Consider the following 144,179-nt stretch of genomic DNA (forward strand, 5'->3'; position numbering starts at 1 on the left):
CCATGTCTCCGGGCCTTTTCAGGAAACACCTCCTTCTGTTGTGGTTTACGAACAATGTGTTTTGTACTATCGTAAATTTATAACAGAACTGAAGATATCTTTCTCATCTCTCTCACTGCTACTACCGAACCTGTATGCTCCCTTAAATCCACTTTCCATTTCTTCTCATTCAACAGATTTTCATCTCGCTTTACGTTGAGGAAGTTGCCACAGTAGGAGACATTTAAGCCGTTTTGCACTATTAAGATAGTTGTGTATACTAATTGCAATAAAACTGTTTCATAGAATTATATGCGACATTAATACTGAAAAGATCAGAAAATAAACAAGAACAAACCCATTTTAAATTATTGTTTAACTATTACGAAATATTTTATGATTCAACTTACTGTTCCTAACAACAGCACACTGTATGAGAAACAAAACACTGGAAATATGAATACAAAGAGAAAAACAACGGTACTATTAATGTTCCTAAAGGGCCTGCAAAATAAGAATTCATTGCTCTCTGTTGACACTTTTTTCTCTGTGAAGACATCCTGATTATGCACACCTTAAGGAAAGATGGGAATGCCTGTTCATTAAATCCCAGAAAAATCTTAGGGGAAAAATTGTTGTTTAACTGTTTAAGACGTCTGGTTATCTCACTTTCCAGGTGGCCAATAGAAGCGTTTTAAAATCTGTTTTAAAAAGGTACCACTATGTTCTAAAACGCCGGACGGAGTGGCTGAGAGGCTCTAGGTGCTACAGTCTGCAACCGCTCGACCGCTACGGTCGCAGGTTCGAATCCAGTCTCGGGCATGGATGTGTGTGGTGTCCTTAGGTTCGTTAGGTTTAAGTAGTTCTAGGTTCTAGGGGACTGATGACCTCAGAAGTTAAGTCCAATAGTGCTCACAGCCATTTGAACCATTTGTTCTGAAACCGCTATTCTGACAGCAATCTCTGAAAAATGAAAGACAGCCTTAGTATTGTGGTTTGTAAATACGGATGTAGGCAAAAACCTAGTTTCCAAGACTGCCATGAACATAGCTTTAAAAGGACTTATTGCTGTTCACGTAGAGGTAGGTTTCAGTAACAGAGAAACTCTAGTTTGTTCTGAACTCATACAAATTTTAATCAGCATTATAACAGTTTCATTAAACGTAGGAGAAAAGCGTCCAAAATTTTTGTTAAGATTATCTGGTAACAACCGACTCCTCAGCGCTATGGTGGATAAAAGAAAGTGGTGTGACAAAAAACAAGCAGGGATGTTCCATTACAACTGCAGAAGAGTCAATTTCTGCGTTCTAGTGTTCAAATGGTCCCCTACTGAGTTACCCGTTGAATGAACTTATATAGTCTCCTCGTCTCTCATCTTGTGTTTGTGACTTTGGCACGAGTACCAGAACCATTCTTGTGGAACTGGTTTACTTTCGATTCGAATGAGAATAATCCTATCATGAAACATTCACAGTAAAACATTGACTCCTCTCCTGCCCCTCTCCTCATAACGAATCCTATCTTTTATTTCACTACTTTCTGTTACTGACGATATTTCCAGAAATCGCCTTACAAAAAAATCATTAGCTTTTTTCCATTTTACTTCACTGACTCTTACTCTATCTAGAATGAACCGCAGCATTTCCATTTCCAGATTTCTTAGCTCCCGTACGACATTTATACTTCTGATATACTACGCTTGAGTCATAGGATGGTAGCCTCTAGAGTGTAACTTAATAGACTGTAATAGATACCATACTATATAAAGCTGTTTAGTGAGTGAGGACAGTATATTTATCAGCGAAACAACACAACTGGTGTGTCCTGACAATGAACACGTGACTGATTGCTGTCTGATTTAAATGTTTGTGACTCTGATGTTTATTAATATTTATTTGGCAATTTATGTTTTAAAACTGTTGAAAATAGAAGCGGACAATACTTCAAGACACTGTGTGGTGCATAATAACGACGAGCGCTCTTTGACGCTTCGTAGAATGACTGATGTACTCAGGCAGTGTGTGGGACAGTTGGCAAGAATCCGTTCAGTGGTTTGCGCTGTAATCAGACACTGTGGTGAGTAACCGTCAGCTCAGTTGTTGAAACAAAGCTGAGAACGCTCATTATGCCATTGACCCTGAGAAGTCACACGGTTTATCTGTCTATACAACTGCATATTTGCAAAAACCTTTATATCAACCTAAATATGTGCATTATATACGTCCTCCTATATAACTTGATCAATTTAAACGAACATGCTACTTGCTTATTACCTGATAAATAGCTCTGTGGCAGTTCAAAACACTTACCTTCCATAGATGTGACGCAGAAGGTGAGGGTGAGAGTAAATATTCGACTACAATCGATGTTAGTATTATTGGTAATTTGACACTTCAGTGACATCAAATTACCTTCCATTAGAAAGGTGGAATGCGCTTCACGACTGTGAGGTAACTCCCAAAATGAAAAGGCAGCAGTCACTCGCCGTTTCCGTTCTAGCTTTATTACGCTCAAGCTTTATTAGATCAGATCCAGATTTCGGCTAGTAACTAGCCATTGTCAGTGCTAAAAATACAGGAAGTACATAGTCTTCACATAGAATACAAAACTTACAGCTCATGACATTATCTACCTCGCTTGTATATTAAATTACGTACCAGTATTTCTGAGTTGTAATACATGCCTTAGTACTTCTACTCCTATTGGTCAGGCTCCTATCTGAGTTCATTAAAGATTACTGTGTAATTATTGTAGGCTTTGCAGAGAATACATCGGTCGGTTTTGTCGCACCTTTTATGCGAACTATGTAATACGGAAACGACGACTGTTTGCTGCTCTTTATACTTTCGAAAGTTCCAACAACGTTTCAGTCGCAATAGTGGGAGGAAGTTGTGGGGCAGGGTTGGGGAGTGTATTACAGTGACATACCAGCATATCTTATCTGTAACTCCTGATGGAAGTTTCACAAACCTTGACACACATATGCCATGCTCTCTGGAAGAAATTACTACAACAGTAAGACATACCTGACACCCCGATAGCATAAATCAGGAACACACGGAGCAATTTCAGCCCAGTTTGCTATATGCATGACTCATTGGTGATCTTATCTAGGCATAATTATAAGTTTCCTCAGGATTCCGGTGGAACTACATGGAAAAATTAGCTGCATATACATATGAAATATGTGTACAAATACGTGTGAAATGTGTTAAACATATGCGAAATATATACGTGTGTAATATGTATGTGATATAAGCATACGCAGGCAAAGCCTATGCCAAATAGGTAGTGTTTGCATAAAATATCCATTAGTTAGGAATCTGACACAATGACGCTTATCTCTATCAGGTATGTACAGAAAACGCATAGAGTAACCGTAATCTAGGGTAGCCTCTATGACCAGTGAGCAAAACGTCCTCGGTCTCGAGTTCAAACTTAGCCACTGCTTAGATTTTGAACAAAACTATCAGCAATGGCGGTTGAAAACTTCCGGCATAAGATATCAATCTCGTTCTGTCAACGACCTTGTCAAAGAGTGCGCAAGAGGAGACAGAGGTTACTGTCACTCTCTTGACTTTGAGGTAGGAAACTGCTTCTACAAGACGGAAGCATCAGCAATCATCGACGTCATAAAGATGTAGAAGGCAATGGATACCACTTCCTTAATGATACATACGGAGTATCCACTGGATAGGTGGATTGGAATCGAAAAAGTAGCATAATAATCGCTCCATTGGATAAAAATCCTGTATTAGTCCCCACTTGATCGGAAATCTAAAGAGCCTACAGAAAGTTATACTAAAGCTTAATAAAGGTATAGTGGGGGTGAAGTGAAATGGAAACAAGACAAGAATTTCTGGTCAGGTGAATGTAGGGTAATATCAATAGAAGAAAATTGTATGACTGCAGTAGTATTCCTCTCGAATAGGAAGCAGAATAAGAGAAAGAGAAAGTATATAAAGACACTGAATGGATAATTCAGTAGGTAGAGGTAGATGTAAATGTAATAATCATGGGAGACTGCAATGGGGTTGTAGAGGAAGGTCTAGAAGAAAGGGCCATGGCAGAATCTTGGTTTGAGGCAAGAGAAACACTAATCGACTTATGCAACAATTTTAAGCTAGTAATGGCATATACTCTGTTCAAAAATCACAGTTAGTAAAGTAGTTGGAAGAGGTCTGTAGACACGGGAAGATCCCTGTTGGATTACATCATAGGCAGACAGAGATTCCGAAGTCACATGTTAATTTGTAAGGTGTACCCAGGAGCAGATAGACTCAGACCACAATTTAGTAATGATAAAACTAGACTGAAGTTGAAGAGAATCGTACGGAAGACTCAGTGTGGTATTAAATGGGATGCTGAAATACGAAGGAACATTCACAAGTGATTCAAGTTCGCTGAAGAATTAGATTCTGTGATCAGATATACCACATAGGCAGTTCCACTGAAAGGTAGTAGACACCGCTAAAAAGTTCAAACACAGATGTTGGAAGAACAAACATAAGCACTAGAAAATAACTGCGAAGAGACGTTAGGTTGCAGAAGAAACACTTCACTGACTGACGAAAGAAAAAAGTACACAAAGGTTCAGGGAAAGACAGGAATTCAGCAAAGTAAATCACTTAGGCATAAAACAAAAAGGAAGTGCAAGAAAGCTTAGGCAAAATAGCTGCTGGAAAAAAAATTAAGTAATTTAAAAAGAAATAAACGTCGGAAGGAATGAGTCAGAGATGTAAATCTCGAAACAGCCTTTGGTGAAGTTAAGAGAAAGGCCGACAACATTAAGAGTGCAGTGGGAATGGCACTGTTAAACGCAGAGGTGAGAGTGGATGGATGTGAGGAGGAAACTGGGGGGGGGGGGGGGGAGGCAGGGGGGGGATGGATTGTATGATAACGTCATAGAAGCAGAAGTTGACGTCGACATTGAACGCACAGTATATCCAGTATTAGAAGAGCTTTGGGATCAAAGAAGGCGGACGTTGGTAATAAAACGATTATTCCGGCTGGTGTATACAACCCATGGGATGGCCGATATCCCATAATACTTTCGGAAACATATCATCCACACAATTCCGAAGACAGCAAGAGCAGATAAATTCGAGAACTATCGCACAATCAACTTAACAACTTATGCATAAAAGTCGCTGAGTAGAATAATAAAGACTAGGAAATGAATACAAAATTGAGGCTCTGTTAGGTGATGTTCTGTATGGTTTTAGTAAAGGTAAAGACACCTGAGGCAGTCCTGAAGCAGAAAAATCTAGACACATTCATAGAACTTAACAGAAACAGAAAAAGTGTTCAAGAATGTGAAATGCTACAAGATATTCGAAATTCTGATAAGAATGGGAGTATGTTAAAAGGAAAGGTGGGTAAAATACCATTTTTAGTAGAAGCATGAGGGAAAAGTAAGATTGAAAATTCAAGAACGAAGAGGGCCTCGGACTAGAAAGATAGTAAGATGTGGGTGCAATCTTTCGCCCCTACAGTTCAGCCTATGCATCGAAGAAACATGCATCGAAGAAACATGCATCGAAGAAACATGCATCGAAGAAATAATGATGTAAATAAAAGAATGGTTAAAGAGAGGAATTAAAGTTCAGAGTGAAACAATATCAGTGACAAGATTCGCCGATGACATTGTCATTCTCCATGAACGGGAATAGGAATTGCAGGATCTGTAAAATGGAAAAATCGGTCTAAATAGAAAATTGTGCGAGTTGAGAGTAAACCGAAAAAAGGCTAAAGAAAGAGAAACAGCAGAAATGGTAACAGTGTCAGTTGGTGATCACGAAGTTAATGAACTCTGCGACGAAGAAATTTCTGAGAATGTACATTCAGAGCACAGCAATGAGTGATAGTGAATCATGGACTATGGAAAAACCGGAAAAGAAGAGGATCGAAGTGCTTGAAATGTGATGCTAGAGAAGAGTGGTGAAAAATACATGGAGTGATAAAGTAAGAGATGAGGGGGGGCTCTCCTAAGAATCGGCGAGGGAAAGAACACATTGAAAACGATTACAAGAAGAAGGGACAGGATGATACGGCGTGTGACAGGACTTCAGAGAATAACTTCCGTCGTACTAGAGGGAGATGTAGAGAGTGGAAACCGTAGCAGAAGACTGAGATTGGAATACATCTAACAAATAACTGATAACGTAGCCAGCTTGAAACCGGTCATAAGATTTATGACCAACTAAATATATAAATGAAACTGAATTAATTTTTAAACGTTACTTGATTAATGGAAACTGACATTTGATGATGCACTACCAAATTAGAGCGAGGCCGAGATTGAAGAACGGCCGCTGCACCAGAAGAAACTAGGCCACGTGAGGCTCAGCGGGCATTATCTCGCAGGCTGATTCCATTTCATACCAACAGCTTAGGCAATCCAAGTATTTGTAAGTGGAGTGTTGTGGTGAAATACATTTGTATTGGAAAAAACAGCAAATGCCACATGCGACACACTGCTGTGAGCAGCGTATATATGGGTATATACGGATTCCAAAATACATATTTTTCTAAAGCATCATCATCAAAGTCGCAAATACGTAAGTGTACAAAAAGAAAAAAAAAATTACTTTATGCATGGGTAATACTACTTTGATGATTCTCTCCAAGTTGGCAACCTGAAACCGCAATAACTTCTCTAACATCTACAACATAAACAACTGCGCGTATTTATCAGTTTTTTTCTGATTTGTAATTTCTTTCTTTGTATCTGTAATTACATTAACATTGGTATTTTTCCCAGAAATCTCGCTAATCGATTCTTCTTCTTTGCCTTCTATGCCTCTCATAGGCTATATTTCAAACTTTATTGTCTCTTTAAATCCAAATCGTCATCTGTTCTTGTCTCTGTCGTCATCGTAAGCTCCGTGCGGTTACTCTTCTGAGGTTCATGGGTGAAGTTTTTTATGTGTAAGGGCCACCAGCCCTTTGCACAACCCTCAAAATGGTCGACCACGGACTTTCCTCTCAGGGTTACCTTCACTTAGGGAGAGATGTTTTCACTGTGACTAGATGTCTCTAGTGCATTACCTTTACACGACCCTTGGAGGCAGGAGTACTTCACCCAACAATTCATACAATTCATCCAATTCATCCATCATGGTGGTGTGCATTTCCGCCCTCAATGTCACCGAAGTCTTCACCGTAGCCCTGGAAAGGCCGCCCCCCCCCCCCCCCTAGGTACCACCACACGGGTCAGGTGACTCAAGGTATTTTAACGAGATGTTACTTGTCCTCATCCGTCTTCCCCAGCCGGGCTTGGGACGGACTAGACGGGTTTTTGAGAATAAAACAAGTGGGTGCTGTATTTACTACATTTTTTTGTTACATTTTCCCTGTTACGCCGCCGGGTCTTAGGCGTCTTGTCACGGTTCGTGCGGCTGCCCCCGTCAGAGATTCGAGTCCTCCCTCCGGCGTGTGTGTGTGTGTGTGTGTGTGTGTGTGTGTGTGTGTGTGTGTGTGTGTCTTCCTTAGCGTAAATTAGTTTACATTGGATTGAGTAGGGTGTAAACTTAGGGACCAATGACCTCAGCAGTTAACCCATAGGACCTTACCACATTTAAATATTTCCCAGTTACGATTGTTTCAGCGTATTAGGAAACCTTTATACTAACCAGCCTGTCAAAGTGAGCCAGGAAAGGATCGTTAAGTTTCTTTGAGTGTGACGCTGGATACATTAAGCGTTGTGAGTGGAATGGTTCCGAAAATATAAAACACAGTCAGTGATTAGATAAGTGGAAGTATTAGAAGGTAAGCTTTTTATTGAATTTATACATGTTTTAAGTCACACGTAGGTGTTTCGCTATACTGGTATCCATTACCTGTTTGCTGCATCGTAACCCTCTTTAGAAAATTATGTGTCTGTAGTATTGTACAAAGCAATCTAGTGATGAAAAACATCGATATCGATATTATTATTTCCATCAATTCCAGTGATTTCTCGTAATTTCTCTTTCCTGATTACTGAGAACTTCGGACAATGGCGTATATACGAGCCAAACCAGCAATATCTCTCATCGTCATAAATATTGATCTTTTTTCGAATTCTGGGCCTGCAGCGTTGTAGGTATCTTGTAAGGAGAATCTATGTCTGGTAAGGAAATGTATAGGAAATATACCAAAAAGGCTTAACACACTACTAAAAAATCCATACTAAGATTTGCATACTGTACTGCATATAACCTAAGAACAAATATCCAATCCAGGAAAACTAAACTACCGGTGCACACGTGTCCATACGTACATAAAATTAATAGTAATGACGGTGAAAAATTCTATATAGGTCAAAATAGGTAGAAATTTTAAAATTAGATATCGAGATCATACTATAAACAACGTCACAAACGTATCCACAGTCTTCAACCACATGCAGACAGAAAGCATAAAGTAAACCAGATCGCAAATTCTGCACATAACACCATAGGCCCTCTAGCGACGTGGAGCAGATGGTGGATGGATATGAAACTTAAAAGGATCTTTGCCGCTGTCGGCATAGTAACTCATGTTCAGTCTCATATAGTTGTTCCTTAAAGTGAATGTTTTGCGAGGTAAAAATAAAATAGTGTTTTGAAGCAACCCTTCCGTATTCTAGAACGATAAATACATACATGGCGACTTCCGAAAATGGTGACGTACACAAAGCTTGAGCTAATGCCAGCTTCTGGCAAGGTGGAGCACTAATGGCAGGTGCCGGGAGGGTAGGCGATAATAACCGAAACTTTATCATATTAAACTTGCTTCTAAGATTAAAATTAGAATTATGACATTAAAATCGGATCACATTTAGCTGTGTACGTCTTCAAAATTAATAACATCGCAACAAATACACTACTGGCCATTAAAAGTTGCTACACCACTATGATTATTTGCTACTGACGCGAAATTTAACCGACAGGAAGAACATTCTGTGATAGCTAATGATTAGCTTTTCAGAGCATACACACAAGGTTGACGCCGATGGCGACACCTACAACGTGCTGACATGAAGAAAGTTTCCAACCAATTTCTCATACACAAACAGCAGTTGTCCAGCGTTGCTTGGTGAAACGTTGTTGTGATGCCTCGTGTAAAGAGGAGAAATGCGTACCATCACGTTTCCGACTTTGATGAAAGTCGCACTGTAGCCTATCGCGATTGCAGTTTATCGTATCGAAACACTGCTGCTCGCGTCGGTCGAGATTCAATAACTGTTAGCAGAATATGATATCGGTAGGTTCAAGAGAGTAATACGGAACGCCGTGCTGGATCCCAACGGCCTCGTATCACTAGCAGTCGAGATGACAGGCATCTTACCCGCATGGCTGTAACGGATCGTGCAGCGACGTCTCGATCCCTGAGTCAACAGATAGGGACGTTTGCAAGACAACAACCATCTGCACGAACACCATGGCTGCGGTTACCCTTGACGCTGTATCACAGGCAGGAGCCCCATGTCAAGGACGATCCTGGGTGCACGAATGGCAAAACGTCATTTTTCCGGATGAATCCAGGTTCTACTTCCAGCATCATGATGGTTGCATCCGTGTTTGGCGGCATGGCGGTGAACGCTCATTAGAAGCGTGTATTCGTCATCGCCATACTGGTGTATCACCCGGCGTGATGGTATGGGGGCCATTGGTGACAATTCGGTCATCTCTTTTTCGCATTCACGGCACTTTCAACAGTGGAAGTTACATTTCAGATGTGTTAGACCCGTGTCTCTACCCTTCATTCGACCACTGTGAAACACTACATTTGAGCAGGATAATGCACGACCTCATGTTGCAAGTCCTGTACGGCCCTTTATGGATACAGAAAATGTTCCACTGCTGCCCTGGACAGCACATTCTCCAGATCTCTCACCAACTGAAAACGTCTGGTCAATGGTGGCCAAGCAACTGGCTCGTCACAATACGCCAGTCACTACTCTTGATGAACTGTGGTATCGTGTTGAAGCTGCATGGGCAGCTGTACGTGTACAGTCCATCCAAGTTCTGTTGGACTCAACGCTCAGGTGTATCAACGCCGTTATTACGGCCAGAGGTGTTTGTTCTGGGTCCCGATTTCTCATTATCTATGAACCCAAATTGCGTGAAAATGTAATCGCATGCCATTTCTAGTATAATATATTTGTCCAATGAATACCCGTTTATCATCTGCATTTCTTTTTTGGTGTAGCAATTTTAATGACCAGTAGTGTATTTAGGTATGCTAAATTATCACAGGTGCCGCGTACCTGGACTAGTAGTAGCCAAGGAAAGACTTGAATACATGAAAAAGTCTTCTTTCTACGGGATATCCACTTATGCCAGCACTCATAAGGCAACTAAAGTATTTCCGTTTGTTGTTCAGTTTTTCGATATTAATCAGGGAATTCAGACCAAACTTTTGAAGGTGAGTGCCCTATCTAATGAAACATCTGACGAAATTTCAAGATTTTTTTTATGAATACTATCGAAATGTTTGATTTTGAGAAAAATAAATGTGTGGCATTTTTTTGGAGACAACACCAACACAAACTTTGGTGGTTTAAGAAGACAAGGCAAGTGCAACGTATTCACCTAATTAAAGGCAGCATTGCATGGAAACATTGAAGGCATCGGGTGCCCTGCACATGTTTTACACAATAGCGTGCAGACGTCTGCTGACAGTTTAAGCTGTGATGTTGAAACTATCGTCATGAAGGTATACTCACACATTTACGTATATACTATTAGAACAGAGAGGCTTCAGGAGTTCTGTGATTATGTGGGAACTGAATATATGAATGTAATGTGTCACTCGAAAACTCGCTGGTTATCACTATTTCCAGCAGTTGAAAGAGTAATCCGCCTGTTTGAACCGTTAAAAGATTTTCTGCTAAATGAAGACAAAGCCCCCAAAATATTGGTTCAGTTTCTCAGTAACCCTTTACGTGAAGCCTACATATGTTTCATTCACAGTCAGCTTATCACTTTGCAGCATGGGACAAAGGAAATTGAGGGAAGCACGAAAAGTGTAATAGAGGTAAATGATCCAGAATGAGATTTTCACTCTGCAGCGGAGCGTGCGCTGATATGAAACTTCCTGGCAGATTAAAACTGTGTGCCCGACCGAGACTCGAACTCGGGACCTTTGCCTTTCGCGGGCAAGTGCTCTACCAACATTTTTTTTTGTCTCATTTTGTTTGTTATAGTTCGTTGCAATTGTTCGTGGCGGACGTCCCCTGACGCCCGTTGAAGTTCGTCATTGTTCCATTCACTCAGTTTTTTTATTACAGAGGGCAGCTAACCCTCTGACCGAACACGCTGAGCTACCATGCCGGCGTCCAACTGAGCTACCGAAGCACGACTCACGTCTAGGACTCACAGCTTTACTTCTGCCAGTATCCGTCGCCTACCTTCCAAACTTTACAGAAGCTCTTCTGCCAACCTTGCAGAACTAGCACTCCTGAAAGAAAGGATACTGCGGACACATGGCTTAGCCACAGCCTGGGGGATGTTTCCAGAATGAGATTTTCACTCTGCAGCGGAGTGTGCGCTGATGTGAAACTTCCTGGCAGATTAAAACTGTGTGCCCGACCGAGACTCGAACTCGGGACCTTTGCCTTTCGCGGGCCTACCTTCCAAACTGGCAGAAGTAAAGCTTTGAGTAGCGGCCGTGGGTCGTGCTCCGGTGGCTCAGATGGTAGAGCACTTGCCCTCGAAAGGCAGAGGTCCCGAGTTCGAGTCTCGGTCGGGCACACAGTTTTAATCTGCCAGGAAGTTTCATATCAGCGCACACTCCGCTGCAGAGTGAAAATCTCATTATAGAATTCCCCCAGGCTGTGGCTAAGCCATGTCTCCGCAGTATCCTTCCTTTCTGTTCTGCAAGGTTCGCAGACGAGCTTCTGTAAAGTTCGGAAGGTAGGAGACGGATACTGGCAGAAGTAAAGCTGTGAGTAGCGGACGTAAGTCGTGCTTCGGTAGCCCCGTTGGTAGAGCACTTGCCCGCGAAAGGCAAAGGTTCCGAGTTCGAGTCTCGGTCACACACACAGTTTTAATCTGCCAGGAAGTTTCGAGGTAAATCATGTTTTGAAAAATACTCTGGAAACTTTTATTAAGAGGAGAGAACAGCAGTTAATTTCTTTTAATGCTAAATCTGTCCTTAAAAGAGCAGAAGTATCAGAAGCAGCGGAAAGAAGTTTTAGAGAAGAAGTTAACAAGTTTTATGACACTTGTGTATAACATCTCAGCAAGTGGAGCGCCTCATATTTACCCTCATTGCCGGTGTTTGATTGGATGTTACTGAAGAGAGTGCCAAAATGGAAAAGTGTTGAAGAGAGTTTCATATTTGAAGAGCAAAGAGATTAAAATCGATGTTTCAGTTCTCTTTGATCAGTTAGGCATACTGACAAATTTTTTTGAAGAAAGTCTTCACAAGTGGAATGATGAAAAAAAAAAAACCATTGGAATGTCATGAGAAGTGGGTGAGTTTTTTTAAAAGCTGTGACTGTCTTCAGCATTACTCTGAGTTGGTAATAATTGCAAGGTATTTATTTGCAATCCCAGCCCATAATTCCAATGTGGAAAGAATAATTTCGTTCATAAATACCCAGTGGACTGATGAAATAAACAGAATGGAGGTGAACTCTCTTGAAGATCCTGTACAACTACAAAATGGATTGTGCGAGTTTTATCACTGTGTCTCAAAGAACAAAGACATGATCAAGAAGGCTGGAGGCAGTGAAAAATACCCTTTTCTCCAAGGATAGTCAATTCCATCTACAAATGCTCAGTAATATTAAAGCCCATGTTAATATTAATTGATTAAAAGTTGAATGGCTGCAAAATTTTGTAAAATCGTAATACATTTCTTTATTACTGTATACATTTATTAAATGTCATTAATTATATAGATAATCTAGATTACATCATTCTTTTGTATCATCTTATTAGTTATAATAATCGGGTTAACAAAATGTATCAACAATACATTAATATTTAAAATTAAGAAATCTGGGTACATGTGGAATGAGGTGTCCATTGGCACCCGGGTGAATTTGTCCCGGTTTTCACCGAAAATAATTTGGTCACCCTAGTTTACAAGGTTGAAAGAAGTAGCAATACTTATCGATATATCGACAGAGTCGGTGGCGAAAGAACAGGGTACACTCACGGTTTTCCAGCTTCGACCTACCACATGTTATTACCGCTGATCACAAAAAAAAATTCGAGAGCCAATTATACAACGAGCTCTTCTTGTTACCATCTGCACACGACAAACTATCACGCCTCTAATAACGACATGGTGCATCGTTTCCATCGCAAACTCGACGTCGCTGATTTGTAGTCCGTCAGAGTGGGTAAAAGCACTCCCTTTCGTTTTTTTGGAATTACACACGGCAATAAACGAGGACACTCAGTGCTCTCCTGCACAATTAGTTAATGGCAAACAATAACGGGTTCCAGGGGAATTAATATTGCCAGACTCCATTGTTGTTGTTTCTGTTGTGGTCTTCAGTCCAGAGACTGGTCTGATGCAGTTCGCCATGCCCATACAGCAAACAGCTCTCCATACAGCAAACTAAATCACTGTTTTGTACGCAGCTTACACGACGGCTCAGTAATCTAATGAGGAGCGTACAACTATTCAAACGCACCAGACATGGTAGGAAAGCAACTTGGAAACTTGTGATAAGGTCTTATAGGACTAAACTGCTGAGGTCATCGGTCCCTAAGCTTACAAAGTACTTAATCTAACTTAAAATAACTTACGCTGAGGACGACACACACACACCCATGCCAGAGGGAGGACTCGAACCTCCGACGAGCGGAGCCACATGGACCGTGACAGACCGCGCGGCTACCCCGAGCGGCAGTAGAAGAGCAGACGTGCATAAGGAGTTAGAAATAACGTCCCATTTGTGGCTTCGGGAAGCTGCAGTTCGTCCATCACTTATTTCGTCGAATGGTGTTTCTACAAAGTGATATCAAGGGAAAGGCACTCCTTGAAAATCGATAAAGACAGAGAACAAGAAACGATTATCATCGAATGGCTTGAACCAACATACACTCATGTAGGGAAAAGGGAACCCTTCTTAATCAGCTCGGGGGACATAGCTTCCTCAGCAGGAAAAGGGCAAACCGACAAATAATTTCGAACTCTACACTTCAGCCACCAGACAGGAGCAACCTACGCCTGCAACCACTGTTTACGCGAGAAGCAGTCGGCAAGTAGAGTACAAATTCCCTCAAATACCGGGAACACCTGGCTTTAAAAATTAAGGTGCATGGGGCTACGGCGATGTCAAACAGACGATGCATCACAAGTGAATAGTGCCATCTGTGAAGTTTAAAAGGATTATCTTTGCCTCTGTCTGCACAGTAACTCATGTTGAATCTTATACAATTATTCTTAGAAGTGTGTGATTCGCCAGACAAAAATAAAATAATTATTCGAAGCAACCGTTCGTATTCTCTCAAAGATGTTTAGAAGAAATTGAATTCTACAAGCACACACCCAATATACAGACAAATTTCGTAACGAACATACCGACTTCAAACATAAAAATTATGCTGTCAGTTTCATTGAAATTTTAGTACATGATACCAAATGAAACAAATTTACGTGCAAAGACAACACCATCGAACTCGAGCTAAGAATTTTCTACTACCACACATAATTTCATTGAAGAACAAGCCAACTATGTAATCGTATCACAACGTTGACTTTGTTGTCAGAATTATGAAAAATGTTAAATAAGTCTTAACGAATATTGCTCAACAACAAATTCCGCTCTTGAAACATTACATATCTACAATTTCATCTGCGCTGCACCTACGATACGCAGCAGTACAGGATATTAGATAGCGACAGCGTTAACGATGTTTTATGGAGGTAACTACCACAACAGATATAAACAAAATTGTTATTAGTTACAAATAGATATAGGTATATGCAGTAACAATTCCTAATGTTTTACGTAGCTTATTGCACATCCTAATAAAAAGCCTTCGAATGTAGCAGCACTTTGTCTTACTAGACATGTCTTTACAGAAAATATTCTTCTCGTTTTGGCCAACGAACAGAGGAATCGACTGGTGTATCTCCCTGTAGGAGCCCACTCTGTGTAAGTCTCTTCATCTCTACCTTATTACTTTTTTTTTCCTGTATTGAGTTTCGATTCCCCCCGAAGGTGGCGGTATGGCAGCAGCTTAGAACGCCGCTCTTCGGCCTACAGAATTTTTAAAACACGAGAAGAAGATAATACACAATAAAAGCAGGCGATAGAAACGGTGACTTAAATTGTAAAATGGCGGAAAATTGTGGAAGTTAAAACATAAAACAAAGGTTTGGCTATGCTAATAAGATACCCAGGAAGCAGACAGGGATAACAGCAGACAGACCAAAAAAACACGATGACAGTCTGGTTTCTGATCGCAACACTTCGCGAAAGACGCACGACACGTAACACTCACTTAAAAAACGGTACAAAAGAGTAGGCGCGAAGATGACACACAACAGCCGATGGCAGATGGGGAGGGACCTGGACAGATGAGGGGAAAAAAGGGGGATGAGGAGTGGAAAAACGAAGTGGGAGATGTGTCTTATTACTGCAACCTCAATTCTATTCAGATGATGTTCAGATGTGTGTGACATCTTATGGGACTTAACTGCTAAGGTCATCAGTCCCTAAGCTTACACACTACGTAACCTAATTATCCTAAGGACAAACACACACACCCATGCCCGAGGGAGGACTCGAACCTCCGCCGGGACTAACCACACAGTCTATGACTCTATTCTTTTAAACCTATTAACTGCACTTCATCTTAAGAGTATAATGACTTTTCAAGACACTGGCTGCACCCTTCAACTAGTCTTCCAACTCCTTTTCCGTCCCTGTTAGAATTACCGTGTCACTTGTTGCTCGGCAACAAATTCCATTGCTGAGACATTTTATATCGGCAGTTTCGTCTGCCCTTGTTATAGTTTGTTCTCCCCAAACTTAAAACGCTTTCAGAGACTCTCCTCAGTTTCCTTTACTGGATGGCCAATTTCAAAATTGAACAAGGACTACACGCTACAACCCTGTCACACTCCCTTCTCAACTACCACTTTCGTTTCATGTCGTTCACTCTTAGAACTACAGTTTACTTTATGTACAAGTTGTACATAACTTCAGAATTTCACTTAGTATCCTCCATTCGATATTGCCGCGTCATTAGCAGAAGTATCGCAGGGTGTCTTATTTCTTACACGGAGGAGCGTTGGAATGTGTCCGATCGGTCCGCGGCGTTAATTGAATGTGCGGCCGGCGTGTGGTATTGGCCGCTGCGTTCGGCGTCCATCCGGCAGCTGGCGCAGCGATCGCGGTCAGTGAGTGTGGGGCCCCAGCGACGGGCGGGCCAGTCACGACTCCCTCCTGCGTGCAGCGCGAAGAGGCTGCGCGCCGGTTTGACACCCGCTCTCCAAAGGTAAGACCGAGCAGCGCTGCCGCGGAGCTGACTCCACTCACTGTAAAGGACCTCCAACCGTACGGCACATGTAGCGCGGGCCCACAACTGTAAGCCGCTGCCTCGAAAACCACTGCCAAAGTTTTTAGTCCTACGACTGCAGTAGCTTATAAAACAGGGCATTTCGTACTTCATTTGGTATATAACTTGCCACTGTAGGTCTAATTATTGTAATTAACTAATAGGTAACCTATAAATCACGATTTATTTAGGATAAAATGTGTAGTACTAAACTTTACATTTTTCTCCTCCAGGTGTTCTAGGGTTAAGGGGAAAAGTGAAAATAGTAACACTGTTCCAGACTGTGTCCATGATACCACTAATACTGGAAAATAATAGGGCATTGACATAAAACTGTGTGTAGTTTGTGGAAATTTTTGAGAACGCATTTGCCGTATTCCTACTTTATTCAACCACGTCTTACATATTACAAATCTGAAAACTAATTTACGTCTTACGAACTTTCAGTACACTACTGCACAAAGATTGTTTTACATCGTTACCAAAGCACGCCTAAAAATGATTTCTTTTTATACCCTCGCACCAAACTCGAGGACTTCTACGCCAATAAATCTGACAATCGTATTGATGGAGGTTTCTCGGGTATGCAGTCGGGTGGCGCGACGTTTCGGGAAGTGTCATACTACCCATCTTCTGACAATCATAATTCGCTTTAGTTAAGGTTGATAATACAGCTCACCTGTTGCTGTTTTTCTGATCCTGCCTTACGTTTCTACCATTAATTTTAAGAAGCGAGTCTCTAACTTTTTATACAACGTTTCAACGCATTTCTGTGAAAGTGAATACTTCTATGATTAATCCGTTCAGACTCGCCAGTGTGCTTATTCACAGTGTTAAGGCTTCCAGTTCCCAACACAACGTACATCAACCTCTTCCACCTGGTGACTAGCAATGTTTTGTAGTACAGTCTTGTGGAGTGTGTCTAGAAATTTTGTACTTCCCACAGGTCTGAAGTTAATACGTTTTTCACAAAAGGCATTATACTTTGTAACTTGAGCTCTATGGATACAGGTTAATGGCCTGCAGCGGTGGTCAATTGTCAGTTATGCTTGCCGTCAGTTCGATCGATGTTAAGGACCTGAAACTCCATGATCTTCCTACTTACTGAATACATCAAAAATTTCTGTCAAGAAGCTCTTGTCACTTGGCCGGTCTGAGTATGTAAGCAGCCAGAGTTAAGTTCCGGCCCAAATGACATATTGCACTTTCTTATGAGGAGCTTTATTATTATTATTCGTAAAACCCAAGCAAGTCGTTAAATTAGTGACATTATCTTCATATTTTGTGTGGAAGTAAAAGAATGAATTTAAAATATACGAGTAAACATTTTTCACTACGGGTCCTATTATCTATCATTGTTGCAGGCCCACAGAGACTTTAAACTGCCCCTAATTCCAACAAAATAAGTCCCTCCGCCGACCGATTTACGTCTGCAGCTAACACATCTAACGAATCTAGTACTTAACGAACGTTGGACAAAAATATCCACATCTGTTAAAGTTGTACAACCAATCCTTTAATATGTATGCAGCGTAGAGGTTTTAATGAATAACAATTATTCTCAAACTATACCCAACACTCAGTGTAATGTTTTGCACATTACTGTTTTCGCCTGCCTCGCATTTTTTCCTCTTTGTTGACCATTCTATCGCCTAAATAACTATGCGTGTATGCCGTACCAGATGTCATACTAATTAATTCTTGTAAGTATTTTCCATAGCCTTCTTTCCTCCATTACTATTTTAATTTACTTTTCATTTCGTGTGTTATCTGTACTCTTAATTTTTGAAACCATCTAGTACCACAACCTTCCAGGTTCTCATAACCTTCGTTCCATTTGCTTAGGGCTATGGTGTCTTGAACTTCAAGAACTTATTAATTAATTACGAATCATTACTTAATTAAATAAGGGCTATTTTATGGGAACCCTTCTCCACAACAGGCATAAAGACTATATTGCAATCCTTGATTCGACAATTCTGTATTACCTTACTTTCTCATCTTCCACAGCTCTCATTCTCACTTATGTTTTTGGCCCAGTAAGTGCTTCAGTTACTACTGTCTGATTTGACTGAGTTCGGTACTTTGTATTTTCTATTTGTAATTTCTCTTTTTGTGATATGAGCAGATATCTGTCATGATTTTTTATTTTTCCGTTCTGTTTCTACATTTTAAATTAATGTGTGTCTTGTGATCAATTTTCTGAACTTATAACAGCTTTGGGATGAAGCTAGAAGTTATAAATATTCTTCTTTGCAAACAAGATGCTGTCGTTCCAGAAAGGAAAAGCACTGCTGAAGGAGAAGATGATGAAGAAGAAGAAGAAGAAAAGGAACATAATTATCCATTAACCTTCCACGCTCTTCTATGTTTCGAAAGTTGGTGACTATTGTCCACATAGGTTTCTAGTCAACATCCTTTAAAACCTGTCGTTGATAATAAAGCAGTTTTTTCTACAAGCAACGAGACGTACCAAGAAAACAATCATATAAATTCTTCAGCTTGAGCTGGTCTTTGATTGGATGGATCGGATGAAATTGTAAAATATAAATATCATTATGCTCGTCATGCAACATCTCTGGAAACAACGTAGCTGTGGGTTTTTGATTTCCAGCTTTCATAATTTGTTAATACAACTGAACTACTAACAAAAAATTTAGACTTGTGCACTATACTTTCATTAGACACAGTACCGGCTGCTAAACACTCGTTAGGTATGGTTTCTTCCTGTCTTACAGAAGGAATGAATTAGAAAGTTATATTCTGACGTGAATGAAAACCACAGCTTGGACGGAAACTGCGGAATGGAGAAAGGGTAAAATAAAACTGCGGAAGATAAGAGTTCGTTAAGTTTACCTAGAAACTCACTATAATGAGTTACTTGTAACCAATGTATTCATTCTCATCTTATCACTCTTCAATATTCTTCCTAGAAATTTAAGAACATTATTTTTGAAAATTTGTTAGTGCAAGTTCTAGTATACGAAATAAATATCATCGTGCACCATTCTCAGAACGTAGAGTGCGCATTGTTGAGTCCGTTACAATATTACGTCAGGTGCTTTAGCAATCAGTCATACTTCTACGATGTGGCTGCTACGTCCCTAATTGGTGCTCCGTGTACTGTTGATCTATTGCAAAACTACATGTTCGGTTTTATAGTTTAAGTAGCTTGTCTCGCCGATTTAAAGAAACGATTTAGTTTACCCCACTTAACGGCTAACGTAGCGTTGTTCCACAGTCGTAATGCAGACGGAGATAATGATATTTACTAATAAGGCGAGACACGTCGCTCTGCCTGGTGTTCTGTAAGCTAAGCCCACGCAAGCAGCCTACAGAGGCGTGACCGATGCCCGTCCTACATTTGAATGCAGCACTGAGAGGTACATAAGTACTGAATACAACTTCTCTAACTGACTGCAGAACACATAGGCAACTCCTGACTGAGAACCGATCTTTATTATTGGGAAATATACAGGGTGTTCCAGAAGTCTTTCCCTGACTAAAAATATGCACAAGGCACAAAATGACGCACAGACAAGTATCTTTCATTTTGTAGCCCAGGTAACATATTTAAGTTTTGCACACACGCTCACACGCGCAAAATTAATAAATTTTGACTACTTCTCCTTTCGTTTCCCTAAGTACAACTAGACGATATTCCATATACCGGTCACCAGTCAGATATTGATGTTATAACATCCGTAATTCTGCACCGTAATCCTGCGATGTCGGTAACAAGTGTTTAGTATACCTGGTTCTTGACATAACCCCAAAGGAAGAAATTCAGCGGTATTATATCCGGCGACTGCTACGGTCGCAGGTTCGAATCCTGCCTCGGGCACGGGTGTCTGTGATGTCCTTAGGTTATTTAGGTTTAAGTAGTTCTAAGTTCTAGGGGACTGATGACCTCAGGAGCTAAGACCCATAGTGCTCAGAGCCATTTGAGCCATGAGCAAGAAAGTAAGAGCACAAAAACGTGAATATGCCATATGCAAGTCAAGATAAAATGTATTTGTCTATGTGTCATATTTTATGCCTTATGAATGTTTAATGTTTAAATCAGGGAAAAATGGTTCAAAGGGCTCTGAGCACTATGGGACAACCTCTGAGGTCATCAGTCCCCTACAACTTAGAACTACTTAAACCTAACCAACCTAAAGACATCACACACATCCATGGCCGAGTCGGAAATCAGGGAACACCCGATATTGTCGAAGTAGATACCACTTAATGGCGAACAACAGTATTTGCCAATCTGGAAGGAAATGGGGAGCCTATTTACCTCAATGTTACAACTGTAAGGTACTATCTCTGGGACCAATAGGTTCAAATGCGTTCCTAAATCCCACCACTTTTAAATGAAACACGAAATTAAATTTTTAGGCTAAATATAGAGCAAGGATTTCAGAATTCAAATAAAGTGGCTTAAGTACTAAATAACAATGTTACTGAAATCGGGCAGGACGTACGAAAAATAGCAAGTCAGCTGCCCTATTTCTGTCTGCGCCATATATTTTCTGCTGTTATTCAGCCATCTCTAACGAGTCATGCAGTCAAAGAACTTAGCAACGAGAAAGCTCTTGCCTTCCGGGACCCGCCATCTAGCGTATACAGACAGTTTTACTTGGGGGAGACGAGAGAAAGTTTGATAACGGAGTAACGGCTGTTTACTAAGGAATAAACCAATGAAAATTCATGTGAATAACTTCTTTTACGTGCGTTATTATGTGTTACAAATCTTTAATTTGAATGCCAATCCATGGATATCTGTGTACGACGTATCAAATAAGTGACAATATTCTGAGAGTGGGTATAGAGTGTAATGGTCTTTTTATGGTGTTAATGGTGATGGCAGACGAAATAAAGTTTCAGCATGTGCCTGATCCTTTTCGAACAGCGTTAAGAGATCAGCTCATCTTAAGTCACCGTTCACTTGTTTTCATTCCAGGAGACACTGGAGGTTCGTATGTGAGCAGCACATTTCATTAAAGTCTGATGATCAGCAGTGATGCTACCGTCTTCTCTTGTGCACAACATATTAGAATGACTTTTTTTCAATCTACATGTTCCGAATTTGCTGGTTCTGTATCAAGCACCACGTGACAACCCACGCCAACAGCTACCGAAACATCACGTAGGCTCGTATCTGCACTAAGCAGGCAGAGCTGTAACTTCTATGTCGAGCTTAATAGCTTCCACTGTTAGTCTCCTGGAGTACTCGTGCTTACCAAATGGGATTAACGGGGGACATCCAACGAGTAAAAATAAAATGAAATGACAATTAAATCAAGATCCTAAGCTGCCACAGGCATTGATATACATAAACGGGAAAAGTTGAAAATGTGTGCCCCAACTGGGACTCGAGCACATGATCTCCTGCTTACATGGCAGACGCACTATCCATCCTATTTTCGTTGCATTTGGTCTGGGTTTACTTCAAAGGACATCCATTCAAGTTGATCGTTCATTCCATTACTCAGCTTTTTTATTACAGAGGTCCAGCGCCTCTCTGATCGAACACGCTGAGCTAGCGTGCCGGCATCCATCCGAGCCACCGAGGGCACAAAGGATAGTGCGATTGCAGGGATTTATCACTTACGCGCTCCCCGTGAGACCCACATTCCCAACTTAATGTCCACACACTACATTCGTAGTACCCCTGCCCATGACGGAAATGTTCAGAAGAACGGATACCATCTTCATAGAGTAGAAATATGTACTGTTGCCGTTTTAAAAACTCATAACTAGGAACCTATTAGAATGAAGCGTTGTGGGTTGTTGTAAGAGGTTAGCAGCTCTCAGGTTTTCTTTTTGTGCCTCAATTTTTGTGCGCTACGCGTCTTTCGTAGATCTACAAGGTGATGATATACTCAGGTGACGAAAGTCGTAGGTTACCGATATTCACGTATACAGATCACCGTGGTATCGCGTACACAAGGTATAAAAGGTCAGTGCTTTAGCAAGGCTGTAATCTGTACTCAGGCGTGTCTTGTGAAAAGGTGTCCAACACGATTATGGCGCACGACGTGCATTAAGACTTTATAACTAGATGTATGGGTCATTCCATTTCGGTGAATGTAGGGGAATGTAGTATTATGGGATCCACAATGTCAAGTGTGTGTCGAGTATACCAAATTTATCTCTCACCTTGGACAACTCAGCTGCTGACGGCCTTCTCTTAACGGCTGAGAGCAACGGCGTTTGCGTTCAGTTGTCGGTGCTAACAGACAAGCAACATGCACGAAATCACTCCAGGAATCAATACTAGCTGCACAACGAACGTATGTCAGGACACTGCTGCGAGATTTGGCGTTAATGGACTACGGCAACAACGACGCACGCAAGAGCCTATGCTAACCGCACATCACCTGTATCGCCCCTCCTAGGCTCGTGACTGTATCGGTTGGAGCCCACAGGACTGGAAAACAGCGGTCTGGTCAGATGAGTGCCGATATCAGTCGGTAAAAGCTGACCGTAGGATTCCAGTGTGGCGCAGTAACCACGAAGTCATCGATCCAAGTTGTCTAAACACTATGCAAGCTGGTGGTGTGGGCAGTGTTTGCACGGAATGAACTGGGTCCTCAGCTCTAGCTGAGCCGATCGTTGAAATAGTTATGTTCGACTACTTGAAAACCATTTGCAGCCCTTCAAGGACTTCATGTTCCCAAACAACAATGGAATTTTTACGGACGACAATGCGCCATGACACGGGGTCACAATTGTTCGCGACTGGTTTGAAGAACATTCTGGACAATTCGAGCGAAGGATTTGGCCACCCAGGTCTCCCGATATGAGTCCCACTGAACATTTATGGGACATAATCAGAAGGTCACTGCGTGTACATAATCCTGAACCAGTGACACTTTCGTAATTATGTACGGCTATGGAGGTACAGAGGATTATTATGCTCCATCGAATTGATGCACTATGCTGCACAAAAGGAGTTAAGAGACGGTCTTAGTAGGTATGCCATGACTTTTGTCACTGCAGTGTAGTGTTCCACCCATGTGCAGGTCTGCATTAGAGCGTCTACAGTTCTGCTTCTTATTTAATTCGTGTTGATGAGTGCCAATCTCATTGACTGGTGTTGTGTGAAAGCGATCTTTCACGCAGTCAGGCAAACATAGGTCTAATGGCGTGGTACTGAGAGAGGGCTTGGACGATGTGATGCACGAGAAACTTGACTTCTGGCGACTGCGCTGGAATACGGCTTGTACGCTGACAATATGTGCTTGAACAGAAGGGAACGTCCACCCCTGGAAGGTCTTTTCTGATTTTTACTCTCGTTTTAGTTTTCGAACCACTTCGTTACGCTCCATTCTGTCCGTAGTGCCGTGCTACAATGGCGTTGGTAACTGTGCAGTATTGTTGTCACAGATTTGGATTCTGCATAGTAAATGACCCATTGTCTCTTGTCCTAGTCTGATGCCATTTTGAATCACTCTAAGTCAAATCTGCAACAAAGAACAAAGGAAAAAAAGAACTTTAATGCCCACTAAACGTTTTATAACAGACTCCCTACTCTAATAGTTTTACAGGTGAGTTGGGGATAGCAATCAGTAAAACAAAGACGGTTTTCGTTGCGGTGAAGCTTTTTCTCGAAATTACTATTACCAATGTTCTCCTCCTATGGCGAAAATTGTTTGCCTACAATGTACCTAGAGAGAAATTATGATCATGTTGAGAAAAAGAGAAATTAGAACACCGGAAGAATTTAGTTAGTTTTTCCGACGTTCTGTTGTAGAGTGGACGAGCAGAAAAAGTCTCAAAGCGATTCTTTGCATCCTCTGCCGAACCCTCAAGTCTGAATAACAGAGCAGTCTGGTAGATGTGTGTAGATCCAGCTGCCTTCTAGGCCAGAAATAGTTCGTAACGTTGTGATTATACCGACAGGTGATGGGCAGTTGCTTTGGGGTTCAGCTGATCTTGTGTGTATTGTAAGTGAGAGGAGTCATTGTGCCCTTATGACCTAAAAAGCAGGACCGGTTCAACCTCTGTCCAGCCGTTGCGGGTCCGGCTGTTGGTGCGGCACACATGAGCAGAGAATAAAAAGTCCGCTCACGACTCGCCAGTACTCGTTCATTCATCAACCTCGCTGCTTGCGTAATAAACTGCTTCGGCCAGCAGCTCAAATATACGTGCGCCTAAGGCGGCCGTCATTAATGAGCACTGTCCATTTTTTGGCCACACTGAAAGACTGCGCTTACATTCCATAATCTCACTGTGTGGAAATTTCCATACACTGCACCTCAGAGTAGAATCTTTTTTCTTCTCTTAATCTCTTCGAAATTACTGTAGATTTCGAAATGTGGAAAAGGGATGGAAGGGCGGGGAAAGACATCAAAACACCAAAGTAAGACAGATTCGGAATAGTTGCCTGTCACCTATCTGAGTGTTCTGCAAGAATATTCATCAGCCAGTTTGCGTAAGTTTTATATTATTATTTTAATTGCATGTTGCATATTGGTTAGATCATTTTTAATCTGAATTTACATACACGTTGATAAATATGAGAGAACTGCACGCATACTATCTTTTCAGAAATTCATCTATGGAGTACACATGTTGTCAAGCATAAATGTCTCAAGTTCGTTTTTAAAACATTCTCTACTAGCACCTTTAATTCGCAAGGGAGTTGGTCAAATATTTTTATGACTAACCACTTTTTTTTAGAATAATTCAGGCTATTTTCATTCCCAGTATTAGATTTATGAATGTTATTTTCCAATTTCGTTTGATTCTTCACAGCAAATTGAAAAGAGTCATAGTGCTGCCATGTATTGGGGCCATGTTGCTCTGGGAACAATCAAGATGGTTTAAGTACAACGGTCGACCATTGATATCAAAGGTCAGTTTTCTCCGCTCTCAGGCAATTGTGCTTATCTTAAAGGCCACTAGTCAATATTCTTCGTGAGACAAGGGGTCCATTGTTCTGTAGAAGTTGGCCAATTACCCGTATCACTTTCATTAATGACCTGCCATAATTTATTATTCAGGTATTGAAATAGACATTATATATCATAATTAATGACTGGTTCCTGCTACCACCTTTATTTAATACTCAATTATAATGACTTATGGCCAAAAAGTAATGAATCTCCCACACCAGCCCCATTGGACTACTAACCATCAGACTGATTCATCAGATGTGTTCCGTCTGCCCTAGTGGATGGCTCATGATGAACCATCAGACTGACTCCTCATTCGTGCTGTCATGTACCTGAACATTTTACCCAGTTTCGTTTCTTTTAGCAATTTTCAGTAGAATATTGTGCCCAATGGGAGTTCTGTGATGTATGACTGTCTTCTTCCATTGCTGTTGACAGTTTTGTTACAGTACTGCTTATTTTACAAAATGCCCATTTTTCTAGATCATAAATGTATGTTTAACAGTTACTACACAGTATTATTTAAACAAGTACATTTTTAAACTACCGACAGCTGACTATAGTCTTTGAAATTAATGACTAACATCGATTAGATGTGTACTAACCTCATGCATAGGTGTGTGTTAAGAAATGGCCCATACACTATTAGGTCGCCTAAGAAGTGTCTGATATTAAGATGTTACTGTCTACTTGTAAATAACGATGGAAAATAAGAACTTTTCTAGCCATGCCACAAATTTGATAAATCAGTTTTACCACTAGGATAGGAATGGAAGAGGATTGGCTATTTAATGAGTCTTTATTACATAGTGCAAATTTACATAATGGTTCACTATGGGGTGGGAAGGGTGCACAGCTTTTATTACGCTGACCAGTGTCCCCAGTGGCCAGTGTCTGGAGTGGAGAGAATGGGCACGACACGCGCCACCGAAGGATTCCACCAGACATGCCTGATGGAGCAGAGAACACTTTACTCGACACCCACCAGGAAGATAAGACTTCCCTCCATGCAGCATGTTCCACCGGTACTACAGCTCCCGTGATGTGAGGCCTCTTACACCTGCTGCCTTTACTGTCGTTCTTCAGCAACTTCCTCATCCCTTACTCCTTCTCGAGGATTTTAATGCTCGTCATCCCTTGTGGAGCAGTGCGTTTCCGTCTAGACGAGGTCTCCTCATAGACCAGTTACTTGCAGACCACGACTTGTGCCTTCTTAATGATGGCTCCTACTCATTTCATGGTACCTTTTCTGCCATTGATCTTTCTCTTTCTTCTCCCTCCCTCCTCCCTTCATTACACTGGTCGCCACACGACGACCTTTGTGATAGTGACCATTTCTCGTTGATTCGCTCTCTCCCTTCTCACTCCCCGCTGGACAGGTTACCTCGCTGGTCTTTCCAACGCTTCGATTGGCCTCTATATACTGCACAGGTCTTTTTGCTCCCTCTTTGTCGGGTTGTATTGATGACGTCCTACGTGACGTACCTGCCGCGATTGTTCGCGCTGCTAGCCTTGCTGTACCGCTGTCATCTGGACCATTTCGCCGCCGGCAAGTCCCGTGGCGGAGTACGGCCATTGCCATTGCCGTCCGTGATCGCCGTCGAGCTTTACAAAATCTTAAGAGGCACCTATCCGTTGCCAGCCTTATTACCTTTAAACGCCTTCGCGCTAAAGCCCATTACTTAATCAAACAGTAAACGGATGTGTTGGGAAAGCTTTGTTTCTTCCCTCGGTTCTGCCGCCCCGATGTCGCGGGTATGGCTACACTTCGCTCTCTCCAAGACTGCCATCGGCAGTTTACCATCCAGGACCCTCACCTCCCGGATGGCCTTTGCACGGATCCGTTGATTCTCGCGGAACATTTTGCAACAGCATCAGCCTCCTATCCGGCTTCTTTCCTTCACCAGAAACAGCGGGCCGAAGCTTCTTATGTTTTAGCCCTTTTCAGTCAGAATCTTACAACGAACCTTTTACTGAATGGGACCTTCTTTCCGCATTTCTTTTGATGATACGGCCCCTGGCCCAGACTCCAATAACAACCAGCTGCTTCAACATCTCAGTGCTCCACAACGGCAACATCTTCTCCGGTTGTTTAACCCTATTTGGTTCCAGGGTGACTTCCCTTCTCAGTGGAGGGATAGCATCGTGGTTTTCGTCCTTAAGCCTGGTAAGAACCCTCTGTTCATCAAAAGCTATAGGCCAATTAGTCTGACAAATGTTGTTTGCAAGTTACTTGAACGTATGGTAGCCGTCGGCATAATTGGGTCCTCCAATCTCGGGATCTCTTGTCCCCTTACCAGTGTGGCTTTCGTGAGGGACGGTTTCTGATCGATCATTTCTTTCACTTGGAATATGCATTTCGGCAAGCTTTTTCCCAGCGCCGCCATTTGGCTGGAGTGTTTTTCGATCTTCGCAAGGCCTATGACACGGTTTGGTTGCATCACATCTTACTTACACTTAATGAGTGGGGTCTTAAGGGCCCACTTCCGATTTTTATCCGCCATTTCCTGTTCCATCGGACGTTCGGGGTTCGGGTTGGTACTGTTTTTAGGTCTCCACTGACCCAGGAGAAGGGCATCCCACAGGGTCCTGTATTAAATGTACTTTTTTCCTAATTGCTATCGATGGACTTGTGACCTCTGTCGGTCCTTTGGTCACCCCTGCTCTGTATGTGGATCATTTCTGCGTTTGGGTTAGTTCCTCTTCGATGGCCTCTGCAGAGCAGCAGCTCCAGGGAGCTATATGGCGTGCCTCTGCAAGGACCCTCTCACACAGGTTTCAATTCTCTCATTTAAAATCGCAGGTGGTCCACTTCTGTCGCCGTACTACGATCCAACCCAACCCGGTCCAGAGCTCTATCTCGATGCACAACGATTACCTGTGGTCCCACAGTTTCATTTCCTGGGTCTTCTTTTCGACAACAAGTTCACTTGGCTGCCTCATATCAGACTTCTGAAGGTAGGATGTTTCTGTAAACTCAGTGTCCTTTGCTTTCTTTGTCACTCCTCTTGGGGTGCGGACCACTTCATCCTTCTCCACCTTTACTGGGCTGCAGTGCTGTCTTGCTTGGACTACAGTTGTCAACTTTATGGATCCGCTGCTCCTTCCACACTGCACCTGCTGGATCTGGTCCGCCGTCATGGCATCAGTTTGGCCACCGGTGCCTTCCCTCCTAGCCCTGTTGGTAGTCTCCTGGTTGAGGCTGGGATGCTCTCCCCCCCCCCCCCCCCAATCTTTCTAATCAGCGGTCGCAGCTTCTGGTTTCTTATGCAGTCGCTGTTCGTTCCTCACCAACCAATCCTTACCATTCTATCCTGTTCCCAGACCATGGACGTCACCCACCTGATTCCCGCCCTCAGTTGGCTTTACCGGTTGGGCTCCACCTTCCGTCTCTTCAGTGTGATTTTCAGCTTCCTTCTTTGTCCTGTTTCCCACTCTCCCTCCTCAACCTCCCCCCAACCGCACCCATTGGTTAGTTCTCGGCCCCGAATTCAGAGGGAGGTATGGAGGTCCGAAAGATTCTATTCCCTCGATAGTGTTCCGTTGTTTTCTCCGCTGAATTTTATGGGAATTTCGGGATGCACTGGTGGCTCTAAATCTGCTGATAGTGTGGGATATGCCTTCACGTCCTCTGTTGGCAGGAAAATCATCTCATGCCACCTGCATGTGGGGTGTTTACTGCGGAATGGATGGCAATTTCCCTGGCCCTTACTTTTATTAAACAGTCCCAGCGCAACCGCCTTTTGTTATGTATGGACTCAATGAGTGGCTTTCTGGCTATTGACCGGTGTTTCTTCTGCCATCCCTTGGTCTCGGCCATCCATGACCATCTCGCTGATCTTCACCGTGCTACTTGTTCCGTTGACTTCCTTTTGGTCCTTGGCCATGTGGGTATCACAGGTAATGAGCTTGCTGATCGTTTGGCTGAGGGAGCAGTCACTTACCCCCCCCCCCCCCCCCCCCTGTTCTCTGTAACCCCTCCTGCAGCTGATTTACGGATTCACATCAAATCCCACTTCGCACAATCATGGGAAAACTCTTAGGAGGCTACCTCCCTGTCTAATAAACATCGAGCGATTAAGGTGACATCAGTCCTGTGGCGTTTTTCCTTCCGCCTCTTCTGAAAGGTCTCGACCACCCTTTGTCGTCTCAGCATTGGCCATACCAGGCTTACCTATGGTTTTCTTTTGTGTCATGAGCCACCTCACTTTCTGGTTGTGGAGCCTTCCAGTCAGTAGCACACATTTTGGTGGATTGACCCTTTCTTTTTGCTCTGCGTAGTAAGTACAGACTTCCCGCACTTTAATGTTGGATGGCGATTCCCGGATGGTCGAACTGGTTCTCAGTTTCCTCCGTGAAAGTGGTTTTTATTCTCAGTTTTAAGGTTTTTAATCTCACTCTGGTGTTGGGGCAGGGCAGTGAGGGTTGGTGTCTCCCTCTGTAAGCCGTGTTTGGAGATTCCCGACTCACCTCCCTGGTCGAGATCTTGTTTTCTTTCAATTTTACTGTGTTTTTATCACTTTTTAGATTTGGTTAGTCTCCTTTTCCCATACACACTTCTACATTCTAGCAGTTGAACACTTTTAAATAGCAGGTGTTCTTCCCTCTACTACTTCAGATGTGGGATGTTTCCTGCCTCTAGCATAGCCTTGGGTTTGCTCTCTTACTGACTTCCCTAATTTTGTTTTTACCATTGATGACACGACTGCACTTTTACGTTTTTTAGCCTTTTCCCTTTTATAGTTCTGACTTTTCTCAGGTGTTCAACTGTCTGAATGGACCACATGTGAGGCAAGAGACTACCCATACCAGCTTGCGTCATCAGGCGTGTCGCTGCTTTCTGTGGAGCACTCTGCAAAGATTAAGACGTGTTTAATGAACATTATATCGTATGGAGGTTCTCTTTAAATCCAACAGCCGCATAAATGTTTTCGTGAAATTATTTACATTTAACTGACAATTTTTGTAACAAAACCAATCAGCAGCCATTTTTTACGCCCTTGTAGTATATCTGAACGATTAGTTACGGCTATCCTGTAGACATCGTCAATCCTCTGCAGGTCTTCCTGTGAACCGCTACAGCTCGCTGGCCTTGCAACGTTCCTGTAGAGAACGGCATCATCTGTCAACATCTAAATTCAGGAATCGTTTGGTTTTGATGCTCATCCAGCTACCCACTTTGTTAGTGAAGATGCAGGAATTCTTTCATAAACCTAAGCAACTTCTGCTCGGACGAGAAAGCATTACGAGCACTGTTGATACGAATATTTAATCTTTAAGCAACTGCTGTAGTCTGTATCTCCCAGGGTATCTAATCAAAATTGAGTGACGGATAATAATAGTATAAATAATGTAGCCATCAGACGTGCTGTTCTCCTTAAGAGTCGTCAGGTGATTTTCACGTCTGTTTCGGTGGATATTTGCAACTGGTAGCTGGAGTCATCTCGAACAAATACTGACCAACGCATCTTTAATGCATCCATTGTTCACCACTACAAACAGAAACTTGTCTTATCTGGTATTCGTTTATCTGTACGTATTTACAGGGATCGGTTTACGTATACTACAAAGCCCCATTGTAGATTAGAGTCTTTGGTATTCAGGTGGGGTCTGATTAAACCATCATGTAGTATGCATAACACAGATATCCTCGATTCCATGTTCCAGAAAGCTTTTCCCAAACGGTGAGTGGTGTAATTTCTCCTCGTGATAATTTCGTGAGCCGTACGTTAGGAAGTAATATATATCGCCCAGAACATAATCTCTGGGATTTTTTTACAGTGAAACCTTTCCGTGATACATAACGCCAATCTCGCATTACATTCCACAGAAGTCGTACCAACTAAACGAGATAGTGTCACCCCTCATCTGATCTATTAATCTATCCTGGTAGGTTTTCTTTACTGACGAATAATATTTGAAAAATCAGTAGAACAGACGTTTCTGTGAGCTACGTCTTTCGTTGATGGATTAATACTTCTTGAAGATTGCTCTAAACCTGACATTTGTACTCACTACACTTTGTCGCTCCTAGGTATTTTTGTAGGAGTTATTGTTCTCAGCAGTCGTGTAATAAAACAGTATAGTGTATCTACATTCGTATATACTCCGAAAGGCATCCTATGGTGAGTCGCGGAGAGTATCCTGTAACAGTACTAGTCATTTCTTTTCCTGTTCAACTTACAAATAGAGAGAGAGGAAAACGATTGTCTTCATGCCTCCAAACGAACGCTGATATTTCGTATTTTCGTGGTCTTTACGCGAAACGAACATAGGTGGCAGTAGAATCGTTCTTCAGTCAGATTCAAATTCCGGTTCTGTAAGTTTTCACAAGAGTTGCTTCGAAAAGAACGCCACTTTACCTCCACGGATTACCATTTGCGTTGCCGTAGTATCTCCGTAAGACTTGCTTGTTGTTCGAGCCTACCGATAACAAATCTAGTAGCCCGCCTCTGAACTGCTTCCATATCTTCCTTTAATGCCACCTAGTGCAGGTCGTAATCACTGGAGCAGTACTCAACAATAGCTGCCTTTGAGGTCTCCTTTACAGATTGACTACACTTTCCTAAAATTCTTCCAGTAAACCGAAGTCGATCATTCACCTTCCCTGCCACATTTCTCACAACCCCGTTCCATTTCATATCGCTTTTCAACGTTATGACCAGATTTAAACGACATGATTATGTCAAGCAGGATACTATTAATTCTGTATCGGAACGTTTCAGGTTTTTTCCTACTCATCGACAATGGATTAATCTACACGTACAGCTATCTGCCATTCGCCACACCATCTAGAAGGTTTGTCTAAGTTATCTTGTATCCTCATACAATGACTCACCTTCCCGTACACCACAGCGTTATCAACAAACGATCCGAAAATTGCTGCCCATCCTGTCGACCAGATCATTAATGTCTACAGAAAATAATAGCAGTCTTATCACACTTTCTCGGGGCATCCCTGAATATACCCCTATCTTTGGTGAACACTCGCCGTCAAGGACAGTATGCTGGGTTCCAATACTTAAGTCTTCAAGCCACTCACATATCATCTGGGAACCTATTCCATATCTCGTACCTTCGTTAACAGTTTGCAGACGGGCAGCATGTGAAATAGAAACAAACATCGTCTGAACAGGCCTTGAAGGCCCAACGATACCGACCAGCCACCGTGTCATCCCCACCCCTCGGGCGTCACCAGATGTGGAAATGGAGGAGCATGTGATCAGCACTCTGCTCTCCCAGCAGTTGTCATTCTTCGTGACCAGTGTCTCTACATCTCAGTCAAGTAGCTCCCCAATTGGCCTCATAAGAGTGCAGTTGCCAAAAGCACTTGGCAGACCCAGACAGTGACCCATCCAACCATTAGACAAGCTCGACCATGCTCGACTTCGGTGATTTGACGGAAACTGAGTTTACCACTACGACAAGGCCTTTGGATCACCATGTAAAATGCTTTTCGGAAATCTGGAAATATAGAAGTTATGATTATTGAAATTTTCCCGGCGTACTGAATGTCCGATTTGGTTTCGGGATTGCAGCCGGATCGTGTTGACTTCTTACCACAATATTTCGGCTGGCAATCGTCCACCCATCTTCAGGTGGTGTCCGTCAATCACTCCGTCACTCAACTGAAGAAGATTGGTCGTATGTCAGCCGAAATATTATTGCAAGACGTGAACATGATCCGGCTGCAATCCCGAAGCCTTGTCAAGTTGCCTGTTGCCCTTCACCCACGGTTCGCAGTATACCACGTGAGAAAAGGGCAATCTGAGTTTCACACGAGCGATGCTTTCTAAAACTGTGCTGATTCTTGGCCACCTGCCTTTCGGGCTCAAGGAAATATGTTAAAGAGTCCTGCAGTAAACCGATGTTAAGAATATTGGTGTATAAATTTGCAGGTCCCTTCGTTTACCTTTCTTATATACAGTAGTCATCTAGGCTTCTCTCCAGTGGCTTGGAATGTTGCGTTAGGTAAGAGATTCATGATAAATGCAGGATAAGGGGCCAATGCTGTACTCTTTGTAAATTGAAGACTTCTGCCCCTTTGTATGTCTAGTCCATTACATTTATTTACAGCTAGTGGTTGTACCAACCGTCGATATATACAGGCGCTGCTGTTATCTACTCATAGATAACCGCACGTCCTGTGATTTGGTTTTATATCAACACGAATCCGTATTCTATGTATTCCCTTACCCCATAGTTCTACACCGTCGAAACACCTAGTCAGGGAGGACATTTAGTGGCGTATATCGATTGAAGTGACGTATATCGATTGAAGTGACGCAATGCACCCTTATGCGGTCGATTGGTACATATAGCAAATGGTATATGCAGTAAATCACATAATCTATTTGCGACTTCTTCATATATGCATCGAATTACCATCCCACACCGCAACCAGTGACTGATAAACTGCGATCTGATGGCTTCTTAGAGAAGCATCCCCTTACCTATTACGCAATTGTACTCCCTGTACTGTTTGCAATACACTCTTTAGCCACAACATTCTGATCACCTATTTGAAAGCGTGTTGGTTGTCCACTTTTGGAACACAATCCAGCTGTGATGCTGCGTGCCACGGACTCGACAAGTGCGTGATAAGACTCCAGAGGTTTGTGAAACCAGATTCCTACGCACACGTCACACACTTTCCGTAACTTACGGGCAGCTAGTTTGTGGGTGCGAAGCAGGCATCAGATAACGTCACACTTGGGTTTCATCGGATTCAGCTAAGCCGAATTTGATGGCCAAGACATGAACGTGAGTTCATTATCTTTCTCCTCAAACCATTGCAACACTATTCTGGCTTCGTAACACTGACAGTTATCCTGCTGGAGAATTCCATCGCTGTTGAAGAACATCAATCATATGGGGTTACAGGGTGTCTCTTATAATGTTCACGTAGTCCACAGCCGTCATGGTGCTTTCGATTTATACGGCAGGTCCCATGGAATCCCTCTGAAGGTCCTCAGTAATAAAGTTCTGCTCCCACCGTCATGCGTCCAAGGCACACTGTATGTTAGAGGAGCCATCCATCTGGATGTCGGCGTATCTCGTCACGACCATCGACCTGGAGTAACAATCGACGGGATTCATCCAACCAAGCGACACGATTCTATTGATTCAGTGTCCACCACGTTCAACGCTGTGCTCTGAACGCTGTGCTTCAAATCACGTTTGTCTGCGCCAGCACTGCACTGTCTTCATATCTGCCGCAGATCGCTGCCTGTCTGTTGTGGAAAGCTGGAAGGCCTCACAATCCCTATGTTCTGTGCCCAGGTGTGGACGTCCAACTTCTTGTCGCCTATTCGTGGTTTCGTCATTCTTCAACCACTCTCCATAGATACTCACGACAGTTGCGCGCCAACAGCCGATCAGCTTCACCGTTTCCGAAATGCTCGCTCCCACGCACGGTACCATCACAATACTAATTTTGACAAAGTCACTTTAGTCGGCGGATTTCTGCATTGGCGCCTATTATCGTCGCTATAATGATTCACCATTAGTCTTTGCTCCACTTATGTACTTCTCTTACCATGTCACATGCCCTCAACTCCACCAGGCAGCATACAACCTCGCGCTGAGCAGTGGTCACAATGTTTTGACTCATTACTGTACGAGAGTTGTCCAGAAAGTGTGTTCCGATCTGTAGCGAAATAGACACTACAGTGAAAACCCGATGAAGCTCTGCACAGCTGTGTTGGGTAGTGTCCCTAGTATGACTGTCGATCGCATCAAGACGCTCTTTTCAGTTGTGAGCGCACTGTGAGCGAGTAAATGTGCCTAGAACAACGATGCCTACAGCCAAGTAGGAGAGCCCGCTGAGAGGCTTCGGCTTAATTAATGCAGCCCACCTAACACAACTGCTACGCATTTCCTTCTGGTAATTCTCAGCCGCGCTCTGCAGGGGCAGTGAGGACGCTTCTGCAGCCTTTTCGATAGGAAGTGTTCGATCACCCACAACACTGTCCTAATTGTCTCGTCCTGAGTACCATCTCTGTTCACATGAAACGCTGGATACGAAGACAACTCTTGGGCGGAGGCTACGCGCTGTAGACCAGCTTAGAGCATTTTCGGAGAGCACATGCGGCTGCCTTGTAGTACAATGGTGTTGGATATTTGGTATAATGTCTAAATCGGAGGGGCGAGTATGTAGAGAAGTATCAAGAAATGTTTCTGATTTTCGCTGTGGTTTCCATTTAGTGACCGATCGGAACTTGCTTTCTCGACAATCCTCGTATATGACATTGTATGCTTATCCTATAAACTCCTCTCCATACAGTGCTAAAGCCGATTTTTAACGAAAGTCACATGCAACATGCAGCCGTACTATGGGTTACTTCTAGGTATTTTACACAAGTTTCTGTTTCCACCCATAGTGCACTCGTAAAGTACAGGTTTCTTCTCCTATACAGGATGCTCCACAATTAATGTAGTAAATGCATAGAAATGAAAATATGCGAAACTACAAGCAAATAAGTGTAGCAATTATGGGCTCTAAAATGCGTACCTGAATAGTTGTTAGCATTTGTTCATCTTCTTTCATCTATTCTACTGAACAGGTGCACTTGGTTCTGAAGGTATGGAGTTTGAGTCCCTGTTCAATAGACTTCTTAAGATGTATGCGCTCACGTCATTAGTTATGATACACCCTTTATATGTGCCATATGTTACAGTAGTTGTGGGAACGGTAGTTGCTTAGAGAACTTTCCTTATTACAAGCTGTGGAGTAATATGCACAATGCACAGTTCACCCTACATTCTCCAACACAATTAAGATAATACAACTGCCACGCATTTCCTTCTTTTCTCAGCCGCGTTCTGGAGGGGCAGTGAAGACGCTCCTGCAGCCTTTTCGATGGCCCCCGACAATTCTGTTATTTAAACTAGTGTGATAAATTAAATTCACGAGGACTGCAGTTTTAGTTGAACATATGTTAATGTTGAAAATACAGTGAAAGATGAATTAATATTTCTCTGGAGAAATGATCAAAATAGAACTTGGTGCTACGCCTGTAATGACACACTGTTTATTATAGCTGATACTCTTTTTCCATTATTACTCTATATTCGTCTGTCATGTTATTTTTCGTAATATACTCCAGTTTTAGTCCTCCCAAACATTTCAGATATCTTTTGCACACACAACACTTTAACTACATTTTAAAAAAATCTTTAAATAGGAAATTTTTAAGTCCATTTGGAAAATCGATTTTTCTTCCTGATACCTGTTTGATGTTCAGTTTTTGGGGCTCTCAAGTGCGCGATCATCAGCGCCCATACAAAGTCCCAATTTATACTCAATCCAATTCTTACTCAATCCAGTCTAGCCAGTGTCATAAATGATGATGATAACACAAACACCCATTCCCCGGGCAGAGCATTGCTGCTTCTGGACCACGGCCTGAGTTCGATTCCCGGCGGGGTCAGGTATTTACACCTGTCTCGAGATGACTGTGTGTTTCTGTTGTCCCCATCATTTCACCATAATTTATGAAGGTGGTGATATTGAACTGAACAAAGGTTGGGAATTTGTATGGGCGCTGATAACCGCGCACTTGAGCGCCCCACAAACCAATCATCTGGACCACGGGGTCCCGGGTTCGATTCCAGGCCGGGTAGGAGATTTTTCTCTGCCCGCAGCTCGTGGTCTAGTGGGTATCGCTGCTGCCACTAAACCACGAGCTGCGTAACCTGAGACTTGTGGATTGAAGCATTGTGGGAACCAATCATATTTCGATAACATGTATATTTGATGTTATTGTGAAGAATAACGTCCTAAAGCGATACAGGTTGAAAACCCTCAGTCTATTTGTGACGTTCTTTTGGTGATTGTGATTCATGATTAGAGATCTGTAATCGTGTTTGTGTATTACTATAGTCAACCTGCATCTTCGTCATGAGCACGTCGCTGCTCTACACCTCCAAATCACCTTCTTAGCGGCGTATATTTCTTAAATTATCAGCCTTGCCGTCTTTTTTAATGTGATGTATCACTCTCATCGAATTAGTGTATTACGAACTGTTTCTGCTGTGGAAAGGATTCCCGTCTGCCTGGCACCTGCGTTTCCTGCTTCAGTCTTACGCAGTCATTGCACTCTGTCTGTTTAGATGCCCACTACTACGTATTTCACCGCTGTCAGTGGTTTAGTACTTTAATAGAGCAGTAGAGGGGCTCTTCGTCTATTTATATGCACTAGCTACGTTTACTTGTGTCCAGCTCCAATTGTCAAACTGCTTCCCAGGCTCTAGATAGATACTGTGTTACTTCGGACGCAACTTAGTACATAGGTGAGACTACTGCTTGTTAGTATGAAAAAATGCATAGCACCATCACCATAGTTATAAATCACAGCTTAATACCTTGCACTTTAGTCTTGAAGACGAGTGTCATGGTATGTATAACATCTTTGCCTAATCATTACACTCCATGCACGTCTCTCATGTCCAAAGTGTCACGTAAACTTATATGTATTTCTATACGTCACTGTAATACCAGGGCACTTATATCACGTGGTAAATGTACTAACGACTGCGTACACTACATTTACGAGAGTAAGCGTATTATCACTTATTATCCCAGTAGTAGAGATGTGCGACCTATGTGTGTTTTCTCTACACTCTTAGAAGATTTGAGTTACAGACGCAGTGCTACTACGACGAGGCAGGTTATAACTAATTTTACCTACGTGACATTGGCCCGTCTACCTCCGTAAGTTCCCAGTTATTCGTCCCCTTCACTCAGCCAACAAAAGCGGCGTTCAAGAAAAATCGACTAAACATCTGCTACACAAAGGCACATAACTTAAGCTTGGACGCAGCACCTGTATGTTCGTAAAATTTCGGGCTTTCGTAATTCTAAGTAACGTCGATGAAAATGTTTTAAAGTTAAAGTGTTTAAGCTTTATTGCCTCTAGAACACGTTACAAACAACTATCAAGTTCGTATGTTATGTCAAACAATTAAAAATGTAAGGTAATGACTGTTTTTACTGCAAGTTTTCGACACGAAAGCAGCCACAAGTTCAACAGTCTGACCTGATTGATGTTTTTAAAGTTCTGTACATTCACTGAACCAGAGCTATTGGCGGGCTACCACATAAAGTAGTTCAGTGACCTTCCGGTAGTTTTAAAAACATACCACATGGAGGTTAAGTAGCAAAAGAAAGCTCACACGCAAATCAGTTCCAAACAAAACCAGGTAGAAACAAACACTTTCATTAAAATGTTAAGTAGTGAAGTTGCACTATACTTATGATAGGAGAACCGACAAAATGCAAGGTTTCTTTCATGCTGGCACAAATTTGTCTACTGCGGTTTTACATTGGCGTTCACTGTAACAAAGTACCTGGGGCTTTTAGAACAGCACTGTATCACGAAGTACCACACAAAGCAAGGGAGATGCATAATTTATGTTAGCTGATGATTTAAGCAGCTAGTTAGAAAAGCACTAGCACTCCAGTGCTCGCGGTTTGCTACAACATCTGGAGACAAGAAGAATCGAACACCAGTCAAGTCTGTCGCTGCTCAAGCCTTGCTGGACGGACCTTCTGTTTTCTGTGGTTGTCGACTTAATTTTAGTTTAGATATTAATGATTCGTTTGGTCATGGTAACGGATGGTTTACTGTAGCCATTATCCGTGGAGGTTCTGGAGTACCAAATGTTGGTGGACTCGAAAGTTTCGTTGACAGAGACATTATTGCATTTCGCACCTACCATGTGGCCGAACTTGCTAATAAAGACTTTGGTAAATCTGCTTATATGTCACCTTCTGCTTTTTCGTTGTATACTCGTAATAGGAGGTAATTATCTGTTAATGAGTCTGTATTCATTTGGGTTAAAGGTAAAGGAGTTTGTGAATATGTAAAGTTTGTTGGTGACTGTACTGTATATTTTCATAAATAAATTTTTTATTTGCAAACTGATCTGTAGCGTAGCTGAGAGCAATTTATAAAAGAGGTTCCTAGTCTATGAAACGAAATTTTATTTTAACAAAACGAAGTGCGAAGTTTCCACAGAAATTAAATACTAAGCTACCTGACGTAACACATACATTTCTTTTGGTAGCTTTTATGCTAAAGCATGCTCACTAATACATACACTGACCAGCCAGAACGTTATGACCACCGACTTCCTGTCGATATAAGTTCGTCAGGAAATAGCAGCGTCAGCTAGTGAGGGATGACTGCTAGTCAGAAACATGGACGGTTGACGTTGCATCACTGAGCGTGTTGTCCGTGTGTAGAATGGGGAAGGATCGCAATCTGCGTGCGTTTGACCAAGGGCAGACTGTGATGGTCGGGAGTCTGGGCAAGAGCATTTCGGAAACTGCACAACATGTCGGGTGTGCGAGGAGTTCTGTGGTGGATGTCATCAACATGTGGCGAAATTAAGGTGAAACAACGTCCAGACGTCGTGGGGTTGGGGGAAGGGGGGGGGGAGGTTTCGAAGTGAGCACCCATCATTAGAGATGTGGCGTCATAGGCTAAGCAGAAACACGACAGACGGCGAACCGTGGTGGAACTGACATCAGACTTTAATGATGGGCAGAGTAAAAGTCCGTCTGAACACCCAGTACACGGAACACTCCTAACGATGTGCCTCCGCACCGACTAGCCATGGATGTGCAAATGTTAACGCCACGTCATCGGCAACTTCTATTGGAATGGGCACGTGATCATCGGCCCTGGACGTTGGCACAGTGGCAATGTTGCATGGTCCGATGAATCCCGATAACTTCATCACACTGAGGGGAGGGCGCAGATCCGTTGATTTTTAGGGGAACGGCTCCTTGACACCTGTACTGGGAGACGGATACAAGCTGGCGGCGGTTCCTTTGTGCTCTGGGGATCGTTGACTTGGAAATCCATGGGTCCACGGAGGCTAGTGCAAGGCACCATGAAGGCCAAGGAGTACAGTACGCTGGTTGCAGACTACGTATACCCCTTCGTGACGATCATATTTCTCGATGGTAGAGCATTTTTTACAAGGTAATGCGCGGTGTCAGAAGGAGAGTAGTGGAATGGAGTGGTTCGAAGAACACAGTGAAGTGTTCCGAATGATTTAGTGCCCCTAACCCCCTCCCCCTCCAACTCGCAAGATCTGTAACTGCTCGAACATATCTGTGAAGTGATTGAACGTGGTATCAGAGTTCAGGGCCCCCCTCCCCGAAATGTAAGGGAATTGTGTGTCCTGTGTGTACAGATGCGGTGTCAATTCCCTCCAGCGGCCTACCAAGGCCGCAGTACATCCGTGCCACCCGTAGCCGCTGTTATGTATGCCAGAGGTGATATTCCGGCTATTAGTAAGGGTATTAATGTTCCGTATGATTAATCTACATAGTGATTCCTGACTGCACAAGAAAATTTCCCACACACAAATTTAACATAGATTCAATGAAATGAAACATCCACACTTGAAGTAGTCCTCCGTACATTGTCTGTCTCTCCACAGCACTCACACAACAAACATGATTGGATGAGAATTTAGAAAGTGGTTACCATCATGTCGGCACCTTTTGTAATTTATTCACTTACTTATTTATCGTATCCAAGACATCACTTTCACAAAATCTTTAAGAATACGATAAAGTGAAAACGTAAAACATAAAGCAATGCAATACATAACAATGAGAGTACCTAAGTTTAAATACAGTAAAATGCAAAAACACAGAAAACAATGTTCATTTAAAAGACCTGGTACGATTCTGATTGCAATTACAATCTTTATCTCCAGTGTGAATCCCAGTAAGTTCCAGCTTGTGCGGCTTTGTCATTTGCTGTTAGTAGGTCATGTATCGTGCAAGGTTCGTCCAATTCCCTGCAGACCAGTAGGGTCTTGCAGTTCTGCACATTCGCAGAGCTCGTCTGTACTGATATAGCCCCTTTCATTCGGTTTATTTTGCATCGTGATATACGAGATCTTTATCTATTCAAGGCTTTCCACATCGTGTATCCAAGTTCGAAACCGGCTGTAGGTGCTTCCCTGGAGCTGTCCCCTGATCTTACCGGTTCCGAGTTTCACCACAGTTATCGTCGTGCTTTAGGCAGTAAAGGGCTTGGATCAGTTATTTGTGGAAAACACTTCGTGATTTAAGTCTTTGAGGTTAGAGGTAGTATCCAAACATTTAATGGCTGGGATCTGTTTCTTGTTTTTCTTTCTTGATTTCTGCAGCGGTTCTCCTTCTCATGTCTGGAGGTGCTATGGCCGTAAGATGTAACAGCTGGTTTGTGGGAGTTGGGCGGAGTCACTGTTATGCGTCCTGTCGCATCCAGAACTATATTTACTTTTTCTGCGCGGGTGGATTTTTGCCGAGTAGTGCGCAGCGGAGAAACAACGCTAGAGCTGACGTGTGGACAACTATGGGTTTTGTTTCTCACCTACTATTTGTAAACTTGCGAATGATGATGCTCCTGGCACTAACTTCAATATTTGTGTCCAAACAGTGATCCTTGAAGGTGAGAGCGCAGCCGGGTTTGACTCCAAGATATTCTGGTGTGTCGCAATGAAGTCGCGCTGTCCCCTCCGTATTGAGCTTTCTCCTGGCCTCTTTACTGCGAAGGTGAAAAGCGCAGACGTGTGTTTTTGCTGGATTTGGCTTGAGGTGGTTGTCGTCATAGTATTCAGCTAGATTCTCAGGCACTGTTGTCAGTTTTCTTTCCACCTCTTCAAGTATTTTGCACTGACCAGCTATGACTGTATCGCCTGGGTAGATGGAGGAGCGAGCATCTGCACTAATAGCCTGGTAATTGTTGCAGATGTTGTACATCAGTGCCACGAGGACACTACCTTGGGCCAGTCGATTTTTCTGCGTCCACCATCGGCTCCTCTTTGTTTGCAGCGTAACAAAGTAGCAACTGTTCTGCAGCAGGCACTGGATGAATTGCGCCAGTTACTAATCCTTCCTGGTGATATGTGTTTTTTGATATTAACTTAATATGCTTAATGGAATCATACACGGCTGTCAGGCCGATAGAAACTGCACCTGTGATTGTTCTTAGCCATCTTTTACGTGCTGTGTGAGGTTCAAAATTTGTCCATAGCATGATCTTCCAGGGTGGAACCGTACTTTCTTTTTAATAATATTCTGTTCTACATGTGCGGAGATGCGGTTGAGAATCATTCTTTTTAGGACTTTATAGAGCTGGCAGAGGAGGGAGATAGGCCGAATATTTTTGCGATCTGTGAGGCTCTTTCCAGGGTTTGGTATAACTGCTATCTTTGCCTTCCGCCAGATCTTGGGGATCTCCATTTCAATGACGCTTTTGTTCATCATAGCTAATAACGACCGTCTGGTAGCGGGTCCGAACATTTTTATTTGCTCTGGGCGTACATCATCTATTACAGTAGCTTTACTATTTTTCATTGTAAAGATGGAGTCTTCTAATTCTTCCAGGGTAAAGGGAGTGCCATAATGGTCTTCTTCTTGAGTGAATCTCTCAAGTTCCTTTCTTGCCTGTTTGCTGTTGTTTTTGCCATTGAGTAGGAGCTCATGTGCTGTTTGATTTGGTGTGACCTTATATGAATTTTGAGTGTTAGTTGGGGACTGACTATTGATGTTTTTTAAGAACTAAATAACAATATTAGTGTGATTAGTTGGTTCAGGACAGAACTGATGAAGCCTTGGACAAGCGCTGTCATGGTCAAGGACGACGCTTGAACCCTATGCCCGTCCACAATGGTAACGACACTGCTAGCCACATGGAAAATGATTTAAATCCAAATAGAGGTGTTTTGCAGGATATGCTTCCCGCAACCACTCTAGAAGGAAAACAAAGACAGAGTATAAGATGGTCAGATGAAGTTAACCGACACCTCACGTTACTATCAAGCAACAAACTTAGGAACCAACACAACTGGATACAGACCACAAGTATACACAACATTTATTACCAGATTCCCAGAAATAAAATTTTTAACAGAACGACGATTAGCTGATAATCAAAAATAACAGGATACCCCAGTCAGAATTAGAAGACATCAAACAAGAAGTATAGCAAAACCTGGAACAAAATAATGTGCAATCAGAAGAAGAAGAAAATATAGTAATGGACTCAAACATCCAAGAGCAAACAAACAAAGAACTACATGCATCAATTAAACAATCAGAGGGAAACGAAATCTTACGACAGCCACCAGAACAAGCACAAATAGAACACGAAGTGACACACTTGTTAGATATAGAAGAAAATTTTCAGCTGACATATATCGAGTACAAAGACACAAATACAGATATTAGACCATTCTTGCATAGATCACCAAATAACCCACCAGTCGAAACAACAATAACATCTATCAACACAATCATACACAACAAAATAAATGAAAATACAACTATGGAAGAGTTACAACTACTGGTTTTTTATAGGAGCACTCACTACATTAAATATACATACTAGGCAGAGATCAGAACGAACCAGCACACAAAAGAAACCCACAAAACCAGCATGGCAACACAGGCTACAGATCAGAATAGAAAAACTGAGGAAAGACATTGGACAGCTAACACAATTCATTTCAAATGAAATATCAGACAAAAAACGAAAAAGATTAGGTAAAATCTCACACCAAGAAGCGATAGAGCAATTAGATGAAAAGAAGCAGAAATTACAAGCATTGGCCAAACGACTTAGAAGATACAAAAAAAGTGACAATAGAATAAAACAAAACCAAACATTCAACACAAACCAAAAGAACTTATACCAGACAATAGATAACACACACATTAAAATAGATAATCCACCAAATATAACATACGGGGAACACTTCCGGAGCAACATATGGTCAAACCCGGTACAACATAAGACATGCACAGTGGATACAAGCAGAAACAGACACATACAAGATCATACCACAAGTGCCTGAAGTGACAATTTTACAACATGACATCATCCGAGCAATTAATTCTACGCACAATTGGAAAGCCCCTGGTAAAGATAAAATAGCAAATTTCTGGCTACACTTACACAAGGAATAACTTATGTGAAACCTAAAGATCAAGCAGACACAGCAAACCCAGGAAAATATCGCCCGATAACATGCCTACCAACAATATACAAAATATTAACTTCACTCATTACACAGAAATTAATGACACATACAACACAGAACAAAATTATAAATGAAGAACAATAAGGCTGCTGCAAAGGAGCACGAGGATCTAAAGAGCAACTGATAATAGATGCAGAGGTAACATATCAGGCTAAAACTAAACAAAGGTCGCTACACTATGCGTGCATTGATTATCAAAAAGCTTTTCATAGTGTGCCCCACTGATGGTTACTAAAAATATTGGAAATATACAAAGTAGATCCTAAACTGATATAGTTCCTAAACATAGTAATGAAAAATTGGAAAACCACACTTAATATCCAACCAATTCAAATAATATCACATCACAGCCAATACAGATGAAGGGTGGAATATACTGAGGAGACTCATTAAGTCCTTTCTGGTTCTGCCTTCCTCTGAACCCACTGTCCAACATGCTAAATAATACAAATTATGGATACAACATTACTGGAACAGGGCCGGCCGCGGTGGCCGTGCTGTTCTGGCGCTGCAGTCCGGAATCGCGGGGCTGCTACGGTCGCAGGTTCGTATCCTGCCTCGGGCATGGGTGTGTGTTATGTCCTTAGGTTAGTTAGGTTTAAGTAGTTCTACGTTCTAGGGGACGTATGAACTAAGATGTTGAGTCCCATAGTGCTCAGAGCCCTTTGAACCATTTGAACCATTACTGGAACACACCCTCACAAAATCACACATTTGCTATACATGGATGATCTAAAACTACTGGCAGCAACAAATCAACAATTCAACCAATTACTAAAGAAAACAAAAGTATTCAGCAATGATATAAATATGGCTTTGGAACAGACAAATGTAAGAAAAATAGCATAGTCAAGGGAAAATACACTAAACAAGATCAGATATTGGATACCCAGAGCGACTGCATAGAAGCGATGGGAAAAACAGATGCCTATAAGTATCTGGTATACAGACAAAAAATAGGACTAGATAATACAAATATTAAAGAAGAACTAAAAGAAAAATATAGACAAAGACTAACAAAATACTGAAAATAGAATTGACAGCAAGAAACAAGACAAAAGCTATAAATACTTATGCAATACCAATATTGACCTACTCATTTGGAGTAGTGAAATGGAGCAATAACACAGACCTGGAAGCACTCAATACACTTACACGATCACAATGCCACAAATATAGAATACATAACATACATTCAGCAACAGAAAGATTCACATTAAACAGAAATGAAGGAGGAAGGGGATTTATCGACATTAAAAACCTATATTATGGACAGGTAGACAATTTAAGAAAATTCTTTATAGAACGAGCAGAAACAAGCCAAATACACAAAGCAAAACTCATATGAATACATCGTCTACACCACTGCAATTTCATAACCACTTCTACAACCCTTTGCAGTTCTACTACACTACTCGCCATTCAAATTGCTACACAAAGAAGAAATAAACGGGTATTCATTGAACAAATATATTATACTAGAACTGACATGTGATTATATTTTCAAGCAATTTGAGTGCTTAGATCCTGAGAAATCAGCACCCAGAACAACCACCTCTTGCCGTAATAACGGCCTTGATTTTCCTGCGCATTGAGTCAAACAGAGCTTGGATGGCGTTTACAGATACAGCTTCCCATGTAGCTTCAGCACGATGCCATAGTTCACCAAGAGTAGTGACTGGCGTATTGCGACGAGCCAGTTGTTCGGCCCCCATTGACCAGACGTGTGCGATTGGCGAGAGATCTGCAGAATGTGTTGGCCAGGGCAGCAGTCGAACATTTTCTGTATCCTGAAAGGCCAGTACAGAACCTGCAACAAGCGGTCATGCATTATCCTGCTGAAATGTAGGGTTTCACAGGGATCGAATGAAGGGTAGAGCCACGGGTCGTAACACATCTGAAATGTAACGTCCACCGTTCAAAGTGCCGTTAATGCGAACAAGAGGTGACCGAGACGCGTAACCAATGGCACCTCATACCATCACGCCGGGTGATACCGCAGTATGGCGATGACGAATACACGCTTCCAATGTGCGTTCACCGCGATGTCGTCAAACACGGATGCGACCGTCATGATGCTGTAAGCAGAACCTGGATTCATCCGAAAAAAAATGACGTTTTGGCATTCGTGCACCCAGGTTCGTCGTTGAGTACACCATCTCAAGCGTTCCTGTCTGTGGTTCAGCGTCAAGGGTAACTGCAGCCATGGTCTCAGAGCTGATAGTCCATCCTGCCACAAACGTCGTCGAACTGTTCGTGCAGATGGTTGTTGTCTTTCAAACGTCCTCATCTGTTGTCTCAGGGATCGAGACGTAGCTGCACGATCCGTTACAGCCATGCGGATTAGATTCACAGGGAATGTGCATGGTGAAATCGTATGCAAGTGGTAGGCAGCTACGCTGTTGCAGCGAAGAGCGACACCCGTTGTGATGTGAGCACGACTACATGACATGACAAACATTAAGATCACTCACTTCATGCAAGGTGGAAAAACTCTGTTCTGTACATAAAAGCTTTAATACAACCAGGTCTTAAGTGTGTTCGATACATCGTTTTTTCTTAGAAGCTATGGGAGAATACTGTTTGCAGGAGCCAATCTCAATTCGATAATATCTCTATATTTGACCCCCTGTGTCGAATAATGATTCTCTTGCTTTAATATAACTCTACATTGTTGCTAGCATTTAATAAAATCAGACAGTCCTTCAAAGGGTCAAACACGTGCAATCCATTCCATATTTAAAAATCACCGCTTCAGGTACATTCTTTAGCCAGGAGAGATGTAAAAGTTCCTAGAAATCAGGCGTGGACGGCACCCAACACAGCTTTTAGTTGTTTGAGTTCCCACAACTCCGCCCCTATCGAACAGACACCGCGGGAACTCCCAAGTCCTGAACTCGGTGGACAGACCAGCAGGTGGCAACAGCATTCTGGCCACGTCACCACGTGCCGTGCATGGGAATGACAGAGGCCAATGACGTACCGTACCCTTTTCCTGCATCTGCAGATTCATATTTGGGGACCATCCCAACATGGATCGTTCTGCGAGGCAGCAATTTAAGCCAGCAGACGAGTTTAGCAAAGCACCTCCATCGCGGCGAGCAACCGACCAGAAGACCTCCGTTATTTCTCTTTCTGGACTCGACACCAACTTCTGGACACAACACACCACCTCCTGCTTCTGGACTCTGAGCTTGATCGGCGATGTGGCAGCTGGTAATTGGTATAATTTCTACCGTTTGTTGTCTTAACCGACAAGATAGGGCCAAGACTTCATTATGTTCGCCTATCCCTACTGGACTCAGAAATTTTTCCCAATTGTTTGACCGTTGATTCTTCTCTTGTGAAGTACTACTGTAAGATACTTTGAAAGCGTTTAGTTTCCGCGTCTTAAGCCAGAGTGCGAACATTGTTTCAAACGCAAACATTGAGGAATTTGATTCATGCTAATCATAATTTTATTCGTGTTTCAAGATGTAGCTCATCATTAGTGAGCATGTTGAGCCGCAGCATTGTTTTTTTTTTCCTTTTTTGGATCTCAGGCACCTTAAGTTTATTTGTCATTGAGGAATTATTTGTTTTTTCGCTTTTGGAAGAATTTTTTTTTAAGTTACCGACTAAAACGAATTTTACAGCCATAATACATTGAGGATTTTGTTCACATTGTGTTATAGAAATAAACTTGTTGCTGTGACTACCTGCCCCACTAGTGGATATCTCCCTAGAGACGGATATATCAAGAAGTTTCTACTACAGGGGTGTTGGGGCACATTAAAAAGTGGATAATGTGCTTACCGATAACTTTGTTGACTTATAACCTTGTGATGTGGCATACAAATATGTTACGTATCTATATTCTACAACTCCAGCCTGTCTTAATAATTATTCACCCAAAGACATAGAGATATATGGTGAAATACTGCAATTGACCTGTTTGCATAGGAAAGTGGGAAACCGGTGCAGTGCGAAAACAGAACCATTATAAAACCTTTATTGGATGCTCGATACAGCATTGATGATGTATTGACGTCCAGCATAAGAGAGTTAGCGACAGAGCTGTACACTACTGTGATCCGAATTAGTTAATAGATCGACTACAGCTGCTCACAGCATCAGCTGCTGTAGGTAATACTGCTCATTTGAATAAGGTGGTTTCGGTTATCTCCGAGCTTAGAGAGAGAGAGAAAGAGAGAGAGGTATAATTGAATAAATATGGAGCCAGTGGTTCGAGAACTGCACAAACCTGCACACAAAACATACCCTCATAGGCGTGTTATGGGTAAAGGTTTGGATACCTTATAGCAAGACGATCTTGTACACATATGGGTATATTCATTTTTGAATAATGGATTCAAATACATTTTAATGGTCATTGATACATACTCTAAATTTACTTGAGCATTGCCATTTAAAACAGAAACGGAAGAAATGTCACTGAGGTATTTGAGGGACGATCTGATACCCAGACAACCTCCAAACAGATCACAGTGATATGAAATAGTCACTACTCAGCATTCACCCACCTGAAGTCGAATATCATGGAGCATCTAAACAGAACAATAACAGTTCAAGTGTGGCGTTTTTTAATCTTTGTGGTCCACACAAATGGATTGATATCCTCACAGAAATAACTGCACAGTGGAACTGAACCAAACATAGCACAATAAAAATGAAACCAAACAATGTTCGTAATAATGGACTCATGGATATGGTATACTTTAATAACAAAATGTAGAACCCGCTTAAACAAAAATGTAATGTGGGTGATCTGGTGCGTATCTCAACACAAGACAGCATTTGAAAAGTTATACCATCCAAACAGCTCGAATGAGACAGTCACAGTTTCCAGAGAGCTGAGAACAAATACCAGGACTTACGTCGTAATGGATGGTAGTGGCACTGGAAACTCAGGATGCTTTTAACTAGGGAATTACAGAAGTGCTCAGAACCACATGTGTTTCTCACAGAGTACATCATAAGGCATCGAGGGAATAGAGCACTAGTTAAATTACTTGGATTCCCTGCAAACAAGGCAGCTAGACTGACAACGAGGAATTCCTGTGTAATTGACTTCACATAGTGCAGTAAGTACAGTAGAGTAACAGGCGTAACTGGAGATGGTGGTATTCTCGACAGACTTCCAGTCCAATTGCACGTTCTCGAGTATAATTAGCGTGAAACTGGTACAAAGCTTCAAACACGTTTGGGTAGTAATGACAAGGGGATTAACCTGCTTTATGAGGTGTGTTTGGAACATGACACTGCATATGTAAAACCTCTCAGAACGTCGTGCTGTAGATCAAATTTTAGCTGATAGGGCCAAGGCAATTTGTGTGAGAAAGAATATTGGTATTTGGCAGGTCATTGCCGCATTTGCAGTTGATAAAACGATGCCCCATAAAATTAAGTTAGGCTTGGGTGTGATTTGAAGCAAGTTATTGAACGGCAGTGTTAGTGCACTGAAGAAGAAGAAAAAGAAGAAGAACAATAAGAAGAAAGAGGAGAAGGAGGAATAGCAGAAGAAAACACTGAAGAGTAAGAAGCCGGAGCAGTGGTGACTAAAAACTTATATCCTGACAGCAATATGTGCAGCTAAAAGCGTCCTGAAGCAGTATTCCAAGAAAAATGCAAATGACGTCTACTATTTCGACTCGTTTGGAGACCTGCAGCCACCGGAAGAGTTAAGACATTTCACCGACAGAAGACGCACATTCTACAATTTTCATCGCTACCAAGACCTTGATATTTACGTGTATGAGCATCTGTGCATCATTTCCCTCCTAATGTCTGACGTTCCACTCCTTTCCATGTTTGTCAGACATCAGGGAAAAAAACCTGCGAGTGCACCAGCGTCAATAGAATCAGTGACTGGGGTTAGGAGCAGACCCTTATTCTAGGACAGAGCACATTGGTGTTTAGCTGTAAAATTTCTTATTTTATTGTTAAAGAAGGATACAAGTTTGCATAGATTGTGACACCACAATTTGAGGACAGTTGTCAATATAACGTATTACGTCCTGTTTAGCAGAAAAAACTCTGAACACAACAATATCAAGCTTAAATAGGTTCTCTTCAAGATTTTTCTTACTTATACACAATGAAGTTGGCCAATATTTCGAAAATCCTCAGATTCCGGTTCTAAGTTCGGTACTATTTAGGATGACAATCAAGTCTACGGAGGATGGTTCGTTTTTGTGAAAAGATGAGCAAAATATTACTCAAGGTTGCTCGAGTTCCCAGTAGACGCAGGGTGGCGAACCAGCAATTTTACTCCTCTGCCAGTGGCATTTACCTTTAACTGCGTCGTGCTGTTGGCTGCATGGCTGTTCTCGCCCTCTGAAAATCCTATAAAATGCTAATCAAAATCTTTACTGATTTTATCAGTTGGAACTGTCCTATTTTCTCGTTAGGCGAGAAAACATGCACTCATCCCTAGTCTGGAAAATATGGTGATATACACGTGCATAGACGGAGCAGCATGTATACTTAACGCCCTCTCATTTCTCGCAAGGACAATTAACTACGTGGCTGTTTTGTTTCTACGCTATCAGATCTCAACGGCTCTTTAGCTAATTTGTAGCTGAGTGTCAGCCAAAGTGAACGCAGTGTTCAACACAAAATTCCTATTTTGGAGTAGTACAGAGCGTAACGCGCCCTGTTCTACACTTGATGCTGATTCAGAGCAGGGTTCCCTCCGTTTATAGTCTGGCGTCTTTCGTAGAAAATTGTCCCCCGTCTGTGTCTTTCGTGCTCCACGTCACGGCTTTTTCAGACCAATGTGAGCGTTCCTTTCATCTTGTGGAAACTACTTCTGCCAATCACAAGGTGCCTATCTTTAAACTGCGTCGAAATGTTGCCCCTTTTTGCTCCTTACGAGTTCATTTTAGCCAATCGGACATCTTGTGCTCACTTCTGAAGCCTAAAAGTTACACGCATACCATGGGCATTTCACGTGATCAGCTGCGTCGTTGATCTGTTTGTATCCATCTGGAAATTCCACAACACAATTTTGTAAAGAATTTCTTCACCGCAAGCAACGCTGCACAGCTACCTGCTACCCTCAATGTCCCTCTCACGGCAGGTCATCAATCCATTTTAGAAGCCTTCTGTTGTATACGGGCCGTGATGGCACAACTCACGTCTGCCCCCCCCCCCCTCCCCCCCCCGAATCTATAACGTTTCTTCCTGCATTAACATGCAGGGTTAGGGTTCGGTGTGTTAATACTGTTGAATCAAGTGTCATCCTTTAGCATTACATACTGTACATTTGGTAGGCAAATCTGCTCATTATCGCTGAAGTATGTCAGGTGACATATCCTTCTACTTGTTACACTTTATAAAAGCTCTTGTAAGGTGCGAAATTGACATTCATTCAAGCTGCCACCTTACAAATCTTTATGGAGAAGCACATATAAGGAGGTTCATTTGGCATCCACTCGTCAGCAGGTTCAAATGTTATGTTGTATATTATGACTTTAGAACGATCGTCAGTGTTACCCACAAATTACTTCCTACCGATTGATTTAAGCAATGGAGGGTGAAGTACTGCACTCACTGGCCTGGAGACATACAGCAGCGTTCAGAATATCACCGAAGCTAACAATAAACTTCATCTGGAAACTTATGGTAGGAAAGAAATTGTGGAAATGGAACCTGATGTATACGATATTAACAAATTAAATGAAGTTTTAAAATGGTCTGGAAAAGGCACTACGCTACAACTAAACATCAGTACACTTAAATCCTAAATAGAGACAAAGAATGCAACAACTGACTTGAACCAAAAAGTTTCAATAGGACGACTACTGGGTTTAAGAAAATCACAAGTTTTGAAGAAGTACCCTAATAAATTTTACAGATCTAACAAGTCAATGCATATACTTCCTGTCAGTACAATCCGTGTTGAGTGTGGCATTGCCACGAACTCCTATCTCAACAATAGATTGATTCATACATCTTATGGATTCTTCCCTATCAGCTGTAACTGGGTATAAGACCATTGAGACCGCTACCAACGATACATACCAACCAGTAACAGTTCAGACTTGGACTAATTGAATCTGCGTTTTATGATCCAGAGTAATCAACTTTCCTACTTTCGTGGTGGGGAATCAGCACAACTATATCTAAAGCAGAATCGGCAGTGAGCTCGAATGTACAAAGGCATGTCAGTGGGGGAGCGACCTTCAACCATTCAGGACTGGAAGCGACGACGACCACCTTCAACCATCCAGGACCTGCCGAAGGCGGAATCGATGACGACGACTTCCAACATGCTGGAACCGAAAACGGTGGTGCTCACCAATCAGCTGGGCCTCGCAACAGCCTCCAGCTCCCCAGCGTCCATCTGTTGTCAGTGAACACAGGACTGGTGTATGGTACAAAACCACAGCACATAACATACAGTGTGGACACATCGCAAGAACACTGCAAGGTGATGACATGTGTGAGCTATGAGTTCCTTAAGTCAGTAAGTCTGAAATCTCGTTCATTGTAACTAACATGGGTGAACATGATGAGCATATTATTCATCAGGTATACCTCTCATATACATCTTGTGATTCTGCCACAGCCGGCCGGAGTGGCCGAGCGGTTCTAGGCGCTACGGTCTGGAGCCGAGCTGCCGCCACGGTCGCAGATTCGAATCCTGCCTCGGGCATGGATGTGTGTGATGTCCTTAGGTTAGTTAGATTTAATTAGTTCTAAGTTCTAGGCGACTGATGACCTCAGAAGTTGAGTCGCATAGTGCTCAGAGCCATTTGAACCATTCTGCCACATGTAACAAGGACGATGAAATTAGGATTGCTGTCCACCACCAAGGCACATTAAACCTCCCAAGCAAAAGTTTCATAGATCTTAATGGATCATTTACAGAAAGAGACGGTACTGCTATAGTGACATCCAACCTTAAACATACTGCTTTAGCGTTTCTATTTTATGAGCTACTGTATGAACTGAGCATGGCCGAGATTGACCATACACGCAAAGTAGGCATAGCATCAACTGTAAAAACGGTGTTTCTGCTTCTCCCTCAGATTTGAACGACTTAAAAAATGCTGGATGGTTCATAGAGGAGACAATGGGTAGAGCACTGAAAGAGTACAGGAGATTTACTATGTGTGCACTTCAAAAACTGCTTCTGGGATACTTTGAAGATATGAGCAAATTGTTATGAACGCTAAACAGGAACTTATTTTGGTATGGAGTGCAACGGATAACAACTCATACATTCAAGTAGCTTAAGAGGAGAACGAGATCGCTACCAATAAAATAATGTGGAAAATTTCTCACTTCACTGTATTGGATGAACAGCGTTTGAAGCTTTTAAAAGTTCGGAATGCCAGTGTATTTCTACCACTAACTTTCCAGTTCAAAAATGGTTCAAATGGCTCTGAGCACTATGGGACTTAACATCTGACGTCATCAGTCCCAACTACTTCAACCTAACTAACCTAAGGACATCACACACATCCATGCCCGAGGCAGGATTCGAACCTGCGACGGTAGCAGTCGCGCGGTTCCGGACTGAAGCGCCTAGAACCGCTCGGCCACCAAGCCAGCAATTTTCCAGTCATGAATGTTTTTTGAGTACATGTTACCGACTTCACTCAGAATTCTGACCAAGAGAAGAGGTAATATAGCGAATGATTTCAGCAAATTTGAAGTTGCAGTTTAATTATTTCCAGAGTCCACTTGGACTCTGAATTCTACCCGTATGATCATTTACACTGACAGTGCAATGAGAATGTACACAGTCTATCATTCGACATGGGAGGTTCCGTGTCTCTTACTATAAAGAGGAAGTATGTCAACTAAGCCTATCGAAATTCAAGGAGCTGTTGCCAATCAGTGAAAAATACTGCTTGAACAAAACGAGGTAGTTAAGTCTCGACCCAATGATGTACGAATTGAATCTAAATCATCAGAAAACTGCCTACAACACGATGCAGCGTATCTTCTAGTTCTATTTGACTGTTAATTATTTATTTCCCGCTCACTGGTGTTGTGCAACGAGATCTATAAATCAACAGGTGCTGAAGGATACCCAGAGCATTTCACAATGGCATCTTAAGGTGTGAACATTATTTCTAACGCTCAGTTTTTCAATGATGGTGAGTGTAGACAATTCATATGTATATACGTTACATTCATAGCTTACACAGATGATGCCAGTGTAGTAGAGACATTCTCAGCGAATAGAGCAGCGCTGAGGTCTTTCAGGGATGTGATATGTGCATAACATGGAGGAGTGCAAAGTGGTTAACACATCTGTACCATGGAAGTCAGTGGGATGATCATTGTACAAACTATACCGATGTCTCTTGGATTGTTCGACCACACCGATGCTATCGCCTATGTCAATGGTGTGAAGGTAACATGGATGCAGTGAATCTTTAAGTTTTCTGCTGGTCAAGACCTGCAAATTTACAGTTCTCCTGCTTGCAATAGATTCAAGAAGAAGAAGAAGAAGAAGAAGTGTGAAAATAGTGTTGTCTGCTTATGGAAATGTAAAATTACTTTTAAACTGAATGAAAAATAAAAGGATTTTTACCTCACAATCCGTATATTTTTCTTTCACACTTAGTTAGCATGTACCTTTACCTATATACCGCGTCTATGGTTCTCCTCAAGCGCAGAAGAAACAATTTTAGTCATGTTTGCTTTATGTCTCTGGAAGCGGATTTTGTTATTCTCCATCACAATCTGAATCTCCTTAGTGGCTCTTATGTTAAAAAGCTAATGTCATTACTGTCTTGTACATTCTTTATGTATGTAAAAGTAGTATAGGTTTTCTGTAAAAAAAAGTATGGTAATGAATTTTTTCGTTAATTCATTTCTAACAGTTTGGTTCCTGAGGTACAGATCTATGCAAAAACTAATGCAGATGTAATTTTATTCTTACACTACAACGAAATTTCACAGACCCAATAGTGACAGTTACATGGTTGCTACACAACAAAACACCACCAACAATTCTGATGGACTGCGAACTATGTATAAACATCTACATTTTAAACCTAATCAGACTTGGATGGCAAGAGCAAGTGAAACTGGAAACTATTCTATTTACATGACATGCAAGATGAATATATAAATTTATGATGTACAATTTTTGTCAGTGCACATGTTTCACAGACTTTTAAAAGTACAGTTATTGTTGATGAATGTGATGTGCATAAATAAATATTTACAACACACACACACACACACACACACACACACACACACACACACACACGCACACGCACACACACACACACACGCACACACACACACACACGCACACACACACACAGAGAGAGAGAGAGAGAGAGAGAGAGAGAGAGAGAGAGAGAGAGAGAGACATACACAGACACACACAGACAGAGACATACACAGACAAAGAGACACAGACAGAGAGAGACACACACAGTCACACAGACAGAGAGAGACACACACAGTCACACAGACAGAGAGAGACACACACAGACAGAGAGAGACACACAGAAGAGGCCGAGCTGGGTACAATGGCGGCTGTCTCGTCTTCGAGCAGATACTACTTTGTGGGTCACTGTAGGCCAATACAACAGCAGCAGTATTAAGCGGTTGTGTTTATTTGAATTTCAAATAACAGTGCTGTAGAGTAACTATATGAATGATTGGTGACAATCTTTCGAACATGTCTGAAAGAACAGGCACCACATATTGATTTCATTGATGGGCCTAGATGACAATGAATCCACTTCTTCAGTTAAGATGTGCCTATCCATCAGACCTCATGCAGGAACCTGGATTGCGAGCATGGAGAAAAATGGATACAGCCAGCCGGAGTGGCCGAGCGGTTCTAGGCGCTAAAGATTGGAACCGCGAGACCGTTACTGTCGCAGGTTCGAATCCTGCTTCGGGCATGGATGTGTGTGATGTCTTTAGGTTAGTTAGGTTTAAGTAGTTCTAATTTCTAGGGGACTGATGACCTCAGATGTTGAGTCCCATAGTGCTCAGAGCCATTTGAACCAAAATGGACACAAGGACTGCAGATGGGAGACGCTCATAGGGACTGTTAATTCGCTGCGTAGCTTGTCGAAATAGTCTGCCAAGAAATAGTCTGGATGGTACAATGGTTACCTCACCTACCTGGTAAGCAGGAGATCTTGGTTTCGAATCTCAGTCTGGTACACATTTTCACTCATCGCTGGTGATTGCGCATAATGTCATTATGCAGCTGACATTCCTTTCCTTTCCTTTCCTTTCCTTTCCTTTCCTTTCCTTTCCTTTCCTTTCCTTTCCTTTCCTTTCCTTTCCTTTCCTTTCCTTTCCTTTCCTTTCCTTTCCTTTCCTTTCCTGTCCTGTCCTTTACTTTCCCTTACTTTCCCCTGCTTTACTTTGCTTTACCTTGCTTTACTTTGCTGTACCTTGCTTTACTTTGCTTTAATTTGCTTTACCTTGCTTTACCTTGCTTTACCTTGCTTTACCTTGCTTTCCCTTGCTTTCCCTTGCTTTCCCTTGCTTTACCTTGCTTTACCATGCTTTACCTTGCTTTACCTTGCTTTACCATGCTTTACCATGCTTTACCATGCTTTACCTTGCTTTACCTTGCTTTACCTTGCTTTACCTTGCTTTCCCTTGCTTTCCCTTGCTTTCCCTTGCTTTCCCTTGCTTTCCCTTGCTTTCCCTTGCTTTCCCTTGCTTTCCCTTGCTTTCCCTTGCTTTCCCTTGCTTTCCCTTGCTTTCCCTTGCTTTCCCTTGCTTTCCCTTGCTTTCCCTTGCTTTCCCTTGCTTTCCCTTGCTTTCCCTTGCTTTCCCTTGCTTTCCCTTGCTTTCCCTTGCTTTACCTTGCTTTCCCTTGCTTTACCTTGCTTTACCTTGCTTTACCTTGCTTTACCTTGCTTTACCTTGCTTTACCTTGCTTTACCTTGCTTTACCTTGCTTTACCTTGCTTTACCTTGCTTTACATTTAACTTCCGCTAACATATAATGTAAGCTAAGTGTCAGTTCAGTTTCCCCACCAAACTGTAGCCGGCAGGTATGGCCGAGTGGTTCTAGGCGCTTCAGTACTTAACTGCGCTGCTACTACGGTCGCAGGTTCGAATACTGCCTCGGGCATGAATGTATGTGATGTCCTTAAATTAGTTAGGTTTAAGTAGTTCTATGTCTAGGGGACTGATGACCTCAGATGTTAAGTCCTATAGTGCTTAGAGCCGTTTTTGAACCAAACAGTAGGAAATTCTTCCGGCAGCATAATACACGTACAATTAAATGAACAAAGTTCCCATCACGTACTTCCTCTCTGGCAGCTCGGAGCAGATGTAGTCATTTTCTCGCCAGTTCACAAATGGAGAAAGGAATGAGAGGAGCCTTGCCTCTCAAAAATTGATTAAATAATGAATGCAAAGTAGCCGACAGTGACTTGAATTTCATATCATGAAATCCTTCTACATTGCAACTCAACAAAGACTAAATGTTCCCACCAATTTCCAGATGAGAAAGGAGTGGGGGGAAGTGGGGAGCTTAGGAGAGGGGAAGTGGGGAAAGGGGTGAGGAGTGGAGGTGTATTTGCCAGGGGGAAACCTGGCTGAGGACTGAACTGGAGGAGTGTGACAAGAAAAGTGTACTAGTATCTGCATCTCTTTTCCCAGAGGGGTGAGATAGGAGGAGGTGGGGGAGGGAGAGAGGGGTGGGGTTTTCTCAGAAGTGTGAACTATCCCACATGTTTCCATGTTTTATATTTCTTTCCAAATATACCATTTCTGAAATTTTGTACTGTATTTCATATTTTCGATATTTTTCCCGTTTTTTGTATGTAAATGTACAAGAATTACCATCCAACACTGATTTCGATTCCACAACCAAGAATTGACAAAGTGTCTGCAAGATTACTTGTTACTCTTCTTCTTCCAAATACCAGCCCAGAAAAATGCTTGTATCAACATAGACTGCTAACTTCCAGAGTCAGCTATTACAAACACTAAAACACCAAAGGATTCCAGTGGAGATGGAGTGCTGATTAGGTATCTTAAACACAGCTTTATTCGTATGTTCACTGATTATTAATAAGAATCTACTTCGGTTACTCTCCCCCTATTGCAAACACATGTATAACAAGTTTTCTCAACTTTGTGTGTGTTGTTTTAGGAGGGGGGAGGGGGAGGTGTGCTCACACACTTTGCTTTCCTACAGAAATCCCGAGCGTCCAGGATAGTTTTGTGATATGGCTCAGGAGTGGATCCACCCATGTAAGGTCAGGGAAGAGTGAGGAGATGGGTCACATGTGTCAGGCCATGATATTGTTCAGGGTGAATTCACTAGCATTCCACCATTATTAGGTCAGTCCGCTAGTGTTGCGTCTGGGACACTATGTGGGATGGATAATAATGCAAATTGGAGATGTAAGTGTTTACAACAGAGTGAAGGCAGTTCGTTGATCATTGCTGTTACTTTCGTTACACATAGTTCGGATGTTTTGTTTATAGATATACATGGAAGATCTGATAGTTGCAGATGATCAGTACTCTGAGTATCGCTTCCGTCTATTATATGCATCTCTTATCTCCAGACTGTAAAATAAACTTTGAGGATCAGTTTGACAGTATTCCGTGTCAATACATACTAAAAATTAAGAATGGATGTCATTGTCGATGCATAGTTATGAAGGTAGATTCTTCGTAACAATCAATAAACATAAAGCTGTGTAGGAAAAAATGAGCACTCCACATGCACCGGAATCTGTGTGTTTTGGTGTATATAATAGCTGGCTTTGGGAGTGTGGTGTGTTACTGGAGTTTACTTTTCTGGGTTGACGTTTGGAAGAAGGTAGAGGAGCAAGTAATTCTGGAGACATTTTGTAGATTCTCTCTAGTCTTATCGACGAAAATAGGATGTTTAAAAATATTCCGGGCAGACAGTTATACAGCAATAGAAATCGCTTAGTTCACATAGAAAGCTCAGGGCAGTCAAGACGAAATGGCTGCAGGGGAGAAGGGAAGAACTCGACGAAAAAATAATCGTCAGGAGAACTCATCCAGCATTCAGAAAAGTCAAAACGACCTGTGATGAAATTAAAAGCAAAGGTGCTAACATGAAGACTGCAATGGGAATTTTGCTGTTAAACGCCGAAGAGAGAGTAGGTATGAGGAAAGAGTGCGCTGAACACATCTGTGAGGAGGAGGACTTGGCTAATCACATGTTACAAGAAATTAGTCAATAGGGATGACACAGGAGATCTAGTGTCAGAAGCATAATTTAATAGAGCTCTCGAAGACTTGATATAAATATGGCAGCAGGGATGGATAACATTCCATTGGAATTTCTAAAACATTTGGGGAAAGTAACCAGCAAACGACTGTTCAAGTTAGTGTGTAAAACGTGTGAGACTGGTGACTTACCATCAGATTTTTGGAAAAATGTCATCTACAGGATTCAGAAGATAGCAAATGCAGATGAGGGTGAAAACTATCGAGTAATCAGCTTAATAGCGCATGCCTCTAAGTTACTGACAAGAATAAAATGCAGAATAATGGAAAAGAAAACTGAGAAACAGGGGTAATATACAGGGGTGATATACTTGTGTAATATATACAGAAGCAAGAGGGAACAAAAAAGGGAAAGACCAAGAACGAAGTGGTCATATTAAAAAGGTTGTAAAACAGGGATGCAATCTTCCGCCCCTGCTGTTCAGTCTATATATCGAAGAAAGATGGAAATAAAAGGTTCAAAGTTGACATTAAAATTCAGGGTGAAAGGATATCAGTGATAAGTTTCGCTGGTGACGTTCCTATGATCTGTGAATGCGAATAGGGCTGTGTATGATTTCGTTCACACTGGCAAGGAGAGATGTCTTTTAGAGCCGTGTGGCAAAGGTCGTCTTAGGAAAGCTGGGCAGCAGCAGGAATGATTAGTGAACAAGTAACACAGCAAACAGAAGATTTGATTGTATTTTTCCAAACATACGAAGACTCACGGCAAAGAATTCGACAAGAAATAGTCCAGCTACCACAATGTCAACAACAGTGGTGACTGAGCCACGATTTCAGCTGTTTAGCTTCATGTAGCAATGTGGCTTCGAACATGACTGGGCTGAATCGCTGCCACTGGCCATGCTATAATGAGGCAGCACAGGTAGCTCACAGTACAGGGCTATTAGGGGTGTGGCTCAGCGGACGTGCCCCCTTGGGTCTGCCAGATGTCACGCGACCGCTATCGGCATAAGTTAGAAACTTAAAATTCCTTTGCTGTGATCACTCATAGGGTGGTATCGATATGTGGTAGTACAAAGAGGAAGTACAGGATTGTTGGCTGGAATGAATAGTCTAACGAATAAAGGTTATGGACCAAGTGAATTAAAAAAGACGAAGGTGATGACATGTAGCAGAAAAGAGATATATGAGAAACTTCACGTCTAAATTGGGAATAAAGAAATGGACGAAGTAAAGGAACTCTGCTACGTTGGTATCAAACTAACCCCTGAGAGTAAAGCAAGGCGGTAATAAAAGGCAAAGTAGTACAGTAAATGAGGGCATTCTTAGCCAAAACAGGTTTACTGGTACCAAACATTGGAATTTCACTGAAACTGATATAGGCATGCTTATTCAAATACCGAGATATGTAAAGAGGTATAATGTGGCGCTGCGGTCGGCTACGCCAACATAAGACAACAAAAAATGGTTCAAATGGCTCTGAGCACTATGCGACTTAACTTCTGAGTTTATCAGTCGCCTAGAACTTAGAACTAATTAAACCTAACTAACCTAAGGAGATCACACACATCCATGCCCGAGGCAGGATTCGAACCTGCGACCGTAGCGGTCGCTCGGTTCCATACTGTAGCGCCTAGAACCGCACGGCCACTCCGGCCGGCATAAGACAAGTGTCGGGCAAAATTGTTAGGTCGGTTACAGCTGCTAAAATGGCAGGTTATAAAGATTGAAGTAAGTCTGAACGTGGTGTTAGCTCAGCGCACGAGCGATGGGATACAGCATCTCCGAGGTAGCGGGAAGTGGAGATTTCCCCTTACGACCATTCTATTTCACGAGTGTACCGTGAATATCAGGAATCCTGTAAAATATCAAATCTCCGACATTGCTGCGGCAGGAAAACTATCCATCAGGAACGGAACCTACGGCGACTGAAGTGAATCGTGCAACGTGACGGGAGTGCAACCCTTGCGCAAACTGCTGTTGATTTCATTGCTGGGCCATTAATGAGTGTCAGTGTGCGAACCATTCAACGACACATAATCGATACGGGCTTTTGAAGCCGAAGGCCCACTCCTGTACTCTTGATGGCTGTATAACAGAAACCTTTACGCCTCGCCTGGGCCCGTCATCATCGTCATTGGACTGTTGATGGCTGGAAACATGTTGCCTGGTCGGACGAGTGTCGTTTCAAATTGTGTAGAGTGGACGGACGTGTACGGGTATGGAGACTACCTCATGAACCCCTGGGCCCTGCATGTCAGCAGTTCAAGCTGGTGAACGCTTTGTAATGGTGTGAGGCGTCTGCAGTCGGACTGATATGGGACCCGTGATACTTCTAGATACAACTCTGATAGGTAACACGTACATAAACATCCTATCCTGTCTGATCACCTGCATCCATTCATTACCACTGTGCATTCCGACGGATTTGGGCAATTCCAGCCGGAAAATGCGACACCAGACACATGCAGAATTGCTTCAGAGTGGCCCCAGAAACACTCTTCTGAGTTTAAACACTTCCGCTGGCCAATAAACTTATGAGACATGAACATTATTCAGCATATTTGGGATGCCTTGCAAACGTGTTGCTTAGAAGAGATCTCCACGCCCTCATATTCTTAGGGATAAATGGACAGCCCTGCAGGATTCATGGTGTCATTTCCCTCCAGCACTAATTCTGCGTGCTCGCGGGGGCCCTACACACATTAGGCATGTGTACCAGAGTCTTTGGTTCTTCAATGTACACTGAGGAAGAAATATCTGAGATTGTCGGTTTGGAGCACAGAATTTTATGGTAGTGAGTCATTGACACGGGAAAATCGAAACAGAAGATAATCTAAGCGTTTGAGGTGTGGTGATGTAGAAGAATGTGGAAAATCTGGTGGGCTGACAAGAAATGAGGTCCTGTGCAGAATCAATGAAGAAATATATGGAAAACACTGACAAGAAGGGACAAGACGATACGCAAAGTGTTTAATCATTAGGGAGTAATCCCCATGACACTTGAGGAAGCTGTAGAGGGTAGAAGAGAACAGAGTTTTAGAAACATGCAACAAGTAATTAAGGACATAAGGTAAAAGTGCTACTCTGAAATGAAGAGGTTAGTGGAGAAGAGGATTTTATGGTGGATTGCATGAAACCAATCAGAATACTGAAAAAATGCACTGTGGTGATTGTTGCTAAACATTTATTTGCGATACAGGTAATTGTTTATTTTGGGAAATAAGGAGTGTTGGGATAAAACTGTAGGAAGCAATGGGAGAAGACATACATTGCTGAAATGCTGATGTGCACAATGGTCAGCTGCAAACCGCAAAAAAAGATGAAAATTGCGCAATAGATTCGGGCACATGACAGTATACCAATGAGCAGTCTGTTTAGTGGTTAGCCACAAACCTTTCGTTACGACAAACTGACCACTAGTGATGAACCATTCATGGTTCATGCTCATACAGGGGAACTAGTGGCGAAAAATTATTATTTTTGGTCATAACTCATTACAATTCGATATAAAAACGGTGAAAAATGTGAGATGTCATTAAAAATCCTACGTTATAATTATTTGCACTAATTGGATAATGAATTATGACAGTCATTTATCAACATGCTAGGGACAAGTGACTGACTTGTATCAAACAGTAGACGCCTGTCTCACGGAGTATATCAAGCGGTGGACAAGAAGATAACTGCTTCGTTGCGGAGGAAAGTGAACTTCTGTTTCAGAAATAAGAATTGACCCTAGACCTCACTACTTTGCAAGGTTGTTGTTAGTACAACAAATTAAAAATTTTGATGGAATAATAAAGATTACAGTGGCTTATTGTCAATAGTTCAAGCTTTCTTAAGTAGTGTTAAACTAACAGTTTTGTGTTCATTTAACTTCCCACAACTTAGAAATTATAATTTGAATCCATCTTCACTGTTTTTGTCATTAATTTTTAGGAACACCTAAACAATGGAAAAATGGTGGTTGTCACTGGTTCGATTCTATCCCGAAGAGACTTGTGTTATAATGAATGATTTGGGAGGATTTCCTGACTTTATAAATACATCACTCCCAACGCATCCATTTTTTTTAAATTTTGAGCGGCAGTTGAAATGACTTTCAAGGTACTGTCCTTCCCCGTTAAGTTTACAAATTCCGTATCAATATCATTGTTTTTCTTAACTAAAATTCTTCAGCGCTGTGTCAGACACTGAATTATGCTTATTTCGTGCAAATCAGCTCTTTGGAGTGCTTCCTTTTCTATAGAGCTTAGCATAGACTTCCTGTGTTTTTTGTCTTCAATTAACGAATGTGCTTTTCACTCCATCGGAATGATGGTTGATAATCTTGTAGATCCTATTATGTTTCACATAACCAAGACCTATTGAATTTATTTACATTTCTCTTATGTGCAAAACAGATTTTGGTTGTATTCCACATCCATTTTATTTTATTTATAAGCGGTCTATAGTTCTGATCTCCAGAGCGATTTTTTGATTGTCATGTTTCCTTATCAATACTGTGTAAACTAGCACGGAGTATGGAACAAACAGAATAAAATAGCACGCGGAACTGAGAGTACAGTGTGACGCAAAAGCCAGGTCTGTATTAGTCGATCCCGCTTAAGAACTGGCCCAGTCTGTGGCTGAAAACAAGTAAACACATGGCTCCAAGGTTATTCTCATATGATGCTCCGCACACGCCATCCGTAATAGCTTTCCGCTCTACTATGCTACAAGACCCAAGCCAGCTCACGTGTGCCCATGTTTACACTGTCCACTCACATTGTGGCCCCCTGTCAAAAGCATGAATTACTCACTTTTGCAGCGTTGGCCGCTGCGAGATGCGGAAGAAGAGAGTCAATGAGTTTCCGGAAGGTACCAAATTTATTACAGATCCGTGATGACGCCACTGCAGTGGCCAGCTGCGAGGAAGCACTTATAAAAACCCTCTCCAACTTTTAAATGCCTTGAGCAAACTTGACGAACTAGGTGTCAGCAGATAGCTCTTCAACAGCAAAAACAGTTCCGGCATTTCCATTAAAGCAATAAAATTTGAGCTTTGAGCAGGAAGTTTCATGCTTAGGGTTAGAAAACGCATTTTAGTGCATAATAGACTGCAAAACAGTAAATCTAGTGGCAGTGTAGTAAATGAATAGTCCGTAGACCTAATCCTATTAGGTTCAATACATATAATAAGTAATGCTAGTGTTTGAATAAAATCATGTATTATTTGCGTCGTTATAAAACACTAAAATGCTTAAAAGTTTTATAGTGTCTTGGGCTAATACTCAAAATGAATTTGTTCACGTTTCAAATGGTCGTTGAAGCCTAAAACTGACATCAATGTTAATGTTGATTGTTTCACTGCATAAGACTCAAATTACCCAATAACAAAAATGACACAACGGAAAATCAGGTGAAATTCTAGCCCTAATATATGTGTAACACCTATGGTGGCAGTACGTTTACAGTAATTTAGTTATAAGGTTAATGGGAAACCAACGAAAGATATTACGCTATATTTTCTGATAAAAAGACGGTAAACGTCACTTTAACAGCTTGAAGGAAACAGCTTTCAAGCACGAAGGATGTAGAGTGTTTATACGTGTTACGGTGTCATGTGCTCCCACACGTCGCCAGCAATCGCAGTCTAAACACTCATCTCGCATAATTGCTGAAGCTGTGGTGATCTATTCGGCGAGAATTTCTTGTAGTACATGTCTGGGGGCTGGATGATTTGACCCCGCTTTTGCAGAAAACATAGCGCCAGTCTTCAGGAGAAGTGACGGGATAATGACGCTACGAGTCTGGTTTCCTGCAGTAAAAACTAGCGGCGGTGCCTCGCTCCTCAGAGAAACATCACCTGCAGTAATGTCTGCACTCGTGTCGGGTGAAAGGGATGCCGCCAGTTGTCACGCAGGATGCACACAGCGACACACGGACTTGGCGTGCTGAAGGAAACTTCTTGCTGCTTTTGCTCCGCACATGTAAGAACACCGGTTGGTTCTAGTTAAACTTTCCCTATTTAACATATTATATCACGGAAACTAATTACCGTACGAAAACCAAACAAGGTAGCATTAATATCCACACTATGAGGTGCATGATTTCCATGCGTCACAGCACTACCGTCCAATTCCGACTATGGTCACCAGGCACTGTGTTCAGTCATCTGACTCACAGTCGTACACAACTTATCAGTCCCAGTGCACTTGTTGGACTAATGACCAGAACGTCATTGCTGCTATCAAAACAACAATGCTGCAGCTGCACTTGAATATCGCCGGCTGAAAGAATTGCGGAAGAGTCCTCTTCCTCCATCTACCATTCGGAGCTTGATGAAGTTGTTCAAATCAACCGGGGGTGGCTCCGGGAGGATGCGACGACCGGTTGCACCACAGGTGGTTGATGAAATCGCTGTTATTATGATAGACAGCGCTGCCCGCAATTCCCGATCGTTAGGCAGAGCACGTACTGTCACATGACAGTTGAACATCCCGTTGTCCACTGTACGGAAGGTGCTTCGAACCACTCTCAAATGGTAACCGTACAAAATCCATATCGTACAGCAGCCTGCATCACAGAACGCACAACGACGTGTTGAATTCGCTCTCCACTTTCTCGCAAGGACTGAAGTTGCCCAGGGCGGCTCTTGACCATCCTACGAGCAGACTAAGCTTATTTTTCTCTGACGGATGAGGTGAACACCTAAGACTGCTAAGTGTGGGAATCTTCAACTCCAGTCACTATGTAGGGAATTTCTCTGTATGGTGGATGTGTCACCGTAAGGTGTGGCTCCAAGGTTACGTTCATCATTGGCCCATTCTTTCTTGGAACAGGTTTGCGCTCAAGGAACAAGAAGTGCAGTGTGGCAGGGCAGCGTTACTGTGATATGGTTCGGCAACGTGTCCTACCCATCCTACAGGAGAGAACCGCAGTGAACTCAACAGTCCTCATGCAAGATGGCGCTCCATCGCACATCGCTAGTGAAGTTCACATACTTCTCCGAAACACATGCTTGGCTGGCAAGATAACCTGATCTCACTCTGTGATTTCTTGTTGTGGGCCTACCTGAAGGACAGAGTTTACCAGGGGAACATTCACACATAAGCTGAAATGAAGCAGAGCATATCAAGAGAGGTAGCCTGCATACCTACGGACATGCTTAGCTCTGCTGTGCAGTATGCAGTCCTCCACTTTCAGACTCTTCTGGACACTGATGGGCGCCATATTGACCCCCTTACGTAGCAGTAATGTTACCGGTATGTACTGGGTGATCAAAAAGTCAGTATAAATTTGAAAACTGGATAAATCACGGAATAGAGAGGTACAAATTGACACACCTGCTTGAAATGACATGTGATTGTATTAGAACAAACAAAAAACAAAAATATACAGAAGTTCAAAAAATGTCTGACAGATAACGCTTCATCTGATCAGAATAGCAATAATTATCATCACAAAGTAAGACAAAGCAAAGCTCATGTTCTTTACAGGAAATGCTCAATATGTCCACCAACATTCCTCAACAATAGCTGTAGTCAGGGAATAATATTGTGAACAGCACTGTAAAGCATGTCCGGTGTTATGAGGTGGCATTGGCGTCGAATGTTGTCTTTCAGCATCCCTAGAGGTGTCGGTCAATTACGATACACTTGCGACTTCAGGTAACCCCAAAGCCAATAATCGCACGGACTGAGGTCTGGCGACCTAGGAGGCCAAGCATGACGAAAGTGGCGGCTGAGCACACGATCATCACCAAACGATGCGCGCAAGAGATCTTTCACGCGTCTAGCAATATGGGGTGGAGCGCCATCCTGCATAAACATCGTACGTTCCAACAGGTGTTTATCAGGCAGGCTGGGGATGATGCGATTCTGTAATATATCGGCGTACCTTTCACCCATCACGGTAGCAGTTACAAAACCAGAATCACGCATTTCCTCAAAGAAGAAAGGCCCGACAACGGTAGATGTGGTAAATCCAACCCATACCGTGACTTTCTCGTCGTGCAATGGAGTTTTCACAACAGTTCTACGATTTTCGTAGTCCAAATTCTGCAGTTGTAGGCGTTGACAGACCCTCGGAGCGTGAAATGAGCTTCGTCGGTCCACAACACGTTACTCAACCAATCGTCATCTTCCGCCATCTTTTGAAACGCCCACACCGCAAATGCCCTACGCTTCACTAAATCGCCGGGTAACAGTTCATGATGCCGATCGATTTTGTACGGATAGCATCGGAGGGTACGCCTCAGTGTCAATCAAACAGTAGTGTATGGAATGCCGGTGCGACGTGCGACTGCACGATTGCTTACTTCCCCGTGCATAGACGAATCCGCTACAGTCTCCATTTCTTCCTGAACTGTCTCAGCAGCATTACGCCTTGTGCTCGGTCGGCCACTACCGCGTCTATCGTATAAACAACCCGTGGCTTCAAATGGTTCAAATAGCTCTGAGCACTATGGGACTTAACATCTATGGTCATCTGTCCCCTAAAATTTACAACTACTTAAACCTAACTAACCTAAGGACTACACACAACACCCAGTCATCACAAGGCAGATACAATCCCTGACCCCCTCGGGAATCGAACCCGGGAACCCGGGCGTGGGAAGCGAGAACGCTACCGCACGACCACGAGATGCGGACCCGTGGCTTCGAACTTCGAAATCATTCTCGCCACAGCTGCATTAGTCAACGGACCTTTACCCGTTCGTATCCCTTTCCTATGGCGATAGGATCGTAACGCTGAACTAGCACATTCCCAATTCTGATAATACTGCTTCACTAAAAGCGCCTTTTCAGGTAAGGTCAACATAATGCGACTGCTGGCGCATCTGATTCTCTCTCTCCTTACAGCTCCTTTTATACACGATTGCCATGCGCAGTCACTGACGTTTTTGCTGTCCAGCGTCATCTGTCGGATATTTTGTGAACTACGTTTTTTTGGTTCTAAAAAAACCCCATGTCATTCCAAGCATGTGTGTCAATTTTTGCCTCGCTATTTACATTATTCCGTGGTTTATTAAGTTTTCAAATTTATACTGACTGTTTGATCACCAGGTATAATGATATGATGTACCGTAGCAGCACATTACAAGTGTTTCAATTGAACTACTTTTGCATTACTTCTCTTTCCCATGTCCTTGGCATTATTGCTACCATGTTTGATATCCATGCAGTAATTATTTTCGATACTATCACGTGTTAAATAGGAAAAGTTTAACTAAAACCATCCGGTATTCTACCAGAAATCAGGGACCTTCATAAATCGGTTTACCGTTACTATACAAATAGCAAACAACGACTGCAAAATAATTACGGTTAATATACAGTCGGTAATGACAAGTTTTTTGCTAAATTTTAACAGTCTATGTGGCATTTCCACGCTATTGATCAAATGTGATCACCACCTCAAAGAAAAACGAACTACAGACAGAGAGCTGCATCTGATGAAACTTAATATTTAATAAGGGATCTTCTGCTCTGTACCACAGTTCATAATACTTTTGGCACATTAAAACTGTACGCCCGATCAGGATTTGAACCACAAACCTTTCCTTAATTTCTAGGCAAAGGCAGAATATCAATTTGCAGGGAAGGCCGCTTGCCAAATCTGCAGTGAGGGTGAAACATCAATTCCGGAAATAACGTAAGACATTTCGAGCGTGCAAAATGTTTTCTACAGAGACTGCCTGCATAAGGCTTGTCTGTCCTTTTTTGGAGTATTGCTGCGCGGTATGGAATCCCTGCCGGGCAAGACTGACGGAGTTAAAAAAAAAAAAAAAAAAAGGCAGCTCATTTTGTATTATGGAGAAACAGAGGAGAGAGTGTCACGAACATGATAACAGTTCGAGTGACAGTCACTAAAAAGTCGTATTTTGTTATGGCTTTCAGAAACGAAAAAGCGCCACAGGTTGTTCTGATGTTACTGTTGATAATGGAAGTAAGACATAAGAAAAATAAGGCCAGTTTACTGGATTTGTCGCCGTTCGACAACTTAAAATGATGGAAGCTGTTTGAGATACTCGGAATTGATTCGCATAAACTGTAGGGAGGAACACGTAATTTATAATACCTACAAGCAAGGAGCAATACCATAAAAAAATACTTGAACCGAAGACGTCATAAGGTAGAGATGCTGTCTTTCCTGTATCGCAGGAGCGAATCAGAAATAAAAGAAAGGTCCAAGAGTGGGTTTAAAATTAAAGGTGGAAATATATCCAACGAAAGACAAGATGACATGGTGACATTACCATCCCAAGAGAAAATTAACTGTTGAAAGCGATAAACACCGAATATGGAGTGTGAATAGCCTCAGAATGACGAAAGACATTAACGATATTCTACACATCAAAATTTTGGACCACGCAGTAGTTGATACGAAGAATTTTTCCTAAGTTGGAAGTAAAGTAATGCGTGAGGGACGAAACAAGGCGAATATACTATGCAGACTAGAACAGGAAGAGAGTGCATTACAGCATATTATATTGTACGATAATCATTCATTGTGTGTGGGAAAACTGATGAGATAACAAAAGAGCTCATGCTCAGGGTCGTCAAGGAAGGAAAATGTCGAAATTCTAACAAGAAGTAAAGCCATTATTAAGACACAGGAATAATTACGATGTATTATAGGGATTCATAGAGGACAAAAACTATAGCGAATGACAGAAATTTGTAGACATAAAACAGATAACTGAATTCGTTGGGTGTAAAGACTACTCTGCGATGGCACATGTAAAATGAAGTCATCATGGGCCGCAAATGAATTAAGGATTCCTCGATCACCCATACCAATACTGTCACCGAATACCTTCATGAAGTATTGCTTACCAACTGTACTAGTAGCAAAATGCATCCACTGAATGACTGAGCACCAGATATGAATGTTCTAGTAGGTACGTATAACTTCACTTACCTAAGTGTCAATGAAATGATCTCGGCCATGGTTGACACTGGCATACGGAGAACATTAAAAACAACAGTTTTAACACTAGCAACAAGCCATGGAAACTATCGCCTTCCTTGATGAGCATACCTGTTCATTGACTCACTGACGATTAGAGGAAGGTAGCATCTTTTGGTGAAAAATGACTGCAGTATGTAAGTGCAATCCCACGCTTTGTTTGCAACTGGATCCATACCGCAATGGCACACCACACCAATGGGTCCGCGTTTCCTGCTGATTCCTTTTTCGAACGGACGGAAATTACAGCGGCGTCACATCAGTCTTCTATTGAAAACAACCTACTCATTTGGACAAAACTACGTACAACTTCTGTTAATGGTTTTACAATGATAGTTAATTAGATTTCTGAAACGGAATGAAATCCTGTAAACCAGCAATAACTACCTGTTTATAGGAAACTGACTCGTATTCTTACGGGAGCCTTAGAGAAATATGCTTCTGTATTCTAGTCATTACTCCGCATTTCATAATAATAATCGAACCACCTTGAAGCTATTTCTCTACAGTTCCACTCTCGAAGAACGGCGTGCGGGAAAACATACAGTTAAACTTTCTGTGCGACCTCTGATTTCTCTTATTTTATCATGATCATTTCAGCTGATGTAGATGGGCGCCAGGGGAATAGTTTGGCAATCGTAGGAAAAAACTGGTGACTGAAATTTCACGAGAAGATTCTGCCGCAAAGTAAAATGCCTTTGATTTCAACTATCGCAATCCCAATTCACGTATCGTGTCGTGCCCCTATTTCGCGATAATACAAAACTAGCTACTCTTATTCGAATTTTTTCAATGTTATTTGTCTGTTTCCCCCGATGCGGATCCGATACTGTACAGCAATACTCCAGAAGAGGGTGGACAAGCATGGTATAACCCCCCAGAGTCCTCACCACTCTTGGTGCGTTCATGATTGCGTATCATTGAACCCCAGCCTTTGTAGCACCTCTTCCCTTTTCATGCTACATGCCTATCCTCCTGCATTTTTTCCCCTCTCTTCGGGGATATGTATTGGGTATTTTCAGGAATGCATTCTGACGTTTCTGTAGCCCGACGTCGTAACATTTCTTCATCTGTGTTTTCGTTCTTTCTTCGTTCTCCAACTCTTCCCCTTCCTCCGCTAAGGCGTCTGGGATCTCTCTTTTTTCTTCTTCCTCCCTGTGCGCTCCTGAAGGCAGAGCCACTTGTTTGATGCCTAACATGTGACTGGGTAACGCGCCATTCCCAGCTTCTGGTCGACATGCACGGTCTGAAAATTGCCCCTGGTACTGGTTCAAAATGGTTCAAATGACTCTGAGCACTATGGGACTTAACGTCTGAGGTTATCAGTCCCCTAGAACTAAGAACTACTTAAACGTAACTAACCTAAGGACATCACACAAACATCCATGCCCGAGGCAGGAATCGAACCAGTGACCGCAGCAGTCGCGCGGTTCCGGACTGAAGCGCCTAGAATCGCTCGGCCACAACGACCGGTCCCTGGTACTGGAAAATCCCAAGTAGGGATGGCTGCCTGAGCTGTTACCTTCCCAACTGCCTGGTGGTCACTGTGTCTGGAGTTTGGGAGGTGTGACCTGAAGTGTGAACAGTCACCTAAGTTGGGTGAGCCTCCATCTAAGGGGGCCCCTAGTCGGAAGGGGCGCACTATCGGAGATGCTGGCAATCACATCCATCTCAGTCTACGTCTAATAAGTGCAAATGGAACGAATCTAAAGATTCGACGACTCTCCTAGCTGCGCCAAGAATTCTCGTCATACCATGTACCGAAGGAGGTCCGTCTATTGCTGCAGTTAATCCGTTTACTATTCAGAAATGTGTTGGTGCAATTGGGGGCCCTTTGAAGACCTGTTATCTCTTATGTAATGAGACTTTGCTTCTGGAAATCAATTGTGATTCTCAAGTCCATCAACTGCATACAGCTTCAATCCTCCACATATATCCTGTTCGTCTCGAGGCCTATCATTAGGTGGATTGTTCATTTCTTGGTATTTACACACAGCTGGTTGATGGTCCAGCCAAGGGGAAATTCAATATTATCTCTCTGATCAGGGCGTCACTGTGATCCACTGTGTAATGAATAATGTTGATGCAAACTTAGTGCCTGGTCATTCCCTTTTTCTCACATTTGATCCAGTAGTGGTTTCATCGAAGATTAAGGCAGGCTATGAAGTTACCGCAGTCTGATAGTACTTCACAAACCCGATGCATTGCCACCGGCGTTGTTATCACCCTCACGTGTCCTGCCGAAACATGGCTGAATGTCTTATTTTTTGTAGAGATACTGATGAGGGCCATTGCCCGTCTCCTTCTCCCCACTGTATCAATGGTAATGGCGATCATACAGCCTGATCCCGTGAGTGCTCTGTGTATCTCGATGAGTAGGCTGTTCAGGTTGTCCGACTGAAGGGAAAAGAACCTTGTCCTGTCGCTCGCAAGTCGTTGGCTAGCCGAAAGCCCTGCATTTTACCATCTGGCACTTACAGTACCGTTGATGCTACGTCTTGCTCCATGAATCACGTGACGACGAAGTTGTGATGTCCAATTCAGTACTGTAGTTGTGAAATCTCCCTGTATCATGGTAGCATCACTGTCACTTTCTCATACAGCTACGAAACAAGTCACCAAATCTTTCACTAGGCCAAATTTTATATGAAGAGCAGAGACAATTACATTCTTGGATTCGACAAGTACTTCGCACTGAACATCCTGGTTCATGTAATTGACGCTTACGCAGTCGTTCTTTTTATAATGAACTGCTCTGGCGTGGCTATCACAGACGAACGGGGGATGCAACAGAATTTGGTGTAGCCGTGTTGCAGCACAAGTAATGTGACTATAAGTTTCTGATCCCCGGAAATCTGCCCTTTAAATTGGTCATTCTTAAATCGCAATAACAATTCTTTGGTGTTACGATGTGTCTTTCATGTGAGGTGCGCAGCCAATCGTAATTGTGGTAACTCGTTGCCATCACACGTAGCACACACTTGACACTTACTTTGGAAGAGTCGATGAACAACCTGCACTGATCACTTTTATACAGGCCGGCCGCGGTGCTCTAGCGGTTCTAGGAGCCCAGTCCACAGCCGCTCGACTGCTACGGTCGCAGGTTCGAATCCTGCCTCGGGCATGGATGTGTGGGATGTCCTTAGGTTAGATAGGTTTAAGTAGTTCTAAGTTCTAGGAGACTGATGACATCAGAAGTTAAGTTTCATAGTTCTCAGAGCCAATTGCATAAAATGGTGCAAATGGCTCTGAGCACTATGGGACTTAACTAAAAAAATGGCTCTGAGCACTATGGGACTAAACTGCTGTGGTCATCAGTCCCCTAGAACTTAGAACTACTTAAACCTAACTAACCTAAGGAAATCACAAACATCCATGCCCGAGGCAGGATTCGAACCTGCGACCGTTGCGGTCGCGCGGTTCCACAGTATAGCGCCTAAAACCGCTCGGCCACCCCGGCTGGCAATTGCACAAAGGACAAATGTTACTTTTGGGGGTTGTGAAAGAACTAAGGCGATATCTTTTACCATGTATGTGTAACACCGATCACGGTCGTACTTAAGACTCTAATTATAATTGCTGTAGATTGTTCTACACGCATGACGCCATCGATATTAGTACACATAAACATGTAAATAATTTGAAGAGAAAAAGAATTTAAAAATTCATTTCAGTACAACAGCTGGTTTGACAACCTGGATAAAGTTCCCCGTCTTGGCTAGATTTGCCCGTCTATCGGGCGTGGTTCATTGGCAATGGAGATACCAGCTTTTTCATTAACTGAGGTATCTAAGATTCTCCATTATTGTTAAATTCAGAGTACATGCAAAAATGTCGACACAAAATTTCACTCTCTGAAATGTCTTCGTATTGCAACGGCCTTGCCGCAGTAGATACACCTATTCCCGTGAGATCATCGAAGCGCTGTCGGGCGTGGTCGGCTCTTGCATTGGTGACAATCCAGGCCGCCATGAGCTGTTGCAATTTTTCGGGGTGCATTCTGCCTCGTAATGCCAATTGAGGAGCTACTGACCGAATAGCAGCGGCTTCGGTCAAGAATACCATTATAACGACTGGGAGAGTGGTGTGCTGACCCCACGCCCCTCCTATCTGCATCCTTCACTGAGGATGGCACGGCGGTTGGATGGTCTCAGTAGGCCACTCGTGGCATGAAAACGGAGTGAAATGTCTTCTTATGACATGAAAGTTATTGTTCCATGACATTTTATTAAACCTATACAGCTATATTTTAAGAACAAGCTAACAAGGGGAACACTCACCCAGGGCAACCGGTTGATCTGTGCGCATAAATGTACAGTTTAAAGAACACTAATGATCAAGTTTTCTATCATAGAGGTCATTACCTGAATTACGAAATGTATAAATGGCCCATCTTATAGATAATCGGCAATGAGCTTACCTGGTTAAATTATTAAAAACCACTGAATACTTGCTGAGATACCGCAGGCTGCTACGAAGATCTAGACGCTACTCACCTTCAAAAACGCCGCAAATTCATGCAAACACACTAAGACCTACTGTGTTCCTGAATAAATGAGCCCTGTCTGTGCAAGCAGCTCGTAATCAATAAACATGTTTGCTGAAGGCAAATATGGTGGCAGTCTCTGTCGCAGTTTAATTTGCAAAGTACATGAGCAACTAAATGTCAGTTGTAAGAGACGAGGGACATGAAAGGGAAGCAGTGGTTGGGAGGGGAGTGAGAGAGGGTTGTAGTCTCTCCCCGATGTTATTCAATCTGTATATAGAGCAAGCAGTGAAGGAAACAAAAGAAAACTTCAGAGTAGGTATTAAAATCCATGGAGAAGAAATAAAAACTTTGAGGTTCGCCGATGACATTGTAAATCTGTCACGGACAGCAAAGGACTTGGAAGAGCAGTTGAATGGAATGGATAGTGTCTTGAAAGGAGGATATAAGATGAACATCAACAAAAGCAAATCGAGGATAATGGAATGTAGTCGAATTAAGTTGGGTGATGCTGAGGGAATTAGATTAGGAAATGAGACACTTAAAGTAGTAAAGGAGTTTTGCTACTTGAGAAGCAAAATAACTGATGATGGTCGAAGTAGAGAGGATATAAAATGTAGACTGGCAATGGCAAGGAAAGCGTTTCTGAAGAAGAGAAATTTGTTAACATTGAGTATATATTCGTCAGGAAGTCATTTCTGAAAGTATTTGTATGGAGTTTAGCCATGCATGAAAGTGAAACATGGACGATAAATAGTTTGGACAAGAAGAGAATAGAAGTCTTTGAAATGTAAATCGTAGAGGGAGACCAAGAGATGACTACACTAAGCAGATTCAGAAGGATGTAGTTTGCAGTAGGTACTGGGAAATGAAGAAGCTTGCACAGGATAGAGTAGCATGGAGAGCTGCCTCAAATCAGTCTCAGGACTGAAGACCACAACAACAACAACAGCAACAATGCATTTAGACGATAACATTCCCGCCTAGAATAAAATAATCTAACTAATTTAACTTCATTTGCCTCTAAATAAATAAAGAAAGAAAGAAAGAAAGAGAATTGAACTTTTTGTGCCTTGCAGACTTCCTGTCTGGACCTGCTTTTGACAACGTGTCTGATCTGATATTCTTTAGCGTACCCAATTTTATACGCCTTGTGCCTTTATTGGTAACAATATTAATGTCACTGATCAAAAGAAAATTATTTCTACGTGAACACATAAGCTAACGCCGTGGCCCTTAGTACTGGTTATCTATGCAGCGAACTTGAAAACATACATATATATTTTCCTTACCTTTTATTTTTCTGGGTCGCCTCTGGATAACGTCATCTGTCTGCATGTCTGAATATATTTACTCTGATCTATTGTTGATAATTATTTGTGTCGGCATTTGCAAATATGTGACCTAAAACTGTACTTATTATTGATTTCCTTGTTTGATTGAAGTTACTGGTACAAAAGTCAGTGTCATTATTAAATAAAAAATTGAGAAAACTCAAAAGTTAAACCTTGTGGTTACTCGGTTCAATGAAAAAATAGTGCGATATTGACTATTCTGAAAATGATTGAATATAAATTTTTAAATCTTCATAATCATCCGATTTATAAAACTTAAGTTTGGGGATCGTTTACATAAAACAGATAAAGTGTAACAACGAACTTACAATATGTAGTTAGCGCTTAAATACCTTTGTCTTCATGATGTCGACTCTTAATAATTCGTAAATAATTACTCATTATATAATTACAGTATTCTTCAAGTAATATATAGCTGATGGCGAATACGTGCACCGCCGAGTCTCTACACACAACTTCGCTGCACAAAGGTTGACTCAAGAGTGTTCTATCGACAACGCTGCTCGCTTGTAGCCGAACTCCATATGTATCAATGCGTGGGCTCTCCCGGCAACAAAGAGCTTGGTGCGGATACTTCACGGTCACTATCGATATGCAAAGAATTTAAATAAATTTTACAAAACAAGTTTCTTAACATTTTTCTTGCACATTACAATTGTTATTTACATACTTATTAGCCTATAAATATTTTTCATGGCCTGTTTCATTTTCTATAACATATTTCAAACCGACAAAAAAAAAAGTGAAAATCTTATGTCTTCAGCATAGCGTAGCGGATAAAGATGTGGACAACAGAGTGGAAGTAAGTAAGTTTGCGTGCCTCTATATGATTTTTTTGTCATCTACATGATTTTGGAGTTTCTTTGATTTGGTGACGTCTGATTATAAAACAAAGGATGACATAAATATTTGGCTCTCCATTTCCAAATATGTTGCGATTTCGGATTGCATAGTTTGGTAAGAACCTAAGCCGACAGCTTGAACTGCTGCCAGGAAAACGAGGTACGCTTACAGTACACAAAGATCATGAACAGACAAATACTTCACATATTACAAACAACTACAGGCAATTCCAGCTGGTACAATTCCACCGCTAACGACATGACGTTTGTATCATTCGAACGCAGACCATGCCTTGCATTGAGAGGTCGCAGTGACGTCGCTCTCAGACTATACATCTCGACTAAGAAAAGACTGAATTCATTTCAGACATCGACTGATGGCACAGAATATGTCAGCGTAAGCAGTCGCAAGCAGGAAGACGCGAAACATTGTAAAAGCTGAATGTCGACACATTTTTCAAGCAATTTTCTAGTTCTCCGTGTAACTGAAAATAACCTTAAAACATTTTTCTGTGATGTTCCAAATTACCTACTTTCGTGAGAACTTTTCCCTGACAGTTGTATACTTTAAGAATAAAGAGACATTCCTAGAAGTTTTGCATTTTGTAGAGAAAAGTGTTGTCTTTGAAATGGTGTTTTCCACAACATTTATCAGTTGTCTCTTCTGAGATATGATCACTTATTATTTTTTTATTTTGATTTTTATTATGATTTATGCGAGACTATTTTAGGCCAAATTTACGCCCATGCACCTGAAAAAATATAAACCCGAAAGGCGTCACTTTTTTTATCAACATGTTAATAGAAGACAAGCTCGCTAAAGGGGAGTTTCCTAAGCAAACAGTGTGTGACAGCAGCTAAGTGTATTATCGTTAAACGACAGACAAGATAATTGGCTGAAACCAAATTCTTAGAATTCCTAAGCTTGCCATTCGATATTATCCTACCGCAAGAAAGGATGTTGATCGGACAAATGTCAGGAAAACTGAGATCGGAATAGGTTAATAACCTACTCCTGAAAGATCAAGTAAGTAAGGAATTAACCGCGTAAGAGATTTGGCTACTTAGCACAGGAAGAAGTTTTATTTTTACCAAATTTATTGACGATTTTGAGTGACCACCGGAGCAGAAACAATGAAGCAGGTTAAATACAAAGTTATTGAATGTGCACAGTGAACAATATTTAAAAATATTGAAGCAACTTTCGAAGCTTCTCCGTGATTGTTAAATGAAGGGCAGAAATTCAAATATTGCCAAAACTTTTGAAATGTTCCGCGACTTTGCCACGCTCCAGTTACGAGGCTCCGACTCGAGCTCATAAATTTTTGTGTCTTTCTTTGGTCGTTAGCTATCCTGTAAACGAAATCTTTACAAAAACTTAATGCTCGGGGGGTATCCCTATCCACTTGATATTGATCGTAACGTATGACACTAAAATCTAGTCCTTGAGAAGTACATATAAGCTTTCCAATCATCGCTTGCAGATCGTGAACATTGGTGGGTGTTGGTAAGTCTTCAATTGCTGACACACGCAGCTGTGCAGGATGAGTACCCGAGCATTAATGATATGACGTACATACTGGATCTCTGTGTGGAAAATTGAAGACATTTCTTTGTAAAACCTGAGGCCAGCATCTGAAAGCCCCTGGAAGAGACACTCCAAATGCAAACTCACTTTCAAACAGATTTTGACATTAGACTGAAATTACAAAAAACTTCTAGGTCAAACGCTTGTTGTGTCGTCGTTTCTAGAAGACAAAAAAATAAGTGCCGAATTGCGCCAAACTTGAAGTAACCCAGAATGAGATTTTCACTCTGCAGCGGAGTGTGCGCTGATATGAAACTTCCTGGCAGATTAAAACTGTGTGCCCGACCGAGACTCGAACTCGGGACCTTTGCTTTTCGCGGGCAAGTGCTCTACCATCTGAGCTACCGAAGCACGACTCACGCTCGGTACTCACAGCTTTACTTCTGCCAGTATCCGTCTCCTACCTTCCAAAATTTACAGAAGCTCTTCTGCGAACCTTGCAGAACTAGCACTCCTGAAAGAAAGGATATTGCGGAGACATGGCTTAGCCACAGCCTGGGGGATGTTTCAAGAATGAGATTTTCACTCTGCAGCGGAGTGTGCGCTGATATGAAACTTCCTGGCAGATTGGAAGGTAGGAGACGGATACTGGCAGAAGTAAAGCTGTGAGTACCGGGCGTGAGTCGTGCTTCGGTAGCTCGGATGGTAGAGCACTTGCCCGCGAAAGGCAAAGGTCCCGAGTTCGAGTCTCGGTCGGGCACACAGTTTTAATCTGCCAGGAAGTTTGAAGTAACCCATTCGGTTTGATAGCACGAGGGCGCCACGCGCATCAGTTTCACGGCGTTCCCATTAAATCAGCTTACATTTTGAATCAACAAGGCTGTACGTGTCTACAGGGTGGTCCATTGATAGTGACCGGGCCAAATATCTCACGAAATAAGCATCAAGTGAAAAAACTACAAAGAACGAAACTCGTCTAGCTTGAAGGGGGAAACCAGTAGACACTTTGGTTGGCCCGCTGCCATAGGTCAAACGGATATCAACTGCGTTTTTAAATAGGAACCCCTATTTTTTTTATCACATGTCGTGTAGTACGTAAAGAAATATGAATGTTTTACCACTTTTTCGCTTTGTGATAGATGGCGCTGTAATAGTTGCACACGCATAAGGGCATGGTATCACGCAACATTCCGCCAGTGCGGACTGTATTTGCTTCGTGATACATTACCCGTATTAAAATGGACCGTTTACCAATTGCGTTGATGTACGGCTATTGTGATCAAAATGCCCAACAGACGTATGCTGCTCGGTATCCTGGATGACATCATCAAAGTTTCCGGACAATTCGCCGGTTACTTACGTTATTTAAGGAAACAGGAAGTGTTCAGCCACGTTTGGAACATCAACCACTACCTGAAACAAATGATTATGCCCAAGCAGGTGTTTTAGCTGCTGTCTCGGTTAATACGCACATCAGTAGCAGACAAATTGCGCGGCAATCGGGAATCTAAAAAACGTCGGTGTTGAGAATGTTACATCAACATCGATTGCACCCGTACCACATTTCTATGCACCAGGAATTGCATGGCGCCGACTTTGAACGTCGTGCGCAGTTCTGCCACTGGGCACAAGAGAGATTACGGGACGATGACAGATTTTTTGCACGCGTTCTATTTAGCGATGAAGCGTCATTCACCAACAGCGGTAACGTAAACCGGCATAACATGCACTATTGGACAACGGAAAATCCACGATGGCTGCGACAAGTGGAACATCAGCGACCTTGGCGGGTTAATGTATGCTGAGGCATTATGGGAGGAAGGATAATTGGCCCCCATTTTATCGATGGCAATCTAAACGATGCAATGTATGCTGATTTCCTACGTAATGTTATATCGATGTTACTACAAGATATTTCACTGCATGACAGAATGGCAATGTACTTCCAACATGATGGATGTCAGGTACATAGCTCGCTTGCGATTAAAGCAGTATTGAATAGCACATTGCATGACAGGTGAATTGGTCGTCGAAGCACCATACCATGACCCGCACATTCACCGGATCTGACGTCCCCGGATTTCTTTCTGTGGGGTAAGTTGAATGATATTTGCTATCGTGATCTACCGACAACGCCTGACAACATGCGCCAGCGCATTGTCAATGCATGTGCAAACATTACGAAAGGCGAACTTCTCGCTGTTGAGAGGAATGTCGTTACAAGTATTGCCAAATGCATTAAGGTTGACGGATATCATTTTGAGCATTTATTGCACTAATGTGGTATTTACAAGTAATCACGCTGTAACAGAATGCGTTCTCAGAAATGATAAGTTCACAAAGGTACGTGTATCACACTGGAACAACCGAAATAAAATATTCAAACGTACCTACATTCTGTATTTTAATTTATTAAACTTACCTGTTACCGACTGTTCGTCTAAAATTGTGAGCCATATGTTTGTGACAATTACAACGCCAACTATCACAAATCGAAAAAAGTGGTCCGACTAAAACATTCATATTTCTTTACGTACTACACGAATATATAATAAAAATGGAGGTTCCTATTAAAAAAAGCGAAGTTGATATCCGTTTGACCTATGGCAGCGCCATCTAGCGGGCCAACCATAGCGCCATCTGGTTTCCCCCTTCTAACTAGACAAGTTTGGTTGTTGGTAGTTTTTTCGTTTGACGCTTATTTCGTGAGATATTTGGCTCGGTCACGATCAATGGACCACCCTATATATGTTTGCTGCGTAGGGGCGCTCAACAAGCTTCAAGATTAGCCGAAACGAATATGGTAAAAATTAGAAACGGCGATAAAAGAAATGAAAAGCAAACTGCTATAAAATCCCTCTCATTCTCTCCCAATCACGCCCATAATCACCCTCGTAAACACCTTTGGTCACTCTGTGTAGTACAGCGTGAAAAGTGGTGAGAGGTTCTCAAAGTCTGTTAAAACACAGGTGGACCAAAGAAGTTTGTAGCTGACTAATAACTTACAAAAAGTACAGATGAGCTAGTCACTCTGGAAACACATTAAAACTGGGCCCCTCAACATTTTACCGAATTACTCGGTCATTGCACAAAACTTAAAAAGAACCTTCGAAGAAAGGTTCCACTTTAACATCCAGTCAAGTTACCTACATACCATGGAGAATGTCAGTCAGAACTTTCTAACAGGATGCTTTCAGTATATATCCTATTGGTTCACGGACACCAGAATCATGGCACAACGGAAGATACTATTGAGTCGTCAGAAATCAATTTTTTAATGATGTGCTCATCCTCGAGATGTGATAAGAAAACTGGATTTTCCCGGTGGCTGAAAGGAGCTCTATGATAATGGGGTATTTTGTTTCACCGATAGTGATGAATCATGCAGTTCCTGGGTACAACATTGAGTACTTTTTTTTCCTTAATTTTCACGTTGCCCGCTATTTCAAAAATTAACACCTCATTTTCCAGCCCTGGATTGCCAACAACGGTTTCTTTCCTGGAAACAAGAATTTCAGTGACAAATATCTCGACCACTCAGGTTCCCTTATCATCGCTTATACCTCAGCTTGACAGAAGCTGAATGCATTTCGTCAGCAGATCCTGAACACCCTATCAGGGAAAACCATACAGCATGCGAGATAATCCTCCTCCTTAGATACACAAAAATTTTGTTTGTTTAAGACTTTGTATAATATCGGTTCATCTTCTGTTTATACTTACTACGTCCTTTGAATAACGATTATATGGATAATTTTATATCGACGATATGATGCATGTGATGGTTCCTCTGACTGAAACTAGTTTCCAGTAAAAAGAATTAATGTACATAATACGGTTTACTGTGTGTGTCGTCCTCCTGTAAGATTGACAGTGTCTTACATGAACTCAACACCAATGTTAGTCTTGTTTCGTGAGGATGCCAACGACAATCGTAGACAACAGACCACTCATAATATAACACTACCACTACTATTGTGATTTAGTATGCTTTTACCTAAATAACAGAAAACCCTGTCTCCATGTTGCCACGTGTAACGCTTTTACTAAATTTTGTTTAGTTTCCAAATTAAGTGCACTATGGCGTGATAGTCCTTTTAAGAGGAAAAGCTAACCAATAGAGCTACCCTTTTTACAGGATCTGGCGGTGTGTTGTGTCTAATGGAAAAGTAAATCAGACTATTCATTTCTTTTTCTAAGATGTTACCCAACGATTAGAAAGAAACACAGTATGAAAAGTTTTATATTAAAGCTAGGACAACTCAGTACTAAGTTCATTTAGTGGTCTAAAATGTGTGCTAGCGGTCGCCAGCCTATCCAGAGAATCAAACAGTGAAGTATTGGAAAAGCAGAAGTATGAATTTTGCCTACTCTCTTTCTACTGTTTTAAGTTGCTTCTTCAAATAAATATTACTCCACATAAACTACATTGCTTCAGACACTACAAAATCTTTTTGACTACTAAACACTTATACATTACGTTTTTAAGAGAGGAAAAAGACCAGTAGGTAACTTCAAGGAAGCTAAAACGTTTTGGGCTGGAGGGACCTTTAGAAAATCAATTTCTATAACCAACCAACTTAAATACTAAAATACTTGGAGACTAAAGGACGTACTTTTTATGCTGAACATTCACTTCAAGAAAACCTCTCTATTACTCGTATTTACTTTCAAACGCTATTACTTTCCTTATTTACAAAAAACAATTTAAATGATCCGTCTTTATATTAAGTTAACACTTCATAAGTCTGTAAAAGAGGATTCTCGGATTAATCAAACACCAGGAAGGAATGCTATGTAAATGTGTAATTAGGATGAAATAATAGCGTGTACCAGTTCCTTTAAAGCTGAAGAATGGTTATTTACTAATAAAACACAGTTCAAAATAATAGTTCGCACTGTACAAAAGTAGAATACCAAAACAAATTCTTGTCTGTTGACTGTAGGTTTGGGTGTGGCGAACAATTATAACGGTTAGACTATCCACAATACAGGCTCCAAGTATCTTGCTGTATGGGCTCAATTTCTCTTCTTGGCATCGTTCAATTTTACATACAGTAGCCCAATAACTCGCAGCTATGCTGTAAGCTGCTTGCAGTCTTCATCCGAGGCATTTTTGTGGAAATTTGCAGGCAAAGCTTCTGCTCCACAAGGGTATTGCTTCAATCACTCCTGTCTACCGACTGTGTGACTTACCTGTACTTCCCGCGCTTGTTCTAGGTACCACGCCAATTCGCCCTTGCCACCTTTTCCAATCCCCAGAGCCACTTCCAAACGAAAGCACACTGGCGTTTACATAACACCCATTTCTTACATTGTTGCTAATCGTGACCATTTCTTACAATTGTCAAATTTACATCATCAACAATGTATATACACAAATATTTTTAAATACTAAATGTCTACAGAAAATTATTTAACAAAAGAAACAATTCACGAAATATTTTACATAAATTACTTACAATGCAAAGTACTTCAACGTCCAGTATAGTACAGTTTACTTTACATATACAGAAAATATAGTACCAATATGCGGAACTTTTTAAGCTAAAAATTACAAAAAGTGTAGATGATCCATAACCAAACAGTGTTATAATAAAAGCGCCCACCGTGGTAGTAATCTGGCCACGTGGAGCAACAGAGACTACGAATCAGATTATTTGTATGATGCACTACGATAAAGTGTCACCAGTTCCTCAACTGGTCTGACAAAACCTCAACTGGACTAACAAGACTTTGAGCTTATTGGACACCATTTGAGACTTCCTTCGTACTTAAAAAAGGAGGACAATAATTAAGAATAGTACGTGTATCATCCACCTCGGTAACCTGTGCCACTGCCACCTAGACGAGGCTCAGCAGAGGGACAGGTAAAAGGTTTGGTGCTGCCAACATCTGTGGTCAATCAATTTGCCTTCTCTAAGGACGTTGTTAAACTCGTATTCTAGCATAAAAGCTTGCAAAAATTGGATCTGAGTCTGTCTGTGATCATGATACCAATCAAATACAACCACATAGCTGGGGGGGGGGGGGGGAAGCTATTCCATATGACAAGCTAACTCTTCCGCAATAAACTAGACCACGTCTTGATATTGGAAATCTTGAGTTGATATTGAAATTCTATGAAACATGGATGTTTATGCAGGCGAACGAGGAACACATCATTTTTGATGCAGCATTGAGCTGGAAGTTTGGTCATGTCGAGCATTAAGTATTACAACGTTGCTACTTGGCGATCGCACATTTCAGGATGCAGGTATACGCTTAAGATTCAGTAACACGTAGATGTATGGTTGCGCTTTCTGGACCCGACAGAATACAGTATAATATCCGACACTGATGATGAGTTGATGAGTCTCACTGTTTAGGGAAATACAGTCGACATTTACAAATACACACATACTATAAAAAAGTTTGTATGTATGGCTATGTGTGCATGTGTATATGTTTCACATCTCCTACTAAACCACAAGACCCATTCCGACGAAACTTGGTATACATATCGCTTAATGTCGAGTAACAATCGCTGTGGGGTAATAACCAGCTACCTATCATAGTTCAAGAGATATGATGTCTTAAACAATGAGATTCGTGAAAACTACCGAAATCATGTATGACGTTTAAATTTATTTCTTTTGCGCTACGTACTCTACTCACAATAAATTTATCACTGGCTGTCTACATGTCACGCCGAAAGTACCTAAAAAGTTATATCATGGTACCGCTCATGGTTCAGAAGATATGACGTCTTAAACACAGATGCATGAAAAACTGCCGCATCATGAGTGACGTTCTATAACGTATAGTCGGAACTACTGAGACAGTCCTACGTCAAGTCAACTTAAGGAAATCCCTGACATCCGGCAGCGCTTTTGAACGATTTCAACTGCGATGTCAAAATGACTGTAGGTGAAAACAATATCCATCTATGAAGTTACGAAAGAGGCATTGCTATAGAAACGTCTACAAAATCGAGTTGTACACACGCAAAGCAGCTGCGGTCAGCGTACTTGTACTGTATGCGATCATTTCACACATAGTATAGATAATAATTTCAAATTTGTGTTCACAAATACATGTAAATGAATTTTTGCCATTTTACACTACGTAGTTCACTTTTCTTGTTTGTAATTGAAAACTGGCTAAATGAATATCTATGTAACGCCGGGTTTGTCTGCTAGTTTGTAATGTTATCATTTAGTAATATCAATTATGTCCCTCACTTTTCTTTGAGCAAATCATTAGAGCTATTATTTATCTTATGTTGAGTATTTTTTTTCGTTTCAGAAGCCATGCGTTTCCTGTTTCTCGTCTACAGTTTTGTGCTGGTACCAATTTGCTTGCATCAAGAAATATCTTCCTCTGACATTCAACAGGTATCTGGCTATTACATATGTTATGACTACATAAATTTCAGCTAAATAATTTCATCCCCTCAATTTAGTGGCAGCGTGGCGTTTACTCGTACGTTTACTCGCAGTTCTATCGTTTCTGTGTTTTTAGTGAAAGATTGTTTCACACTTCTTCATTTTCTGTTATGATTTCCCTAAAACAACCTCACAGCAGTAAAATCTAATCAGTTCTCATATGCCTGTCAGAGAAAATACGCCAAGTATGAAATGTTCCAGGTATGAACTAAGAACACTTACAGAGCTAAACAATTCCGACTGTGAACATTTTAGGTTAAACTTTACCGAGATTGTTATTGATACCGAATGAAAATTGTTAACAGTCACTGTTTGTTTGTACCCACAACTAATTTCGAAGGTTTAACCTCAATCATCAGTTAGATTTACATGTTTTAGTATAATATATGGGTGTATTGTGTCTAGTGGAGAAACAGAAACACTACTTCAGACTGTGGTTCTGAGGAGACTTTTAGAGTAAAATCTAAACTTAAGTCTAAATGTGAAGATAAACATGTAAAACAGAACACCTCCAGTGCCCACAGGTTCTTTTCTCTGATGTAAACCATCATATGTAAACCGTCATGTTTTGTAAACGGTCATATTTTGTAAACAAAGATGGAAACTATCAGATGCAAAGAACATCTAGCAAATTAGGAACATCATCTCTAAGTACAAAGATTATAGGCAAAATCATAACATCATTATTTTGCAATAAGTTTTAAAGGCTTGTGGAGATATTTGAGTTGCTGAATATATACGTTGGAATAAATATTTCATGGGTTATTCAAACCATTTTCTGTCAAGTCTATATAGTTTGAATTTCAAACTGGTCTATTTTGTCAGGTGACATGTTGCATACCTTAAATACAATATGTAGATAGTCTGGGATTCAGAAATAGGAGTCAAACAAAGTGTGGAGGCAGACAGGGGAGAGAGAGAGAGAGAGAGAGAGAGAGAGAGAGAGAGAGAGAGCACTTTCTAAATTCAGTAATGTTGGCTGTTGTTGAAAACAAAGGTGGTACTATTGTAAAAGTTGTCATTTAAGGTGGGTTATTCAACTTGTTTTCTTTGATGTTTGTATGTTTGGAGTGTTTTAAGGATGCCTAATCTCAAACGACCTACCTGTCTGGCCCATGTAGAAATAGTCACAGTAAAAACATTTGATTTTGTACATATCTATATGATAAAGTGGATTACCTGTGTTGCTGTTGTCAGGTAACTTCTGCCCAATCTTGTTGTCAGTGATAAGGGATATAGTTATGTTCTTTTGTTTGAAGACAGTGGCGATCTGCTATCAAACATTACCTAGAAATGGGACCGTATGGGAGACGTTATTTTCCTTTTGTTTATGTAATGAGATTTCTTTGCCACTGTCGAGTGTTTTAGGCTGTCTTATATGGAGATGTTACAGCTATTTGCAATATCTGTTTGTTTTATTATTTCAATTTCAGAGAATGGTAGTTGGATTGCTCTGTTGATCATGTACTGGACTGCTGCCGTTTTATGGATTGTGGAGTGACAGGAGGAGCTGAGGGTAGTAGTATGTGTTTTGGAAGGCTACGGATAAATTTTAGTTTGGTGTCTATTATTCTTTATTCTAACGGTGAGTTCCAAAAAATACTGCCAGCAGCTGGAGTTCAACAGTGAATTTTATATTTTTATGGGAATTGTTCAATAACTGGTTCAGTCCATAATGTAGAATTTATTGGCACAGAGAAGTAAAGGTTTTATGTGCCAAATAAGGCAAGTGTGGGTCCATTAGCCACTTTTAGGATTTTGTAAATTCTGCTGTGATTTTCATTGTTTTGTTATTATTGGATGTGTATCTGTCTTTGAGTATTTGCAAGAGCTTTTTGTTGAGAATGAGTGTTGGGTTATTTCTACTGTTCGCTATGGGTCTGATGAGGACCCCCTTTCTTTGTTTCTTTGGTTGTGATCGAAGGCAAGGTGCTTGTGGGCTTATTACTACAATGTTTCTTCCTTCTTGGATGGCGAGTAGGAAGTTTGTTATTTGAGATGCATTTATTCTACGTTTTTTTCTATGTATGTTGCTCTATTCATTGCTCTTGTCAGCTCTTAAATTTATTGCATTATTAGTATTTAACTTAGTCTTAATGGTATGTGTGGGGGCTTCTTCTCTTTCTTATTTGCTGGAAATGGTTTTTCAGCCTCCTTCTCAATAATTTCGTTTATTTTCTGGGAGGCTACTATTATGTCATTTTACTACTTAAGGGTATGATTGACATGTGTGAAAAATTAGTGATGAGCTCCTCTTGCTTCTTTTGGTACAGTGTAGCTTGAACGTTGTGTTTTAATCATTTGCTGAGCAATACCTCTTCTTTTGTAGTGAATGTTATGTCGTTGCTATTGAGAAAAGGTGTGTAGAATGTATGTTTCTTTCAGCTGTTTCGGTTCAATTTGGGAGTTAACTGTTATTTCATAAGTTTAGCCAGTTTTTTTTTATCGTGCATGGCTTTCACTTTCTGTACAGTAAACTCGGTATACTTTCTGGCTTTTTCACTTACGGAATCATAATCTACTCTATGAATTAACTTTCCCAAACTTAACTCTGTTCTGTAGAGCTGTTTTCTGAAATGGAATTCAGGCCCACACTAAACGGATCTCCTTATGCCACTTGCATTGGCTCAGTACAGACGTGAGCAGATTACGTCAGTAGCCCCAAGCAGCACATCTGCAGTAAATATTACCTGATTTGCCACCACTCTTGCATAGAGAAATGCAGATCGCAGTTCTCATAAGTTTTCACATACAAACCCAGGTCGTAATCACCAACAGCTCTTTCTGCCTCACTGTATATCAGACGACACACACATCCCCCTTACCAACCACACCATGCCACAGACAAAAACGGAATCGAACGGGATAGCATCTTTGTTCCTACTTTTCCTTTTTTTTTAAGAAAAATAAAGCCAAGCTGTCCGCACTGACAGCGTTGAATTTTTATTGGTCGAGCCACCATTCATCCCGAATAACGTCGTTAAGATAAAATAATGCAGCTAAGGTAGGAGTGAATACTTCACCGATATCTACAAATAAGCAGAGATGATCAGGCAAAAACTGCTTGCTAGTAAGCAAACATGTAAAACATGAGAAATTGGAAGATTAAAATTATAATCGGCAAGACCGCAGCCTTCAACAAATTTAAGATATTAACAATGAGAATGAAAAATATTTTATTTCGAAATTTTCAGTATAATGCATTATAAGGGGATATAGCAAAGAGCTCTTTGAGCTTGAAACTGGAAGCAAAATAATATTTTACAGTTGATGGGTTCACAACTTTGCAATTGTTTAGAATTGGAATGTAGAAGATAAATGCTTTGACCAGTCATAACTTGATAAAATCAAAGATTTATTTTGCTGGTATAGGTTTGCATTTAAGTTCAATTTAAAAGAAATTCATACATTTCTTATGAAGTCTTTTTATATTGTGTTCCATAGCTTTTATAAGAGTTTTTACATCTAATAGTCAAAAATGTGCTACATCTTTGTGCTGCAACTAGTTTCGATAGTATGTGAACGTCTGAGAGACTTAAGAATTTTAAAATGGTGTAAACAACATGTCTACAATTTTAAAAATATGTATTCTCAAGCCTGTCAGATGATGATATTTTGTTGGAACTCGCTACAGCACAAAGTTTTTCGCAGATTTGTGGTGATTAATGTGAAAATGCCACCGCCTCTAAATCTTATATACTGCGTTAGTGTTCAAATCAAAAGCATAGTCTAGAAAGAAGAATATATATCCTGAGCAGAATTTCAAAAATATCCTAGGAGAATAGCTCAGTTACGAGATATTGGCATACGGTAGAGAAAATTAGAGAACTTCGAAAAAATGAATGGGCCTCACCATACAAAAGGTGAGGAAGGAGGAGGGGGAGGAGTAACAACCTCGTTAAAAACCAAGGTTCACCTGGCCCAGGTGATAGCACCTTTTAAGGGCTCCTTGCTAGGGCTACAGTGAAGACCTCAACGGTAGTGAAGGCGGAGGGAAGAGTTCTCGGTACGGCGCAACTTTCGGAAGAGGCAACCAAAGAAAAAAATCCACTTGGCGTCTGCCTTGAAACAAGCGGCTGAGTGGTCAGCGTCTGTCCACCAGTGGTGTGGCTGAAAACCATTCCTCGGAGCTAATAACCTCGAGTAGAATCCTTAGGGGACTTGTTCCCCTAACCCAACAAACAATCAACAATGGATACGCACCTTGTAAGAGATTTTACCGCAGGGAGTAACCAATCTCCAATTTCTAAGGAAATTAAAAGTAGGCATTCGGATTCTGGGGGCCTACAGCAATGTGCGAAGGATGAGTTGGAGCATCCTGAAACCTGCCTTAAGCAAGCAACAAATAAAATTAAACACAAAAATATAAACTACTTGGCAACGTTTAACGTAAACTCACTTCTAAAAATAGGAAAACTTAAAACGTTAATAAATTTTATAAAACAGAAAAATATAATGATAACTGCACTCCAAGAAACAAGGTATACTGATGAACATTCATTTGATTCAGAGGGATTCAGAATCTTCAAAGGGAAGCCAGCAAAAAGAGTTATGAAGAATGTACCCCAATTTGGAACAGGATCCATTGTAAACCAAAATATATTAAACTCGATAGTAGAATTTAAATCTGTCAATGGAAGGCTTTCAACATTAACCTTCAAATCTGTAAACAAACTGTATGCCATTGTAAAGTCACATGCACCAACAAATGAGAAAAACAGAACACAAAAAGAAGAAACAGAAAATTTTGGCAGGAACTGTCAAACACCTTAGACCAGATTTCATCCAAAAACATAATAATATTGTTGGGAGACTTTAATGCCAAATCGGCAAAGAACGTAATCACCAATCCATAGTAGGCGAATTCCCTGCACATAAAAGAACCAATGCAAGTGGAGAAAGACTTATTAGTTTATGCAGAGAACATGACATAGTTCTAAAGTTTACATATTTCAAAAAACTCCCTAGAAAACAAACTACATGGGTATCCCTGAATCCAGTCTGTGGGGAGAAATAACTTGACCATGTTGCTATACGCAGACTCTCTGCATCAGGGATACTCAATGTAAAAGTTCTAAGAGTGCAAGTTTAGATTCAGATCACTATCTATCTGTCGTTAAATTCAAAATTAGACAAATATATGAAAGAAAGAGCGAATATCAACCTAAAAAGCTTGACACTCAGAAATTAACCAAGGAACACAATTTCAGGACACTTTTGGAAAAGAAAACACCTAAAACAAGGGAGCACCTTCAAAAAGATATAGTACAGACAGCAGAAGAAACCATTCTCCTTACAAAAAAATGGAAACATGCCTGGTGGAATGATGAGTGTGACAAACTAATCCTAACAAGACAACGAGCTTGGAACATTTGGAATGCAAACAAAAATGATAAAAATAGGAACTCCCTGAAAGAAACCCGGAAGCAAGCTTCAGAAGGCCTTAAAAAGATCCAAGTTCAATACATAAAAGACCAACTAGCATCAATAGACTCCAACTTCAAACAGAACAATGTTAGGGACTTTTACAAAACTTTCAAAAGTAACTTAAAGAAATACTCTCCTCCTAGTCTATTTTTCACGGACCCAAAAACATAGAAAACTGCATACAATAGCATAGAGAACTGTAGAATACTTGCTGAATATTTTGAAGAACTACATAACTGTTATCCACCGAAAGAAAAATTTAATTTCAGTATTGTAAACCCAACACCACCTGACTCCAAGCCGCCAACCACAGAAGAAATAAAAGAAATCATGAAAGAGCTTAAAAATAATAAAGCCCCTGGAGAGGATAATACAGTTGCTGAACTATGGAAGTACTCTAGTGACAGCATGATACAGTGTCTACCAGAAATACTAAAAGAAATCTGGACAACACACAGATTACCACCAGACTGGACATCTGCATTAATACATCCACTCCATAAAAAAGGGGAGAAAACAGATCCTAGCAATTATAGGGGAATCTTCCTCTTACCCGTGACCTATAAGATCTTGTCTACGGCGCTTTTAAAAAGAGCAGAAGAGATACTTGACAAACAGCTAGGAGAGTATCAGGCTGGCTTTAGGAAGGGAAGGTCATGTGCAGAACAAATACTAAATTTAAAGAACATAATAGAAATGAGGAAAATCAGGAACTTAAAATATGTAATTACTTTTGTGGATTTTAAAAAAGCCTATTATTCAATTGACAGAAATACACTGTTTGATATCTTAAAATAATTGGGACTCGATGCTAAAACAACTGCAATAATTAAAGGTACTTTGACAAATACAAAATCGAAAGTAAAATTTAGGGGAGAGCTCTCAAAATCGTTTGAAATAAAGTCAGGTGTTCGACAGGGAGATGGTCTGTCACCTCTGCTTTTCAATTGTGTCTTGGAGAAGGTTGTTCGAGAATGGAGGAAGGCCATCAATACTAAAGGGATTCAACTAGGGAGAAATCCAAACAAGATCACTGTCGACTGTTTAGCCTTCGCAGATGACTTGGCATTGATTACAGATTCACTAGACAATGCCGAAGAACAAATAAGAGAACTACAAAAACAAGCAGCCAAAGTAGGACTACAAATATCCTATGAAAAAACAAAGTTTATGACAAACATCTGTGATGCTCCACAAAATATTGCAGTTGACTACAACACAATACACAAAACAGATTCCTTTAAATACCTAGGAGAGTGGATTACATACAATGCCAAAGAAAAGATAGCTATAGAAACTAGAGTGCACAAAATGGAAAGAGTGTTTCATATGACCAAAAACGTTTATAATAAAAAATCCTTGTCCTGGAACACGAAATTAAGACACTACCAAACAGTGGCCAGATCTAAAGCTCTCTATGCGGCAGAAACACTTAAACTAACTAGAGAAGGTCGAAAGAAGAATTTTAAGGAAAATACTGGGAGCTAAAAGAAACGATAATGCTGAATACAGGTTAAGACCAAACAGAGAGCTATACCTGAAAACAGAGAAACTAATGTAATGAGGAAGAGGAGACTACAGTTTTTTGGACATATATTCAGGATGGATAACGACAGACTAACCAAGCGGATATTCACATTACTCAATAGCTACAAATCCAAGCCAGCATGGTTCATAGAGACTGAAAAGGACATTGAAAATGCTGGAGTTACAATAGACACAATAGAAAACAGAACACATTTCAGAAAGGCAGTTCAAAAGGCAAAATTTCAGGAGAGAAAGAAAATAACTAGACGAAAGTGGACTCAAGAAGAAAGGGAACAACACTCTAAAAGGATGAAGGAAATTTGGAAACTGAGGAAATATAATAAAATGAAGAGTAGCCAAAGTTGATTCGTCGTACCCTCCAAATGGGTTATTCGAAAGAAGAAGAACGGGTATCAAAACCGAAACATTTTCACGATCGAACAGCTAACTGACACACGGTTACCGTTAGTTATTCGCATGCTTGGAAACCACATGGCTCACTCTTTACGGGATATTTAGAAAATCTATTGGTAATCGATCGCACCCTTGAAGAACAGCCGTAAGAGAAAAATCATTGATGACGACTGGCGAGCTGCTATACGCGAACCAAATATAGTCTAGACAAGTTCCATGCGAATCTAATACCGAGATGATTGACCAATCCAAGCTGTCAATTCACCTCTCAGAAAATCGTTCTCCAGTACATTTCACTGGAAAGAGGCAGTAAACGCAGCTGCAATACTTCATCTCTGTACCTCCGGTTGTTAAAAGTTACTTCCGACCACCAAAGAAGTTACGAAACTACGTAAGCCTATGAAACATGATTATTTTGCACATCAGAACCATAATACCTCCAAAGCATTTTCACTTAACGATGTTCCAGTGTCTGTATTGGTTACTTGTTTCCGTACAGAGAATTCTCGAAGTGAAGCTGGATATGAATCTGCAGTGACCACATTCTCCCTTTCGTTCATGGTCAATATCAACGTTACTGATCCCACAATAAACTGGTCTGTGTTTCCAATGTCGTGAGTTGAAGTGACACATCCAAAAACTCACTGTCATACATTTGGCCTTCATAGCATTTGCTCGAAGTCTTTGGTACACTGCTACTTGTAAGGCAGATGTAAACTTCTCTGACAGTTATGTTAGACACGTCATTTGGTTCCACTATGTCATTAAGGTCAGATGTCTTACCTGTTGCTAATAAACTGCACTTTGTCAGCTTTATCTTGAACTAAGACGAAAATTTCCTGTCGTCTCGAAATCGACAAGACGGTCTTGTTTCATTCAGTGCTGACGAGACTGCGCTAAACGTCTGAAATGTCACAGGGAGTCTGATGGTTACGCTTTGTGAAACAAAAGTCCTTATTGCTTCATTATGACATTACATTATATGTTTTACTAAAAACTAAGGGAGACGTTATGGCTCTGATGCTTTGTTTTATACTGTTATATCCGTTCGAACCAAAAACTACCGCTTTTCTTTCTCGTAAAACACAACTCAAGTTTGTGGGGAAATCTTGATGGCATTGTACAGTGACTGTTGATCTGGTCAACTTCCATTTTTCTCTTTAGTTGTTTAAAATTTTTGGACATTAATGTATATCTTTTCCACCAAGATAATAGAAAAGTAACAATACTAAAATTTTCAGGTCCTTAAATTTTAAGTTATAGACTATGATTTGAAACCATTTGAACATGGAACAAAGACTGCATGCAGCAACATGGTACAAGTACTACCATTCATCATTGCATTTAGAGCTGTTATCATTTTCAACCATTACATTAAACCAGAACTCCGAAACAGAAATCAATGCAACAGCTACATCTGAAGTCATATTAGTACGTTCTAGGTTGTTTTAAATATAAATTTTTTTGCACTTTTAAACGGGAGGAAGGTATATTACAGTTAAAGTATTACAACAAAATAAGAGTATTGCTTTAAGTTACAATGCCTTTAAGATTTTTAATATGCTCTGACTTGAACGTGTACTACATTGTGAAATTAAAACAACAGAGGACTGCCATTACATTTAGGACTCACCGCTTTGTGTGTGCACACATGTTGCAGCCGACGCTCTCCCAAGAGACACCTGTGGCCTCCTTAAACTACTGGGCTTCTCTGAACCGCAAGAAGCGCAAGATCTACAGCCTCAAAGTAGGCAGCAGCTTAGGATTCAAGCAAACTGCGCTGAATGCTATCTTTGGGGTAAGTCTCTACCGGACGGGTCCTTCGTGCTGTGGCTTGTTACTCAAATCGTTAAATGAAATGTTGTCTTCATGAACTATAAATAGAAATGAGTAATGGCAACCAAAAGAATGGGACCAGGATGAAATTTGGAATGACTTGAGGATATCGAGGACGTACAAAAATTACTGTTAGGCAAGCACATACAATACTTGTAATATTAAGAGCCAAAAAATTTATAGTTTTAGGCTTGTAGTATATTCTCTCTTCCACACCCATCTCATGATTTGTAACGGAATGAAAGCGAGTGATTCCTGATGGTTGAACATTAATTACTTTTGTTTATCAGTTACTCACTCGAGAGGAGTGGACTTCACATCCAAGTCCTGTCTTTCTGATTTAGGTTTAGGTTGATAAAATTAGAGATATAAGAAGAGTTTCCCTTAAACGTTTCTGGTCTTATATCCTTTTCCATCATAACCTATCCTAAGTTTAGGCGTCGACTAACAACTGTCTTATCGATGATATGTTAAGCCCTGACTTTCAACAAAAGTCGTACATTCTTCTGTAAGAGAGAAACAGTGGCAGGTTAGTGGCTAATCAAAGTTTAATAATTGGACAATTTCATGTGTTCTGGAATGAACTACTGCATAATGTGAGTTTTGGAGGAGAAGCTGCTTCAGTCTGCATATGAAGACGTTTCCAGCTTCCACTGAGCCTCACCTCCCTATACAGTTTCTCAGTTTCGTATTTGGCTGTGATGTTTTGTGCTGCAGCTGTTTCAGTAACATATTTCGGTTGATTGTGTTAATGAATATCTTATTCACCTCCTCCCTTCCTCGTTGCCTCCCTCCCTCCCTCTCTGACAACCTCGCTCACACCTTCTCCCTGTCACTCCCTCCTCTCGTTATTCCCTCTCCCCCTCAACGAAAAATCTGCATTTGCATAGAGTCATGTTTGAAAGAGAATAGATGCAAACACTACCGGACAATCAGTGCACAGAATCGTATAGATGGCATAAATTTACTTTATTAATCCGTAATGTGAATAATAATAAGTATTAAAAATTATTTGCGATTAGATAATTGTGTGTATAGGTGCTAAGAATGATCGCTGTCGTTTTATAAAATAGTTTTTCCTGTGATAAAGAAGCACAAGTATATCAGGAAACAATAATATCTAAAGAACTAACCAAGAGCATTAGATCCACAGGAATGACAAAGCTCTGCTGCTCTGACCACAGTAGGGCCAATCAAGATCGGCAGACTACTGTGGCATCCAATTCCCACCCATTTTCGTTTTTGCCGGCCTCGGAGCCGCTACTTCTCACGTAGCTCCTCAGTTGGAATCACGAGGCTGAGTGCACCCTACTCCAGCTCTCCCACTACGGACGTCGCTGGCAATACCTGAATATGAAGCCGGGTACACAGCTACTAAGGCGGGCACAATAACTGAGGAATTATTTGCCAAAGAGCTTAATACTTCCCCAAAACAAGATACGTTAACATATGCATTACTTGAAGGGACATATTTCCTTAAATAGAAATGCATGTTTTCCCAGATACTCATCCTTTTTTGGCACTGAAATGCAGTTATGTAACTACAATGAAACCATGAAAACAAAGCAGTATGGTACAGCACGCACTTCATCGGCACTGATGTAATGCTACGTTAGAAGGCACAGAGATAAAGTTGCAAGTTGTTGCATGCTTTACTCATAAATATACATCTGATTGAAGCTAAATGTTATTATCTTTAATAAAGAAAACTATTATCGTGTAAATAATCTCCAATTAGTCTGGTACTCACATGGGTTTTCTATGTGAATTACTGAATTTCTCATTTCACTTTTGTTACCCTGCGCATGTAATGACTTTTGGAAATCAAGTTAATAATAAAATAAACTAATTTAAGATATTGAACTTTAAATTGCTGATTTACTCACGTATCATCCAAATGAAAACAGTGAATATTAGGGGGAGTATGAATGAGAAAAGTGATTCACTTAAGTTTACAAAATAATGAAAAGTTCTACAAAACCTTTAGTAACTACAACTTCCCAGAGAATCAGATTATAAATCTTGCACAGAAATGACAAACACAAATCAGTTGAGGAACGGTGTTTGACAGACAAAGCTCACTTAATGATGGAAGTTATACAAATTCTTAAATGAATTAACTTCATTTACAACGTTATCTGACTTCATTTACCTGAATGCATTGCGAGGTCCAACTCTACTGAAATGGAATCAACTAAGATGAACTGTACCACAAACGATGGTTCACCTGCGAAACAGGGAGCTGTTAATATCATTTAACATCTCTACGCTGGTGCAGCAGTACTTTACCCTTTGACCATGATTGAGACGGAAGCAGAAAATGGCTCACTGTGAATGAGGTGTGGTGTGCAGTGGCAGACGTAATCTTCTGACGCGTCCACGAGAATACGCAAAATACGCGGTCTGGAGTTCCGATTATCAGAAAGTGGGAAACTTCCCAATCAGAGCTCTGAATTTCCAGCAGATTTCGATGTGAGGTGCACCAGTTCACTTGTCTGGAAAAACCGATTTGATTCACAGGCATGGCGGTGCGCTCTGGCATTTCAAACACCAAACGGCCGACTCCGAGCCAATGAGTTCACCTTCGTGACACACAATATGTCCAAAATGATATACAGTTCCACTGTCGATAGAGTTGGGAATTGCCACAGGCTCTTAGTCCACTACAAGATGCAGACAAGTCTCACCCACTAGCGAAAGGTCTGAAGACAAAATCTAATAATCATAACCACTTTCCACCAAGCCCCTGTATGGAAACCGAACTAGGAAAAAAATACACATAAAAACTACCCCCGCATTGCACCAACCTATCGAACTATGCTCTACTCATTGAATGTACCCTCTTGACTCTTCTGTTGGTCTGCTGGCCGTTTCAGGTACAGCACTAGGGTTGCATCTACTGAGAGGAGCCAATCAGCGCCTCCAAATTTCTCTTCTACTAAGAAAAAGCAGACTTCAGACTAGAGATGCGCCGTTCTCACAGTAAGCATAGCCACGTTTTGGCAAAAAATATCTACCTACAGGGAACCCTAGTCCTCACTTAGTTTAAGGAGTGGTCTAAACTTTCTGGGCCGAACATTTCTAATTTCTGAAAGAAAGCTGTTAAGCTTCCCAGACAGTCGTTTCTGTAAAATATATGTTTTTGCCGCTCACTAAAAGAACCGGACGACTTCTTGGCGTCAGGGAGGTTGGTGCTCTTTCCACATCAACCCAGCTTCTAACAAGAGAATGCATGGAATTTTCTGACCTTCCGACTGTAGGCACAAAAGTTCAGTTATAGCAATCTCTCAAAAATGGCTTTCTCCATCCATTTTCAGCCCAGCTGACTTCTGCAATGGCCTGGTGCCTGGCCGAGGTAAAATGTTTTGAAAAACAGTGCACTTCTGTCTGACATTAAGTGGAAGAAAAGAGCTTCAGCCAGAAGTCTCTCTGCAGATATGAACTCCTGAAAACTGTTTCCCAGAAGCATTTGCGTGGCCAGATCGCTGAGCTCCACAATTATTGCATCAAATTCAGGTCTCTCCATGCTCTCGGTTGCTTCTGCTATGGCCTCCCGTGTACAAGCTCTGTTCAGGTCACACATGTAGTTACGAGAATATTCTGCCCACAACTTCCTCTTTCAGAAAAAGTAATTCACCCACATAGCAAATGTTGTATAGTGGAACATCGAGATCGTGACCTGGAACATGAATGTTAATCTGTGTTGTTAAAGTGAGAGAGTAGTGCGTCGTCACTCAACTTTATGCACATCATACCACGATCGGAATTGTTCAACTGTATTTTGATAACTTTGCTGATGCTCCACATTTAATCTTCAGTGATGTGTATGTTAGGAAAGTAGAAGACAGCAGTTTCTAAGAAACTTCCTAGCAGATTAAAACTGTTTGCCGGGCCGAGACTCGAACTCGGGAACTTTGCCTTTCGCGGCCAAATGCCCTACCAACTGAGCTACCCAAGCAGGACTCACGCCCCGTCCTCACAGCTTGGGTAGCTCAGTTCGTAGAGCACTTTCCCGCGAAAGGCAAAAGTTCTGAGTTTGAGTCTCGGTCCGTCATACAGTTTTAATCTGCCAGTAAGTTTCATATCAGCACACACACCTCTGCATAGTGAAAAATCTCATTCTGGCAGCAATTTCTACATTAGGAAATATGACTATTCTGTATCTGTGAACATACACAGACAAGATGAACTGTCATGATCACCTGCTTAATAGCTTGATGGCCCCCTGTCACAACTCAACACAGAAATACTTCGGGATGATTTGTATTCGACAAGTCCTTAATAGGTTCCGAAGATATGTGGCACCATATCACACACTAACAAGAAAAGTTTCACATATCGAAAAATGGGCATCTTTACCTTATATCACTGAAAAATGCTTGTGAAGTTACCCTATGTGCATGAGAAACATTGTTACTTTTACTGCCAACAACTTACTTGCAGTTTAAGGAAACTCATTTGAGTATAAACATTCTTATAAAAATAATCCTTCAAGTCGAGTCTCACAGGTATTGCACTTATTAAGTTTTACAACAGTTCTTGTTAGGATGTGATATGTCCATGCACATCTCACGTACTTCTAGGGAATTACGGGCCTATGGCTTGTGGGGACGGAATTGTCACCCAATAGCATCCCAGATAAGTTTCGTCAGGTTCAGATCAGGCTAATCTGGTGGCCAAGAAATAAACAGAAATTCATTATCATGCTCCTCAAACTACTTTAGCATAATTTTGACGTTGTGGCACGTGCATCTTTTCTGCTGGAAGATGCCGTCGCTATTGGGGAAGACATAAAGCTTGATGTAATGTGGGTAGTCCGCTATTACGTTCAGATAGCTGTCACGCTGTCTTAGATTACTACCACAAGCCTTACGCCTGCTCAGGTGAGTGTCAAAATTAGGATAATACTGCCCTCGTCAATATACGTATGTAGTGTACGTGACATAAATCTTTAGGTCAAATTATTTCTGATCGTATGCTTGAATTAATGAAACACAAGAAATTCAGTCAGAATGTCATTTTCTTCACTCCACGGCCCCCACGCGCCTTCTTTTGTGCTGTAGTGTTTCCTGTTATCTATTATTATTTTCCCAAAATTATAATGTATTTGTTGTCTTAATATCTGTCACAAATTTGGTGCAATGTTTGTGTATCATGTGTTTGTTTATGTACACACTTCGAACAGTTTTCAAAACATCGTGCCGGCCGGAGTGGCCGAGCGGTTCTAGGCGCTACAGTATGGAGCTGCGCGATCGCTACGGTCGCAGGTTGGAATTCTGCCTCGGGCATGGATGTGTGTGATGTTCTTATGTTAGTTAGGTTTAAGTAGTTCTAAGTTCTAGGGGACTGATGACCTTAGAAGAGAAGTCCCAGAGTGCTTAGAGCCATTTTTTTTACACACCACCTAGATTATCTGCACAACCATAACTCGTATCTTTCGCCGACTTGCTTGTCGCCTGTTAAATCTTCCAAGTACCACAATAACCTCATTGGCAGGACATCCCTTGCCTACAAACATCAACACAATTCACGTCGGCGAAACACAAGGCATCTAATAAACTCCTACCATAACAAAATACCATTGTTCATACGTAAAACAACGTTCACTTTATAATTATTACAATACAGTAAGACATTCTGTTAGCATAGATGTAAGTTGCTAATACTTCATCGCTTCGGTACTTCATCATGCCTATTTGCCTTGTTCAGCAAAATGTGTTCCTTCCGCTGCAGTGAATTTATACAATACTGTGTGCTTTTTGGGTCACATATTTCTTAAAAGCCTTCATGATCGTGGATTAAAATCTTAACCACTTTCTTTCATTCAAAGAAAAATATTCGCCCAAACATTAAGTGTGTTCATTAACAAGTTGTGTTCTATTAATGCCTTTGTCTACCTACCTTTAAAAAAATCTACAAGATGTTTTGAGTGTTAAGTGTTTCAGATTTAGCTCAGTCAACTGATTATTTTGGTTACTGCTAATACAAAAGTAAATGTGTGTTTTCTTACATAAGAAATGCTTTCACTGGTTGATTTTGAGTAGAAGCTAGTCTAGATAAACAGTCTTCTTCAAAAAAATTTATCCATTCAGTTTGCTATTTTCAGAATAGCTTCACATATTAGTATATCACATATCCATAATATTGCGTCATATTCATGTAATGTTCATGCATGGAAATCGTGTAATAGTGTATAAGGATGAGAAACAATATCTTACACTACTCTCACTTCAATTTCGCTAGTCCCCTTTTCTTAGAATTGTCAGATTATATCATCTCCTTTCGTGCGTCTGATAAAGAAGAATAATGAAGATAATATATGTAGTTCTGAAGTTAAGAAGAGGAGGAACTGGCAATGCGAAACAAAAATGAAATAATATTGTCAATTAAGTTGGGAATCTGGTAGTTGCAGCAAAGAGTGCATGCTCTCTGAGATTCTTACTCACACCTCATCTGCTGCAACTCGATGACATTGTATGTACTCCTCCTTACTACTGCTCACAGATGATAAGCAACAACATTGTGTGTAATTCTAGTAACCACTGTTCTCATTTGTGTTACTGTATGTCCACACACAACCAACTGTTGTGTCCAATGCATCTGAATCATGATTTCTGACACATAGTCAGAGTTGTACGTTTCCTTCTGGAGACGCAGCGTAAACTTTACATGCAGTAACTAAATGTGCTGTACCACTTACATTTGTTCTTACTTTCTCCTTTTTACCGATCACACCATGAGAGCACTTAGGTTTTAAATTCCACTGTTAGTCCACAGTAATGACAAAAAATTTGGTATTTTCCCCTCACTTTCTCCTTGGCTTCTCTCAGACTAAAATGAATTACATCCGCGTGGTCCTTACAAAATAGTTCCACATTGGAAATCTTACTATTAAGTTTACGTATTTCTTTAGACACTGAATCGAAACCTGTATACTGAAGTGGATGATCTATAGTACCGAGTTGAATAACATCATTGAATTTCGTGTCCAATGTTTGAATGCTAATGCCAATTACATTTATATAGTCTTCATCAACTGATTATCGATCAGCCGATCAGTAATGCCAATTCCACATTATCCCTCGGGAACTTTATCGATAGTTGTGTACTAACGTTGATTGTTTGTATAACAAGATCCAAATACCTCAATTGGAGTGTCAAATTTTGACTTCTTAGTCTAATGCGTCAATACAAGTTTCAATTACACTTGTGTTATCTTTACTAACTGATTCTACATTAGTAATGCTAGTTTCAATATAAACTGTCCCACAGACACCGAACAAATATGTGAGCACTGGTGCGTATATTTAATACAACAACTTTTATTGTAATGACAACTTCGTTTTCATTAGTATCCTTTTGTTTTACTGCTATCGCCTCTAAACTTGTTTATGCTTTTGTTAAACTCTGATTTTAGTCTTTAAGATGATCCTGTAACTTTTTGTTAAAATATTTTCGTTCTTTTAGCCCTGTTTCCAATTTGTGGTTCATTTAGGTCATAGCTTGCATTAGTGCGTTCAACGCTATGTCTAATATGAAGTTTTGTCTCAGTTTAACTAAAATATTATTTTACTCACTTACTAAAATATTATTTTACTATAATAAGCCGACCCAGCACGATGGCTTAAACTTATCTAAGTGTGTGATATCTGTTCCTTCTGATATGTCCAGTTAAACAAACCACATATGCAATTATCAATTAAGTGTGACGAGGAAAGACCAGTTCTTTTATTGTGGATGCACATCAAGCCCGATCTCTTGGGGTAATCCGAAATGGCCAGTGAGCTGTTCATGAGTAGGTGAGACTACACTGTCAGTGGGTAACAGACTGGCATTTAGGGCAGATGGGAAGTGTGCTCGAATGGCAAAGGCCTTTAAGGTGACCGCCCGCGTTAATGGGGAGGTAAAGGTTTGACTCCCAGTCCAGCAGATGTTTCCATCTGTTACCATTGATCCATTTCAGTACACAAATGCAGTTAATTTGCAATTTCATCACCAGATAGTTTGTCTCCTGCATGTTCATTCAAATCTACCACATCTTATGTGGTCAGGTATGACATATCCTTCGTTGTCGGTACAATCATTTGTAACATAATCTAGATTTTCATACATGTTAATTCTAACTTCGTTATTTGTGACTTGTAACTGACCTGGGGGAACGTCACTACCATAGTTAACTTGTGCTCCTTCCCTAGTTCTAATAAGATATCTTCTCTCACCCTCTCTTGCCATTTTTAGAAGTTAAAAAATGTGAAAAATTTTTTCGAAGCTTTGTAAATACAGTAATTACTACAGAATACAGTTCGTGCTATGAGCCACTACATACATTAAAGTACTCTATGCAAAACATAACACTCAAATATGGCGTTATCCGTGTGCCATCATCACCAAGACTCGCTGCAGATTGATATGCCATGCCAATGCGATGTCTGGTGCTGACACCATGACTGCTTGCACAGCCTGTATTAACTGACAAAGTGCCTCGTTCGCCGCTCCCTGCTTTCCCTTGTTTCCTTCTGCGTTGCATGGTTCCCTTGCACAATGAAATATTCTTAAAGATACCACTCACGTAATCCAGCCACTGTGTACATAAATGTTAATCATAAAACAGTCTGAGATACACTGATGCAGAGTCATTAGCACTTCTTCACACTCAGCAATCACTGTTATGCAGTAGAGAGTTGTTCATAGGACAAGTTCACACAGGGAAAATATCAATCAATCACAGTTCACTCTCCTTGCTAGTAAATTACAGCCTCATTCACCGGAGAGCTTTTATCCTGAGAAGGAATTCCCTATACAGGATGCCATGTGTGCCAGAGCAATAAGACAGGAAATGCTGTTTTGTAACTAATTAACTGTAGCAACCAAATAGAAACAATAGGTAGTGTTCAATCCAGCTAACGTCCTGTGTATTGTTACCTGTATTACTAGAGGTTGCATACACTGTTGGGAATCTGTACTGCAGAACATGCGAGGGGCCTAGTAGTCCTCTGCCAAATAAAGGCAGAACACACAGTTTCCAACTGCCCGCTCGCCTAGTGTCTTCTATAGGTATTCCTTTGCAGAAGCTGCACTAAGATCATAGGTGCGAGTTCCTTGATGTTACGCTGTTACGTTTCTAATTATCTGAAGGACATGTTAAGCACCAATCTGTGGCTATTTGCTGATGATGATGTAGTGTACAGGAAAAGGTGTCATTGAGTGTCTGTCTGAGGGTACAGGCTGACCTAGACAAAATTTCTAGTTGGTGGGATGAATGACAGCTTGCTTTAAAAATGGTAGAATTTAAAGTAACTGGAGATGAGTAGGTGAAACGATCCCATAAATTTGGAACAGAGCATTAGTAGTTTGCTGCATGACACAGCCCCTTCTATCAAATATCTAGGAGAAACGCTGTAAAGTAATACGAAATGGAATGAGTTTATACAGAAAGTAATAGTGAAGGTGAATGGTCGGCTTGGTTTACTGAACGAGATTTAGGAAAGTGTGGTTCATCTGCAAAAGAGACAGCATGTAGAACAATATAGCACTGCTAAAGCCTTCGGAATCCTTATCAGGTCAGATTAACCCTGCAGGCGCGCTGAAGATAATTATCCCAGCAAGCGAATGCAGCACTCAGTGCCACCTAACATAAAATACCAATTAACTGATAATTTTTTAGTTCTCTGGTAGAGTTTATAAAAGTGGTTTTGAGCTACAACTAAGATAGTTATAACCATAGATTTCAGTGCTATTACAGACCATTAATGAAAGTCTTACAACAGTGTATAGTGAAGAGAAAATGAAATAATGAAATACTATGTAGTCATAATAAGGAACAAGATATGCAATTAAGAAAAAATACCTTGAACAATATCAAGAATCACACACTTGGTTTCTCTGGAGAAGCTCTGCAGTAATTACAATTCACAATGTTGTGATTGTGTTGCTTGCAAACAAATCTTTTGCAACTGTAGCAACTCACAGTAGTTTCGTTTTTTTTTTTTTTTTTTTTTTTTTTTTTATTTTTTTTTACCACCGCAAAGATAGCACTTTCCACACCTTGTAACAACCTACAACCTCTTCGTCACTTACAGGGGTTGGTAAATAGGGTGACAGAAATCCTTGGATGTCCCTCGGGTAAAGTAAAGAGTTGAACCCTTTCATCTGGCTTATCATTAGAACCAATCCTAGGTTTGTGGGATACGTTCATGTCCTGAACCTTTTACCTGCGAATTTGCGAAGAACAGTGCTTGGGAATTAATTCCAGTCATATCCAGATATCGGAAAAACAAGGCCAAATGCCACTCTTCTGAGTGGAGTCGGATATACACATTTAATCAACAGTTTCCACGCCACCTTTGTTTCCATTGCAGTCCGCATTTACAATACACTTCCCTGTAGAAGCGTCAGTTTCATGCACAGACGACAGAAAAAGCACAGCCTTGTTTCTTTCCGTTTGGCACGAGACAAGGCAGAAGTTATCTTGAAATCCACAAAGACAGTTACCAGCTTCTCGAAACTTGTTTGAAAAAGAATAAGAAGGAAATTCTTCCGGATGTTTTGCCAGTGTCCCTATGAAGGTCAACCATTTTGTAGAAGATACTGCCCTAAAGGGTAACTGTTATAGTAGCTTTCCATATTGCATTCATGTGAGCACCCTTGATTGATTCAGCTAATCTCATCACAATATCCATAGGTTTGTTAGATTCAAGATAATGTCCAGGGTTCTGTCTGCCACAGTATACATCGAAGTTACAAGTGTAAAATGCCTTGCTATCGCACAATGCGTACAACTTCAAACCATGATTGGCAGACTTATTGGGGATGCACTACACAAAGCCACAATGTCCACAAAATAGAACAAGAATATCGTCTATGGTTGTGAACTCTCATGAGCTGTAGTTATTTCTGTAATTGTTCAAAAATGCAGAGTGGAGATCGTAGTTGGCAGTAGTTTTGTCAATTGTAAGTCGCTCTTTTGTCGTTGAAGTATCATTAAACCTCAGTGACCAGAGCAAGCACTGAAAGCGCTTGTAGCTAAATGCCGTCCTGAGCCATTTGACATCAAAGCAATGAAGAAGTGTGCTGCTAGTTTTGTTACAGGTAGATTCAATCATTTTTGAGATTGTTACAGAAATGCGACATGAACTCAAGTGGATACCTGGGAGAGAAGACGACGTACATTTTGTGGAACACTACTGAGATCATTTAGAAAACAGGCATTTGAAGCTGATTGCAGAACGATCGTACTGCTGTCAACATACATTTCGCACAAGTACCACGAAGAGAAGATGAGAGAAATCAGGGTTCGTATGGAGACATATAGGTAGTCATTTTTCCCCCCGTTCTATTTGTGAGTGGAGCACGAAAGGAAATCTAATAGTACAAAACACAGTCCGCCATGCATCCTGTTGTGATTTGCTGAGTGTGCATGTAGATGTAAGGCTTTCAAAATTAATGAATCAGAAATCAAATTGCAAAAGAGAGATTACAACAGCTTTTATTATTTGAATAAAAGCTGTAAGCTTTTAATAAGTAATATAATAATGTGATGCCTGCAATGTCACATGCCACACAGTTCTGTCGCGTTACAATTGAAACGTTCGCTAAATAATTTAACGTGAATTACGTCCCCATATGAACACTCCACTCAGCACTACATGGAGACACACTATTCATTAAGATAATTACATCCAAGCGGTGTAACTTACATGTTAACCGTGTGGTCACCTGCCTACAGCTGATTTATACAGGTGCACTCACTCCTTAAGGCTCCCCAAATTCTAGTATTATTGTCAACCTGAAACACTTAGTTCTGTGCCCATTATTGCCACAAGCCTAATGTCCACTAAGTGGCTTATCTGCGTTAATTAATACTATAGTTACTAAAGAAAATAGTTCTAAAAGGCATCTGAATACAGTCCACTATAGCTTACCTTTGAGGATCGCTGCGGCAACTGACAATATTTATAAATTGAAAAAAGTATGCATCTCACTCCACCTCTTACGTCATACCTCAGCAACATTTCCTTTTTCAGTTACTTAAACAATGCCTGGGAGCTAGTTTCATTGTTCCTAGAGCCTTAAATGCTAGTTTCTATTGCTCTACAGTTCAATCTCGATGATCCTGTACCAACTGCAGTCGAGACTGTCGATGTTGTTTGAGCAACATGGCATCACGTAGCCATCACCTACTTTGGAGCCCCTTGTTGTACAACGTGTGCGCAGGGCAGTGTGCTCCGAAACACTTGTGACAGCTCCTGCATTGTACTCTTTCGTCAGCCTTGGATCTCCTCATTCTGTGATAAGACATGGACGTCGAACAACTTGTGGCCTACGCCTCGTTTCTTCGTTCTACAACCACTTTCCACAGATTCCCACGACAGCAGCACTCGAATATCAGATCAGCTTCATCGTCTCCTAAATGTTAGTTCGCAGTTGGCGGGCCATAAAAATCTGCCCTTCATCAAAGCGATTGGCGTCCGCGGATTTCCCCAATTCTAATCGGCCTCTGTAGCAAAATAATCAACACGGCTGACTGATATCCTTGACATAGTCACACGATTAAGTATCTCGACAAAAGCTGTAAAGTGGTATGAAATGGGATGAGCGTGTAAGGACAGTAGCTCGGAGGCGAGTGAGCGCCTTCGGTTTATTGCACTGATTTTAGAAAAGTTTGGTTGATCTGCAAAGGAGACAGCAAATGCCGTAGAACAATATAGTTGTGTTAGTGTGTACAGTATCCTTACTTCATCAGAGGAAAGGAAGACATCAAAGCAACACAGAAGTGTGCTGCTAGATTTGTTACCTGTAGATTTAATCATAATGAGATTGTTGCAGAAATGATTATTGAACACAATAGGAGGCTCGGTCCGGTTTCTGGGTGGTTGGAAGACATTATTCGCTGAGCGACTGGGTGCTGGGTTGTTAGCATCATTTCATCATTATCGATCCGCAAGTCGCAGAACCAGCGTGAGGTAAAAAAAAACCTTGCTCAGATAGGGGGCTCCCGGACGTTACTTGAATGATTCCGCGCTTGACAGTGCTCCACATATAGTGGGTAATTCCATGACTATTATAAATTACAGTGTAAGGTAAAGTACCTCATTCCAGAAGCTAAAGATGTAAGTGGAAATCTTTCTGATATTTCTGACAGTGGAATGCAGATACCAGCACATTTTTTGCTAAGATTGTATGGCAGACAACCTTCAGAGACTGTAGTATGTGGTCTAAAATTCGTACCTTAAGAATATCTTCGATACTGGGAAACAAATCTCTTCCACTGAACAAGTGTCCATAGCTCTTCAGGCTTGTATCTTTTGATACCATGTTTACAAGATATTGCTTTCCTTGTTTTGATTCTTGCTATCATCTCACGGCGTAGCCTGCCTTTCAGTCTCATCAACATCAGTACCGGTATATGAAAATCTATTGTCAGAGGTGTCAGAAAGATTTTCGAACTTTGGCCCCGGTCGTTCCGGACCAGGAGCCCTTACCACAACTTGATAAAAATGACCCTTGCGCACAATCCCTGAAAGTTTGGAACGTCAACTCGGAGTGACCCTGTATACTTGATGATATTCATATCACGTTTCCAGCTAGAACATAACGTCAGTTTGACGCAAGATTTCGGCGGTCCACTTGGCCGCTGTCGTTAGACGAGTAAGCCGTGGCACTAAATCGCCGAAACTGAAATCAAACACACAGCGGTGACTCCTTTATACACCGCGTGAGGGTCCACTGTGTCTGCACGAATATAACGCAAAGAACGACAGCGCACTGGTGGTAAAAACTCGCAGAAATGACAAATCGATACTCAACACTGTTGGCACCTTTTGACGACCGAAACAAAGACCATTGTTTTTCTAATGTCAATCAAAACAGGGTTCCAAATCTTTCTTGAAGGATACCCCCTTATCTCTGATTATAGTCCTTAGCTCGTGGTCGTGCGGTAGCGTTCTCGCTTCTCGCACCCGGGTTCCCGGGTTCGATTCCCGGCTGGGCAGGGGTTTTCTCTGCCTCGTGATGACTGGGTGTTGTCTGATGTCCTTAGGTTTAAGTATTTCTAAGTTCTAGGGGACTGATGACCGTAGATGTTAAGTCCCATAGTGCTCAGAGCCATTTGAACCATTTGAATCTGATTGTAATATTGCCAGATAGCTAGATTTCAGTAGCGGCCGAAATATTGTGTCAAGGTGACGTTATGTTCCGGCTAGAGATCCGATATGAATATCATCAATTACTACGCCGTGAAAGTTTACTAACCCACTGCCTGCACTCTTTCTACTTAGCGCGTCAGGACAGTAACAGCAGCAGGTGGCGTTCAGTCCCGTGGTGGGCAGTACTCGTCATGTTTTGGTTCATTGTTGTTTAGTTTTTCAAGCAAATTGACTGTTGCCAAATAATTCTCTTTGGCTCTTGTAAATCTGATGGTCGTATTTAGACGTATTTTTTCAGCGACTGGTGTCATGTAATTGTATCAATCGTTTACCTTTTAACGTATTAATGTTTCAAGTAAATGATTTTGATGAATGGTAAAAGCTACAGGAAACTCACAAAGTGATGACAAATCAACGATGTGTTGTTAAGTTTTATTAAAGTAATTATTTGCGTATTGATCAGAATGAACGTTGACCTCTGCCGATATTTCGTATGTTATTTCATTAGCTTCAGCTCGTTATCATCTTCATTTATCACCATTTGTTTTTAAGTGAGGTGTCTTAGAGCTCTTTTGCATCGACTACGGGAAACCTTTCTAGGGGTGTACACTTGGTGCAATTTACGTTGCGTGTTGCAGAGCGGCAGGGGCACGCGGCCGCCGCCGCCACCACCACCACCACCACCACCACCGGCCGCCACCACGACAGAAGTGCCGCAGTTCGACCGTGTACGTGTGAAAGTGGATGTCCCTGCGGACCTGATCCTGATTGGCTACCGCATCACCAGCAGCATCAGTAAGATTATCGGTAGCGTCTTCCTGGTAAGTTGCAAATTTTAAGAGATTTACTACTACAGTTGTGACCGGGTGGACTAGCTGATGTTGACGGCCGTAAATGGTAATACTTGACATAACCTAGCTATTCTTTTCGCGAAATACTTTATTCGTTTAGGGATGCAGTTTAGAGTGTTTCATTGTGCATACCCTCCTTAGAAAGTCGATGTAATTCTTCTGTCGTACGTAGCGTCAAATGGGGTGAAGTTGACCGACTTTGGGCTTTAAAATGAAATAGTTCTTATACCAATAAAATTATTTCTTTTTCCTTCAGAGCAAAGGTGGTGAACTTCACTAATAAAGTTTTTGGTCGTTATTATCTTTTTCTGAATAGTAGCGGCTGCGGTCAAAGAGAAACACCATAACGACCGGGAGAGCGGTGTGCTGACCACACGCCCGCCCTATCCGCATCCTCAACTGAGGATGACACGGCGGTCGGATGGTCCCCATGCTTTTATTGCCTTTTCCTCCAACAGATCATGGTTGTTTTTTTTTTTTTTTCAATTTTATCCCACCTGATAGTAGAGTTGACCATTTATTTATTATGCAATAATTATGGATTGATGACAACTGCTGGGGGACTATAATTGTTCAGAAACCTTATCCATAACTGTAAAATAGATCTTAGAATAAATAAATTTTAATACAAATTTCAGAGTAACCAACAAAGAAAGTTTAAGGACAAAAAAGATGAAACAATTTACTTTGTGAGATACCGAAGAAACGCACACACTTCTTCATTAGCACTAAAAATTGACTGATCACCTTCTTTTTTTCAAGTACACCCATGAATCTAGTTTATCAGGGTTCTTTTGTGACTTTTATGCACTTGGATATCCTTGTTAACGCTTATTTCCCATTTAAAATTTCTGTGAGGGAGTCTACATTTCTCCAATTCACCCGAATTACTTTTGTAAGCACGCGGCGTTTTCACACGGGCGGCTCTTACAATCTCAACTGTATGATACGAGAAACGGGACTGCAGTCTACGTCCAACACTGCCAGTTAGTGGGAAAAAAACCAGCTGTCGAGTATCGGACCAGATTTGCGATTGTATTCAAGACTTCTTTGTGGACATAACGCAACACATCCCCCTTAATGGAACAAAGCCGACAGATGTCAAGATAATTTCCGGAGTAGCCCAAGGAAGTATGATAAGACCGTTACTGTTTACAATGTACATTACTGGCCATTAAAACTGCTACACCACGAAGATGACGTGCTACAGACGCGAAATTTAACCGACAGAAGAAGGTGCTGTGATATGCAAATGATTAGCTTTTCAGAGTATTCACACAAGGTTGGCGCCGGAGGCGACACCTAGAATGTGCTGATATGAGGAAAGTTTCCAACCGATTTCTCATACACAAACAGCAGTTGACCGGCGTTACTAGGTGAAACGTTGTTGTGATGCCTCGTGTAAGGAGGAGAAATGCATACCATCACGTTTCCGACTTTGATAGTGGTCGTAATCCTATCGCGATTGCGGTTTATCGTATGGCGACATTACTGCTCGCGTTGTTCGAGATCCAATGACTGTTAGCAGAATATGGAATCGGTGGGTTCAGGAGGGTAATACGGAATGCCGTGCTGGATCCCAACGGCCTCGTATTACTAGCAGTCGAGATGACAGGCACCTTATTCACATGGCTGTAACGGATCGTGCAGCCATGTCTCCATCTCTGAGTCAACAGATGGGGACGTTTGCAAGACAACAACCATCTGCACGAACAGTTCGATGACGTTTGCAGCAGCAAGGGCTATCAGCGTGGAGGCCATAGCTGCGGTTACCCTTGACACTACATCACAGACCGGAGCGTCTTCGATGGTGTACTCAACGACGAACCTGGGTGCACGAATGGCAAAACGTCATTTATCGGATGAATCCAGGTTCTGTTTACAGCATCATAATGGTCGTATCCGTGTTTGGAGACATCGCGGTGAACGCATATTGAAAGCGTGTATTCGTCATTGCCATACTGGCGTATCACCCGGTGTGATGGTATAGGATGCCATTGGTTACACATCTCGATCACTTCTTGTTCGCATTGACGGCACTTTGAACAGTGGACGTTACATTTCAGATGTGTTAAAGCCCTTTGGCTCTACCCTTCATTTGATCCCTGCGAAACCCTACATTTCAGTAGGATAATGCACGACCACATGTTGCAGGTTCTGTACTGGCCTTTCTGGATACAGGAAACGTTCGACTGCTGCCCTGCCCAGCACATTCTCCAGATCTCTCAACAATTGAAAACTGGCTCTTCACAATACGCCAGTCAATACTCTTGTTGAACTGTGGCATCACGTTGAAGCTGCATGGGCAGCTGTACTTGTACACGCCATCCAAGCTCTGTTTGACTCAATGCCCAGGCGTATCAAGGTCGTTAATACGGCCAGAGGCGGTTGTTCTGGGTACTGATTTCTCAGGGTCTATGCACCCAAATTGGGTGAAAATGTAATCACATGTCTAGTATAATATATTTGTCCAATTAATACCCGTTTATCACGTGCAGTTCTTCTTGGTGTAGCAATTTTAATGGCCAGTGGTGTATATAATTGCAGATAAGAATGCGTCAGATGCTGTATAAGACTCTTCGCGTATCACGTAACAAAGTAGTAACGCCAGAGCACACATCGATTTGCAGAATGACCTGCTGAGCATTGATGTATTGTGGGGCCTCTGCCAGTTGACAGTGAACGTGAATAAATTTAACATAAGGCGCACACATAGAAACAAAAATCATTATTGTGCAACTGCAGTATTGTAGATAAACTGCTGGGAGCAGTATCTTCCGTAAAATATCCAGGTGTAACTATTCAGAACAAAAGTAAGAGGAATGAGCACATAAAACAAACAGTATGAGACGCAGATGCCAGACTGAGATTCATAGGAAGAATCATAAGAAAATGTACAACTTATGCAAGAAAGGAAGTGCTTTGTAAGGAGCTTGTTCGACTGATCCTTGCGTTCAGTTCATTAGTACAGGTTACTTAGCAGGCAGGGCTGATACAAGAGATAGAGGAGATCCAACGAACAGCGATGCGTTTCGTCACTGGATCGTTTAATCGGTGCGACAGCGTTACAGAGATGCTCAGCAAACTCCGTTGGCAGACGTTAGAAGAGAGGTGATGTGCATCTTAGGGTGGTTCGGTATTTAAATTTGCAGATAAAGCTTTCTGGGTTAGTCGGACGACATATTGCTTCCTTCCACATACATCTCGCAAAATGACCACTTCGAGAAAGTTCGAGAAATCAAAACTAATACAGATGCTTACAGATACTCATTCTTTACACACGCCATTGACACTTGGAACAGGAAGGGGGGGGGGGGGGGGGGGGGGTCAGCTGGTGGTACCCAAAGCACACTCCGCCACACACCGTTAGGTGGCTTGCGGAGTGTGATGTAGATGTAGATAGAATGGTTCCAGATTCTAACGCAGTGATCGATACCGAAATTTTATGATGTTTTTGGGGGAGCATTTACAGTTCCGGTATTTGAGTTGTAAGCAAGGGAAATCTCCCAAAGATGTTGGTCGTACCTGAGGGACTGGAGCTAATTTTAAATCTATTTATGGAACAATTCGTCCCAGACAAAAATATGAAAGCCTCGTGGATGTTTGAATATCTATTTTTGAGTGTAACAGAGTAAACTCGATAATTTTCTCGAGATGAATGTAAAATACGAGGGTCGTTCAATAAGTAATGCCCCACAATTTTTCTCAGAACATATTTATTGTTAAGAATCAGAATTTGGTGAGAATATACATCAACATGTCTTGTCCATGTACGTCCTATTGTTCCACGTTCTATGGCCGTACGCCAAGTTTATGGAAGAGCATGTATTCCCAGATGGGGAAAAACTCTTGTCCCGCAGGCGTGACCATGTTTTCACTGCATGACTGACACTCTCGTCATCTACAAACTGTGCTCCCAGCAGAGAATCTTTAAGCGGCCCAAAGAGATGGAAGTCCGAGGTTGTCCGAGGATGCCTGGTCTGGACTGTAGGGTGGATGAGACAGTGATATCCAACCCAATTTGGCGATGTTTTCCTGGGATATCAGACTTATGTGTGGGTGGGCATTATCATGCTGGAGCAAAATTTCTGCTGACTTCTTGACCGATCTAACACGTTGGAAAAGGTTCTTGAGTCCTCACATGTGCTTCTGAATTAATTATTGACCCTCTGGGCATCAGATCGACTAAAATGACGCCATCACAATCCCAGAAGACCGCCACCATGACTTTTACGGCAGACGAAGTTGCTCTGAATTTTTTCCATTGTGGTGAATGAGGATGATGCCACCCCATAGCCTGCCTGTTTGTTTCCTGCGAAAAGTGGTGCACCCAGCTTTCGTGCCCCGTAACGATGCATAACAGAAAGGCCTCTCCGTCGGTCTCAAAACGCTCCAACAATTCAGATGAGATGGCCTTTCTTTCAGTCTTGTGGTCCGCTGTGACTATTCGTGGAACCCATCGCGAGCCACTCTTTGAATATCCGAGAGCTTCGCTCATTGTAGACGCACTTACAGTGCTGACCGATAACTGTAGAGCCAATTGTCGAGTTGTGATGCGTCGGTCGGCACGAATGATGGCATTCGCACGATTCAGCACGTCTGGAGCAGTGGCTGTGACTGGACGTCCCGGGCGTTACTTATCATGGAACAATGTGTCTGCATTTCTTGATGCTGGAACTTTCTTTACCCATCGCCCAACCGTACTCCTATCAACTGCAGCATGGCCATACACTGCACACAAACGTTTATGGATGTTCACCACAGTTTCTTTTCTGCACACAAGTATTAAATAACAGCACTCTGCTTGTGAGTAGTATGTAGACGACATTTTGACGCCGTACTACAGCTCTGCCATCTGTCAGAACGGCTCGAAACTTCACTGGCGCACAGAACAATCCTTAAATGTGAAGCGCCAAGTGAGGGACAATACTTACTGAACGACCTTCGTAAGTAGCATATTGTAAATACACTAATACGTCGATGCTGTGAGTCAGGGCACCGCTATAAAAATAACTGTTGACTATTCCCGCAGAACACAGCGGAACGCAAACAGCAGCTGGTGGAGGCGGCGAAGCCGTTCATCGCGGCGAAGCTGGGTCTGGACATCAGCGCCTCCTCCTTCACCACGACGGAGCCCATCGAGTCGCTGGTGCCCCGAGTGGGATCTCCGCAGGGCGGAGAGTCCGCAGGCAGTTCTCCAATGTCGGCAGAAGAAAGCTCCGTTAACAGGACAGATCGATCCCAGTTGGGGGCATCGTAACACGAATTAAAATTTTGCAATTGGAATCCTAGCGAGTTTTCAAGTTCTTAAGGCAGTTATTACAGTTCTCTGATTCTGTAGAGCGGATTAATGTACTTATTCTCATTGTAAATAATCTTGTTTTTTTCTAATAATACATTTTTATAACAAATTATAAGGCAATAAGTGATTCAATGGAGCGCACGACTTTCAGAAGGGGTTTCCTTGGGAAGCCGGATTGTCGAAATAGAAGTTTTTGTCTCTCTCTTCGGTTTCTACACAGTCAAACGACCAGCAACTGGTAAACAAAGTACCAGCAACACGCAGAACAATGACGTGACAGGCTACCAGCAGCTCTGCAAAAGTATGACATGGTTGTTGTTGGTTTCATGGTCTTCAGACCCGAAGGCTGGTTTGACGAAAATCTCGTCTATGATACCTTCGGCGCAAGCCTCATCATCTGTATCCATCTGAGCTGTATGTGAACCTTTATTTACCTCTACAACTTTTACCTTTCACGCTTCCCTTCATTGCCAAATTGTAGATCTCGTGACGACTCAGCATGTGTCCTATCAACCGATCTCTTCTTTTAACGTGTGTCAAAAATGTCTGTCTTTTTCGAACTCGAATCGATACACCCTCAAACTTATTCAATTTACCCGTCAGATCTTCAACAGTCTTCTGTAACACCACATTTTAGTAGCTTCTGTTCTTTTCTTGTGTGAACTGCTTACCGTCCACGTTTCACTTCAGTACAGGGTTATACTTACGACAAATAAAATCAGAAAATTCCTAACACTGAAGTTTATATTAGACTCACAAACTCCTCATTTTAAAGAATACTTTTCTTGGTATTACCAGTTTTCAGTATCGTATCTACTTCTGCTACCATTTTGCTCCCCTTACAGCAAAACTCATACATTACTGAAACACATTCCAATTCCCTCATTATCACCTGATTTAATACTCTCTGAACTTTAATTCCGTTCCTAAATTTCTCCTTGCTTTTCATTACTGCTTGCTCAATGGACCGTCTGAATAACGTCGGGTGTAGGCTACAGCCCTGTCTCACTTCCTTCTCATCTACTGCTTTTTTCCACGTGCTAAGACACATAATATTATAGTCTTCTTTCTGTGCAAACTGTAAATAGCCTCCCCCCCCCCCCCCCTCCACCGCCCGCTGTATTCTATACACTTAAGGAATCTGTTGCCAACACCTTCAGAACCAGTAGCATTCCTTCTGTTTTATTCCGCTGGTGAGTATTGTGCCCCTGTTTGGGTAAATAGCCACTACTCCGATATTGTTGTCGTCCAGTTCCACCAATCAATAAAATTAGTTGCGGGGACAATCAAGAAATTTCCCAACCTGTGGCTATCCGTTCTGATCAACATCCCACAGTCCAAAGTCAAACACCTTGCTGCCCTAAAACCTCAACTTAAAAAATATTCTAATAAGCCAGTATTGCATAGACACACCTGTTCTATACAACTTGCCGACTAACATAAGGAATTAAGACTGCAATACAGAAGTCTCCCAACGAGAACAGCAACACAACTGCGGAACTCTACTGCAGACGAGCATAGGCGATCACAATGCATACACCAAGCTAGAAACTGTAGCCTCATAGGACATCAGACACTCAAAGTCTGTATGGTGTAACCTCAACGGCATCTGCAAAGGACAGGGAATATGTTCATGAGCTCCTACTAGCTTTATTGTCCTCAGAAATAGTTTAATATGTTCGATTTTTGGCTTTTTCCTGTTTTCATATGTTGAACTATGCAGAACGTGAAGCTTTTCTGACAACAATGTTTTATTTATCATCCGAGATTAAGTTGAGGCGTTACAACCTTAGTCTTATCTTTCATGAACGATATACTTTACGGCACTCTGTGTTAGTCCGAGCCCGACATACAGAACAATTAGTTAGACCATCTGTGTTGTATTCTAGTGCATAAACCTCTCCTCACCACAGACGTCATCTCACATCTTAGTGGATAATGATACTCCATAACTTCCACATGAAGTTCGGGCGCTGTTTGCCCAGTAACGATACATTTTGGCTATATTAGCACGCTGTCTGTTCACTTACCTCCTTTTTCAGAACTACTGCTATTCTTCACTCAAGCACTGACAGAAGTTGTCTTTCTGACTCCTAATCATCCTATACAATTAGAAAAGACAACGCTTGTAATAGTGTGATGAAAAAAGGGCTTACACTACTTATAATATTTTTGCACATGTTAAATACTAATTATTGCAGTCAAGAAATATGGTAGGAGCTGATACTGTCGACTATATCGCAGGGTGAACGTATTTCTTACCGCCTGATTGGACATATAAGTGAAACTCTAAGACAACTACAACATTGATCTACACTATCAGCAATCAGTGTCCACTACGAACACTGACAAATGCATACACATTTTTGTTCTGTAGCTGTTTGTCTTCCTGACCCCTGGTGATAGACTTACAGGAACTGCGAGCTTGAATCAGAGTAATAATTGCATACGTTTACGAAGACATGCTAAGCTTCGAATTTTGCTTTGATATCCTGCAGCCTGAACTCTTTTAAATTGCCATTAAAACTTCACTTGCGTGTGAACATTGTCACAAACCTCACCTTTCTACTAATCCCCGCCACTAGTCTGTAACGAGCCATCAGAGATGATGCAACCCTGATAACAAAATACTCAGAATGTATCCATGAAGAACCTCTGAGAGTTTTTCGCTGGAAAAATTGTAAAGGAAATAAAATACGTCCTTATTTCAACCGAAACTCATACGTAGCGTAAATGATATATCAACAATATCACTAGCACAGCGAAGCGAAACTGACCAATGTACTAATCAGTGACTTAAGAAATTAATTGCTTCATACACTAAATGAAGGGGCACGGGGAAGCCGAGGGAGAGGAATATGGAAGCGTGGTACTGACTGAAAGACTCGCAACACCAAAAAATAGTGAATGTATAGTAATGAAATTTCGGGAACACGTTTGCCCAGGTGACATACGCAAAACATTAATATTGCAAAATCACAGGTTAATGTAAGTGCCGTTTCAGATATCAAAAGTTGGTACATTAATAATCGGCGTAGCCGCCAGAATGTTAAATTCAAGCATGTAAACGTGCATGTATCGTGCTAGATGTCATTTTGTGAGATACGGGCCCGGTTAATGATGTTCGTAAATAATGCTGGGGTAGTCTTGAGACGAAGTCTCACATCTGCTCAAAAGGAGAAATGTCAGGTGGTCGAGGAGACCGAGGAGACATGTCGACACTCTGTAGAGCATGTTGGAGTTCAACAACGCTATGCGGGAGAGCGTTTTCCTCTACGGAAACACCCCATGGAATGCTGTTCATAAATGGCAGCACAACAGGACGAAACACTAGGTTGGCGTACATATCTGCAATCAGGGTGCGTGAGATATCACGCGAGTGCTCCTGTTGTCATACGAAATTGCACCCCAGACCATAACACTAGATGTACATCCAGTGAGTCTGGTACGCAGATACTGAGCGGTTCTAGGCACTTCAGTCTGGAACACCGCGCCCGCTACGGTCGCAGGTTCGAGTCCTGCCTCGGGCATGGATGTGTGTCATGTCCCTAGATTAATTAGGTTTCAGTAGTTCTACGCCTAGGGGACTGATGACCTCAGATGTTAAATCCCTTAGTGCTTATAGCCATTTGAAACAATTTTTCTCCTAACTAACACACGGTCGTCATTGGCATCGAGGCAGAAACAGTTACCATGCCCTCCAATGATAGACACATTTGAAGTCGCAAATGTGGCGGTTTGGGGTGAATGGAATGCACTCTACAGGGCGTCTGGCTTGGAGCTCTTCTTGAAGTAATCATTTCCTAACCGTTCTGCTACTCTGGTGCCAATTGCTGCTCAACTTGTAGTTTCAGATGCTATTCAGTGCGCCAGAGCCGTATAGCGAACACGATGGTGGCCCTCTGGAGCCCGGTCTTCTTCCAACCGTACATACTCGTGACCACCGCTGACCACAATCATGGACAGAGGCTACACCCGTGCAAATCCTTCTGCAGTATCGCACCAGGAACATCCAGATTCTCCGCCAAACTCAGTGATCTGCTGATAATGACGTCTTTGTCGCCTTAAAGGCATTCTTCACTAACATCTACTCACCAAGTCCAATCTCAAAGATAACTGACGCTCTCTACCGTTAAAGTGTGCATTTAAAGCAGACATGATCTGTTTGCTCATAGTGGCGCTGCCAGCGCCGCTCTTACGTGAATGGCGCGAAATTTTAATAAACATCATCTTATAGACATAGAAACACGCTTACCAACATTATTTTATGTCGCACTATTCCTTCTTGGCCCTGCTATATGTTTATATACACTGTGTGCCTCTCGAAAGACTCGTCAGGCGCATTTTTGCCGATTTTTTGGCAAACATTTTAAATTTCATTTCTACAGTGTGTAGCTGCAAACATCCCAAATAAATAAGGATGATCAAATCTGTCATTAAACAAAGAGTGTCGGAAGAAAGAGCCTGTTTGTTTCCTGCTACAAACAAATTATCTTTAAACGGGAATTTTACGCGCCCATTCGAGAGAGAGATCCCAAGTTTGTCTAGTAAAATATTAGTTATATCGATATCTACGGCATTGAAAGGGACAGTATTGTTGTTGTTGTGGTCTTCAGTCCTGAGACTGGTTTGATGCAGCTCTCCACGCTACTCTGTCCTGTGCAAGCTTTTTCATCTCACACTACCTACTGCAAACTACATACCTCTGAATCTGCTTAGTGTATTCATTTCTTGGTCTCCCTCTATGATTTTTACCTTCCACGCTGCCCTCCAATACTAAATTTGTGATCCCTTGATGCCTCAGAACATGTCCTACCAACCGATCCCTTCTTCTAGTCAAGTTATGCCACAAACGTCTCTTCTCCCCAATCCTATTCAGTACTTCCTCATTAGTAATGTGATATACCCATCTAATCTTCAGCATTATTCTGTAGCACCACATTTCGAAAGCTTCTGTTCTCTTCCTGTCCAAACTAGTTATCGCTCATGTTTCACTTCCATACATGGCTACACTCTATAGATACACTTTCAGAAACGACTTCCTGACACTCATATCTGTACCCGATGTTATCAAATTTCTCTTGTTCAGAAACGCTTTCCTTGCCATTGCCAGTCTACATTTTATATCCTCTCTACTTCGACCATCATCAGTTATTTTGCTCCCCAAATAGCAAACCTACTTCACTGCTTTTAGTGTCTCATTTCCTAATCTAATTCCCTCAGCATCATTCGACTACATTCCATTATCCTCGGTTTGCTTTTGTTGATTTTCATCTTATATCCTCCTTTCAAGACACTGTCCATTCCGTTCAACTGCTCTTCCAAGTTCTTTGCTGTCTCTGACAGAATTACAATGTCATCAGTTTTTATTTCTACACCATGGTTTTAATTTCTACTCCGAATTTTTCTTTTGTCTCCTTTACTGCTTGCTCAATATACAGATTGAATGACATCGGAGAGAGGCTACAACCCTGTCTCACTCCCTTCCCAACCACTGCTTCGCTTTCCTGTCCCTCCACTCTTATAACTGCCATCTGGTTTCTCTACAAATTGTAAATAGCTTTCCGCTCCCTGTATTTTACTCCTGTCACCTTCAGAATTTGAAAGATAGCATTCCACTCAACATTGTCAAAAGCTTTCTCTAAATCCACAAATGCTAGAAACGTATGTTTGCCTTTCCTTAATCTAGCTTCTAAAATAAGTTGTAGGGTCAGTATTGCCTCACGTGTTCCCATATTTCTACGGAATCCAAACTGATCTTCCCGACGTCGGCATCTACCAGTTTTTCCATTCGTCTGTAAAGAATTCGCGTTAGTATTTTGCAGCCGTGACTTATTAAACTGATAGTTCGGTAATTTTCTCATCTGTCAACGCCTGCTTTCTTTGGGATTGGAATTATTATATTCTTCTTGAAGTCTGAGGGAATTTCTCCTGTCTCATACATTTTGCTCACCAGATGGTAGAGTTCTGTCAGGACTGGCTCACCCAAGGCTGTCAGTAGTTCTAATGGAATGTTGTCTACTCCCGGTGCTTTGTTGCGACTCATGTCTTTCAGTGCTCTGCTAAACTCTTCATGCAGTATCATATCTCCCATTTCATCTTCACCTACATCCTCTTCCATTTTCGTAACCTTGACCTCAAGTACATCGCCCTTGTATAGACCCTCCGTATATTACTTCCACCTTTCTTCTTTCCCTTCTTTGCTTAGAATTTGGTTTCCATTTAAGATATTGATATTCATACAAGTCGTTCTCTTTTCTCCAAAGGTCTCTTTAATTTTCCTGTAGGCAGTATATATCTTACCTCTAGTGAGATAAGCCTCTATATCCATATATTTGTCCGCTAGCCATCCCTGCTTAGCCATTTTGCACTTCCTGTCGATCTCTTTTTTGAGACGTTTGTTTTCCTTTTTGCCTTCTTCATTTCCTGCATTTTTATATTTTCTCCTTTCGTCAATTAAATTCAACATTTCTTCTGTCATCCAAGGATGTCTATTAGCCCTCGTCTTTTTACCTACTTGATGCTCGGCTGCCTACACTACTTGATCCCTCAAAGCTACCCATTCTTCTTCTATTGTATATCGTTACCCCATTCTTGTTAATTGTTCCCTTATGCTCTCTCTGAAACTCTGTGCAACATTTTGGTTAGTCAGTTTATGCAGGTCCCATCTCCTTAAATTCCCACCTTTTTGCGGTTTCTTCAGTTTTAATTTACAGTTCAAAACCAAAAGATTGTGGTCAGAGTCTACATCTGCCCCTGGATATGTCTTACAATTTTAAACCTGGTTCCTAAATCTCTGTCGTACCAGTATACAATCTATCTGATACCTTTTAGTATCTCCAGGCTTCTTCCATGTATACAACCTTCTTTGATGATTCTTGAACCAAGTGTTAGCTATGATTAAGTTATGCTCTGTGCAAAATTCTACCAGGCGGCTTCCTCTTTCATTTCTTAGCCCCAATCCATATTCACCTACTACGTTTCCTTCTCGCCCTTTTCCTACTACTGAACTCCAGTCACCCATGATTATTAAATTATCGTCTCCCTTCACTATCTGAATAATTTCTTTTATTTGATCATACATTTCTTTAATGTCTTCGTCATCTGCAGAGCTAGTTGGCATATAGACTTGTACTACTGTCGTAGCCGTGGGATTCGTGTCCATCTTGGTCACAACAATGCTTTCGCTGTGCTTTTTGTAGTAGCTTACCCGCATTCCTATTGTTTTATTCATTATTAAACCTACTCCTGCATTACCCCTATTTGATTTTGTATTTATAATCCTGTATTCACCTGACCAGAAGTCATGTTGCTCCTGCCACCGAACTTCACTAATTCCCACTATATCTAACTTTAACCTATCCATTTCCCTTTTTAAATTTTCTAACCTACGTGCCCGATTAAGGAATCTGACATTCCGAGCTCCGATCCGTATAACGCGTTTTCTTTCTCCTGATAACGACGTCCTCCTGTGTAGTCCCCGCCCGGAGATCCGAATGGAGGACTATTTTACCTCCGGAATATTTTACCCAAGAGTACGCCATAATTATTTATCCATACAGTAAAGCTGCATGCCCTCGGGAAAAATTATGGCCGTAGTTTCCCCTTGCTTTCAGCCGTTAGCAGTACTACCACAGCTAGGCCGTTTTGGTTAGTATTATCAGGCCAGATCAGTCAATCATCATCCAGACTGTTGTCCCTGCAACTACTGAAAAGGCTGCTGCCCCTTTTCAGGTACCACACATTTGTCTGGCCTCTCAACAGATACCCCTCCGTTGAGGTTGGACGTACGGTACGGCTATCTGTATCGGTGAGGCACGCCAGCCTCCGTACCAACAGCAAGGTCCACGGTTCATAGGGGGGGGGGGGGGGGGGGGGACAGTAAAGCGCGACAGCAGCTCTCTGGAACTCGCAGACACCTACTGCCACGCATCATTGCTGCTCAGTTGGTTGGTTGGTTTGTAGGATTGACCAGACTACTAGGGCCATCAGTCTCTTTTTCCACTCACTTGAAACACCCACAAAGAATAAAAACAAACACTGGAGATGACAAGAGACGTCACAGGACAAGAAAGACACAGAGACCAGAAAAAAGTAATTAAAATCACACCGAGTGTGACAGTGATTGGCCGACCACTGAAACAAAAAAGGAAAAGCCAACCACAAAGAAACGCACTAAAAACCCCAATTCCTTTTTATATACATCAACAAAAATTGTATCGCAATATATTCACTTAGTACAACATGTAAGATTCCGCTTTAAAAACTATTTTGTTTTTAAGGGATCTGGAACCGCGCGACCTTACGTTCTCAGGTTCGAATCGTGCCTCGGGCATGGACGTATGTGATCTCCTTAGGTTAGTGAGGTTTAAGTAGTTGTAAGATCTAGGGGACTGATGACCTCAGCAGCTAAGTCCCATAGTGCTCAGAGCCATTTGAACCATTTTTAACGGGAGACAAACAAATGTCTTCTACCAGAACCGAGCGTCGCATGAAAGACGTGATGAGCTATGTCTATCTGGGCTGAACTCCAGCTACACACTGAAATAGCAAACTTCTGCCGAAACGCCAAAGATAACGTAGGAGGGATACGCTGTATATATAGGATGTTAAAAATTTTCGATGTTTTCATAGGTGGGGTCCAGTAAACACGGGCTGTAGAATTTATATTTTAAGAGCAATGAAGACTTGTTCTCTGGTACTGTGTAACACATCTATGAGCACTTGTTCATCTCTGCTACTGTGAAACACATTTCTTGTAAGCAACGGCTTTGCTTTACTAACAACTAAATATTTTCGAATGCAATACAGCAGCAATTCTACCCGTCATGGATTAGAAAAGTCCTTGTTAAGTTCCTGGATGGGTTGTCTCCAGATGTCTGCACGCAGGCCACACAATCCGTCTGTCACAGGCCAGTGATCTGCGGTTGAGAAGCTGACGCTCTGTCAGGTAAATTTGGTGGATAATACATGGAAACAACTTGACTTACATTCTCCCTTCACCAATATAGCATGATTTTTAGCCTTGTGCAAGATGTCGTCGCTAAAGTGGAGGACATCAGGCATGAACAAGCCCATGTTGTCCGCGGTAATTTTCATGCTCAGCTCTTTTGGTGCCTACGATCTACGATTACTATTGCAGATCCCTTGGTCGTAATTTTTTCTCAAAGCATAATACTGCACTCACTGGACTTAGTCAGTGGCGCGGTACATGTTTCGAGCAGTCGTTCGGACGTATGGCGGCGTATCGTAACAGACTATCGACTTGGTGTAACAAGAAACGTGATTTGTATGACCAGGTGACCCGTTTCCATTGACCCGGGGTCAGCCTCAACGTTCAGGTACCTGACGATGGCACTTGGGTCACGAAAGGAACAATTACATTTCGTCTGGTGGAGAGCACAATTATCAACAGTTTGCATTGAACACTGTGCTCCAAAACCCTTTCACCTTCATCAACGTTGTGCTGTGTCTTCTGATCAGAGCGGATTGCAGCCTATCCTGCTTTACAGAACGGCCAAGGCACCGCACTCCATACTCCGTGATTAGGCGTTGATGTCAAACACCTTGTCGCCTACTCGTTGATTCATCGTCCCTTAGACACTTGGAGATCACGACGGTAGCAGGCAAACAGCCGACTAGCTTAGCCATTTCCGAGGTGCTCTCAGACGCCGGCTCATAAAATCCGCCTTCTGTTCCAGTCGATTTTCTCCATGCATTTCCCCATTTCCTGTCCATATCGTCGCTGTAATGATTCCCCATCGTCGCTTTCTTCCTTCAGAAGTATTTACTTCCACGGCATGCAGTGTTAGGATCTGTTTGGTATGGGTTTAGGGATATCTCTTCGTTTGGTCGTCACTTGATTAGGGAGATATGATTCCCCGTTTTTTTATTTTTGTTTATTGTGATTTCATTCCCCTGCCCCATATGGGCAGGGGAGGGCTGTCAGTGGCACAATCCGCCGCTCTTCAGCCGAGTGACACTACAACTAAAACAAGAATAAAATGATACATACATAAGGACATAAAAAAGGGGAACATAAAACAGAGTAAGGGGAGAATTCCCCGTTCGTCTTCGCAGCGCTTACATACTATGCTTCCCCCATCACCTGCTCACAGCGCCAATAGGCAGAATGTATCTGGATGTGATCAGAGGTCATGATGTGTTGACCCGTCAGAGTATAAGAAGTAGCGTAAGGCAGTCCTGTAAAGGATCAGTATGTTGCCATATTTTTCTCAGAGTGCCATTTTAAACCTATCTCGTTCCACATGATCGTACGAGATCACATTGAACGTACAAATAAATCCATGGAACACACAAATACACAAATCTAAACAGCGTTGCTTTGTTCCGTTGCTTGACACATTATTACCTCCCCTACTATTACCTTAGCAAAGGTTGTTAAGGGGACATACATTAATTACATGAGATGTTTTCTTTCAAATTTGGACTCCGTACCCTCCCCCTCCCCCTCGAGTAGGCTTACCCTTTATTCGGGCAAAAACACATAAAAATGTTTTTGTTTTAAACATTGGTTAAACATTTTAATGAAACCACGTTTTATTTAGAAAGTGTATTAAAGTGTTTTCAACACGTGATTCTAAACGCTATTTTGGACAAGCGAGCGCACAGCAGTCGGACGGATGGATTGTCACACATGGACAAAAACGCTCCACGAAAATAGTATTAACCATTTTGACCGATCCCTACAAAGAACTGACCTTTTATTAGTATGTTATGTACATTAAATATCACTGAATCTTCACTTACTGTACTGAAGAAAGACAACATTTTTTGTACCTTTCTTGGAACCAACTGGAACCTAGCATTAAAGTATCTTGATTTATATGATAACTAACAGAATCCTTGTCTTTGGACTTGTTGGCATGTCGTTTAACAATAACACCATTGAAACTTCCTGGCAGTTTAAAACTGTGCGGCGGACCGAGACTTGAACTCGGGACCTTCGCCATACGGAGCAAGTGCTCTACCGTCTGAGCTACCCAAGCAAGACTCACGCTTCGTCCTCATAGCTTTACTTCCCCCAGTACCTCGTCTCCTACCTTCCAAACTTCACAGAAGCTCTTCTGCGATGCTGCAGAACTAGCACTCTTGGAAGGAGGGATATAGCGAAAGGCAAAGGTCCAGAGTCCGAGTCTCGGTCTGGCACATAGTTTTAATCGGCCAGGAAGTTTCATATCAGCGCACACTCCACTGCAGAGTGAAAACTTCATTGCTCAGTAAACGCACTGTACAAGTTTTCATACAGATACGTGTTGAACACAATAAGAATGGCGTTATAAGCGTTGTATAATATCACGACTGTCTCACTGATTGACAAGCAGCTATTTCAACCGGCGCGGCAGGAAATTCCCCAAATGAAATATGACGCTTGTGTGACACTTGTTTAAAAACTCGGAATACCGGGTATTCACACACGTAAAGCATTTAGTTCAGTTCAGAGAGCCCATGGAGATTGGTGGGCACCTCATTGTTGCCAGTTACATTAATGTATATTATCTGAACTAATAAGTTGATGTGAGATTTTCATTTACTCCATCTCCGTCCACTTAAGTGAGATTTTGTCAGATCCCCCGCCCATTATGAGCTCAATTTAATTATTAGACGTCTCTTAAGCAGACTAATTCAGCCAGATGGTAACGTGATGAACTCATTCTGTGCATGGGTGTTGAATCTGGTGTGTCGTGAGAGCGACACGCCAGGTCCCTCGAGTCAGCCGAGTACTCACTAGTGTAAGCACGCGAATTAGCGTACTGAGTGGTCCACTCAGTCCGCACTTTGCGTGTAAACGGCCGCAACCGGTGAAAGCAGATGTCTTGCAACACGGCAGCAGTGTCGTAGGTCGTAGTCTAAACCCCTATGGACGGTAGTAGTCTGTCCTATACAAGGACTGTCTGTTGGAATAGGACAAGTAATGTCACAGAGATAGGTCACCAACATGCTCCTTGATTAATAGATACACCGGTTAATACGGAATACAAAACAGAATTATTGGTATCAACAACTTCTCAATAAGACGATTTTATTACAAGATATTCACATTGGAAGGAAAGTGCACTAGCACTTGTAAATGTTAATAACATCAAATATAATATATCAAACAATAAATGAAGTACTGCACGAATTTGGACATTTCGTTTGAAAAATGTTATCCTGCAATTAGTGTAAGAAAACAAAGACTGTACTAAAGTAACGTAAACTTGCCTGAAAATTAAATGTCATGAACTATTGCCGCCACTTGTGAATCGGAATATTCCAATTATTTATTGCAGTGACATACAATCGATTCTATTCCGCACCTAAACAGTTATCGAATGGAATCGACCTGCTATTTGGAGGGGCTTTAGCCCTGATTTCCACAAGTGCATGGTCACACAACAAGGAAAGAAACGGTATTCTAAACTGATGCGCGGCAAAATAATTCTCAAAAACTTATTAAAGAAAACAAAAAATTTTGATCATTTTCAATTCCATGGGCATGAATATGACACGGGACCATGATATAATTCAATGTAGAACGGAGGTCAGCCTCACACGTAATACTCGTATGATCTTTTTTCTGCAAAATTAGATTTTAGTTGACAATGCCGGTATTAATTGTGCTATAAATACAAATAATACAACAATGAGACGTAAAAATAGCACATTACTCAAAAGTCATGTCACAGTACTACACAGTTCCATATTTCTACACTGTTATAGGTAGCCGTGTAGACTCAGTGTCTTTATAACGCGTTTCAATATAACGTTGGCATATGCAAACATTAGTCCAACTCATGCTGCTGTTTACATTACTATACAGCCGAGAGCTGCATCAAACGAGTCTCTGGACTGAAGACCATAACAACAACAACAGCAGACACTTCGGCAAATAATCTAGGGACGAGCTTGACGAATTTATTTATGCTGTTTGGAATCCTGAAATATTATTTTGTATTCAGTGTGGATGTGCCTCCAAAAAGATGGAATGTGTTCAATTTCTGACTTATTAGCAGAGATGCTTATTATCCACTTGGAAAACAGATTTTGCGTGAAATTTCAGAAGTAGCATTTAAAATTACTTCTTAACTCAAATATGTAGACGATACGCTTTTGTTAATAAATTGTAATAAAGATGACACTAACCCAATTGTTAAGCAGTTTCATAATTTATATGACAAAATAAAGTTCATCTTGATGCATCTTGAACCTCCACATCACTCATATATTACTGACCGCAGAGCGAATCCTTCATTGTGCCAATTAGATGGAAGTCGAGAGGCGCGAGAGCCGGACTGTAAGTTGGATGAGGAAGAACGGTCCAGTGATGTTCTGTGAGCACCTCTGGGGTATGCCCACTTGTGTGAGGCCTTGTGTTGTCATGGAGAAGGAGAATTTCGTTTGCGTTTTTGTGGCAACGAACACTCTGAAGTCGTTTCTTCAGTTTTATGAGGCTAGCACAATACCCTTAAGAGTCTATTGTCGCACGACGAGGCAGGACAGCAAACAGAATAATTCCTTCGGAGTCCCAGAAGACTGTTGCCATGACCTTCCCGGCTGAGGGTCCGACATCGAACTTCGGAGGAGGAGGAGGAGGAGAGGTGGTGTTTCGCTACTCCGTGGACTGCTGTTTTGTTTCCGGTTGGAAGTGATGAACCAATGCTCCATCGCCTCGTAACGTTCGAGGCACTCCGCACAGATGGTCCTTCGTTGCTCTTCTGTTTGGGGGGGCTGGCAACCCAGCATCTTTGAGTACCCCAACTCGAGGACGAGCGTGTCAGCGCTACCAGCAGATGTCTCTTTGTGCAGCAAGTTGTTTGGATGTCATCCATCGATCACCTCTAATGAGAGTGTCCGCACGTTCCGACACAACAGACGTAACAGTTGTGTGCGGCCGGTCGGCACTCGATAGACTGGACAGGTTTTGTGGGACCTCGCGAAGATGGCAGCCGCCTCGCCGAAAGACTCACTTTGGTTTTGTTCACTGTCAGATCTCCGTAGGCATTCTGCAAGAGCCTATGAATATCTGCGATGGTTTTTCGCCAAAAGAAACTCAGTGGCAACTCTCTACTTGGAACCAAACACTGTTACAGACACCATTTTGAAGGCTATGTATTGCGTCACCACCTGCTGAGACTTCATGAAACTGTAGCTGCTGAAGCAGGAATATTCCACGATGTCTCACAACAAATACTGCATTTTTCGACAGAGACTGAACAGGCAAAATATGTTGCATTACCTTCTGAACCCCATCTTTTATTTTTTTAACACATATTTTCATGATTCATATGTATACAGATTGGAGTGTTCAGACTGTAGCTCCTGTTACATCGGAGAAACTGGGGTTCGGCTTGAGACCCTATCTCTTGAGCATGTGGTGCTGGAGAGAAGGGATATTGGAGATAAACATAATTTTGCCGGCCACCTCACTGACATAAGACAGAGTCTGACAGTGTCTGACGTCACAATTAAAATTGCTTCATAGGTGTGAGAAGGGCAGACATTTGGATTTGCTGGGGGAGAAGGAGATCGTGTACTATCAGAAATCTCCCCACACCTATCCTACACAATGAGGAAGTGGCATTGAGAAGCACGTATTTTTAGGGAGAATTTTGAGAGCCTTGTTTATGGTGAAAGGCATGGTGATGACCCAGGAGGAGCGCATTCAACCTACCGGATCCATCCCTATGTACAGGGTGTCAATTATTGAACTATATGAAATAAAATCGTTATAACTTCTTAACGGTTCGCGTTAAGACGTTTAAACTGCACGGCTGGCCGCCGGGCATCGTGGGAATCAGTATGAGCTGTATGGTTTGGTATATCGACGAAGCCCCCTTTTGTTGGGATGGGTTCGTCAATAAGCAGTTATGGCGCATTTGGGGGACTGATAATCCGCATTTCGCGATCGAGAAGTCCTTTCCCCCCAAGAGTGAATGTGTTGTGTGCAGTGTCCAGTCATGGAATAATTGGTGTGATATTCCTTGATGGCACGGTGACTACCGAACGATACGGTAAGGTTTGGGAAGGTTATTTCATCACCATTATCCAAAATGACCCTGATTACGTCGAGGTGTGGGTCATGCAATACGGAACTCGACCCTATCGAAGTAGGAGAGTGTATAATATCTTGGTGGAGCGCTTTTGGAATCGCATTCTGGCTATCCGATACCCAAAGGCCACTGGCATTGGCCTCGATGGGCCACCATATTCTTGGGATCTGAACGCATGCCGCTCCTTGTGGAGCTATATTAGGACAACATGGACAGCAACAACCCCAAAACCACTGTTGAGCTGAAAGGAGCCGTTCAGGAGGTCATCGAAGGCATCGATGTTCCTACATTTCAGAGGGTCATGCAGAATTTTGCTATTCGTCTGTGCCAAATATCGCCAATGTTGGCAGGCATATCGAACATGTCATAACCTAAATCCGAATATCTGTAGAGACGTTTCCATTTTGAGTGAAATGTGTACACACCGTAGTTTGTAGCTAATTTGGGTATTTAGTTAAATAATTGTCACCCTGTACTAACGTTTTGACGGTTGCATAGGGGCTTGATTAAAATGCAATAATTTTAGTAGCTGTGTATCCGGTTACGAAGTCTCGTAACCGGTTGGCCCTGAGTAGTATTAGTACGCAAACTGACTGCATAAAATAACAATAAAGAATGACAAGAAATTTCCGTTAACACAATTGATTAAGTCCCCTGAAACTATAAAAGCTACGAAACAACAAAGCACAAGTGTAGCTGTTCTGTGTGTGGTAGTGTGACTCAGCGTGCATGTATCTGGCTCGGTTATTCCTCAATACGACAAGATATTTTCAACACCATTTACAATGAACTAATTGAAAACCAGAAATACTATAATTGCACATAGAAACCTGAATTACAAGTCTAATACATGAACATGAGCCAGATGCTTTGTTCACTGAACCTGTGACCAAGAGGCATTGTCATTAAAGAAATGTGAAATAATTTTTTTTTTACCTCCATATACACTCCTGGAAATGGAAAAAAGAACACATTGACACCGGTGTGTCAGACCCACCATACTTGCTCCGGACACTGCGAGAGGGCTGTACAAGCAATGATCACACGCACGGCACAGCGGACACACCAGGAACCGCGGTGTTGGCCGTCGAATGGCGCTAGCTGCGCAGCATTTGTGCACCGCCGCCGTCAGTGTCAGCCAGTTTGCCGTGGCATACTGAGCTCCATCGCAGTCTTTAACATTGGTAGCATGCCGCGACAGCGTGGACATGAACCGTATGTGCAGTTGACAGACTATGAGCGAGGGCGTATAGTGGGCATGCGGGAGGCCGGGTGGACGTACCGCCAAATTGCTCAACACGTGGGGCGTGAGGTCTCCACAGTACATCGATGTTGTCGCCAGTGGTCGGCGGAAGGTGCACGTGCCCGTCGACCTGGGACCGGACCGCAGCGACGCACGGATGCACGCCAAGACCGTAGGATCCTACGCAGTGCCGTAGGGGACCGCACCGCCACTTCCCAGCAAATTAGGGACACTGTTGCTCCTGGGGATCGGCGAGGACCATTCGCAACCGTCTCCATGAAGCTGGGCTACGGTCCCGCACACCGTTAGGCCGTCTTCCGCTCACGCCCCAACATTGTGCAGCCCGCCTCCAGTGGCGTCGCGACAGGCGCGAATGGAGGGACGAATAGAGACGTGTCGTCTTCAGCGATGAGAGTCGCTTCTGCCTTGGTGCCAATGATGGTCGTATGCGTGTTTGGCGCCGTGCAGGTGAGTGCCATAATCAGGACTGCATACGACCAAGGCACACAGGGCCAACACCCGGCATCATGGTGTGAGGAGCGATCTCCTACACTGACCGTACACCTCTGGTGATCGTCGAGGGGACACTGAATAGTGCACGGTACATCCAAACCGTCATCGAACCCATCGTTCTACCATTCCTCGACCGGCAAGGGAACTTGCTGTTCCAACAGGACAATGCTCGTCCGCATGTATCCCGTGCCACCCAACGTGCTCTAGAAGGTGTAAGTCAACTACCCTGGCCAGCAAGATCTCCGGATCTGTCCCCCATTGAGCATGTTTGGGACTGGATGAAGCGTCGTCTCACGCGGTCTGCACGTCCAGCACGAACGCTGGTCCAACTGAGGAGCCAGGTGGAAATGGCATGGCAAGCCGTTCCACAGGACTACATCCAGCATCTCTACGATCGTCTCCATGGGAGAATAGCAGCCTGCGTTGCTGCGAAAGGTGGATATACACTGTACTAGTGCCGACATTGTGCATGCTCTGTTGATTGTGTCTATGTGCCTGTGGTTCTGTCAATGTGATCATGTGATGTATCTGACCCCAGGAATGTGTCAATAAAGGTTCATGGGTAGAATTTTGGGAAGATCATTTGTAAAGGAGACCGCTTATAAAGCATCGATACGACCTATTCTTGAGTACTGCTCGACCGTTTGGGATCCCTATCAGGTCGGATTGAGGGAGGACATAGAGTCAATGCAGAGACGGCCTGCTAGATGTTTTACTGGTAGGTTTGATCATCAGGCGAGTGTTACGGTAATTCTTCAGGAACTCCGGTGGGAGACTCTGGAGGAAAGGAGGCGTTCTTTTCGTGAATCGCTACTGAGGAAATTTAGAGATCCTGCATTTGAGGCTGAATGCAGTACAATTTTACTGCCGCCAACTTATATTACGCGGAAAGACCACAAAGATAATATAAGAGAGATTAGGGCTTGTACAGAGGCATATAGGCAGTCATTTTTCCCTCTTTCTGTTTGGGAGTGGAACAGGGAGAGAAGATGTTAGTTGTGATACGAGGAACCCTCCGCCACCCACCGTATGGTGGATTGCGGAGTATGTATGTGGATGTAGATGTAGGCCTACAACAAACTGAAATCACTATAGGCCTACAACAAACTGAAATTACTATCAGTAGTGTCACATACTCAAGAGTAATAAACCATGATTTCAAATCCAAGATTAACATGGCAAAATACTAACCTGGCGCTTACAGAAATCTCCAGATTGAGACACACTGTCCCAAAGATGTCACCGAAAGGCATAAAGAATCTGGATTCCTGGGCATATCACACCGGGCAGAATTAAGAAACTTAAGTATAGTACTTACTAAAGAGTCTTCATAGACAATTTCGAACAAATGCCGAGGAAGCCAAGAGGTTCAGTACTCCAGGTAGGCAGCGGATAATACTGCTCTGCTGTTGGTAGCTTATAATAAGTTGTTCAATTCATCTCGGCGTATTTAGCACACCACGCTTGACTGACGCACGTCGTAACCAGGTTGCACGTGACGAGAGCCGCTCCTTGCACACTAAACTCGCCGATAGCAACGGTCAACGCTGCAGGGGAAACGCCGGCCCCATAGCCCAACGGCATTAACTCACTGCAATCTCCGAGACGCCGAGTACTGAGGCACAGTCGTCCAACTCTGTGTCCGACACACCACTCACCACCACACAGCCACAGAGGAAACCCAGGAGAGACGATAGACGATACGGTGAGGGACAGAGTTAATGGAACACGCTCACAAGTGGTGCCAGTAGGATCATACGCGTGCCCTCACGGAAACCGCCATTGCTCAACCAAGACCGGTAGCATAAAGACACCGTTTCTCATAACCAGTAACGATACAGGATAGGGATGGTCGGCGTTGTTCAGTAGCCGATTAATGACGAGCAAGCAGATATGCACATATGGTCACCAGCTGACTTTTGTGATTTTGGCTTCGAGCATGCGGTTCAAATGGCTCTAGGCACTATGGTACTTAACATCGGAGGTCAACAGTCCCCTACCTTAGAACTACTTAAACCTAACTAACCTTAGGACATCACACACATCCATGCCCGTGGCAGGATTCGAACCTGCGTCCGTAGCAGCAGCGCGATTCCGGATTGATGTGCCGAGAACAGCTCGGCCGGTATCCACACATCCGATTTTTGAAACTTCCCAGTATGCAAATGCCGCACGATGTTGGACTGACCACCGTAAATCGCACTTGCCGATTCTCGAGAACACTGGTGAGGACCATTGTGAATTAATGCGTTTAAACGATCTTCATAAAACCCGGAGGTCTTCAGGAGCGTGGAGAGTCACTAATGTCAAAATTATCCTCGTTAAAACGAGAAAATTATATTCTTTCCGTACTCTGTTCAATGGCATTTTTCCTATGCATGGTGAAAATGTTTCTGGTTGCCGCCGTTGTTGTCACTCCTCTGTTGAACTTAGACAGAAGAATATGTCGGAAATGTTCCGACTTCTCCTCGCAAAATTCCATTTTCTAGCGTCCAGAGCTCTTAACAACAAAATTACAGTATGTAAATTCAGATAGCAACAAGAAAATGACAACTGATAAATAAACCCAATAGCAACCGGAATAACTACATGAAAAATAAGAACGCCATAAACTTATGCAATAGAATCTCAAACATTTCATTCCCAAATTAATCCCAAATTTTGATACTAGCAGGCCTTACATGACGATATAAACGTATCAATGAACTTTATCGTTGGTATACTTTAAGCTCCAAATTTTGACCCACGTTTTTCTTTTATTACTTTCATTACTTCTTCTACTGCATATCCGCATGACTTCGTTTGTCTCTTGTTCTTCGTTTTTTATGTCTGCCTCTTGATTTCCGTACGTATTTTCCTGAGGATTTGAAACTTCGCGTACTTCTTTACACTGGCCAACACTTATATAGGTTGACTGATACTACCATTGTGACTTATTTTCGTCTCAACCTATCCTTCTTTAACATATCTCGAATTTTCCCGTCTATTCTGCTGTACATTATTCTTGCCAAACCTTGGATGCATTAACTGTCAAGTTGGTTATCAAATTGTTCTCTCATTTATAAGCAAGTTGTTTTCATGTTTTGAGTGTGATATTCGTTCGGAAATCTACACACTGTTGTTGTGGTCTTGAGTCCAGAGACTGGTTTGACGTAGCTCTCCATGCTACTCTATTCTGTGCAGTCTTCATCTTCAAGCACTTACTGCAACCTACATCCTTCTGAATCTGCTTAGTGTATACATCTTTTGGTCTCCCTCTACGATTTATACCCTCCATTCTCTCCACCAATACTAAACTGGTGATCCCTTGATGTTTCAGAACATGTCCTACCAACTGATCCCTTCTTCTATTCAAATTGTGCTACAAATTCCTCTTCTCTCTAATTCAATTCAGCACCTCCTCATTCGATACGTGATTTACCCACCTAATCTGAAGCATTCTTCTGTAGCATCACATTTCTAAAGCTTCTGTTCTCTACTTGTTTAAACTATCTATCGTCTACGTTTCACATCCATACATGGCTACACTTCATACAAATACTTTCAGAAATGTCTTCCTGACACTTAAATCTATACTCGATGTTAACGAATTTCTCTTCTTCAGAATAATTTCCTTGCCATTGCCAGTCTACATTTTATATTTTCTGTTCTTCTACCACCATCAGTTATTTTCCTCCCCAAATAGTAAAATGCATGCATTACTTTAAGTGTCTCATTTCCTAATCTAATTCCCTCCGCATCGCCTGATTTAATTCGACTACATTCCATTATCCTCGTTTTGCTTTTGTTGATGTTCATCCTATATCCTCCTTTGAAGACACTGTCCTTTCCGTTCAACTGTTCTTCCAAGTTCTTTGCTGTCTCTGGCACAATTACAATGTCATCGGCAAAACCTCAAAGTTTTTATTTCATCTCCATGGATTTTAACTCCTACTCCAAATTTTTCTTTTGTTTCCTTTATTACTTGCTCAATATATAGATTGAATAACATCGGAGATAGGCTACACCGCTGTGTCACTCTGTTGCTAACCACTGCTTCCCGTTCATGTCCCTCGACTCGTGTAACTGCCATCTGGTTCCTGTACAAATTGTAAATAGCCTTTCGCTCCCTATATTTGATCCCTGCCACCTTCAAAAGACAGTTTAAACAACGTCAAAAGCTTTCTCTAAGTCTAAAAATGCTAGAAAAGTAGGTTTGTCTTTCCTTAATCTACCTTCTAAGATAAGTCGTAAGTTCAGTATTGCCTCACGTGTCCCCATATTTCTACGGAATCCAAACTGATTCTCATCGAGGTCGGCTTCTACCAGTTTTTCCATTCGTCTGTAAAGAATTCGTGTTAGTATTTTTCCACCGTGACTTATTAAACTGATAGTTCGGTAATTTTCACAACTGTCAACATCTGCTTTTTGGGATTGGAATTATTATATTCTTCTTGAAGTCTGAGGGTATTTCGCCTGTCTCATACATCTTGCTCACCAGATGGTAGAGTTTTGCCTTGGCTAGTTCTTCCAAGGCTATCAGCAGTTCTAATGGAATGTTCTCTACTCCCGGTGCCTCGTTTCGACTTAGATCTTTTAGTGATCGGCCAAACTCCTCATGCAGTATTATACCTCCCATTTCACCTTCCTCTACGTCCTCTTCCATTTCCATAATATTTGCTCTCAAGCACGCCGCTCTTGTACGGATCCTGTATATATTCCGTCCACCTTCCTGCCTTCCTTCTTTGCTTAGAACCGGTTTTCTATCTGAGCTCTTGATATTCGTACAAGTGGTTCTCTTTTCTCAAATGGCATTTTTAATTTTTCCGTAAGTAGTATCTACTTTACCCATAGTGATATATGCGTCTACATTGTTAAATTTGTCTCCTAACCATCCCTGCTTAACCATTTTGCACTTCCCTTCGATCTCCTTTTTGAGACGTTTGTGTTCCTTTTTTCGTGCTTCATTTACTGCATTTTTATTCTTTTTGCTTTCATCAGTTAAATTCAATATCTCTTCTGTTACCCAATGATTTCTGGTGGTCCTCGTCTTTTTACCTACTTGGTCCTCTGTTATCGTCACTATTTAATCCCTCAAAGCTACCCATTCTTCTTCTGCTGTATTTCTTTCCCTTGTTTTTGTCGATCGTTTCCGAATACCCTCTCTGAAGCTCTTTACAACCTCTGGTTCTTTCAGTTTATTACTGGTCTCATCTCCTTAATTTCCCACTATTTTTTCGCTTTTTCAGGTTTACTCTACAGTTCATACCAAATATATTGTGGTCTTACTACACATCTGCCCCTGGAAATGTCTTAGAATTCAAAACCTGGTTCCTAAATCTCTGTCTCACAACTATAAAATCTATCCGAAACCTTTCAGTGTCTCCAGGCCTGTTCAACTTATACAACATCCTTTCATGATTCTTAAACCAATTGTTGGCTATGATTAAGTACTGCTCTTGTCAAAATTCTACCAGGTGGCTTTCTCTTTCATTCCTTACCCCACTCCATATTCACCTACTGCTTTTCCTTCTCTTTTACTATTGAATTGCAGTCCCCCATGAAAACTAGATTTTCGTCTCCCTTTGCTATCTGAATAATTTCTTTTATTTCATAATACATTTCTTCAATCTCTTTGTCATCTGCGGAGGTAAGTGGCATATAAACTTGTACTAGTGTGATAGGCGTCGGCTTCGTGTCTATCTTGGCTACAATAATGATTAATTAAGGTGTTCGTAGTAGCTTACCCGCTCTCCTTTTTTCTTAATCGTTATTAAACCCATTCCTGCATTAACCTTACTTGATTTTGTGTTTTAAATCTCTATTCACCTAATCAGAGGTCTTGTTCCTTCTGCCACCGAACTTCACTAATTGCCACTATATCTAACTTCAATCCATCCATTTCCGGTTTTAAATTTTCTAACCTATCTGCCCGATGAAGGAACCTGACATTCCACGCTCCGATTCGTAGAACACCAGTTTCGTTCCTCCTGAAAACGACGTCCTCCTGAGTAGTCGCCGCTCGGAGATCCGAATGGGGAACTATTTTATCTCTGGAATATTTTACTTAAGGGGAATCCATCATCATTTAACCATATAGTAAAGCTGCATGCCCTCGGGAAAAATTACGGATGTAGTTACCCCTTGCTTTCAGCCGTTAGCAGTACCAGCACAGCAAGGCCGTTTGGTTATTGTTACAAGGCCAGATCAGTCAATCGTCTAGATTGTTGCCCCTGCATCTACTGAAATGGCTGCTGCCCCTCCTCAGGAATCATACGTTTGTCTGGCCTCTCAACCGATACTCCTCCGTTGTGTTTGCACCTACGGTACGGCTATCGGTATAGATGAGGGACGCAAGCCTCCCCACCAACGGCATGGTCGAATTTGAAGAATAGTTTGGTTCTCACTTACCGCAATTGTTTTAGAAATCCCGAAGGATTGTAATTTACGCTGTCAGAGTGCGACTATTTCGTCCTCCAAATCGACAGCGACATCCTCTCGTATCACTTTATCACAGAGTTCACCTCCTCGTAGAAGGGCTTAGTACACTCTTTCTAGCTATCCGTTCTCTTTAATGCAATTTAGGTGGAATTTCTTTTTACACGCATTTGCGTTTAAATTTTCCGAAAATTACTTTCGTCGCATTTCCTATTGATGTCTTTTGTGCCCCACTGTGAATTCTCCTGCCACAACTATAGAAGCTGTGTGCACCGATGTAGAACACAGCTTTGGCAAATGACTTGGCTTACAGCTGGGCAAGAAGAAAAGCACTTGCTAGGTACTGCGGAGCATCAAGACTGCGTACCCTGTGATGCCGTTGATACAAATGAGAAGATGAATGAAGCTCACAGCTTTTGGCAGTCTTCCTATGAGTAGCACCAACAGTGGACCTATGTCTTTTAGTCCGCTGAGAGACCTGAGCAAGAGGCTTTGACGATTCTTTGACAAAGTTGGTGTTAACTTACTAGTCTCCGGCCAAAAGATTTAAAAGCGTGCTCACCTGAACACAGGCAGCTGTCGGTGAAGGTGGCTTTTTGTGGAGCGTAATTTAGTTTTGGAAGGTGTGACTCTCCGTCCAGTAACGATTAACGTTATTAGACAGTGCTTCCCAATACTGTAATTGTACTTCTAGAAAGATGTTCATATTTCACATATTCCAAGCATACCGTCAGTGGAGAAACGATCAATGAAATACTGGAAAAGTTATGTACTGGTCTACAGTTACAATTTATTTATTTTGTCTGTTGCCTACCAGTTTCGGTACACAGTATCATTCTCACGCCATCCCCTGGCAGGCGAAATAAGTAACTTGCTCCTATAAACTAAAATATATACTTTTTTACTTGTGCCATGTAAACTCGCTAAATTTGTGAAGATTATCAGTCAATGCTCACACAAATTCTGTTTACTGACTAAAACAGTTCTAACGTAGTGATTTTCAAAAGCCCATATTACTTATTAGCCGTTGGCTGCGATACAACGAAGTAAGAGTGGTCATATCCTCAAGGCTCCGACGAGAAATGATGATTACTGACTAGTCAAGGCAGTGAACTAAGTTTAACAGGTGTTAACTTTGTAAATTGATGACGTCTCTTTCATTCTGTAAACATTGACGTTGAATGTAAAGAATCTGTATACCATCTGAAAGAGCATATAGATGATGAACACCATCTTCACTTAACATCACAGTAGTGCGCGAAATCTGTTCACACGAATCGTAACAAGCTGCAATCGGTGACACAACACTCTTAGATCGACCTCTTCTGGGCCTACAACCTAATAGTATCCAAAGCAAAGTTGCTAATTACTAATGTCTCGTGGGAACGGAATTCAGTATTTGATTTCCGACATCGCCTGAATACTTGTTGATCGTGAAGCGAGGCCACAAATTTCACGAAGATGATGTCGCTACAGCGTGGTACGATCTTGTGACACAAAGACATGATTTTACAAACTTGCATGGCTGTTCATACTTACAAGTACAAGATTCAGATTCATGACGAGCAATGGTAGCGTCACGTCCTCATTTCCCGGTTTTGAAGGAGCATAAGGTACACTCCTGGAAATGGAAAAAAGAACACATTGACACCGGTGTGTCAGACCCACCATACTTGCTCCAGACACTGCGAGAGGGCTGTACAAGCAATGATCACACGCACGGCACAGCGGACACACCAGGAACCGCGTTGTTGGCCGTCGAATGGCACTAGCTGCGCAGCATTTATGCACCGCCGCCGTCAGTGTCAGCCAGTTTGCCGTGGCATACGGAGCTCCATCGCAGTCTTTAACACTGGTAGCATGCCGCGACAGCGTGGAAGTGAACCGTATGTGCAGTTGACGGACTTTGAGCGAGGGCGTATAGTGGGCATGCGGGAGGCCGGGTGGACGTACCGCCGAATTGCTCAACACGTGGGGCGTGAGGTCTCCACAGTACATCAATGATGTCGCCAGTGGTCGGCGGAAGGTGCACGTGCCCGTCGACCTGGGACCGGACCGCAGCGACGCACGGATGCACGCCAAGACCGTAGGATCCTACGCAGTGCCGTAGGGGATCGCACCGCCACTTCCCAGCAAATTAGGGACACTGTTGCTCCTGGAGTATCGGCGAGGACCATTCGCAACCGTCTCCATGAAGCTGGGCTACGGTCCCGCACACCGTTAGGCCGTCTTCCGCTCACGCCCCAACATCGTTCAGCCCGCCTCCAGTGGTGTCGCGACAGGAGTGAATGGAAGGACGAATGGAGACGTGTCGTCTTCAGCGATGAGAGTCGCTTCTGCCTTGGTGCCAATGATGGTCGTATGCGTGTTTGGTGCCGTGCAGGTGAGCGCCACAATCAGGACTGCATACGACCGAGGCACACAGGGCCAACACCCGGCATCATGGTGTGGGGAGCGATCTCCTACACTGGCCGTACACCTCTGGTGATCGTCGAGGGGACACTGAATAGTGCACGGTATATCCAAACCGTCATCGAACCCATCGTTCTACCATTCCTAGACCGGCAAGGGAACTTGCTGTTCCAACAGGACAATGCACGTCCGCATGTATCCCGTGCCACCCAACGTGCTCTAGAAGGTGTCAACTACCTTGGCCAGCAAGATCTCCGGATCTGTCCTCCATTGAGCATGTTTGGGACTGGATGAAGAGTCGTCTCATGCGGTCTGCACGTCCAGCACGAACGCTGGTCCAACTGAGGCGCCAGTTGGAAATGGCATGGCAAGCCGTTCCACAGGACTACATCCAGCATCTCTACGATCGTCTCCATGGGAGAATAGCAGCCTGCATTGCTGCGAAAGGTGGATATACACTGTACTAGTGCCGACATTGTGCATGCTCTGTTGCCTGTGTCTATGTGCCTGTGGTTCTGTCAGTGTGATCATGTGATGTATCTGACCCCAGGAATGTGTCAATAAAGTTTCCCCTTCCTGGGACAATGAATTCACGGTGTTCTTATTTCAATTTCCAGGAGTGTATTTATTACTTCTGGAGAGGTTAATAACTTCGAATTTACGGTACAACTATGTGTAAAGATAATGTGGGGCACTACGATCAGCTTGAGTTCAACTAAGTATGAGCAGCTTATGAGATTCCATTTTACTACCTGCGAGCACCTTTTCGCATTATTGCTCACGGTATGATCATAACCGAGCGATGCCAACATAACCCCACCGTTATAATTATTCTTCGACATGGCAAGTAATCTGAAGTGGTTTCACCCAATTCTTTTCATAGTAGAATCCCCACAACAGCATGGACATCCACGAGACAACGACAGTCTTCTCTCAAAACATGCTCCAGCAGCTAGCGTCCAACAGAACATGGAACAGAGCATAGACTAGAATGGCGAATACTCTTTCAAACAAAGACATCCCATTGGTCGAAAACCAACTGACTCCCCAAAGACACAAAATTACTTCAGTGACCATGCAGAAAAGTACAGTGTGCCTTACGATTCATCAAAACTGATTAAAGCACACCCACGTAACGTATTGCGGAAATAAAAGCAGGGTAACGCCCAGAAATGAAAGTGATCTATAAACAGGAAAGTTTCAAACTTCTGACAAAAACCTATGGCTGAAGCTGTCTATGTTTACATCCTAATGACGAATACTTTGTCCCACAGACGATTAGAAAATTTACTTCAGAAGCTACGAACGACACAAAACTGTCTTTGTAACGGTTACAAAGCTTCCTCTGAAAATTACGTGGAACAAATGGGTCAGAGCATTACTTATGACAGAAATATGCTGGACTTGTTAGCTTGTCATACTCGGTCTCTTTGAGAATCTTCATACCGAGAGTGCAATCAGCGATGGAGCAGCAACGGTCATAGACACGAAGGTCCAAATGACTGGGAGTCTAAGTAGAAAAATCGGTGAAGGGCAGGTTATCTCATTCCTTCCCAAGAAGCTAAAATCAATGGATTCAGTAACCATGTTTGCATAGTATAACGTGTAGGTAAAACACATAGTAGCTACGAATCATTGATGGGATAATGGAAAACTTGTAGATGGAACAGAAACCATTTTTATGAACCAAACTCGAATACTGCTTAAGTGTACATAGCTCATACCAGGTGAGATTAATAGGTAACGTTGAGAGCATATAAAGATGGTGATCCGAACCGTCAAAGGATGCTTCGAGTGACATGAGCGTGTAACAGAAATCTCGAGAAACCTTAACTGGTAGAGACGTGAAAAAAAATACATTGTGATACCTTGATTTGGTAAACACTTACGAATCACCCTTCAAGGCAACATCTTCGAATACTTTGTATTGTGTATTTTGAATGTCAGTGTATAGTGAAATATTTATTTATTGAAATTGGGTCTTTGAAGCGAAATAAAGTAAAGGAGAAATTAGAGTTGAAAAGCATGTTGTTTCGATGCTACTCTGTTACATTGCGACAGGCGTCACGCCTCAGTGCAGGGTGCCTTCATCAGAGAGTGGAGCACGTGCCCAAGAGCAGTTCTATCCGAAGCTGAGCCACATACTTGATCAGCAGTGAAAGTGGTGCGTGGCCTGCCTTGAACTGAATTTCACGTTTTATTTTGTTCCCAATAACCCATGCTGTGGACAAATCTGACTCCTTTCAGTGTAGAAAGTAGAGTAGGTTAATGCTTGCTACATCATGACCTCAAATATTACACTAAGACTGATGCTCCATTTCCGGGCAACATTACGTTTTGTATCATTTTTTATGATTTAATTTCATGTGGTAAAAAAATTCATTGTCAACATACTATATGACCCTGCATGGGGGCTTAATTAAATAAAATGTAAATAATTTTAATTTTTAGCAGCTATTTGTCTGGTTACGCAGTCTCGTAACCGGTTGTTCCTGAATAATATTAGTACGCAATCTTACTGCGTAGAACAACAACAAAGAATGAAAGGAAATTTGCGTAAACACAATTAATTAATTAAGTCCCAACAACTATAAAAGCTACGAAACAACAAAGCACATGTTTAACTGTTCTGTGTGTGGAAGTGTGATTCAACGTACACATCTGGCACGGTTCTTCTTCAATACGACAAGATGCTTTAAATACCATTTACACTGAAGTAATTAAAAAAAAACAGAAATACTATAATGGCGTAGAATTACAGTCTAACACAAGAACACGAGCCAGATGCTTTGTTGACTGAACCTGTGACCAAGAGGCATTGTTATTTAAGACAAGTGAAATAAAAAATTTT

General features: G+C 41.8%; 1 protein-coding gene and 1 non-coding gene across 3 annotated transcripts; both read left to right on the forward strand.

The window, feature by feature from the left end:
• The first annotated feature begins 11,624 nt into the window (after positions 1-11,624).
• Positions 11,625-11,699, forward strand: Trnas-cga (transfer RNA serine (anticodon CGA)). Its single transcript has one exon. It is a non-coding gene; the product is annotated as a tRNA-Ser (tRNA).
• Positions 11,700-16,243: 4,544 nt separating this feature from the next.
• On the forward strand, positions 16,244-119,362 carry LOC126354561 (uncharacterized). 2 transcript variants are annotated; one of them, XR_007565350.1, is made up of 6 exons: positions 16,244-16,415; positions 86,050-86,138; positions 95,218-95,355; positions 110,176-110,358; positions 115,421-118,419; positions 118,483-119,362. XR_007565350.1 is itself a non-coding variant. In XM_050004304.1 (5 exons), exons 2-5 carry the CDS (start codon positions 86,055-86,057, stop codon positions 115,646-115,648), a joined length of 633 nt encoding a protein of 210 aa, XP_049860261.1. In that variant the 5' UTR covers positions 16,328-16,415; positions 86,050-86,054; the 3' UTR covers positions 115,649-119,362. The 2 variants fall into 2 exon arrangements, 1 of the variants encoding a protein (XP_049860261.1); XM_050004304.1 differs by having other exon boundaries at positions 16,328-16,415; positions 115,421-119,362.
• The last annotated feature ends 24,817 nt before the right edge of the window (positions 119,363-144,179 follow it).

This window comes from Schistocerca gregaria, chromosome 3 (genome assembly GCF_023897955.1).
Source record: "Schistocerca gregaria isolate iqSchGreg1 chromosome 3, iqSchGreg1.2, whole genome shotgun sequence".
Classification (NCBI taxonomy): domain Eukaryota; kingdom Metazoa; phylum Arthropoda; class Insecta; order Orthoptera; family Acrididae; genus Schistocerca; species Schistocerca gregaria.

Bases quoted from the DNA above. Each gene is read 5' to 3' on its own strand.
- LOC126354561 (XM_050004304.1), top strand. From the start codon at position 86,055: ATGCGTTTCCTGTTTCTCGTCTACAGTTTTGTGCTGGTACCAATTTGC. The intron at 86,139-95,217 runs GTATCTGGCTAT...CACATGTTGCAG, and splicing joins CTTCCTCTGACATTCAACAG to CCGACGCTCTCCCAAGAGAC. The intron at 95,356-110,175 runs GTAAGTCTCTAC...TGCGTGTTGCAG, and splicing joins CGCTGAATGCTATCTTTGGG to AGCGGCAGGGGCACGCGGCC.